Source organism: Arachis ipaensis, chromosome B8, assembly GCF_059453495.1.
Source record: "Arachis ipaensis isolate K30076 ecotype BB chromosome B8, ASM5945349v1, whole genome shotgun sequence".
Classification (NCBI taxonomy): Eukaryota; Viridiplantae; Streptophyta; class Magnoliopsida; order Fabales; family Fabaceae; genus Arachis; species Arachis ipaensis.
In genome coordinates, this window is record NC_142443.1 from 3334015 (window position 1) to 3474427 (window position 140413).

At 33.7% G+C, this 140413-nt stretch overlaps 19 protein-coding genes and 1 long non-coding RNA gene across 37 annotated transcripts; 11 read left to right on the forward strand and 9 right to left on the reverse strand.

Annotated features, from left to right (window-relative positions):
- The first annotated feature begins 1497 nt into the window (after positions 1–1497).
- On the forward strand, positions 1498–5267 carry LOC107613378 (U-box domain-containing protein 13). Its single transcript, XM_016315346.3, has 4 exons — positions 1498–1873; positions 3050–3166; positions 3305–3760; positions 3848–5267. Exons 1-4 carry the CDS (start codon positions 1601–1603, stop codon positions 4991–4993), a joined length of 1992 nt encoding a protein of 663 aa, XP_016170832.1. The 5' UTR covers positions 1498–1600; the 3' UTR covers positions 4994–5267.
- Positions 5268–6366: 1099 nt separating this feature from the next.
- On the reverse strand, positions 6367–7775 carry LOC107614415 (dof zinc finger protein PBF). Its single transcript, XM_016316630.3, has 2 exons — positions 7290–7775; positions 6367–7200 (listed from the first exon to the last, which is right to left on the reverse strand). Exons 1-2 carry the CDS (start codon positions 7341–7343, stop codon positions 6616–6618), a joined length of 639 nt encoding a protein of 212 aa, XP_016172116.1. The 5' UTR covers positions 7344–7775; the 3' UTR covers positions 6367–6615.
- A 13272-nt stretch (positions 7776–21047) lies between these two features.
- Positions 21048–22414, reverse strand: LOC107614357 (uncharacterized). The gene has a single exon (XM_016316569.3). The coding sequence runs from the start codon at positions 21937–21939 to the stop codon at positions 21199–21201; it is 741 nt and encodes a 246-aa protein (XP_016172055.1). The 5' UTR covers positions 21940–22414; the 3' UTR covers positions 21048–21198.
- A 2477-nt stretch (positions 22415–24891) lies between these two features.
- Positions 24892–26231, forward strand: LOC110265590 (uncharacterized). The gene is made up of 2 exons (XR_002351751.2): positions 24892–25247; positions 25867–26231. It is a non-coding gene; the product is annotated as an uncharacterized LOC110265590 (long non-coding RNA).
- Positions 26232–29997: 3766 nt separating this feature from the next.
- Positions 29998–31415, reverse strand: LOC148547004 (uncharacterized). The gene is made up of 5 exons (XM_088495250.1): positions 31407–31415; positions 31116–31118; positions 30434–30999; positions 30266–30329; positions 29998–30138 (listed from the first exon to the last, which is right to left on the reverse strand). Exons 1-5 carry the CDS (start codon positions 31413–31415, stop codon positions 29998–30000), a joined length of 783 nt encoding a protein of 260 aa, XP_088351376.1.
- Positions 31416–31802: 387 nt separating this feature from the next.
- On the reverse strand, positions 31803–42843 carry LOC107612532 (replication protein A 70 kDa DNA-binding subunit C-like). Of its 6 annotated transcripts, none has more exons than XM_088496476.1 (14): positions 42443–42843; positions 41551–41619; positions 41245–41429; positions 36005–36096; positions 34399–34495; positions 34179–34300; positions 34007–34091; positions 33779–33911; positions 33489–33643; positions 33239–33368; positions 32942–33142; positions 32711–32807; positions 32502–32590; positions 31803–32394 (listed from the first exon to the last, which is right to left on the reverse strand). In XM_088496476.1, the coding sequence occupies exons 5-14, from the start codon at positions 34425–34427 to the stop codon at positions 32224–32226; spliced, it is 1212 nt and encodes a 403-aa protein (XP_088352602.1). In that variant the 5' UTR covers positions 34428–34495; positions 36005–36096; positions 41245–41429; positions 41551–41619; positions 42443–42843; the 3' UTR covers positions 31803–32223. The 6 variants fall into 6 exon arrangements, with proteins under 6 accessions (XP_088352602.1, XP_088352598.1, XP_088352599.1 ...); XM_088496472.1 differs by adding an exon at positions 34582–34849 and having other exon boundaries at positions 32502–32807; XM_088496473.1 differs by lacking the exon at positions 36005–36096 and adding an exon at positions 34582–34674 and having other exon boundaries at positions 32502–32807; positions 41299–41429.
- A 696-nt stretch (positions 42844–43539) lies between these two features.
- On the forward strand, positions 43540–46865 carry LOC107613896 (uncharacterized). 2 transcript variants are annotated; one of them, XM_016316086.3, is made up of 7 exons: positions 43540–43727; positions 44160–44543; positions 44635–44789; positions 45165–45260; positions 45367–45623; positions 45773–45993; positions 46246–46865. In XM_016316086.3, the coding sequence occupies exons 2-7, from the start codon at positions 44184–44186 to the stop codon at positions 46630–46632; spliced, it is 1476 nt and encodes a 491-aa protein (XP_016171572.1). In that variant the 5' UTR covers positions 43540–43727; positions 44160–44183; the 3' UTR covers positions 46633–46865. The 2 variants fall into 2 exon arrangements, with proteins under 2 accessions (XP_016171572.1, XP_016171574.1); XM_016316088.3 differs by lacking the exon at positions 43540–43727 and adding an exon at positions 43769–43898.
- Positions 46866–51958: 5093 nt separating this feature from the next.
- LOC107614495 (uncharacterized) lies at positions 51959–54576 on the forward strand. Its single transcript, XM_016316692.3, has 3 exons — positions 51959–52498; positions 52591–52764; positions 52852–54576. Exons 1-3 carry the CDS (start codon positions 51959–51961, stop codon positions 54547–54549), a joined length of 2412 nt encoding a protein of 803 aa, XP_016172178.1. The 3' UTR covers positions 54550–54576.
- Positions 54577–55094: 518 nt separating this feature from the next.
- Positions 55095–58920, forward strand: LOC107613469 (UDP-glucuronic acid decarboxylase 5). 2 transcript variants are annotated; one of them, XM_016315474.3, is made up of 13 exons: positions 55095–55224; positions 55738–55854; positions 56399–56485; positions 56645–56732; positions 56864–56955; positions 57125–57189; positions 57271–57359; positions 57617–57694; positions 57803–57896; positions 57980–58046; positions 58123–58186; positions 58281–58321; positions 58503–58920. In XM_016315474.3, the coding sequence occupies exons 2-13, from the start codon at positions 55765–55767 to the stop codon at positions 58686–58688; spliced, it is 1041 nt and encodes a 346-aa protein (XP_016170960.1). In that variant the 5' UTR covers positions 55095–55224; positions 55738–55764; the 3' UTR covers positions 58689–58920. The 2 variants fall into 2 exon arrangements, with proteins under 2 accessions (XP_016170960.1, XP_016170959.1); XM_016315473.3 differs by lacking the exon at positions 55095–55224 and adding an exon at positions 55247–55643.
- Positions 58921–60345: 1425 nt separating this feature from the next.
- Positions 60346–63480, forward strand: LOC107614042 (ACT domain-containing protein ACR9). Of its 2 annotated transcripts, XM_021108584.2 has the most exons (7): positions 60391–60827; positions 61255–61294; positions 61446–61658; positions 61765–61870; positions 62109–62460; positions 62734–63018; positions 63119–63480. In XM_021108584.2, exons 1-7 carry the CDS (start codon positions 60780–60782, stop codon positions 63263–63265), a joined length of 1191 nt encoding a protein of 396 aa, XP_020964243.1. In that variant the 5' UTR covers positions 60391–60779; the 3' UTR covers positions 63266–63480. The 2 variants fall into 2 exon arrangements, with proteins under 2 accessions (XP_016171741.1, XP_020964243.1); XM_016316255.3 differs by lacking the exon at positions 61255–61294 and having other exon boundaries at positions 60346–60827.
- A 2600-nt stretch (positions 63481–66080) lies between these two features.
- Positions 66081–68368, forward strand: LOC107612922 (uncharacterized). 3 transcript variants are annotated; one of them, XM_016314711.3, is made up of 11 exons: positions 66081–66260; positions 66344–66428; positions 66502–66698; positions 66778–66860; positions 66959–67004; positions 67117–67173; positions 67268–67322; positions 67400–67500; positions 67596–67659; positions 67759–67892; positions 68014–68368. In XM_016314711.3, exons 1-11 carry the CDS (start codon positions 66204–66206, stop codon positions 68185–68187), a joined length of 1053 nt encoding a protein of 350 aa, XP_016170197.1. In that variant the 5' UTR covers positions 66081–66203; the 3' UTR covers positions 68188–68368. The 3 variants fall into 3 exon arrangements, with proteins under 3 accessions (XP_016170197.1, XP_020964244.1, XP_088352485.1); XM_088496359.1 differs by having other exon boundaries at positions 66136–66260; positions 66471–66698; XM_021108585.2 differs by having other exon boundaries at positions 67596–67892.
- Position 68369: 1 nt separating this feature from the next.
- Positions 68370–72142, reverse strand: LOC107612924 (RNA-binding (RRM/RBD/RNP motifs) family protein). Of its 3 annotated transcripts, none has more exons than XR_015896166.1 (6): positions 71745–72138; positions 71466–71615; positions 70663–70731; positions 70391–70572; positions 69181–69847; positions 68370–69042 (listed from the first exon to the last, which is right to left on the reverse strand). XR_015896166.1 is itself a non-coding variant. In XM_016314712.3 (5 exons), exons 1-5 carry the CDS (start codon positions 71910–71912, stop codon positions 69670–69672), a joined length of 747 nt encoding a protein of 248 aa, XP_016170198.2. In that variant the 5' UTR covers positions 71913–72142; the 3' UTR covers positions 68370–69669. The 3 variants fall into 3 exon arrangements, 1 of the variants encoding a protein (XP_016170198.2); XR_015896165.1 differs by having other exon boundaries at positions 68370–69091; XM_016314712.3 differs by having other exon boundaries at positions 68370–69847; positions 71745–72142.
- A 17184-nt stretch (positions 72143–89326) lies between these two features.
- On the forward strand, positions 89327–90136 carry LOC107613623 (histone H2A). Its single transcript, XM_016315713.3, has 2 exons — positions 89327–89628; positions 89718–90136. The coding sequence occupies exons 1-2, from the start codon at positions 89419–89421 to the stop codon at positions 89958–89960; spliced, it is 453 nt and encodes a 150-aa protein (XP_016171199.1). The 5' UTR covers positions 89327–89418; the 3' UTR covers positions 89961–90136.
- Positions 90137–90340: 204 nt separating this feature from the next.
- LOC107613624 (organelle RRM domain-containing protein 6, chloroplastic) lies at positions 90341–91164 on the reverse strand. 2 transcript variants are annotated; one of them, XM_016315714.3, is made up of 4 exons: positions 91007–91164; positions 90859–90927; positions 90686–90792; positions 90341–90459 (listed from the first exon to the last, which is right to left on the reverse strand). In XM_016315714.3, exons 1-4 carry the CDS (start codon positions 91041–91043, stop codon positions 90409–90411), a joined length of 264 nt encoding a protein of 87 aa, XP_016171200.1. In that variant the 5' UTR covers positions 91044–91164; the 3' UTR covers positions 90341–90408. The 2 variants fall into 2 exon arrangements, with proteins under 2 accessions (XP_016171200.1, XP_088353022.1); XM_088496896.1 differs by lacking the exon at positions 91007–91164 and having other exon boundaries at positions 90859–91000.
- A 1049-nt stretch (positions 91165–92213) lies between these two features.
- On the forward strand, positions 92214–95836 carry LOC107613519 (ras-related protein RABE1c). 3 transcript variants are annotated; one of them, XM_016315558.3, is made up of 10 exons: positions 92341–92434; positions 92597–92659; positions 92737–92853; positions 93727–93799; positions 93895–93995; positions 94346–94411; positions 94506–94603; positions 95072–95134; positions 95244–95336; positions 95442–95836. In XM_016315558.3, the coding sequence occupies exons 3-10, from the start codon at positions 92781–92783 to the stop codon at positions 95520–95522; spliced, it is 648 nt and encodes a 215-aa protein (XP_016171044.1). In that variant the 5' UTR covers positions 92341–92434; positions 92597–92659; positions 92737–92780; the 3' UTR covers positions 95523–95836. The 3 variants fall into 3 exon arrangements, with proteins under 3 accessions (XP_016171043.1, XP_016171044.1, XP_016171042.1); XM_016315557.3 differs by lacking the exon at positions 92597–92659 and having other exon boundaries at positions 92214–92434; XM_016315556.3 differs by lacking the exon at positions 92341–92434 and having other exon boundaries at positions 92438–92659.
- A 7189-nt stretch (positions 95837–103025) lies between these two features.
- LOC107612166 (uncharacterized) lies at positions 103026–103945 on the reverse strand. The gene has a single exon (XM_016313983.3). It carries the CDS (start codon positions 103719–103721, stop codon positions 103233–103235), a length of 489 nt encoding a protein of 162 aa, XP_016169469.1. The 5' UTR covers positions 103722–103945; the 3' UTR covers positions 103026–103232.
- Positions 103946–106176: 2231 nt separating this feature from the next.
- LOC107614397 (methyl-CpG-binding domain-containing protein 7) lies at positions 106177–107931 on the forward strand. Of its 2 annotated transcripts, none has more exons than XM_016316609.3 (6): positions 106177–106455; positions 106527–106640; positions 106724–106852; positions 106931–107041; positions 107124–107366; positions 107551–107931. In XM_016316609.3, exons 1-5 carry the CDS (start codon positions 106177–106179, stop codon positions 107337–107339), a joined length of 849 nt encoding a protein of 282 aa, XP_016172095.2. In that variant the 3' UTR covers positions 107340–107366; positions 107551–107931. The 2 variants fall into 2 exon arrangements, with proteins under 2 accessions (XP_016172095.2, XP_016172096.2); XM_016316610.3 differs by having other exon boundaries at positions 107559–107931.
- A 23480-nt stretch (positions 107932–131411) lies between these two features.
- On the forward strand, positions 131412–133238 carry LOC107613266 (transcription factor MYB48). 2 transcript variants are annotated; one of them, XM_016315192.3, is made up of 3 exons: positions 131455–131824; positions 131903–132032; positions 132401–133238. In XM_016315192.3, exons 1-3 carry the CDS (start codon positions 131710–131712, stop codon positions 132879–132881), a joined length of 726 nt encoding a protein of 241 aa, XP_016170678.1. In that variant the 5' UTR covers positions 131455–131709; the 3' UTR covers positions 132882–133238. The 2 variants fall into 2 exon arrangements, with proteins under 2 accessions (XP_016170677.1, XP_016170678.1); XM_016315191.3 differs by having other exon boundaries at positions 131412–132032.
- A 787-nt stretch (positions 133239–134025) lies between these two features.
- On the reverse strand, positions 134026–135452 carry LOC107613267 (aquaporin TIP1-3). The gene is made up of 2 exons (XM_016315193.3): positions 134999–135452; positions 134026–134558 (listed from the first exon to the last, which is right to left on the reverse strand). Exons 1-2 carry the CDS (start codon positions 135380–135382, stop codon positions 134184–134186), a joined length of 759 nt encoding a protein of 252 aa, XP_016170679.2. The 5' UTR covers positions 135383–135452; the 3' UTR covers positions 134026–134183.
- A 3943-nt stretch (positions 135453–139395) lies between these two features.
- Positions 139396–139733, reverse strand: LOC107613918 (ATP synthase small subunit 6-A, mitochondrial). The gene is made up of 2 exons (XM_016316113.3): positions 139550–139733; positions 139396–139442 (listed from the first exon to the last, which is right to left on the reverse strand). Exons 1-2 carry the CDS (start codon positions 139668–139670, stop codon positions 139396–139398), a joined length of 168 nt encoding a protein of 55 aa, XP_016171599.1. The 5' UTR covers positions 139671–139733.
- Positions 139734–140413: the final 680 nt, after the last annotated feature.

The window sequence follows — 140413 nt, forward strand, 5'->3', positions numbered from 1 at the left end:
GTTACTAGAGATGAGATTTGTTTTTTGTTACGTTAAAAGGTATATGATAACTTATATAGTCATAGATTGATGAGTTGTATTGTAGTAATTGACATTGATGTTGTGATTGTTAATTAATCATTAATTTAATGATCAATAAGATCGTTAGTTACAAACTAAGATTAAAAAATGACATTAAAGTGAATAAAATGGAATTATAATTCTTATTGTATAGCAGATCACCTATCATTAATAAGAGATCATATAATATATATCATTTTAATAAGGGACACTTTACTATACAGATTGAGGTTGTATAGAGAGAGAATTAAATTCTTTTTATAGTTATTTTTTATTATTTTAATTAAGAGAAAAACGCAAAATAGCCCCTAACAATTATCTCGAAAGACAACGAAGCTCTTGACAAAAAAAAAATTCAATCCGGCCTCTGACAGTTACCTCGAAAGGACAACGAGGCTCCTGTGCAAAAAAAAAGTCAATGTTATTTTTTTTTGCACAGAGACTAATCAGTCCAAAAAAAAAGATTAGGGACTGAATTTGGTGTTTTTTTTCTTGGAAACCTCGTTGTCTTTTTGAAGTAATTATCAGGGGCCAGATGAGGTATTCACTCTTTTATTAATGTTTAAAATGTGGGTCCTAGTATTTTCAATCTCTCTTTCATCACATAAAAAAAAAGATCTATAAATTTATATCTTTACCATATAATTCACCTTTTAATAATACACAAATAATCTAATTATTTTCACATCTTTCATTAAAAATATTCAACCTTTTCATATTCCAATCATAGAAGAAAAAAAAAAGCAATTAACCTTAATAAAATAAGAGTTTGGTCAATGCATATTCTTAAATATGGCTTTACTAAACTTAGAAAACTAATATCTTTCAATCAATTATAAGGTAATAAATGAGCAATGATTGAGGGAAAAATTATTTCCTAAAATTTTTATTAGTATATATTTAAATGCAATTAAAAAATAAAAAAAAATTTTATTTTGCTTAATATTTTTTAAATTTAGTATATTTGACAAAATTTTTAAATAAAAATAAAAAATATTAAAAAACTAAAAATAATTATAATTCTCATTTATTTTACTTTTAAAAAATATATTTAATATAATAAATAAACAAAAAATATTTTTATATTATATAATTTTATCTAAACATCATTGAAAGGAGAGTCAGAACTCAGAAGTCAGAAGTCAGAAATTGAGTGAGTGAGATTGGTGGTCTGTTGAACACAACACAGACGCCGCTGTTACTAAGTAGTTACCGCAGTTAGTAATAGTAGCAGCAGGAGCAGTTTGTTTAACTGAATTATTAACCAACTCTCAGTCTCTCACCCCGAAAGCCGAGAGTGGGAGCCACGCTCCAAGGCGGCGCCAACCCCACTCCGCTGTGTAACTCACACTCACAGCTAAGCTACCAATTATAATACTGCCCCATACCTACACCCGCGGTTACTTTTCAACCATGGTTAGTTAGGAGCCGCGCCACAAAACAAAACCACTACTCACTCCGCTCCGCGTCTTCTCTCTTTCTCTCTCTCCGCCCTCTGCTCAACAAAACGCTGCGTTTTCGCCGAGATCTGCTGAATTCCATGGAGGACGACAATAAGGCGGGAACAGCTGAGAGCCTCATCGATTTGGTCAATCAAATATCTTCCATCTCCGATTACAGGCCAACGGTCAAGAAGGAGTACTGCAACTTGGCCAGGAGGCTCAAGCTCCTCACACCATTGTTCGAAGAGATTAGGGACAGTAAGGACCCTCTCCCTCAACAAACTTCAAATGCTTTGCTTCAGCTTAAGGAAGCCATGGAATCCGCCATGGACCTCCTCAGATTCGGTAGTGAAGGCAGCAAGATTTACATGGTATAATATATATTTCTCTGTTTCTTACTTTTTATTCTCTGCAACTCCGTGTTTTCAGGACAGATTGATAGATTGATTGATTTCGTCATCAAGTGTTTGCTTTTCGGTATTGTGTAGTATTGACTATGCCATTCAACTGCTACTCAAAGTGATTCATGACGATATGCTTAACTTTCGTTTATGCTATTTCTTTGCCAATTAACTATTGGGGAATCGTACAAACCATTATTTATTTATTTTTTTTCATTTTTTCGTTTTTTGGTGGCAAAACGATTTTCCAGCTGCAGTAATATAAATTAATTGACCTGTTCATGTATCTGCTCTTGTTCTGGGGACAATTTTTTAGGCTCATCCAGCAAACATTTTTAGTTTTTAATTAATTCCAATAAGATTTTTATTTTATCATTTTAATTTTCTTGCAACGCGCATTGCATTATTCCTTTGATAGAATATATGATTGGGGAAGCTAGCGTGTGTGTTTCAAGCCGAAAAGAAAAAAGAAAAAAAAAATCTTCCGAAGTTGTGGCTGCTACTATAGATCAATGGTGAATAGATTACGCGCGGGCTAAGGATATGGTCCTTTTTTGTTTTTGCCCCCTTTATATGATTAAAGTTGGAAATTGCTGGTCTAGAGTGCTGTGTGATTCAAAGTATCTCTTTTTTTTCCTTAATATAAGTTATAATTGAAATTTGGAATCTGCTAGTGAGTCTCTGTTTGACATCGAGATAAAAAAAGTGGATGCAAATTGAAGTGGTGTGTCTTGTCAATCCACCAAAATTTCTATTCTCTTATTTTGGTCTTCAAGCTACATAGAATATCTTGTGTTCCTTTCCTATTTGGTGTATCTTGCAGGTGTGGCTTGTCAATGATGGTCCTTTCGATCCATTTGATTTATATTTCTTTGTTTTTCCGGAAATCGCAAAAAGGTACAAACACACAAAGACGAACACACAGTGAACAGAATCCTGAGATGGTTTAGTGTTTTGGTAGTTTGGATGTTCCTGTCATGTTTCTATATGGGAACCTTAGTTTACTTACAGTTTCTGTTCTAAAGTTATTATGCTTGTTTTGAAATTGAATAGTATGTATGGTTAGCAAATTACGAAAGTGGTTTTTGATTAGATGGAAATTGCAACCCTCCGTGTTGATTCCGTTATTTTAACTCCTGTTTGCAGGTCATTGAGAGGGACCAAATTATTAATAAATTCCACGAGGTGACTACTCAGTTGGAACAAGCATTGGCTGGAATTTCCTATGATAAGCTTGACATTTCAGATGAAGTTACGGAACAGGTATAAACTTATTTTGATTGTAAGCTCCATCTGTATCATTTTAGTGATTGACTAAGGATCACGTTTTCTGCATCAGTGTGGAACTTCTTTGTATCTCCACTATGGACTAATTCTTGTTAATTCTCTCCATCATTTCAGGTTGAGCTTGTTCTTGCACAATTTAGAAGAGCCAAAGGAAGGGTTGATCCAGCTGATGCCGAGTTGCATGAGGATCTCTTGTCCCTTTACAACAAGAGCAATGATGCAGCTACAGATCAAGCTGTTCTACGGAGATTAGCCGAAAAATTGCAACTGATTGGAATAGCTGATCTCACACAAGAGTCGCTAGCTTTGCACGAGATGGTGATCGCGAGTGATGGGGATCCAGGGGCAAGCATTGAGAAGATGTCAATGTTGCTGAAGAGAATAAAGGATTTTGTACTAACAGAGAATCTAGACAAGGATGATAATGTAGGAGGAAACAGCCTTTCTTCAAGTTGCTGCAAACAAGGGACAAATGAAAAGAATCATCAGCCCCCTGTAATCCCTGATGATTTTCGATGCCCAATTTCTCTCGAATTGATGCAGGATCCTGTCATAGTATCAACAGGACAGGTATGTTTCTGAATCTAACTACTTGGATGTAAACTCGCATTGAAGTTGAATACACTGAAAACAAATCATTTTGTCTAATTGCTGCAGACTTATGAGCGTTCCTGTATAGAGAAATGGTTGGAAGCAGGACATGGTACATGCCCGAAAACACAGCAGACCTTATCTAGTACTGTTCTCACACCAAACTATGTCTTAAGGAGCCTCATAGCACAATGGTGTGAAGCCAATGGCGTAGAGCCACCAAAGAGACCTAGCAGTTCTCGAACTGATAAATCAGCCTCTGCCTGCTCACCGGCCGAGCGGAGCAAGATTGAAAATCTTCTTAGGAAGCTCACATCTGGCAATCCTGAAGACCAGAGATCGGCTGCTGGCGAGATTCGCCTTCTTGCAAAGCGCAATGCAGATAATCGCGTGGCCATTGCGGAAGCTGGTGCAATACCTCTTCTTGTTGGTCTTCTCTGTACACCTGATTCCCGCATTCAAGAGCATGCTGTTACTGCACTTCTGAATCTTTCCATATGTGAAAACAACAAAGGAAGTATTGTGTCTTCAGGGGCAGTACCGGGGATAGTTCATGTGCTCAAGAAGGGAAGCATGGAAGCTCGGGAAAACGCTGCAGCCACACTTTTCAGCCTTTCAGTTATTGATGAAAATAAGGTTACAATCGGTTCTTCAGGGGCCATTCCACCATTAGTTACACTGCTGAGTGAGGGTACCCAAAGGGGTAAGAAAGATGCTGCAACAGCACTCTTCAATTTGTGCATTTACCAAGGGAACAAGGGAAAGGCAGTAAGGGCTGGAGTCGTTCCCACTCTTATGCGACTGCTGACAGAACGTGGCGGGGGAATGGTGGACGAAGCATTAGCCATTTTGGCAATATTAGCTAGCCATCCTGACGGAAAGGCCGCCATTGGCGCTGCCGAGGCGGTGCCTGTATTGGTTGAGGTTATTGGGAATGGATCCCCAAGGAACAAAGAGAATGCAGCTGCTGTATTGGTGCACCTTTGCAATGGAGATCAACAATACATAGCTCAGGCACAGGAGTTAGGTGTGATGGGTCCATTGTTGGAATTGGCTCAACATGGCACAGACAGAGGGAAAAGAAAGGCAGCACAATTGTTAGAGCGTATGAGCAGGTTCCTTGAGCAGCAACATGAGGATGAGGAATTTCAAACACAAACTGAACTATTGCCTTCTATTAATACTACTACTACTAACCTTGATGATAGCTGAGATATTTTATGTTAACTTTTGTTTCTTTCTGTTTTTTTTCCCAATTGTTGAAAAGAAGCGACTGTTTGGAGGGAAAATGGTGGAAGATCACCTGGTCACTCCGTTAAGTTGTTCAATTTTTTGTGTGTGATATTATTTATACGAAAGGTGCAATGCAGAAGAAAGGAGAGGAATGGGGTTCTGACATGGAAAATGTAATTGTAACATGATGTACTTTTGTAATCATCCTCAGGTTTTAATGGAGAGATGTTCTTATTTATATATTCCCATCAAAGCATGTGACTTGAAATTCCTCCATGTACATGGTCACAAATAGAATAGTGGAGACTACCAATTACATTATTAGCTGTTGTGCAACAGTGCAAGTGTAGGTACACACTTAAACGCATCACGTTATCTTACTACTCTATCTTTTAAGGATTCTCTCTCATTGAAAATGAAAAATCTACACCATTAATCAATGTATAAAGATGTGAATAAAGTTTCATCATGTTCATTTTAAACTTGGTATTCTTAGTTTCTTACCCTTATCTTTGGTAGTTGACACGTATTCTCGTATTTTTGTGGAGTAAACAGAAGTCAAAAATCTCTTTGCCCTATGCTTTATCTTTTTTTTTTTTCTTTTGTAAAGGTCCAATTTAATTTGGTTTGCTTAGAATTTAGTTACATGAACTATATATATGTGTGTGTGGATTCCCTTATCATGCATCCCGCTTACTGTGTAAAATGATGATGGATGGTGTGTGCATGTATGTATGTGAAAAGATGCAAATGAAATTAAAGCAGTGTTCCTGGATTGCATGAATTTCTGAGCCTGGGCTCCTTCTCGTTTGAGAATAGAGACCCACCAGAGCACCGACATGTTTGCTACGTCCCAAGACTCTCTGCTCCTCTCCCTTCCTTTATTCCCCTCAGCATTGGTTCTTTCAAAAGTTATCTTCCTCCCCCTTGCTTTTCCTTTTTCTCTTTTTCTTACCCTCATCAATATTTACTTACTTTCATTAATAATAACTCTGCCACATTTCTGTATGTTTCATTAATATTGAGTAATCATACCTATAACATTAATTATTTTGACTAATGTTATAATTACATAACAAGCAGAAAAAGGTTACACTAATTAGTGTGCCAGGGAAGGAGGGATTTTTTGCATTAATTATGACATCGGAACAAGTTCTAGTTTGGTGAAGTATAAGAGATTGCATGATTTTGAGTGGGGATTTGGCGTCTTCTGAGAAAATGTCCCAAAATCCAACAAACATGCATGTACGTCCCATCTTATTGAATCAATCTAATTTGATAAAAAAGAAGGAAAAAAGAATTGAATTGAATGACTTAGAATTAATAAGGTTATAGAGATAGAGGGTTGTGTCAGTTGTCAGGTCACAGAGAACACTCTATATGACATTTCATTCGAAATCAAAATAATCTTGACTAGTCCTCAAAACACTCTCTTTCTGTTATGGAAGAAGAAACTTAGTTGGAGTCACCAAACAACATGCAATGCACTCATGTTATACAAAACAAAACAAAATAAATTAAAATTAAAGGAAGGTAAGAACCACAACCAACAATAGATAAAGAAAAAAAATGCACTCAAACCACAAAACATTGCATGCAAGTCACAAGAGATGATGAGCAGCGGAAGAAGATGCAGCTGCAAGATCAGTCCATGAATAGTTCTCTGGCAAACTAGTACTTAATAGCCCTCCGTTTCCAGATTCCAATTTAACCCTAGATTCTCCAAACAGGAAAGGGAACGAAGAAGAAGTGGTAGTTGGATCAAAACCACTCAAGAAATTAGGAAACTGCTGCTGATGCTGATGCAATCCTCCTCCATAGAGGGTCATGTTCTCAAGAGAAGCCATGAAACCTGGGTTAAAACCTGACGGAAGTGATGATGTTGATGTTAACTGCTTTTCAGTGTTTCCTCCTGGGCGGCTACTGCTACTAGTACTCCTCTTGGTCTTCTTGTTTCTCCGGAAACCACCACCAACCGGAACGTTCCTAAGAGCACCGCCTCTTGTCCAGTAACGCCTACACGTCTTGCAGAAGTGTCGCGGCTGAGACAGGCTGTAGTTGTTGAAGTAGCAGAACTTTGTGTTGCTGGATTCACACCGAGGACACTTGAGTCCTCCCTCTGATCCCGATCTCGGAACCACCTGAGTTGAACTCTCATTGCCATTGCCATTTACCTGCTGCTGCTGCTGCAAGTTGAACAAAGAATAGGAATATTCAAGAAGATGATGCAATTAAGGCATATCAATAACTACTAATAAAAAGTAAAAACCCTTACCTGGTGAATCCAATTGGGAGGATCTAAATACACTGGGATTGAAGGGAAAACCATGGTGTATGTATGTTGATGAATTCCTTTTTCTTTTTCTTTATCTTTTTATATAAAGTTTGATGGGTGAGTAGAATATATATCACTAGTACTAGTATTATGAAGGGGAATGAATTGAATAGCAGCTGAGAGAGAAAAGGAAAAAGATAGAGAGAGAGATTATGATGATGATGAAGCTCCCTTTCATCTCTTCTCTTTTTGTTTTATTGTATTTTTAGGGTTTTAATTGGAGCTACATACCCAGCCACTATATCTTAACTTATAACCTTCTTTTTAACTCCTCCTTCTCTAAATAATTCTTCATTAAACATTTATGCAGCCTTAACGATTAATACATATATATCATGATGCATGCCATCAAAAGCATATAAAAGTTATTTAACAAATCTAAAGTATGTCTAGTCATACATACAGCCTTTTTAAATTACACTGTCTTGCTATTAATCATGTGTATATATACTTCATATACAAATTGGCAAGTCTTTCAATTATTGAGACCTTGTTATTATCTTGAAAGCTTTAGACATATGAAGCCTGAAATCATTCATTTCCTTTTTTTCTTAATTTGCTTCAATTATTTTTAAGGTTTGTGCAGTTCAAAAGTAAAATCAAAGAAAGAATAAATATGGGAATATATATAATTGGTGCTGTTAGCTATATTCTCTGTCTCTTTATTCAAGAGTTAATGACTTTATTAGTTGCTAATGTAAGTATGTAAGCAGTGAATTAGTGGCTTAAAAGTTGTGTTCAGATCCCTTTTGGGCAGCACCAACACTTGTGACATCACTGCATAAAATGTTAAGTTTATCCTGCTAGCTACTTTATTAATCACTATATCTTTTAAGTAACTAGACAAAATCTTCCAGTACCCTCTAAACTTTAATACTTTAGTAATGAAAACTTCAATTTTATGAACACAAATTAATTAAAGTGTTTGTGTTGGCTATATATTATAATTTTGTTTCCTTTTTCGCTCTTGATTCCTTTTTTGGCTAAAAAATTTTGATATGAAAGTAAAATAAGTAATATACTTTAACATGGTAATTTTTTGTGTTTTTTTAAATTGTGGGAGTGCACAAATCGGAGATTTGTGTTTAAAAAGTTGAAAAAATTCAGAGTACAAAATTCGGAGGGTCCGATTTGTGTTAAAAAAATTGAAAAAACTCAAAGTACACAAATCGGACCATTTGATTTTTAAATTTTGCTTAAGAAATCGAAGTGGTTGGGCAAATATAAATTTCGGAAGTTAGAAAACGGATCCTCCAAGTTGTTTGTTGTTGTCAATTTTTGTATGAAATGGGATATAAAACGCAATTCGGACTGTTCGTTTACTGATAGAAAACTCGCATGGTCCGAGTTCTGTTCTACTAACACTACATGGCTGTGAAGCAAGCACCTGTATTCCTCATATCCGAGTTCAACACTACTTTTAATTTGCTTCCATATTCAAATTAAAAAGTGTCCTTTTTTCCCGTACGTTATAATTTCCATCTATTTAACAATAATTTAAAAAATCTATATATATGTATATATGCGAATGGATTAACTACTTAAGTAGATTCTAGAGAGCATTAAAAAATAACCAATTTTTGATAATTAGGTTGCATGCATGTATGTATCTTTAAATTAACTGAAAAAAAAATAGTTAGAAACTATAGGTTCAGCGTCATTATTTATGCTACTATATGACACTTGATTATTATTAATTAGTTTATGTATGTTTAAAAAACTTTAGGGATGGAGAGGAAATAGTCCTAATAAGGAGTGAAGTTGAAGAAGATATTATAGGTAGCTAGGTTAGGTTTAGCCCGGCCATTGTGCATGGGAATGGAGGGTGGTAGGGTCATGAAGGACTATGCATGATAGCATGAATGTTAATAAATATGATCCTCACACACACACACACATGCATCACCCAATCGACATTAATCATCAATCATTTTCTCATCAGATGCTCTCGGTCGGGAATTCAACACATACATATATATGTATATTCCTACTTTATATATTTACACACTATATACATATACATACTATACCAAGAACATAAATTGTCACGCTCAAATCCTATTTTCTTACAATATACTCATTTTCATTTGAAGGTGACGAAATGGGATTGACCTTATATAATTCGTATTAGTTTCATGGGAAAATAAAATCATAATTCGCCACATTTCAAGTAAAATTATTTAATTTATTCGCTAAATATTTAATTCCATCGCTTATTATTAATTAGCTTAAACAGAATAATTTAAACGAAATTGTTTAATAACAAAAAAATTAATAAAAAAAATCTAAATTTATTTTATTTAATATTTATTAATTATTATTATAATTAATAAATATTAAATAAAACAAATTTAGTCCTTTTTTTTCCTCTCTAGTATTACTGTATGTAATTTAAATTGCTATGAACCGAATCCTCCATGTGCCTAGCTGGCTAGCTAGTTTAAATATGGCGTACGTATTATTTTGAATTTTAATGTTTGTACATACATATCATATATCCCATATATATGTAAAGAATTATTAATGTTGGTTATGTTAAACGTGAAGTTGGTGGTGTTGATTGTAATAACTTTATTTATAACGGTTAAATTAAAGGAAGGCAGAGAATGAAGTTGGTGGTGTTGGAATCTAATTCCTTATCTGTTGTATACATGTTAGTGCTTTTTTGCTCATTTTCATGCGAAAAAGCTTACAAAAACACTTTCATTTTACGAAACTATGGTTGGAAAGCCACCACCATTGCAGCCTTAACCACTGCCTTCACTTGTCCTCTCTGCCATTTCCACACAAAACTATCTACTATACAATTCAATGAGGATTGAAGAGATTAATTAGAAAGAGGTAGTGGTACACAAACCACAAAGGTAGCCATGCACGTGCATGAGAAATACATATCAAAAAAGAACATCATCAGAAATTTGTGGGACCTAACTTTAGCATTTGCCTTCTTACTCCTTAATTAATTAATTAGCCTTTGTTTACTTCATTATTGTGTTAAGGGGCCGAGTTGGACTGTGGGAGCGTCAAACACCAAATAATGCTACTCTCCCAACTAAAAAAAGATATAGTAAAGTGATTTGTACACTTCTATTGAATAGTTTCAATTTTTCGAAGAAGAAATAATATATAATCATACTAGTGTATATCAAAATTAAGAGGAGTGTTAGGGCTAGTAATTTTTGTGTTTTGTAACCATCAATTGGCCATCAATAGTCTTTTTAATGGTGTGAGATTACATCCAATGGTAGGAGATCATTCACTTTTCTCTTGATGGTTAAGTGTTGGCCACAAAACACAAAAATTGCTGGCCTCTAGACTTTTTCCAAAATTAATTATTTACAAATATGTATTTCGTATTCTAATATATATTTTATATTAATAACTAATTTTAATGATTAATTTTAATATAAATAATATTTTTAAAAATTATCATATAATTCATATATACTTTAGTAATAACCAAGCCTTTACAACTAATTATGTTTTTATGGCTTGGGAATTCTAGGTATCGGTTTATATAGTTCTAATGAACCGACATTAAATTTTGAAACATTAACTAATCAATCGTATCCTGGGGTGCTCGAAATAATATTTTATATGGGATTTCTTTTTACTTTTGCTGTAAAATTGTCGATTATACCCTTACATACATGGTTACCGGACACCCACGAAGAGGCACATTACAGCACTTGTATGCTTTTAGCCGGAATCTTATTAAAAATGGGCGCATATGGATTGGTTCGAATTAATATGGAATTATTACCTCACGCTCATTCCATATTTTCCCCCTGGTTAATGTTATTAGGTTTTTTGAAACAAATCCCGAAATTCCAAACTACCCGTTATCCAATAAAGACCTAAAATACCTAATAATAAACCAAAATCCCCTACACGATTAGTTACAAATGCCTTTTGATAAGCATTTGCTGCAATAGGACGTGTAAACCAAAAACCTATTAATAGATAAGAACACATTCCAACTAATTCCCAAAAGATATAAATTTGGATCAAATTCGAACTAGTAACTAATCCCAACATTGAAGCATTAAAAAAACTCATATAAGCAAAAAATCTCAAATATCCTTGATCGTGAAACATATAATTATCACTATAAATAAGAACCAAAATGCCAACAGTAGTGATTAATATTAACATAATAAGGGTAAGTGAATCGATCAAGTAACCAAATTCTAAAGAAAGATCATTATTTATAGTCCAAGACCACACATATTGATAATACACATTCCAGTTGACCGAGCCTAATTCTAATTGTTTTGTTCCGAAGCAAAGATATTCACGGGGCGGTTTGTCCTATTCAGATATTCACGACCAAGAAGTACTGAATTCTCTTTCTTTTCGGATAGCCCTGAAAAGAGAAGGAAGGTTGGAATGCCAACAGGCGTCTATTATGGAATTTACCCGACCCGAGAGTACCCATTTGAGGAACGTCCGGTGCAAAAGTAATTGAATGGGTAAGTCGCCAATCCCTAAAACGGTATATATATATATATATATATATATATATATATATGTGTGTGTGTGTATTTTATATCAACATGTATTAGCAAATAAAAAATATTGGTGATCACTCACAAAATTTTCATTGTATAAAAATAAAAATTAAAAATCGTTAGATAATAATTTATTTAAAAATATAATAATTTTTAACTATTATTTTTATATAAAAAAAACTTCATATAAGTAATTACTTATAATTAAAAACATTGCATCATGATCAATGTTAACGAATATAATTAATTATATCGAAAGTAGTTGGTTTTTTAAATTAAAAGTAAATTTCTTTTAAAAGCAATCTATTTTTTTCGTTTGAACTTTAATTTATTTGGTTCTTCCAAACATCGTAAGAAGGCAGTAGTAGTAGGCTAGTAGCTAGGTACGAGTCCCATACCACAAATGTATACCTAACTATATGACTAATAATATCATTATTTACAACGTAACACAGAGAATTGAAACGCGGCATATGTAATATATATGTATCATAGCATTTGGTTATTGGTTTGATTTGAAAACTCAACAGACAGAAGACACAATCCGAGACAGAGATTGGTTCTATCTTATATAATTGCACATGCATCTGACCTTAATTAGATTCCGTTCCATCACTTTCTTTCTCATCATCAGATTCCTACAAATCCATAACACCATAACCCACTAACGTTCGCTGCTCATGATTTGCTCCAAGATTTTTGTTCTCGTACTTGTTTAGGGATATGTTAGAAAATTTTGAACTCTTATTCTTGTTTTTTGATTGTGATGATGAGCCAGTCGTGATTATTGCCTAAGAATATAAAAATTTGTTTGGGTTGTGTAACATACACTTTATTACCCTAAATTTTACCTCATGCCGTAAAGTAAAGGATAACAAAACGTCACGACAGTTCTAACAATAATATATATAGAAGGGAATAATAATACTAGAAGTCCGATAAAGGAATAAAGTTTAAAGTTACATAAAGCGAAATTATAAAAAGCGAAGTGTTCACATACACACAATAACTAAATGCGTAGACAAGATAAGAACAGAACATATAAATATATAAGCTTGCATTAAAACCCCAAAATACAAGGTAGTAGTTAATAAATAAACAAAGTAAAATATATATGATATACAAAAGAAATTAGTCATAGCCTGTGGAGTTTAAACCGACTAGTCAAAAAATACAACAGAGTTTTATAAAAGACTTATTCCTATCTCTTGAAGTTTTAAATAAAAAATCTCTAAGGCAATAAAGTTATACTTATACAAAAGATGAGAGAATAACTACAACAGAAGTAAAACAGAAACAAAATAAAGTAAAGCTATCCTCCGCTCTGTCACCAATCATGCAACTCACATAGGTCGGTTGCGACCTGCATCTGAAAAACAATAACAACATATGGTATGAGAACCGGAGGTTCTCAGTATGGTAACAATGTCCAATATATAAGATATAAGATTTAGGGACGCCAAAGGCAATTCTAGATCTTCACATCGATACAGATATTTAAGATTAACGAAATATAAAAATGTAAGTCATAAATAGGGTATTCTAACTTAGGAGATTTCTAACTAACATAACACCGTTGTCCTACAGCCTTCGTCGGCCTAACCTCCATGCGATCCTATCGCCACCGTCTACCGAGCCTCCTCAATCCCAACAGCAAATACAGGTAATGCATACAAGTAACGTACAAGTAATATACATATAAAGCAAGTATAGAACAAATAGCAAGTAGGCATGTGATGCATTTAGGCACAATAAAAGTTAAACAAAGCAAGCAAACAGATAGAATATGCACATGATTAATGCCTATCCTATTGGCTCGTGATATCACTTGTTGGTTCATAACTGCGAACCCGACACATCCTTTCAGATGTAGTCTTTCTGTCACGTCAGAGATATAGTTTTCCGCGCACTATCGTTCCGAGAATATAGTGTCTGGCGCACTATCGCTCCAAGGATATAGTGTCTGGCGTACTTGCATGCTCATTCCAAGGATATAGTGCTTGACGCACTCTTACAGCATAGAAGGTTATGCGAGCGGGATATAACCCCAACCTTCACATCTCAACGTAAGCGAGATTAACCACCGTCCTTACACCGACGCCGCGACCTCGACAAGTGGGACTCACCACTGCGCATAGCTACTGATCAACCTCAATACATAAATATCATAAAATTCAGTCTCAATGATCACTGCTCATAGCACAAATTCTTTGATACCTAGTTCATCAACCTCCAACAATCTTAAGCATTTATATCCAAGTTCCAAGTTCATCTCAACCATCATCAATTTCCAAATTCTCAAGTTCGTAACCAATATAGTACTCCACCAATTTACCCAACTAGTCCATCCACAGTACTTCAGAAATCTAAACCTCCTTCTTCTAAATTCTCTAACAAAAAATATAATCTTAAGTCTCCTAACTCTTCCGTATTAGCCTCAAAATCTAATTACTAGTTATAAGTCTTAAACAACGATTAAAAAAGTGTAGAAAGCTAGAGAACCGGTTGAAATGGAAAGAAAACAAATTTTCAGCAAAATAGGAGTCTCGCGTACGCAAGCCCCCTTCTGCGTACGCAAGGGTGCAAAAATGGGTGGTCGCGTACGCGACACCTGCCTCGCGTACGCGAAGTCCCAACCCGAAGGGAATCCCCGCGTCGAGTGTTAAAATTTCGCGTACGCATGCCTCAAAATACATACTCGCGTACGCATGCTAGTGCCTGCGTACGCATGCCTTATCAAACTTAGAAATTTTTTAAAGCTGCAGAATTTCATATTTTTACACCAAACTTCAAACGGGCATAACTTTTTTGTTTTAAAATATTTTTCATCCGTTCTTCAAACATCTTAAAGCTCTTGGACCCAATTTTCATTTAAATCAAGTTTCATCTAAAACGAGAGTTTGGAAGCCAAGTTATACCTCGCCAATATTCATTAAAAATAAGGTTTTACAAAACTTTACAAGTTCTCTAATTTGCCCAAAACTTCAAAATCATACCAACTTAAACATACTCAAAACAACCAAAAATCCATAATGAACACTTACCAACCATTTTTCATTCATTTAGCTACCAAAATCACTCAATCCTCACAATTTCCTTGATTCTTATAAACAAAATAATCACAAAACACCGCCAATCATTAACTCAATCCATCCTAATACTCATTTCTCAATTCCATCATAATTAAAGCTCACTTTCATCACCCAATACCCTCAACATTCAACAATAATCATATTCAATATCCATTATCACTATTACATTTATCATCAAATATCAATAATACCATCACAATTTCATCAACCATCATAATCATAAAAAAATCATCATGCATCATCAACAATTCAAACTTATCCTAAGGTCCACTAACCTAAGATTCACGAAAACATTATATATTACATAGAGAAAACTGAAACCATACCTTGGTCGATTTCTGCACAACCCAAAACTTGAGTTCCAATAAGCTTCAAGCACCAACACCACTTGCAAAACTCACCAACTACCAAGTTATATATATATACTAAAATGAATATCTAGGGTTCAATACAAGATACCAAACCACAAGGGTTAAGAGCAAGCTTATCTTACCCACAGCAAATGGGAATAGAACACAACAATTTTTCACTGTTGATTGGCACCTAAACAACCAAATCACAAAAATCTACTCAAAATCACACCCTATATTTTTGAAATTCACTTAGGATAGAGGAATGCAGTGAAAATTTTGAGTTCTTACCTACAATGCCTAGCTAGAACTGACGGACTCGGCGAGAGTTTCACATGGTCACAAACAGCATGCAAATCGGAGTACCGTAACTCAAGTTACAAGCAAAAGAAGAAGATGATGAATAGTGTTCTTTTTCCCTTTTCTCTCAACTCAACTGAGCTGTGTGTGTTTGTGTTTAGGGCAAATGAATGAGCTGAAAGCTCGCTAAAGAGGCTTATATATGTTAGGCCTAGGTCCAATTTGGGTCCAGTCTAACTCGTTTAGTGTTTTTGGTCCGTTTAGCCCACTTTGGGTCAAAACCTTTAGAATTAGTGCCCGATTTTTAATTTTAAATATTTTTCTAAGTTTTTCTTCTGTTTTTGTTACTCTCACACAGTACCGGACAGACTTAAGTCGATACTGCTGGTACGCATTTTTACACAATTTTTCATAGAAAATTACATTTACTACTAAAAAAATTCACTGAATTCAAATCTCACCGTTAACTTTTTAAATTAAGACTTCTAAATTTTGAACCTATTACAGGTGATTAATTTATCATTTATATTATCTAAACGGTCGATTTTAAATTACGGTTCTTACAGGTTGTAGTTTAGTTTTTTTTATAAGATTTTGTGAAAAATAAGACATAACAAAAAAGTTTATTATTTTTATTTTTTTATCATAAAATATTAAAACTAGAAAATATTGAAAATAAAACAAAAAAAGTAGAAAACATTTTCACAAATTCAATAGTGCAGTAATTTATTTTTTATTTGGTGCCCATATAATATGATTATTATAGTTTTTCTTACTAAAAAAGGTTTTGTTTATTAATGTGTTGCATACTCACAATATTGTTATATGTTTAAACTTTAAACTAAACGTGGATTGACTATTTTCTTTTCTATGGTGGACGGACATTGATCACAATAAGACAATGGACTCAAGCATTCAATAATTTCAAATTTTTGTTAGATATGAGAAATATATATTATGGATGGATTGTAATAACATTTTGATATTTAAAGTTAAATTTAAAATTTTAAATGTTTTTAATTTTTTTATTTTATATAAAACATTTTAGATAATTCTTCGTATTGATAATTAATAATATATATTATTTTTAAATTTCTTTGAAATATGCCAACTATGAATAACGTTGAATATGTTGACTTATAAATATATTTTGGTGTGTATAAGTCTTTTCAAAAAACATGGATATGGGCCGGAATTTCTGCCCATTATATCTTCATGGGCCGTAGCCCAATGTATTTAATTATCTGTAGTCCCATTTCTCTACTTACAATAAACAATGTAAAGCCATTTGACCCATCCATGACACACAAAATATATATATATATATATATATATATATAGGTAAACAATGAAAATATGTGAACAATAGATATATCGGATGTTCATTTCACTAGGTGTACGGATGGTTATTCTAATATTAAGATTTAGGTGGATAATTTAGAGGTATAATATGTTTTTATTTGATTGATGGTTATTCATGTTGTTCAAAAAAGTCATTGGTTACCTAGCATAACAAAAAAAAAACACTTAAATAACCAGAAATTTTGTTATTAATTGTTATTATATTTTTTTTACTTAGTACAAATGTATTATTCAACCCTTTCCAAAAGCAATCATATATAGTAGAGGATGAAAGATCGACAGTGACATAATTGTCGAATTAGAAGACTAAATAGTCTAGCTAATTAAGCAAACTTGGAAAGAAAAGAAAAAGGGAACAGAAAAGGATATCTCATCACTTCATATTCCGAAAACAATAGGAGAGATCAGAGACAGCTGTTGGATTTTTGCCAAATGAATATGATACTATTTTTTATACTTTATAGTTTGTTATTTTTCTACATTTAAATTCGTACGTGTATAATATAAGTACTATTAGTACACTTGTTACTATTGAAAACATGTCAGGTTTAACTTCATTTCCTACTCTATTTTGTTACATCCAAAAATAATAAATTCCATCAGATCAGATTAGGGTTCATGAAATTCATTTTTTTGGCCAGATATTGCAGGTTAATTTATTGTTTGAATGGAAAGTGGGAAACAGATACTGATACCACACCATGATCAAAGAACAGCATTTTTAATTGCAACCTTATAGAATGTTGGTCTATATGTTGCTCCTAATTCAAGCCATGATAATCAATAATCTCAACAATATAATAATTCTCAAATATAATAGCCTGAGGGGTAAGTAATAAGTAAATAAATTAATTAAACGTGCTAAGCAACAAATAAATGTATCATCATCACTACAATAACATGTTAGTCAACATCATTTGTCAAACATCTTCAAGACCACAACTTCTTGTGGAAAAAGAGAGAAGATATTATGGATAAATGTGATAATATAATTAGCAACTTATATATCAACATTATTTCTTTTAGTGAGTGATTAGAAACACGTAAGAATGCTAATAATTTAGTTAAAGTGGACCCTACAAATTGACTTGTAAATAGAAATGAGGACCACGAACTGAGTTTTGGTGTGACTGATTTCACATGGATCGGAACAATCATAAATAGTGTTGAATATTCGATTTATTTTTTTTTCCAGCTGTTATTGAATGAACAATTCTTACTTCTGATTTCTGAATTGAGAGTGCCACATTGTTTCTTTCTAATTGAATTATTCAAATTGTGATCGTTAGGGTAGCACTTCACACATTGCAAATTAAAAGAATTAAATTTCAAAGGTGGTGGAGCTGCTAAAACTTTAGGTCTAATCGCGTGACAACAACGACCTCACTTGTTGTTTAGGTAAAAGTTCATAGACACATTAATTTGTCACCTTGTGTTTGATTAAGACAACCTCATCTATTCAACAGAGTAGATCATATCTAAACATTATAATGTATATCCATCCATCCATTAATCAATATGAAATAATATTGGTCTAATAGGTATATATATGTTTTACTCTCTTAACTCATTTCATAAGAAAAAAAAAGAAAAAAAAATGGCTCTACATTGTGAATTTTTTATTTTTAATATGATGAAAGGAATGGTGTATAGCTGGGATGTGGGGGTGTATGATGATTCACTGGCGTATCATGGCTGTTCAAGAGAAATCGGACCGTCCGATTGGAGGTACTGAAAACCTGGATCCGATTTGTGTACTGACAGAAAATCCTGGGTCCGATTTGTGTACTGGCAGAAAACCCTGGGTCTGATTTCAGTATCCATGAAATTTTGCAATGAAAACCCTGGATCTGATTTGTGTCCCTCTCTCTCTCCAATGAAATCGGACGGTCCAATTTCTTTCCACTGACACAAAAAATTAAACGCCGTCACAATCGTGTATATTTCCCCAATACTCCATAACTAAGCATAACTCACATCTCAACCTCATATTAAAAAAAATTAGCCCTACATTGTAGGTTAAAATAATAAAATATGAATCCCACCAAATTTTCATATAATAGCACAAAGCACCATAAACTGAATGTTGAAGCTTTCCACAGTTAAATTCAATGATCTACTGTTCATTTAAGCTTTTCCACAATTTGCTCTCCAACACAGTGTAGTTTCACTGTCTTTAACTGTAAGGTGCGGTTTACAGAGGAAACAATCAGACATGCTCCGCTGACAAAAATAGTTAAAATTACAATGACAAATAATTTTTAAAATATTTTTAAATATAACAAAAATAACTAAATATTGTCAATATATATTTCTCAAAATATATTTTAAAAGATAGATATTGATGTAATTTTTTTCAAGAATAATAATAAAAAAGACATTTTCATCTTTAAAATTTGCAAAGTGGATTTTCTTTTATAATTTTTTATAATTGGCAAAAAAAATGATTTAGAGATTGAAATTTTGCTCTAATTTTTAGATCAAATACACAAATAGTTTGTCAAATATAAAAAAAAATTACCACTTATATAAAAAAAAAATTTACACTAATTTTGCCACATTTTAAAAGTTTTTAGAACAATTTTGTTCTTTAATCTTTTAGAAATAATTTTATCAACGTCTAATTTTGTTGAGAGTATTTTTTATATACCTGCATTTTAAAAGGCGGTAAAAGCAGGGAAAGAAAAAATACTTGTCCCTAGACAATGGAGTACCAAACATGACATTTGACATGATAAGATTCATCCCATGTTTTGATATTCATCAACATACTACCAGATTAGTGAAATTTCTTAAAGAAGAAAAAACAAGTTAGAAAATATTATTATATATGTACACCACATTTATATATATGTTTTACTTTCATTGTTAAAAATGATTGATAAAAAAGTAGAGAAGATAAAAATTGTTTTTCATACTATATAAAAAAATGGGTAATGCTAGGGAGACAAAAAAAATAGTCAGAACTTGTCTTGTCTAACATTTATTAATTGTCGTAACAATTAATAAATGCTAAATAAGGTAAGTTATGACTATTTTTGGCTGATTTTCTTTAGTTATCAAACATTTCCGATAAAAAATATACACAAAAGTAGTGCAAATGTAATTTTTCTTTATAGGTTACTTTGTATGGAATTTTTCACTAAAGCACTATCAACATTCCAATTCTTAATGCTGAGTTAGATAGTCAGATTCAACCTTACAAATTCCCATCACTTCATGTTAGATCTTCCTTGGACACATGTGACATGTTTGCACATACATTAACATTTAATTGATAGGTAATAACTATTAACTATGATGCCAATACATAAAACAAGAGGCACATACATACATACAGCTAGGCGCATATGAGCAGCATGATTATTATAGAAACAAATTAAAGCGATTACATTAGTACGGGAAAAATTATTGGGGAAATTTCTAATAATAAAAAAAGAGAAAGAATCATTGAGATCCTTAAATAAATTAAGAAGATTGTTGATATAAGAAACAAGCATCATTCACATGAATGATTAAACTTGTTGAGGATACAGCAAAACATGAGCAATGGACAAAACCCACATTACCCCACATAAGTCCTTTGCTTCATAAGCAGCATCTTAACTACCGTTTTAAGAGCATGTCAGTTTGCATTCAATTTGTTGGCATTCCATGCCCTTCTTGCAGAATATATGCCCACCACACCAATCATTTCAAAGACCACACAATAAAATAGCTTAAAAATATATATATTTATGTTTAATCAATCTCATCTCAACGTGTAAGCTATACTTGACAAATTTGTCTCCCATTATTTTAATTATGAGAAATGAAGTTATCCAAGAAGAAGAGTTAAATTTATCAGGTGAAAACTTAAATAGAGTGACTTCTTATGAAATTCATAGCTAAGAGCTGTTAAATAAAAATTTAGTCAAATAAGTTAAATTATGTAACAGCTATAAGTTATCACTTATCAACTTTACGAAAAGTCAACTGCACCATAAATTTATTTGACAAATCCAAAAATTAGACTTATATATGTAATATTTTTATAAGATTTAGGACTTCAATGTAATAAAAATTTTTTGAAGGACGAAAATATGTCAGGGACCAATTTGAATATTTTTATTCATTCAAGGAATAGATTGAGAAATTACTCAAAATAAAATAAAGGAACCAAATGATTTATTAGTAAAGCATTAAAACTATTTAACACAATAAGGAGGCAGGGTAATTAAAAAAAAAGAAGTAATTAATGGAGCATGGATGATGGGGTTTGAAGGGGTATGAATGTTGAAGGAGAAGATGGCAATGGCAGAACCTGAGATGAACCTGTTGTTACAAGTTGAGAAGAAGAATCTTTGAGGCCAAAGAGTGTGTTTCTCCTACCTTCTTCAACGAGTCTTCTGTACAATTTCTCCTCTGCATCCCTCAGGAACTTGAACTTTGGAGGTGGCGAGGATCTAAACCTATTGAACTCTGATTCATCTTCTGATGATGATGATGATGATTCAAAGAGAGGGTTGAATTCCAAAGAACAAGGTGTGTCAATAGCACACATAAGATCACTTAAGCTTCTTGATTTTCCATCTTCACATTCCAACTCCTCTTTGGTTTCCTCTTTGATTGTGAAGAGAAACCTTGGAGGACCTGCAAGATTGTGCAGCCTCATCAACTCTGATTCCACACTACCACCTTGGAATTCTTCTCCACCATTATTATTATTATTATTATTACCCAACTCTGGTTTCCCTGAAGTAGCATGCACGGTTCTTGGAACCTTCCAGCAAACCCAATAATGAAAGAGACCCTTTGACGGGTCACTATTATTATTATTACTCTTCTGACCCATTTCAATATCTGAGGATGATGATGATGATGGTGTTCTTGTATGGTTTCTCCACCACAAGAAATAGAAAAGCTGTGCAGCAAAAGCAAGAAGGAGAAAAGCAAAGACAAGGCTCAAAGCAATACTTAACACACACAAAGACATGGCCCTTTTTCTAGCAAGGGAATTTCATCACATCATCTTCATCATACAAGTACAAAGAAACAAACTTTTCGGTGAAAGAATTAAGAGAGAGATTAAAGGGTCTAATAATCTATGCGGCTTTTCAAAGATATGATACTAATTTAGCTTAGTGCCACTCAAATTCTTACCTTTGAAGCTCTCTATAGCTAGCTAAGCTAAGCTATCTCTAATAAAGCTACTAATTATTAATTAAGTAATAAGGAAGTAGTTGTGAGATATGAATGGAACTTGTTCTAAGTTTGAGGGATAGAAGAAGACAGAGTGGTTTAGTTTAGTTTTGTTGTTGTTGCTTGATTATTGTAAGGGTTAAGGAATATGGTTTTGGTTTATAGAAAACAGGGGCATTAGCTTCTATTGTTTTGTTTGGGTGAAAAATGTGGCTGATGAAACAGAACACCTCACATGGCATGGGCTGGTAAAACCGTGTGCCTGAGCTTGCCACTATCCCAACGCAGGGATCCTCTCAATTTTTCTTTTAATTTTTTTTTTTATAAAATATAATCTTTTACTATATATATACTTTTTAAAAGAAGATATTGATTGGTAAAAAAAATAAATCTATTTCCACTAAGATAATTATACTTGTAGCATTACATGATCATATTTCTAATACCTAATATTTCTTAAGTTATTTGGATATAACAAATATAAGTACTTTTTATATAAAATTATAATTAAGGTCATGAATACAAAATAATTTTGCATAACATGAAGTTTTTTTAAAAAATAAAAGGTAATTATTTTATTGTATATTTACTTATTGGTATAAAATAAAACAATTACATGATTTTAAAATGAAAACACTAGCTATTTTATCCTTTTAATAATAGTGATTAGCATTTTATAATCTTTTTAAATAGATATATTTATCCTTTAAAAAATATATAGAAATAAATTTATAATTTAAGGGTGTGTTTGGATTAGTGTTTGGAGTATTAAAAGTTTGTTTAGTTTTCTTGAAAGCTTCACTTTTTTATTTTTTTTGGCTATTTTTTCTTTCCCTGAACTAAACTTGATTCTACTCTTCAACCACCTTCAAAAGCTACAATTTTTAGCTTTGGCATTCAACTTTTTACGTTATTAGACTAAAATTTATTTCTATGTATCAATTGTGTCCTTTATTATTTATAAATGAATTTTGTTGTTTTTTTTATAATATTTCTCTAATACTCTTTCATGCATATTTTTTTTACAAAACTCTTATTATTTTTTATTTATATAAATTTTTTTACCGTTATTTTTATTTTTTTGTATGGAATATTTTTTTACTTTGAATATGATTCTATTAATCCTATTAGAATACTAAAGTCTAAAGAGTATTAAGAATACTAAAAGAATATTAAAATTTATTTAAATATCTAAAATAAAATTATAAAATAATTATTTAAATTCATAACTTTTTCTATAATTTTTTATCTAAAAATGATTTTAAATTATGTAATCCAAATAATATTTAATTTATTATAATTTATTTTAAATAAAAATTACCAAACATAAACCACATTATTACCAACTCACTGTTAATCAAAATTAATTTTGCAAAATCAATTTTATACAAATATCTGTTTACAAATGGTAATCCAAATTGCTTCTCAAAAAACGTTGTAGGTTTTTTATGCTTTTACACACTAGTTTAAAAAAATATAAGCAAACAACTAAAAAACATAGGTTTTTTTTTTTTGTAAAAGAGTGCATTTTATCCTATAAAAATAGACAAAACCATTAAAATGAGATAATCTATAATACAAATATATATGCTAGAAAACTATTAATTAAGCATTTAATAAAACTATGATGGTCGTATCCAAAAAAGTAAGGTTTCTAATAATAAGTATGTGACAAAAACATATAGAAAAAGAATGACTTAACAAGAAGGGTTGGTTAGCAGAAGTAAAATGTGAAAGCTTATATCCTAAGGTGTAAAAATTGAAAATTAAGATAAGTTTAATTCTGTGGCAAGGAAAAAGAACATAATAACGCTCATCCAAAAGAGCATAACTTACTGGAATAATAAAAGTCAGTTAGATAAAATAAGGTGAAGCGCTTTGGCTCCACTCGTAACGATACGAAGCTTCTCAATTCGTATTCTTGCTGTTTGATTTCCGTGCTAAATATGACCAGAATAAATAAAAACAAAAATATTCAATTGAAAAATATCATCATGAACAAGATTCAGTGCCAGAGAATCTTCTCATATACTACATAACGTACATGCTGCATGACCTGTTTATATTACATTTTCGCTTTCTTATATTTTACCTAATTAGTTGGCATGGCATAACATTGAATAATATAAGCTTGAGAATTAACAAGACTAGATTCAATACTATTAATAATAGATAAAAGAAAAAGAGCACTAACTAAGAAAGTCCAAGAGTTTTATAACGAACTATCCTATCCAATTGTGGAAGCAAAAAATCAGTTCCAGACTTCCGAGAGTTAGAGTTTAGTAGTATATAACAATGAGTCAAGGTTGGTCCCGGCCCGGAGAAGTAAAAAAGTCAATGAAGTTGTGATTTGCAAGTTCATGATTAGATTGCTGTCTTGCCCTGCCTGCTGCCAAAGTGCCAGTTGGGTGCTGCGGAAACAGATCCAATGTTCTTGGGCTGATGGGCCCAGGTGGGATCATCATTGGCACAACATCCTCAATCCTTGGGCTAATGGGCTGAGGTGGCATCATCATCACAGGCAATGCTTGATCAGTCCTTGGGCTTACCACCATATTTGAGTGTTGATTTGGAAAGTGCCCAATTTCATTCTGTACCAACCCATATGCCGGGCTACGCACCACTGAAATGTTGTGGAAGACTCGAAGGTCAATGGAAGGTCAATAGTCAATAGTCAACAGTCAATACTGAATATTAACATATAATAGTAAGTGAAAATGAAAGAAGATGAGAGGAGAATGAAGGAACCAGTAGGAGAAATCGGGGGAGAGATAGAATTGAGAAAGCGATTGAAATAAGGATGATGATGATGGTGTTGTTGAAGACGTAGTTGTTGTTGATGATGATCTTTTTGCCTCTGTCTCTGCCTGGCTTTGTGATTCTGGAACCAGTAGAAGACGTTCTTACCTTCAATGGGACCATAAACCTTGAGCCTCTCCATAATCTCCTTAATTTCTTTAGGGTTTGGAGTTCTCACTCCCTGGTTATAGATCTCCTCCAACGTGCTTATCTGCTCTTTCGTTGGGTTCCATCGCGAACAACTTGACGACGATGATGACGACCCTGCCGCAACACACTCCTCCATTAGTAGTATCTAAATCTGTGAGTGCTTATTATGCCTTTTAAGAGAGTATTAATAGTTTAGTTAGTAGTACGGGTTGGGTTTCATCAACTCTTGATCTTCATCATCCTTTATATTAATTAGTAGCATCTCATCTTAATTCAACTTCCAAAGCGACCCTGCACCCTAACCTACTACTAATTTCATTACCCAACCGGATCCTTCCATGCTCTAACTCACCTTCAATTCATCTTTCTCTCTCTTTAATTTGTCATTCCCAACATTTTAAGCATGCTATTGCTGATCCTAATAATAATCGTTATCCACGACACACACCTATTATATTATATATTTAATTAACACATACTCTGCTTATATATTAAGATTACTAATTAATTAGAGATGTTTAGGCACCAAAAACAAAATTAAAGAAACAGCGTAATCTTACTCTGGTCTTGACTATTGATATCCTTTCTGATTCTCTCTCTCATTAATGATAAGCCGCCCGCACCATGCGAATAAGTGTCTCTCATACTCTTCCATAGGTTACAATGTCTAGTAAGATTTATTTTCCTTTAATTTTATTAATTAATTAAGTATTCCATTATATATGATCTTAAAATGTTTTATTATTCGTTTTCTTATTTTGATTTATTTTAGAAGCATTATTATTATGATGATGATAAAGGCATGCGCAGTCTTGGTGGGTTAATGAAGAGAGAGAAGAGCGCAGACATTGACAAATTGACCAAAGGTCGATAAGCAGTGTCGCCGCCTCTAATTATCAGTGTCATCTCACCTCGTGAACAAGACACATAAAAATGGGTGGCAGATGGCACATTCCCCCTTGCCCTGTTTATTTCTTCCACGCAATTCGAGAACACAACGCAACATTAAGGATTTACTTTGCTACGTCATATTTCATATTTCCCCCTCTTATTCTGCATTCTTCATTGTTTGGAACGGAAATTTGTTGAAATGTGTCAATCACTACATGAATGCTACAAACATGCAGGATTTGGTTCTATGCGTTCTATATTTGTTCATTGTTATTTGTTGAGATTTCATAACAAGTTAGCATATAAATAAACACTAGTGTTAATGATCAACATATTTTATAATTTGTAGTTATTAATAATTATTATTATTTTTATGTTACGTGTATATTAAAATTGGTCATTAAAATTAATTATTAGTATAAAATATATACTAAAATATAAATATATATTAAAAATAAATTAAATCACATATATATTTATACACAAATATATTGATGACTAATTTTAATAATTGATTTTAATGTATAAATAATATTTTTCTATTTTAATAGTATAAAATTACATCTAATAATATAAAATTACATATTTTTTTAATAATTAAATAATGACTATAATTTAATAAAAATGCTGATTTTTGAGGCTTTCTCATAAATAAATCTTATTTTATTTACATATAATTATTTTTTCTAAGAATATACAATAAGTTATGGTATAAAAAATATTAAAAATTATCAAAATTTATTAATTTTTTATTATTACTCAGTGGTCAATTAATTTTCTATGAGATTGGGACTTTACTTTCTCTTTTCTTCCCCCTATCATTTTCATTCTTAATTAATTTCAATTCAAAATTGGATTTGTATTAAAATTTGTAAAAATAAAAAAACAATACAGTGAAAAGAGTGACAATTTAAACACTTTTAAATCAAAATTATTATAAACTCACGCATATGTAAATTTAGTAATGATTAATTTCTTACCATATTATTTTGTAAATTCTCCTGATCCCATATATAACATTAAAATAGTAGTTGCAAATGAATAAATATATTGTAAATTGAGTTATAATTTAAATGATATGGGTGTGTTTGGTAATTTTTTTGTTTGACTAATTTTCTTCTTTACAAATATAGAAGTGATTTTGTTCATAAAATCACATTTAGAAGAAGCAATAATTTCTAACTTCTCTATTACACTAATGAGCTTTTAGCCACTACATTTAACATTTATTTTTCTTTTATCAACTTTATCCTTTATACATATTATTGCATTATTTATAAAATTTTTATTATTTCTCTCTATATGAGTTTTTTTTATTATTTATTATTTATATTTTTTTGAAATTATATATTTTTATAGTTATAATTTTTGTCTATTATATTTATTATTATCTTTTTATAATAGAATTTATTGATCCCATGAGATAAAATAAATTAAATAAAAAAATTAACTATAAATAATAATAATAGTTAAAAATTATAGCGTACTAAAAAAGAGTACTAAGAATACTAAAAATATACTATATAAAAAACATATAAGAAAAAAAGTATAAAAGAAAAATTAAATATGTATAAAAAGATAACATGATAGTTTAATATCATGTCTTTTTAAGTAATTATTTATCTAAAGTAATATTAACTAATATTATCCAAACAATATTTATTTTATCAAAATCAATTTTGGTATAGAATTGCCAAACATAAATAATGTTAACACAAACTTACTTCTACCCAAAATCAATTCTATAAAATCACTTTTATTCAAACTCCAATTTGACAAACTACAATCCAAACACACACTATAGTATTTTCTTACTCATTTATAGGTCGTAGGTTCGAGTCTCTTTATTTAAAAATAAATAAATAAATAAATATGTTAATATATATATATATATATACATTAAATAGGTAACAGGACGTGGTGGCATTGGATTGCCCTCCATGGTTCTCATCAGCTTCAAGGCTCCGTTTGGTTGATGTATATGATGAGACATAGACACAAAGACATAGACATTAAAGACATGGACATAAAATATTTGTGTCTATCTATTGTGTTTGGTAAAAATAAAGAACAAGACACACATATTTTAAAAAGACTGAATTACCCTTCATTCTACCACAAGTTTTACTATTATTACTGTACATCCATTATCCCAAACACTACATGTCATCACCATTGAATTTTTATTTCTTTTAATATTTTTTATTTCTTCTAATATCATCTTAAATTATCATTCAAATATTAAATATATATTTTTTTAAAAAAAATAAAAAACTAAAGCTCAGAATTTATTAAAGATTAATCAAAATTTAAATAAATAAAAAATTAAATGTACAATTTTTTTTTAAAGAAAATAGAAAGATAAATTTAGTTATAGAATCTAAAAGAGGAAGAGAAAAAAGAAAGGTTTGGGGAGATAAGAGGACAAATTTTAAAATTTCAATAAGGGTAAAAGAGTAAAAAAATTAGTGTCTCACAAGTTGTGTCTTAGTGTCTCACCAAATTGGAGGTACACAAATTTAATGTCTCCGTGTCTATCCGTGTCCTCCCGTGTCCTTCGAAAATCTGTGTCTCACCAAACCAAACAGCAGACATGTGTCACCGTGTATCACTGTGTCTATGTCTCAGTGTCTATGTCTCTTAAACCAAACGCTGCCCAACTTAACTATAAAAAGGTCACATGCAATTCAATTAGCTGAGGTGTTTTGATTGTGTTTACATATATATACAACTTGGTTCATAGCTAGGTAAGAATAATCATAAATTAAAGAGACTTCAAATGTCACAAACATGCATACCCGAATGAATAACCTTATGTATTTCAACAGTAGCAAAATGATTATTTAGAAAAGCTGCAAGTATGAGACATGTAAAGAGAATATAGAACGAGACTTCTTATCTTCTCATTTTTGCTATGGTGAATTGTTGAAGTTTGTATGCAATTCATAGATTCTTATACATGGTAACACACACATACATAATCAATTAATCATTAACATATTTCAAAATTTATATGAGAATGTTTGTTATACACTATATTATGCCTGTGGTGGGGAATCCTATGCCATTACATTATTATGATTTTGATAAGATGTTTATTCATCCTCATTAGGGATTAATTTCTAGTGTACCATCATTATTCTACTGTTATGATCGCTTCCATAATAATTTTACAAGTATTTACTAATATCGTTTTTATTTTTAGTGACATGTTATCGGCATGCTTTAATTTATAATATAAAAAAATTTTAGTTAATGTGTATCTTTATATTAAAAGTCAAATATGTTATAAAAATAATTATAAACGCTCATTAATATTTGGATGGCTTAGTTTTTTAAAAAAGAGAATACTTAAGTTTTTAAATAGATTATATGAATGAAGATTGTAAATAAAAAACTTAGTACGACTATAAATGTGAGGCTAAACTTCAGACTCTATATATATATATATACTAGCGTGATAATCCGTGTAATGCATGGGATTCACGAAATTTAAATTTTTTTAAAAGAAAAATACTAAGAATATAACTAAAATGTATTTTATAAAAATAGATATATTGTATTAACTTTAAATAATTACAAAATTATCATTAGACTAAAATAAAAAAATAGATTACAACAATTATTCAATATGTCAATAAATATATAACATATTTTGTAAGATAATAAAAGTTAATAAAATATTCAAACAATTGCTAAACACTAAAAAAAAACAGAAAAAAAAGTACAATAGAGATGTAGTTTACTATTACGTATTATACTTACTGTTAGCAAAACAAAATATATACAACATATATAAATTTGTTCATTAAACAAAAAATAAAATATGTCCAAGACAACTTCACATATAAATCAAAATATCCATCAAATAGAGTTATACATAGGAGGCCTAACAACGCTGAATCGATAACTCTATCTGGCAGTTAGCTATCGAGCTGAGTTTCAAAGTGATGGTATCACCCTCCTTTAAATTGTATGTTCTACAACATTCACTCCACCCGACCCCAACTTTTCATTCTGTACCTCTTCCTCCACTATTCAGTAAGTGAAAAAAGAACACATTCTTCTCAACATTGGAATCTGGACCAGTGATCGTCCAAATCGAACCATCTCCAGATGGTTTAAGATACACAGCAAATTTTGAAGCTAAATACTGCAACGAATAATTCATAGTTAACATAAACATAATATTTTCATACACAATGAATAACAGATTTAGGAAGAACATCCAATAAGTTTGCAGGGAAAAAAAAAGAAAACACTCTTTAAGATCAAGTTACCAATCTAGGTTGTCCGACATTCGAAGCTTTGATCTTCTTTTCATAAGAAACCTCTGGAGCATATCTAATTCAAGATAATATGAACCTTAGTCACGACAGTAAAAAATAGAAAGCTATCAAATGATATTAAAATACAAAAGAAAGAAAAATAGTTACATGTAGCATTACCTAGGATCAGCCAATTCATTTGACGCGTTAATGTGTTCATCAACTTCCAATGATAAACTGCTACCACTAGACAAATCTATCGGATTATGTGGATTATCCCCCACCAGTGGCCCATCTTGATCATTGTCTTCATCACCATCCGATGAAAACTGTTCATCCGATGGTTCAGACACAGATAGAACAATCACATCAGCTGATGAGTCTTCTTCCATCCTGGTATACTTTATGTGGAAGACTCTTGACACATTATCAAGTGTCTCTGGGTCTATTAGCTCAGGAACATAGCAGTCAGGATCAAGGTGAACTTGGATGGGTTGGTTGTCCTTATCGAACAATGAAATAAAAAAAATTTCAAAACCAACATACCTAAATTGAACAGATGCCGGTCTATCGATAAGATAGAAAGTTCTAATCAGTTCAAATGAGTTCTCAGTTATCAGCAACTGATCATTCTTTCTGATCACCTCCAGCGATAAACAATTATCTAACTCGTCAATGACATAGAATATTGGCCCTAATCCTTCCCCATGAGTTGAAACAAAACTTGAGGGAAGAGCTCTATCACCCTATATTCAAATTTCTTTCCAAAGTTAACTCGTGTAACAAAACATGCTAAAAAAGCTTCACATAATTTTACCTAATTATTTAGCAAATAGAGGTATTTTAAATCTACTATTATTACCAACTGAGCAACACAAGAAAACAATAATCACGTAAATGAACTAACATTATAATGAGAAGAAAACTTTAGAATAAATAATTAAAAAGATTCTACTTCAGTAAACAGCTCAATGAATTTAAAAAAAAATATCCATAGAAAAGCGACAAAGGGGCAAAGCAATCAGTCTCACACATGCAGAAAATAGTAGAAAATAACAAATTAAAGAACATTAAGCCAAATCAGTAATCTAATTAATTGAGATTGATACTACTGGACAAAACTGCACATTGGCCATTATATTTCGGTACTAACCTCTTGCATTTCGATGTTGACTTTGTGTTCGCTTTCTTTTCAAAGAATTTCGCCTATATTCTCTAGCACGAATAGAGTTATGAGACATCTGTGTTACTCGTACTAAAGAAAACAAGAGGTTGAAACATAAAAGCCAAGAAGTACGCCTGATTCAGTCCCAAAAACACATGCACATCATTAAGTTCCTATTAAGTTACTATAAGCAACAATTGAAAAAAAAAAGGAGGGGGGAGGGGAAAGGGATGGCTGGCAGCAAAAGTTGTCAAACACACCAATAAAGAACTCATATAAACATTCACACCTCTGATAACGCATAAAATAAAAGAAATAGAGTATTATAATGAACAGCAATAACTAACCAACATAAAAAGATAAAGTTATACAACAATAAAGAGATACAAATAAGGACTGCTGCATTTCATTAAAATATTGATTGATAGTGATATAGACAATTACATATGGCTATCACCCCTATGATAAGGAGTATTCCAACATATGACCACATATCCTAGTATGTAACATAAAGAGGGTACAATATTGAAAATGTGTCCAATCCCTAGCAGAGTCACTATTACAAAAAGAGGAGTTGAGAATAGACCAACTTGGCACATTACCCGAGCCATCACAAAAGGAAAACCCCTATATCTGACAATCCTATTTGTTGGACACAATCCAAAAAAGTGAAATCAAAATAACATCCAGCTAGCATGATTACATGTCCACCTATTTGCAATCACAAGCCTTCCTAAATACTTATAGATATACAATACATAAAACACCTACACCTAGACACAGCAGCTCAATTCCACACCTTCAATCAAACTCCATTAACCTTGGCAACCTTGAACCCACGCCCATCTACATCAACAGCAGCCTCTTCAAATTGAGGATTCAAATTCCTCTTACCCTTGGAGGTGACAACATGATTCTCATGAATAAGCTTCTCTCCATATTGCAAAGATGCGTCAACAACATGGGACAACACCTCCTATGACAAAGAAATTAAAAAAAGGCATGAAAGTCACTCAAGAATACAAAATACAATTAGAAACACCACACATAGGAATAAGAAGAAAAATTATTATCCATGAGTACCTGAGTTTCTTTTTCTGCTGAGCTAAGCAATATATCGAGTTTAGCAGAAAGATCATCACTAACAGTATCATTGCTGGGTGTTTTCTCTTCTTTTCCATGTTCACCATCATCTAAGGCAACAAACTCAGTCCCTCCAGAAATAGCAGGCTGTTTTCCAGCTAAAAAATCTATAAGAATGGGGGATTTACACAAAATCCCAGAATACTCACCAGCATCTTTCTCACTTTTGATAAAACTATCTGAAAACTCCTTCTTAATACCAACATCTCCTTTTCCACAAGGAACAGATTTGTGTAAATCATGCTCCTATTCATATGCCATAAGAGTTTAAAAATACATAAGACCATAACAGAAATTCACCACAGTAAGATACATAAATAAAAAATAACAAATTAAGGATGAATTAACACGATCTAAAAATATTTGTATGTATATCTAACCTTTTTTGGAGTAGACTCGTCATTAGCGTCATAATCGGGTAGTTCAAACATCGCAATAATGGTGGAATCATCACAAATTCTCCTAACTCGAAAAGTCCCATAAAATGTATCATGTGGGACACCTTTGATATCAACCTTGAGCAGCAACTTCTTTCCAATGAGCACTTGGAATATGGGAGGATAAGTATCCCCACATATAAGCTGTTTTGAAAGTAATACATAAGAAATATAGAGTTTCAATAATAAATATGGCAAACCATAAACTGAACAACACATAAAAGAAAACTAAAAACATACACTTGCATCTCTTTGAACCTCAGTAAACAAGTCAGCACATGATTTCTTAAGTAAATAAGATGCCTCACGATCAAAGAGAAGGAAAATACCCTCCCCAGTATGATCTTCAACTGTTATTTTAATTTTAAATCTGTATAGAGAAAAAAATAAAAAATAACACAATCATTCAGATAAATAGTACCAACAAACCTTATTTTTATAAACAATCCACTCTACAATATGAGAAAACATTTTCAACAAATTTTCTGACCTTGGAGTGACATTAGTTATGTGCTTCAAACAAAAATCACAGTAATATGCACCATTTTGAGGATAGATACCCTTTCCACACACATAAGCAGAATACCACCAACCTCCATCCTCAACAATACCTTGAATTGCACTAAAAATGATAAAAGAACCCTCCTATCCAATGGGCATTTCAGAGTTAATTAACAGCATGAATGAAAAAACAGATCTGGAAATTCTTGTTTGATTTTCTTTTTCGGTTCATTTGTGTATAAAAGAAACAGAAACACAACTAACTCAAAAGAAAACAACCTGATTGTTATCTTGAAGCTCTTCAATAGTGCATTTTCTAGTTAAACGCATGAAATCATCTTCCAATGAGAGAACTTTACCCTCATTTGCAATAAACAGCGGATGGGTACCATTGACACCTTGCTCAATCATACTAAAAAAAAATCAATGCAAATACTTGTACTTGTTACTCCAGATAGCTTGTAAATAAAGAATACAATAAACATCAACTAAATAAAGCATGCTAACCTCTGCCTGAATTCAACAACTTCAGGAATATCAGGATTAAATAACATTTGAGTGGCATACATCACATTTTGAAGACCTACTTGACCTACACAACAACAAAGAAAGAGTTTAGCAAACTTTATTGGACACAATACCTATAGCAGCCATGAGATGTACAGAAAAAAAAATATACCCCTAAAGAACTTGACTTTTGCAAGCTGAATCACCACAACAGGCTGCTCCACATAGCCAGAGGCAAGGAAATGATTCACTTGATTAACATAATCCCCAAATAATGCACATCGCACTGTAAGACTGAAACTCAAAAGATCACAAAGAATAAAACAGAAAATAAGCAAAAAAGATCATTAAAAGATAAAGAGAAAGCAGCAGAAATCACTCAATGAACATACTCTTTTGAAGTTAATTCCAATGCAATCATTTTCACAAATTTTCCCTCTTTTGCATATTCTTTCTCTTCTCCGACTGAAGTTAAAAGACCAATGACATCTATTCCAAATAAACACAATCTATTAACTATTCAAAGGATTTGTTAAAAAAACTTCAATAACAGAAAAGCAGAAAGTTATACACACCAACTAAGAAATCATAATCTTGGGTCATGTTCAACAGCTCAGAAAAAGGAAACATGTTGAAACAAGTCTTAGGGATGACATCTTCATCAACAGCTACAATAGTGGTTCGGTGAAGGAAAACCAATTTGAATTCATGAGAAGTTGCTCTATAACTACCATGATTTGACACAACAGTAAAATATGCCATTCTATAAACTTGTCCTTCAACTATATGATCCCTAAACCTATTAAGCAGTGGTTTCTTGACTGTAACTTGTATTTTTTCACACTAGAAATGGAACAAAAGAACAAAATCAGAATAATCAAACACATAATGTAAAGTTGAAAACTTAAAAAAACAACAAGTAAGACCATATTTAAAAGAGAAGCTAATAGGGGCTAACATGCTCATCAAGGAGAATCATCTCCATTGAGTTAGGAACCTCATGGTTACCAAAAGAGGGTACAACCCAAAGCCTTAGAACCCTAACTTTCAGCCTCCAAGCCTCTCTAGGAGGATGCATCTTAGAAATCATATCAAATGGAGGAGGCATTGCAATAAAAAGAAAGGAGATAAAATGAGTTGATGAAATAGATCAAAATGTAAACAGTAAATTTCTGAAATAAATATAGCTTAGGAGGGAATCCAACACAGCAGAATGTTTGTGCATTCATTGTGCTTCACCCACATTCCTTTTATAGAAAAAATTCAGGACACAATCTCACATTTTTGAATTCAAATTCAGGAGGGAAATGGAGGGTAATTGAGTTGAATCACCAAATTTTTCATTTAATGAGTAAGAAGCTATGAATCATTTCATATCAATCATATCACAACTCACCAAACAGATGGGATAGAAAGCACATACCTTGATAAAAATTCCCACATTCTCATCTCCATTCAATGGCACATACACAACTAATCATAGGAGCAAAAGCTGAAACAACACAAAAGCAAGAAAAAGAATTGATACTTTCGAGAAATAAAAAAATAGGGACCAGAAATTGAGATATCACACCACAACTACTGTAGTGCAGCTACATGTCATTAGGCCATAGGAAATGCAGTCAGCAACAACCCCAAACAATGATTCTAGTGATGGCAATGAGAGTTGGTAAATGTGTTAGGTAGGGATACATTGGAAACAATAGATAAATGGGAACAAAAGTATAGACAAACATGAATAGAAACATGTCAATCACATCAACATTCATGAAATGGATGATAATGAAAGCTGATACGTCCATCATGATTCCCAAATTTCCAATTTCCAATAAAGAATATATAGCACAACCTTATTATGTGTGGAGAACACATTTTCATGGGAAGACCAGCTGCTGGATAGTTTTTTCTTTGGCTAGGGACATGTGCTAGTTAGACAAATAATAGCATGAACCCATTTTACTCGCACAAGGACATTTTTTTCTCAAGGAACGTGTTAACTTGAGGCCAAGCAGGTGTATCTCCATCTAACAGCTGAAGAATAAAACAGAATTAAAACAACCAAGAGATAAATCTAATCCAATTCATTTGAACTTGAAAAAAAAATAAACAAATAAACAACAGGTTACACATCATTTTTTGTGAATCACATCACCACTCATAAATAGATTAGGTACAATGACGAAAAAGCTATGAATCAATTCATATCAATGACATCAGTAACCACCAAATAGGTTTGATAGAAAGTCCATACCTTCATAGGCATTCCCATATTCTCATCTCCATTCAATAGCATAGAGACAATTAATCATAGGAGCAAAACCCGAACCAATACAAAAACAGAAAAAACAAGTGAAACTTTCAAGAAATCAAGAAATAGGGACCAGAAATTGTGAGTTGGTATAAATTGGTTAGGTAAGGATACATTTAAACCAGCAGATGAGTGGGGAAAAATAGCAAAATGATACCATCTTAATCTAAGAAAGCCAATTCCACTGGGAATGACATCTCAAATTCAGGAGAAACACCCCATGTCTTTTCAAGAGGTGAAATAGCAAATAATTTTTACATAAATAATTTTAAAAAAATGAGAATCAAATTGAGTTGAATAACCAAATCTTTCATTCAATAAGGAAAAAGCTATAAATCAATTCATATCAATCATATCACAACTCACAAAATAGGTTTGATAGAAAGCCCATACTTTCATAGGCATTCTCACATGGTCATCTCCATTCAATAGCATATAGACAACCAATGATAGCAGAAAAAGCTGAACCAACACAAAAACAGGAAAAAGAAGTGAACTTTTGGACAAATAAAAAAATAGGGACCAAAAATTAAGATTTCACACCACAACTACTACAATGCAGCTACATGTCATTCGAGAAAAGGGAAGGCAGTCACCAACTACCCCAAATAATGATTCTAGTGCTGGCAATGAGAGTTAGTAAATGTGTTAGGTAGCAATAAATTGGAGACAAGAGATAAATGGGAACAAAAGTATACACAAACATTAATAAAAAGCGGTCAATCACATCAACATCCACGAAAAGGATGAGACTGAAACCTCATACCTTGATAATGATTCCAAAATTTTAAATTTCCAAGAATATATAGCACAACCTTATTACATATGGAAAACACATTTTGATGGGAAAATCAATTTATATCAATCACATCACTACTCACCAGATAGGTTTGATAGAAAGCCCATACCTTCATAGGCATTCTCACATGGTCATCTCCATTGAATAGCATATAGACAACTAATCATAGGATCAAAAACCTAAGCAACACAAAAGCAAGAAAAACAAGTGAAACTTTAAAGAAATTAAGAAATAGCGACCATAAATTGAGATATGACACAATACCTACTACAGTGCACCTAGAGCTCATAAGAACATAAGGAAGGCAGTAATAAACTATCCCAAACAATGATTCTACTGATAACAATCAGAGTTGCTATAAATTGGTAAGGTAAGGAAACATTCAAACCAGCAGATGACTGGGGAAAAAAAGTATACACAAAGATGAGTAAAAATCTCTCAATGACATTAACATTCATAGTAGAGATGAGATTGAAACCTCATGTGTTGATAATGACTCCAAAATTTCGAATTTCCAATGAATAATACAGAGCACAACCTAATTATGTATCCAGACCACATTTTCATGTGAATATAACATCAAACATAGATAAGGGGACATGTTTCAGAACACAGAAAGTAGTATAAAAAGTCTAGGGATTTGTTGAATATAAACAAAATAAAAAATTAAAAATATATTCATGAAAAAGAACAAAAATACATGCAACAAACAATTCAGCAGATAACAAATGGAGATGTGATAATGATTTAAAATTGAAACTTAACAGCAACTCCAAAAAATTCTAAGCAAGAACATGAACCCACAAAAAAATTGAATAACCAAATCTTTCATTTAATGAGGAAAAAGCTATGAATCAATTCATATCAATGACATCACCACTCACCAAATTAGGGGTGTTCATGGTTCAGTTTTCTCATAAACTGAACTAAAACTGCACTAAACCATTTTAAATGGTTTAGAAACTGAACCAAACTACTTTGTCAAATAAGAAACTGGTTTTAAACCAATTTACAATGCAGTGCACCAGTTTAAACCAGTTCATAAAAATAAAACCAGTTTTAATAGAAAAAACCAGTTTAAACTGGTTTATAGGTTAAAACTAGTTTTAACTTTTAACATATATAAAATTAATTTTTACATTTTCTCTCTCTCCCTCTCTCTCATTCTCTTCCTCTCTCTCCTTCTCTCTCCCCCCTCTCTCTCTCTCTCCCCCTCTCCCTTCTCTCCCTCTCTCTCTCCTTCCATTCTCCCTCTCTCTCTCTTCTTCTCTCCCTCTCTCCCCCTCCTTTCTCTCTCTCCCACTCTTTCTCTCATTCTCTCCCTCTCTCTCCCCCTCCTCTCTCTATCTCCCTTCTCTCCCTCTCTCTCCTTCCCCTCTTTCTCTTTCTCTTTCTCTCTCTTTTTCTCTCCCTCTCTCCCCCTCCTTTCTCTCTCTCCCTCCTCTCTCTCGTTTCTTTTTCTCTCTATCTCCCCCTTCCCCTCTTTCTCCCCTCCCCTCTCTTTGTCTTTCTCTCTCTCCCCCTTTTCTCACTCTCTATCCCTTTCTCTCATTCTCTCTCTCCCCTATCCCTCTTCCTCTCTCTCCCTCTTCTCCTTTTCTCTCCCCCTCCCTCTTTCTCTCCCCCCCTCTCTCTTAACATATATAAAGTTAGATGTTATATTCTCTTTCTTACCCTCTCTCTCTTTCCCCTCTCTCTCTCTCTCCCTCTTTTTCTCTCTCTTTTTCTCTTTTCTTTCCCTCTTCTTTTCTTTCTCCTCTTCTCTCCCTCTCTCCCTCCTTTCTCTCTCTCTCCTTCTCTCCCTTTCTTTCTCTCCTTCCCCTCTCACTCTTCCTCTTCTCTCTCTCTCTCTCCCCCTCTTTCTCCCCTTCCCCTCTTTTTGTCTTTCTCTCTCTCTCCCTTTTCCTTTTCTCTTTCTCTCCCTCTCTCTTCTTATCTTCCTCTTTCTTCCCCTCCTCTCTCTCTCTCCCCTACCCCTCTTTCTCCCCCTCCCCTTTTTTTCTCGCTCCCTTTTCTCCCTCTATCCTTTTCTCTCACTCTCTCCCCTCTCCCTCTTCCTCTCTATTTCTCTCCCTCTCTCTCCTTCTCTCTTCCCCTCCTCTCTCTCTCTCCCTCTCTCTTTCTCTCTGTCTCTCTCACTTTCTCTCCCTTTCTCTCTTCCTTTATCTTTATTTTGCGCTCTTTCTCCCCTTCCTTCTCTCTCTTTCTCTCTCTCCTCCTCCTCATCTCTCTCTCTCTCTCTTTTCTATCTCTCTTTCTTCCCTCTTTCTTTCTCTTTTCTCTCTTCCTCTTTCTCTCTCTTGTTTTGGAGAAAAGAAGGGAAGAGAGAGAAGAGGGATATAGAGTGAGAGAAGGTTGAGAGAGAAAGAGAAAAGAGAGAAAAGAAGGGAAGAAAGAGGAGAAAGAGAGAGAGGAGGGAGAAGAAAGAGAGAGAAAGAAGGGAAGGGAGAGAAAGAGAAAAAAGGAAAAAAAGAGAGAGAAAGAGGAAGAGAGAGAGGAGGGAGAGGAGAGAGAGAAGGGGGAAGGGAGGGAGAGAGAGAGAGAGAGAAGGGGGAAGGGAGGGGGAGCGAGGGAGTGGGGAGAAAAAGGAAAGAGAGGGAGAGAAAATGGAGAGAGAGAGAGGCGGGGAAGAAAGAGGAGAAGGAGAGAGAGAGAGAGGGGAAGAGAGAAGGGAGGAGAGAGAGGAAGGAAGGGGGAGAAAAAGGGAGAGGATAGAAAGGAGAGAGAGGGAGGGAGAGAGAGAGAGAGAGAGAGAGAGAGAGAGAGAGAGAAGGGGGAAGGGAGGGGGAGCGAGGGAAAATGGAGAAAAAGGAAAGAGAGGGTGAGAGAGGGAGAGGAAATGGAGAGAGAGAGAGAGAGATAGAGAGATGGGAGGGGAAGAAAGAGGAGAAGGAGGGAGGGAGAGAGAGAGAGGAAGAAAGAGGGGAGAGAGAGAGAGGAGGGAGGGAGAGGAGAGAGAGAGAGAAAGAAAAGGGGTGAGCGAGAAAAAGGAGGGAGAGAGAGAGAGAGAGGAAGGAAGGGGGAGAGAGAAGGAGAGGATGGAAAGGAGAGAGAGAGAGAGAGAGAGAGAGAGAGAGAGAGAGAGAAAGAGATGGGAGAGGGAGAGAGAGGAGGGAGAGGAGAGAGAGAGAAAGAAAGGGGAAGAGAGAGGGAAAGGAGGGAAAGAGATGAGAGGGAGAAAGAGGAGAAAATAGAGAGGGAAAGGAGAGAGAGAAGGGGGAGAGAGGAAAAGGAGAGAGAGAGAGAGAGTGGAGGGGAGGGGGAGAGAGAGAAGAAGGGAGAGAGAGAGAGAGAGAGAGAGAGAGAGAGAGAGAGAAGGGAGAGAAGGAAGAAAGGAAAAAGAGAGAGAGAGAGAGAGAGAGAAGGGAGAGAGGAGGAGAGAGAGAGAGAAGGAAGAAAGGGAAAAGCGAGAGAGAAGGGAGAGAGGAGGAGAGAGAGAGGAAGGGGAGAGAGAGTGAAGGGAGAGAGAGAAAAAGAGTATGTAAAAACTTATTTTAGAGTTTAAATAAAACCAGTTTTAATTTGGTTTAAAACTAAACTAAACCATAAAAACTGGTTTTTAATAAACTGGTTTTCATAAAAACTATGGTTTCAGTTCAGTTTTTTATTTAAAAAAACTGGTTTATTTAAAACAGTTTCAATTCAGTTCAGTGAAACCAGTTTTTTTGCACACCCCTACACCAAATAGGTTAGATAGAAAGTCCATACCTTGATAGGCATTCCTACATTCTCATCTCCATCCAATGGCACATAGACAACTAATGATAGTAGCAAAAGCTGAACCAACACAAAAACAGAAAAAAGAAGTAAACTTTTGGAAAAATAAAAAAATAGGGACCAAAAATTAAGATTTCACACCACAACTACTACAATGCAGCTACATGTCATTCGAGAAAAGGGAAGGCAGTCACCAACTGCCCCAAATAATGATTCTAGTGCTGGCAATGAGAGTTAGTAAATGTATTAGGTAGCAATAAATTGGAGACAGGAGATAAATGGGAGCAAAAGTATACACAAACATTAATAAAAAACTGTCAATCACATCAACATTCAGGAAAAGGATGAGACAGAAACCTCATAGCTTGATAATGATTCCAAAATTTTAAATTTCCAATAAAGAATATATAGCACAACCTTATTAAATGTGAAAAAAACATTTTGATGGGAAGACCAGCTGCTGGATACTTATTTCTTTGGGGAAAGACATGTGCTAGTTAGAGAAAGAACACATTGAAGCCATTTTAATGGCAGAAGGCCATTCTTTTCTCAATGAACCTCTTAACTTGGGGTCAGGGAGGTGCATGTCCTTCCAACAACTGAAATATAAAACAACTAATCATATGAGATAAACCTGAACCAACAGAAAAAAAGGAAAAACAAGTGAAACTCTCAAGAAATCAAGCAATACGCACCAGAAATTGAGATATGAGACCATACCTACTACAGTGCAGCTACACCTCATAAGACCATAGGAAAGACAGTAATCAACTACCCCAAACAATGATTCTACTCATCACAATGAGAGTTGGTAAATGTGTTAGGTAAGGATACATTCAAAAAAGTAGATGAATGGAAAAAAAAAAGGTTTAGATAAAAATTAAAAAAAATCTCAAAATGACATCAACATTCATGAAAGGGATGAAATTCAAACCTCATACCTTGTTAAAGATGCCCAAATTTCGGATTCCCAATAAAGAATATACAGAACAACCTTATTATGTATCCAAACCACATTTTCATGTGAACATTACATCAAATATAGATAACAGAACATGTTTCTCAAAACAGAAAATAGTAAAAAAAACTCAAGGGATTTGTCGAATGTAAACAAAGTAATAAATCAAAAATATATTCATGAAAAACACAAAACACATGCAACAAACAATTCAACAGGTACCAAAAGGAGATCTGATAATAAGTTCAAACTGAAGGTTAACAGCAACACCCAAAAAAATCTAACCAACAACATGAACCCACAAAAAAACCAAGTGACATACAGAATTTGCAAATTAGAAATTTCAGAAACCCTAGACAATAACATGTGGGTTAAACATCGAACAGATACTAGAATGATCACAATTTGCAAGATTAGGAATTTCACAAACCCTAGAAAATAAAATCTCGATTAACCATAGAACAGATACAAAAAATGTTCAGAATTTGCACAATCAGGGATTTCAGGAACCATACACAATAAAACCTAGATCAATCGTCGAACCGATGACAAAATTCATCACAAAGATCGACAGAATCAAGGAAGAGAAAAAGGACCAACAGGATAATAGGTTTCGATGAACCTGATTGATTGATCTGAGATCTTGAATCTTACCGGGAATTTGGGAAATCAGTAACCCAGATGAACGGCGACGAACAAACTTCCAGGAGAACACAGCTCGTAGACAGAGTTTCGTACCGCAGACGAAACGAAATTTGAAGAAGAAAGCAAAACTGCTAGGGTTCAAAGAAATCATTACCTATTCAAGCAGATCCATGAAGAGGGAAGGTTGGCTCAGTGATTCGGTGAAAAGGATGCAACGTTGCATGAGAGAGAAGGTGAAAGGGATGGCTGACGACTACTGACAGAGGAGCACATGCATCCCTGAACGTGAGGAGCCAGCTGGAGGAGGTGCCACCGTAGAGGAGAGGTGCCACCTGGGATAGGAGCCGGCCTGGAACGCGGGGAGCTTTCCAGCTCGGAGATGAATCCACGCCTTACTAGTGTATAATGATATATATATATATATATCATTTCTATTATATTAAGATATTAATATTTACGAATATTCTCTATTTATATTTTTTTATTTTATATTTATTTTTTAAATTTATTTACAACAAAATAGTTGATATAATTAATTAATTGCTTTAGTTGTACATAATTGTAATTGAATCAAATCAATCACCCAAACACAAACGCAAATGTGATAATGATATGCCCAATAAGATGTTACCTGCTATAGAGTAAAACTAGTATAAGTTGTGGATATTGTCACTCCATAAAGTTTATACTTTTTAAAAATATTTTATTAAGGTAATTTTAATGATAATATTTAAAATTTATATTAGATATATTTACTCAATTAAAATTAAAATAACTTAATAAATATAATATATTAAAACTATTATTGATAAAATTATTTTAACACTTTAAATGATTATATATATATATAAAATAAAGAGGAATGATAGGGACCAGCAATTTTTGTGATTTATAGCCATCACATAGCCATCAATGATGATTTTGATGGTGTGAGATTGGTGTGAAATTTCATCTAATAATTCACTTTTCTTTGCTGGTTACATGCTGACTAGAATTTGAAAAAGTTACTGCCCTCTAGACTTTTCGTATTTTTTTAAACATGTAAAAAATCCAGGAGGTGGACCCATATAAAATTTTTTATAGGCCCATAAATGGAGAATCCATTCAATCCACCAAAAGATAAATCGACACCGTCCATGGTAAAGATAGACCGATGAGATGAACGGTTGACAATGAATGAGGTGCGACCTGCGCCGCCGCAGTGGCTACCGGCTATTGAATTATCGTAGCTCAGATTCCAGATTCTGCTGCAGCCATGTTTTTGGCCTCGTAATCGCTTCCGATCAAATTTCAGGTTAACCTTTGAATAATTACTATAATTATAGAATTTCATACGAATTTAGCATCATTGTGGCTTTGGTTCCTGCGTGAATCAAACCAAGTGTGTTTCTTCGTTGACTTGAGTCTACTGTGGTTGATTTTGTGAAATTCGTTATTTTCATCAGCCTATTATACCTTTTGGCAGGTGCTATTATTGTTTGAACATGTTTTCTAACTAATTGAAGTTGCAATGCTGCTTTACATATATGTCTCTTCGTTATCATTTTGATCTTCAAGTTCTTTATGTTTGGTTGCTTCCAGCAGCTGAAATAAGCTAATTGCTGTGCTTCTTTAACAAGTTTAAATTAGGGATTGGCAAGACATATTTCTAATTGTGAAGACAATTTTGTGATTAATGGAGTTGTATTTGACAATATACTTTCAATTTCATGCTTGCCTGCCACAGAAGCTTGCTTAGCCATCAGATTCCATGGGAGACATGGTGGACTATTCTAATTCTAACATGACCAGGAACCCCAAACAAGGCAGTGTTGCAACTGGGAAAAAATCATATAGAAAATCACTGATTTTGTCTCGCCCTAAATCTGTTGTGCTGAGATATCATCAGCACCTTGTTTCACTGATTGATGGTGACTTTGGAACCAGTGCCGTCGGCCGCATCACAGTTTTTGCGCTTAAAGTTGCTGCTTTAGAGATTGTAAGGAGGTTCTCCAAAAGCAAATGTCCATTTGTATGGAAAGGCCTTCAGGCACTCCAGATACTCTGTTATCCGCCTTTCCAATGGATTCAGAGATGGGCACCCTTTAAAGGTTTAGTGGAAAGTATGCAGGTTTGTTGTTCTAGATTTCTGAACTTTTTCATAAAAAAATGTATTTGATTACATTTTAATGGAGCAAACATATAATTCTCTATTCTGTCAGGTCCTATCAAGACCACTACTAGCCCTTTCAATTGCAACAATTTTCTCTGACCAATCAGAATTAAGTGATGGAAAGTCAGATTGTGTTACTGATTCACATAGTGATTTAGTAAAATCCTCAGAATTATCTCCTGTGCAGGCTGATATGAATACAAGGTATATGAACGCTCTATATCTTCATGCACAGGTTTATCTATTTGTCTATTAACCCTTTGTGCTTTATTTTTTTGACGGGTACAAGTTTGTACTTAGGAAAAGAGAGAATGTATGTATCTCTAATTTTATTTGCTAGGATAAGAATTTGAAGAACTTATCTCAAATAATCGTTTATCTTCTCCTGTATGATGTATGTATATGTGAGGCATATTGAACCCAGAATTGTTGTGTTTTTATAACTACAGCTTCTTTGAATTAACATGTTGCTGTGTTCTTAGTCAAATGAAACTTGAACTTTATTTTACGGGTTTTTGTATCTTGATCATTTAGCTCTACTTGCAAGCTTTCTTACTTGTTCTTTTCATGCTTCTGCAGTCAGTGCTCGACAGATTCCAAAATTTTAGAATCTGAATATTGGTTGTCTCAACTCTTTCAAGAGCTTGAAAGTCAAGGGATTTGTTTGCCAGAAAGGTATTTTATGGTTATCTACATCTGCAGAACAGAATCTTATTCACAACTATCATAGTTCTTGGTGTCTCCGGTTGTTGCAGACCATGATTTTGTAGTGTTTATGCAGAATCAATAATGATGAGCTCCGAAGATTTTATGCAGCTTCTAATAATGACTTTTCATGCTTCCTTACCTCAATCAAAAAGACCGTACGTTGGCGAGAGGCTTACAGAATTCTTACTGAAGAAGAGCTGGAAAAGTGGTCAAAAGTTGTGTTTTGGCATGGATATGATGTGATGCACAGACCTTGCCTCATTGTAAAGCTTGGGCTAGCTTGCAGTACACTGGCATCTGAAGATAGACCTCGATTTGCTCAGGCAGTGGGTATGTTTCTCATTCTGTACATGCTGTATTTTGAATAGTTGGGGCAGGATTCTCCCCTCCTTTCATTTCCATAACATGGGTAAACTCAGTTTTTTTAGCTTATTAATTTTATGCCCTTGTTTAATGGCATCCACTCTTTGTTATTTCAGTATCACATGTAGAACATGGAATCGTGCAGTTGGTTGATGCAGACAATCCCCAAATTACTGTCTTGGTGGACTGTGAAGGGTTATCTCCATTGAAAATTCCCATGCAAATGATGAAATCTTGTTGTTCGCTGCTGCAAGAGCACTTCCCAAATCGTCTTGGTTGTTTGTTTGTCATACGACTCCCAGAAGTTCTTAATTTTACTGCCCAGAGCTTTATCCAGGTAGGCTCTCCTGTCTCTTTCATCAGCCTAAATTGACTTAGAAAGTAGTAAGAGAAGCTGCATCAGGTTGATGGTCTTCAAATGTATGGATCTTGAATGAATTGTTTAGATTAATTGCAATTTTACATTTTCATGTGAAACACCCATCTACATAATATCATATTTTCAGTTTCTTATCTGTTGAATTTAACACAGTATAGCATGTGAAACGGGGTGTTACTAAACAATCTTAATTTGTTCATTTCTGTCAAGAGTTTGGAGCCTACAACTCGGAAAAAGTTGAAAATGGAAGGGAAGATGTATCATAAGGTTCTTACTGATAATCTTCCAGCACTGCCATCATATCTCGGAGGCTGCTGCACTTGCTCAGAATGCTCTGAAATTGGCAATGGTAGAATGCTGCAACCTCATACAGCAGGGACCAGCAGGGGAGATAATGTGGGAGGTATTAGTGATAGTGACAATGAGGATTCAACATCATTGCATTTGCATCGTTCCAATGAATCCGAAGATCATTCGTTTGGTAACTATGAGCAGTTGTTGAGAACCATTCTCATAGGTTTTCTCATATTTTGGGTTTTCATATCTCTTGGATTTGTTATGTATGATGCCGGTAGTCACCATTTCCTCTCATCATAATGCAAAGAGTGCTGGCCAAATCAGTTTCCTTTTGCTGGTTGTGTAAATCTTCTTAGTGTGTGGCATTGTCCAAACAGTTAACGATGTATAGTTATCGGTTGCAATATAGATATGGAATTACTTAGCAATTATCAAAGATTCCTTAAGTCAGGGAAAAAAAAAATGCTTCTTCAGTTATTGTATTCTGTAGTCCTCTATATTTATGTTAGCAATAAGAAAACGATTTAGAAAAACTCGGTTGAGATTTGGTGCATGTTGGGGGTGTTCTGTTTTTGTTCTAACGTTATGCTGAAGTTCTGTGGAGGAGCTGAGAGAAAGGATAACAAACACTGAGAAAATGATAAAGTTTTTTTTTTTTTTTTTTTTTTGGTAGTTGAGATTGTGATATTGCTAATGAGATTTTCCTTATGCACGAGGTTAATGTTTCCTCATACATTTAGCAGAATTTAGCTTATATAACAAATTTCTTTTACTGAACTTTTGTATTTGCTTCATATTAGTTTTGTCCTCTAACAAGTCTTAGTCACATTGTGTAATGTCAGAGACACGTTTTTCTGATTTAAAACCGACTCTTATTTAATTGTTATAATCCAATATTTTGAAAGTAATACATTATAAGTAAATTTGCAATTGGGAGCATGGATGAGTCTGGTGACAGATTTAGTGGAATGTTCACTGGAATCTCAGGAAAGAATCATATGGATAATATTGATATTTTCCCATTATGCACCAGGAAATCACTAAAATTCTGCACTTCCTATTTTAAGAAATAAACTGTCCCAAATACAGAGCCTTATGTATGTGCATGTTACTATCAACACTCATTATCACCCTAATTTACATTGTCCCTCATCTCACTTGTTTATCTCAGAATCTCAGAAACTGGCAGCAGCATGACACAGCTATATTCATTGTCTGAATAGTGCAAATCCAGAAGAGACACTTACTATAAACCAATAAAAAATAAAAAGAATGTGGGTGAGAATGAATATTCAAGACTATAATACACCACTTAATTTGGAGAAAAACTATATAGTATTCGTATTTTATATTTTATAGCGTAAAATAAGACAAAGATGCACTACTTTCTTACATAGGATTTCCACCTACGTGAGACGTATTATGGTCATGTGATAGGAGGGTTTGCTTCTAAGTTTCCAAGAAAACCTTTATAAGCGTAAATAAATTATTAAATTTTGTAGAGCGCTAGCGTCATCCACGATCCAATCCAAGAAAGTAGAAACAATGATCTTGGTGGGTATGGGTGTGGGTGTGGTCCTCCTGTGTTCCCTCAAATAAAAAATACAAGCTCAAACTCAATTTTATTTCGTCAGCATAGAAAGTTAACATACAAAAGCATGCATTACTAATAGTGTTGCCATATTATATTGTAATTTGATTTGTTGGAGATGACGACATGTTATAGGTTTTATTTAACAATTTTTTTTATATAAAAATATTAGAGAATTAACAGAATTTATTATTTTTAGCTAGTAATTAGTCAACAATATTTAAAGTGTAGACTAAAAATATATTATTAAATTACTAGACTAAAAAAATTGGACTAATAACTAAAAATATTGATAAAAAATAATAAATTCTATTAACCTTAAAATTTTTTCATTTATACAAAATTAAACCATATTTTATATACATTAAAAATAAGTTTTTTTTTTGAAAGTCATAACAGACTCAACAGACTAAGTGGAGTATACAAACAGGAAATAAAAACATAGCATCTCCTATATCATTTTCAGTATGGCCATCAACAACATGAATTTGTTTCAAAGATCTATCAATGAATTTATATTTAAATAAGTTCATTCCTACACAACATGATATTCCATATCTAGAAGAAAAATCCTAGTAACCATGTTTTGCGCTCCTCTTTTTTCAACGGTATCGTCTTCCAACTCTCAAAGTGTTTTCTAATGGATCCTGGGATGCACCAAACCCGACCCGCATGAGTAATCCATGCGTACCATACCTGCCAAGCATACTCACACGTAACAAACAAATGTTGCACATTTTCAAATTCCTTGTTACACATGACACAAATATTGTCATTCTGATCAATAATTCCAAATCTACTCAATCGATCCTTTGTATTTACTCGGCCTACTAGCACAAACCAAGTAAACAACTCAACTCGAGGGGGCACTAGTCCTTTTCAGATTTCATTTGTGTACTTATATCAAAGGATATCATCTGTCAAAGTATGTTCATGCAAGACCTGCACAAATGAGTTAGTAGTATAAACGCCTTCCTTGTCAAATTTTCACACCACTCTATCTTGTACACTTGCTATCAATCTTACATCGTGCAATATATCGAGTATTTGATTCAAACTATCAATCTCCCATTGGCGGAGTTCTCTCCTCCATTGGAAGTTCCACACCCATTCTATCTCATCCAAAACCCACAGTCCCCAATTACAGATCCTTTGTTATTTGAAACCAAGAAAAGCCTCAGAAAAGGAATCTTTCAACTTTTCTGACTGTAGTCATGTATCCTCCCAAAATCTGGTTAGTCTACTATCTCCTACTTCCATAGCAAGTCCATCAATCATTTTCTGTCTGGCAATGTGCTTTTTTATTTGCAGGTTACATTATGTCTTTTCACGCCCCCTTTTGCTGGTAGAACTTAAGTAGATAGCAACTGGCTTGGGTTCAGATTATTGTACGAGCACACAACCTTCTACCATAATGGGCAGTTTTTCTTAGAGATCCTCCACCACCACTTAAACAATAAGACGGTGTTGTGAATCATGGCATCTCCCACTCCTAGCCCTCCTAGTTTCTTCGGTACTTGTATCAACTCCCACTTTACAAGGGCTAACCCAACTCTTCCATCGTCCTTCTCCCAAAAGAATTTCCGTTGCAATGAAATTAATTTTTTCGCTACCGCAACTGGCATTTTATACAAACTCAGATAATAGACAGGTAAGCTATTGATAACAGACTTAATAAGGACCAACTTCCCTGCTTTATTGAAAATCTTTGCTTTCCATAAACTAAGTTTTTCCTCTACATTAAAAATAAGTTAATATATATTTTATAACCATATTTCATATTTTTTAACTAAATAACCAATTATTAAAATAATAAAATTTGTTATAATAAAATAATTAAATTTATAATAAATAAATAATTAAAATTATTTATAATTGTATAATATTTTTTATGAAATACTAAATATATGTTTTAAAAAGAGTAATATTATATCATTAATAAAATTGATTAACATTTGACTAATTCTAAATTTTATTCTAAATATTAGATTTTAAATTTTAATAATATAAAAATAAAATATTAATTTAAAATATTAGTTAATATTAATAAAAATATTAGCTATCTAAATATTAAAAAGTTAATATTTTGATCAATATTAGCTAATACTTTATTTCTTATATTATTAAAATTTAGAATTTAAAATTTAATATTTAATATTTAAAATATTGACTAAATATTAATTAAAAATAATAAATATTGTTTATTACATTCTATGGGTCAATATAAAATCTTAACGAATGAAACATTATTCATTGATGTGATATTTGTTGCTTAATCATCAAAGGGGACATGCAATCTCATTGCTGAATTTAATTTGGTGGGCCATGTGACCCTTCATCGTTGCGAAGGGAAAGGTTCCAGTACAATTCTGGAACGGAAGTCAATCTGAGTGGATATCTATGAAAATCCCACTTCCATGGCCGATTCCTTTATTTGCCAGGAAACTTCTGGTTCTTAGTCTCAGCATTGTTGAACCCAATGCCACTAACTCTAACAAAGCGCATAACCACTCTTACTATATACAGTTTTAGATATTGTCTAATTTTTTATACTATTCTGAACATGACATAATTAGGTTCATCTTTGTCTTCTTATGAGACCTTATTATAACTCACCAGTATGTATAAGCAAATAATTAAATTGGTTCCTACATCTATCGTAACCATATACTACATAGGCTTTAAAATGTTGTCATTAATTAAAAAATGGAAAAGTATAAGGTACCAACATATTATCTACTAACTTATTACCAATAATAATTAATTATTATATTTTAAACATATATATAAAGAGACACATCTAGAAAATACAGCTATAAAGACATTTCTATTAAACACAGTCATAAAAAAAATATTTTTATTAGACACATTCACAAAGATACTTCCATTAAACAGAATTATAAATAAGAGTTGGCAAAAGTTGGCAGAAATGCTGTTGATAACCTAGCGGGATTGTTAAAAAATATGTACGTTACAAGAAACATAACCACCCAATACTATCAAAAATCAAAATGGTATTTTCCATTAGAGTCCAAATATTTGGCAGAAATTGGCAGAAAATTAGCAAAATATTGGTAGCCAAATAATTGGTTTCTTATACTTAACTTTTGGCACGGTTTCAGTTGTTTCTTCGATCTACAAAGCTTATTCTCATTTTATTTCAGACAAAGGAAAATGGTTTCCTCATTGGTGCAAGTTTACTAGCAGGAGATTCCAAAAAGACAAAATATAAAGATAAGATTTACTATTTATATATACGAGGATAATATTGTATTCAAAATTTTATATATAATTTCCATTAGTTTTTCAGAAAAAAAAAATATAAACACAAGTTATGATTATTGTACACAAATGTTTTATGTATAAAGTGAAAGTTTAAGTGTATAACAAGGTTTTAGCCAACAATTTTATTTTCAACATTATTGTATAAAAATGATAATTGTAAATAAATATTAGATTAAGCAGTTTTTTTTTTTTTTGGTGACTCTTAGATTAAGCAGTTTAATTGCATATGTGAATTTCTCTAAATTTTTAATTAATATTTCATATAAAGACATTTGATTTTTAAACATGAGTAATATTATCTGGCTAATAAATATTATTTTTTTGTCAGTATTTAACCAACAATATAAAACATATAATTTATATTTATATTTAGATAAAAATTCAGGTGAAGTCGACTTCACGTGAAGTTGATACCTGAAAGCTGTTAGATGAAAATTTAGTCAAATCATTTAACGGCTTTTCGGTATCAACTTCACATGAAGTCGAATGCATCTAAGTTTCTACCTTATATTTATCAGAATTTATACATATAAATTAATATAATTTATACCTATATTTTTTGTAAAATTTACAAATATAAATTAATAAAATATTTATTAAAGACAATATAAAAAAATTTTTCTGTTTAAACATTACTCCACTACCTAAGAAATGCCCCACGTACACATCCACTACTTCATGCATGGTGCCTCTAATCTCATTATATATACTAAGTTTGTAAGACAATAATAATATTGAAGAATTAGAGACATGGCACGGTTCCAATTCCCAGCATTATGGCAAGCATGCCTAGCCTCAGCCTTCAGAACCGCCCTAGCATGCACCATAGTGGGCTCCGTTACCCTCTTGGGCCCACCCTCCATTCAAACCCTCATAACCTTCCCTGCATTCTCATACGTCTCTCTCGTTCTCATCATCATCAACGACGCCACCTTCGGAGACACCTTTCGAGCATGCTGGCTCGCCCTCTACGCCACCATCCAAGCCATCGGCCCCGCCATGCTCACCCTCTGGGCTGTGCACCCAGCCCGCTTGTCCAATGCCACCACCGCTGTCGCGGTCGCTGTCGCTGCCTTTGTGGTGGTTCTTCCTTCGGATCGGTCAACGCATTTGTTGGCAAAGAGAATATCGCTTGGTCAAATAGTGCTTGTTTATGTGACAGGTTATGCTAATGGAGTCCACACCGATCCTCTCATGCACCCTTTACGCTTGGCTGCAAGTACTGCACTTGGCGTCATCGCTAGCCTTCTTGCTTTGCTTCTTCCCTATCCTCGTCTTGCGACTTCTGAGGTTATTGTTAGATATATAATCATTCATATTCTTTGTATTCAGATACAATTAGTCATAAAAATTAACATAAATAATATAAGCTGTACGTGCAGGTAAAGAGAAATTACAAGGTATTAAGGAAGAGTATGTTGAAGAGAATGCAAGTGCTAATAAAGGTAATATGCGAGGATGACATCAATTCTGCATCTTCACATGCATTAGTCACTCATGCTAACTCTTTCGTAACTACTCAAACCAAGCTCTTTCAAGCAATCGTTGGCCGTCAAGTAAGTTCAGCTATCAACTTCAGGTAAAAATAATTGATAAATTTATTTAAAAATAAAATCTTATTATGTGTATTCCATTTTGAACAGGATAGCATACGGTGGGAGACACCTCTACTTAAGGTTTTCAGGTTGCATTGCTGGGTCCCAATGAAGAGGCTTCAACAGATAGATACCAACCTCAGAGGGATGGAATTGGCTTTGAAAAGTACCAACTCATTCCCAGTCAACATTGTTATTCTCAATGAAGACCTTAAACATGGCCTTAGTACACTAGAGGAACATGTTACCTTAACCACAAAACATGGGGCTTCCCTAACTGTTCCTGAATCAAGCACAAAAGCCACAACAAATTTCCTCCAATCATTTCATACCATGCCAACAACCCACCAAGATTTACCCACTTATTTCTTCTTATTTTGTGCCAAACTCCTTCACAACACATCCTTCACTACTACGTCTTGTGTTGTACACAAAGACAAAGCTCAAATTTCCCCAAACAGTAAAGGAAACTGCTCTAACTACTGGGCCATAATAATGGGAAACACAAACCTTGTTCCAGCAATTAAATTTTCAATCTCATTGGGCCTTGCAGTGTTCATGGGATTAACCTACAGCAAAGAGAATGGGTTCTGGGCCGGGCTTCCTGTTGCAGTTAGCTATGTTTCAGGAAGGGAGCCCACATTCAGAGCAGCAAATGTAAAGGCCCAAGGGACAGTGTTAGGAACTGTGTATGGAGTTTTGGGCTGTTTTGTCTTTGAGAAATTTTTGCCCATTAGATTTGTTTCTCTCCTTCCGTGGTTTGTTTTTGCAAGCATCCTTCAGAGAAGCCGAATGTATGGCCCAGCAGGTGGAATATCTGCGGTTATTGGGGCTGTTCTAATCCTTGGTAGGAAAAACTTTGGCCCACCAAGCGAATTTGCCATTGCAAGAATCATTGAAACTTTTATTGGGCTTTTATGTTCTATTTTTGTGGACCTAATATTCATGCCCAAAAGGGCTTCTACTTTAGCCAAAGTTGGGCTCTCTCAAAGTTTGGTCACAATTGGTGAGTCCATTGGGTCATTAGGCCTAATTGGAGTTGCAGGCAAAACTGATTTGGAAGATAACATAAGAAAGTTTAGAATGCAAGTTAATGAGCTAAGGAAGTTTGTGGTGGAAGCAGAGATTGAGCCTAATTTCTGGTTCTTAAAATTTCATAAAGAGTGTTATAATAAGCTTTTGGGATCATTGTCAAATTTGGTGGATCTCTTGCACTTTGGAGATCATGCATTGAAGTTTATCCAACAAGAATTTCATATGGAGGATGAGATATATGATGAGAAAGAGGATGTGAACATGCTACAAGATGAACTTGGACACATTAAGGAGTTGATTTGCTCTTCAATCCAACATTTGGAGGAAATATCTAGAATGAAATCTCTTAAGATTCTTGAGGAGGAGATTGAGAGAAAGAGAATCTCTAGTGATCTTGAACATGGAAAGTCAACCAAGTGTGATGCATGGATGCTTTCTATTTTGGGCAAGGAAGGAATAGAGAATAAGATAGACTCTTTTCTTCAAAGGTCAACAAGTGTTGTTGAGAGCTTGTATGATGGTGAAAATGAGAAAGAGTTGAAGAGCCAAATTGTGCTGAGTTTGAGTGCTTTGGGTTTTTGCTTGAAGACTATTATGCAAGAGGTGATGCAAATTGAAGAGTGCATGAAAGAACTTGTTCAGTGGAACAATCCCAATAGCGAGATTAATTTGTATGAGATATCATGTAAATTATATGCTTTGTACAAATGAAATTAAAGTCCAAGCTGTGTATAATCATTTTTATGATATAGTCCGCTTATGTTAATGTTAACTTGTTAAAACGAGTTAACTTAAAATTGAAATGTTGATACTGAGATGATATGATTATTAAGGCGGAAAAGAAGATAAGATATTAGATAAGATTAAAATTGAATTTAAATAAATCAATCGTTTTTAACAAAAGTTATCTAAATCTGAGTTTCATGTACTTAAATATTTGATTTTAAAATTTAAGAAAAGATACCAAGGCTAAACAAGAACAAAATCAGTAACGCATGCTATTGACTTGGTATTAATATTATTATTGTAACCGGACTATTAATTATATATTGAGAAAAATATTTTTAAAAATTTTTTGAATCAAAATATTGTTGCGGATAATTGATAATATTGAAACATAAATTCTTATCTTTTTTAATTAATATAGAGAGATTAAAATTTGGATTGAATTCGGTAGAAAACATGGGGTCCACGTTGGTCCAATAACCGTCATCACAAATGACGTGGCAGGCCATTATATAGTAACGTTGTACTTCACATACGCATGCAGCAACAGAGCATATTCGCTTTCGTTCTTCACACTCCAACTAGTTTGATCCTTTCACTTTCACTTACTCTCATCCGTGATCTCTCCCACCATCAACACCTCAATTTCTCATTAGTCGGGTAATTTCACACCCTTTATTTTATACAGACTAGTCAAAGGCACAAATTTCAATGTGGGGCTTCTGTTGGTTGCGTTTTATTCGTTATTTTTATTTATTTTTTCCCCTTTTCTGAATGTTTACTTCAGAATATTAGTTTGGTGTGATTTCCATTACTGTGTCGTTGCCTGGGTGCTTTCATTATGTCTTCCTCCTACTTTCCGTGACTTTCAAGGATTCCATTACTCAATTGTTTTTCTTCCAAATTTCTATATTTTTCATATTCATAAATGTTTTTATTCCCTTTTAAATTCACCGTTTGGTGGGGAATCTTAATTTATTCCTGTCTATATATAAATGGGTGTATTAACATTCTATGCTTGTATCAGAAGAGTGGTTAGGGTTTTGTGTTGCTAATTTTCTAGACCTATTATTCATCAGGTTCAGTTCCTGTTCTTTTCTTCTTCTTTTTTTAAAGCCAGATTATTTGGATTGTGAATGTTATTTATCCACCAGAACTTTTTTTATTTTGCAGGATTTTGATTTTTGAAGGTCTCTGACAATGGCAAACAATTCTTCTAATGGAGATCACCAAACATCAACAAAGCAGCCACCTCTGCCATCTCCCTTGCGTTTCTCCAAATTCTTTCAGGTGAGCCATTGCATCGTTGATTGATTCGAACTTCCAGCTTACTTAATAGTTTTAAATTCATGTTCTTTTGTTGCAAACAAGTCACTGTGATCATCATGTTGATTGCATTATTTAATTATATATAACTCATAATGCTAGAATTTTATTGATTGAAGATTTGGTTTATGTTATGTCTTTTTCTTCCCCATATGTTGAATATGATGTGACCATAATTAGTTAATGATACAATGAATCAATTGTTGTTTACAAGTCTGTTTCTAAGTCACACATTGATACTGTAAACAGATCAGTATAGACAGTATACTGTATACTAACTGTATTCAGTGTTTTTTTTTCCCTTTCTGTTTTTATATTCATTGTTGTATCTATGCTTCTGGATTATGTATATGAGAGGTGAATTATGCATCTTTGATCCAATTTGTATTTGGTGTTTGGCTATAAGCTTTACCCCAATCACTAATTTCACAGAAACATCTTTTTACCTCGATCGATGCCGTGTTTTACCTTTACCTATTATTAATTTATTATTCCTTCTTGATTACAGTCCAACATGAGAATATTGGTCACTGGAGGAGCTGGATTCATCGGGTCTCACCTGGTTGACAGATTGATGGAAAATGAAAAAAATGAGGTCAGCATGTTACACTTAAAGAATTTTTATTCATGTTTAAATAATTCTAAATAAATGAAATAACTTCCTATCATCTTATATGAAATAAATTATGATAAAGCAAATAGGACAATGTGTGATTTAACGAAGTTCTGCCACAATAACCTTGTCTTTAACCAGGTCATTGTTGCTGATAACTACTTCACTGGATCCAAGGACAATCTCAAAAAATGGATTGGTCATCCAAGATTTGAGCTTATCCGTCATGGTATTATCTCATCTACTATTCTATTATCAACTATCCGAGACTTGTGCTTATTATAGCATGTTCTGCTTTTCCTTTAAATCTGTTAGTAAACCAGTGACACTGATGCACATTTTCGTTTGATCCCATCATAGATGTTACGGAGCCATTGTTGATTGAGGTTGATCAGATCTATCATCTTGCATGCCCAGCATCTCCTATTTTCTACAAATACAATCCTGTGAAGGTATCGTTTTGAGGTCTTCTTTTGTCTCTTTAACCATCCTGTAAAGGCTGAAGAATTTGCTTTCTAGTTCATCACCAAGCTCCTGTCATGCATCTTTAATTGAACATTTTTCTCTACCGGTCATACCTTGAAAGACTTTCTAATTTGTAAGGGAATAATAACTTTACAGACAATAAAGACAAATGTGATTGGAACACTGAACATGCTTGGGCTTGCAAAGCGAGTTGGAGCAAGGTTTGGATTTCTTTTATATTTTCAACGTAACCTCAAATGCTGCTATAAGTTGTTCTTAATTGGTTCTAATTTTTTTGCCAGGATTTTACTTACATCAACTTCTGAGGTTTATGGTGATCCTCTTGTGCACCCCCAACCTGAAAGCTACTGGGGAAATGTTAACCCTATTGGTAATTTCCTTTTTCCTGGCCTTAACTTTTACCTTGGCTTCTTAAATGTTAATCCTATGTGTTAGTAATTTCCTCTTCAATTTATGAACTCGCTTCTAATTCCTTTGATGAGTTTTCCGGGAATTTTTCCTTTAATTGTTTTATATCCCCACCCTTCATTTGCTCCTTAATGAAGGCTCACCTTATTGAGGCAGATAATTTCTTTTATGCATATTCATGTAGACATAGACTGAGGACTTAATATATGTTAATAACAGGAGTTCGTAGCTGCTACGATGAGGGGAAGCGTGTGGCTGAGACTTTGATGTTTGATTATCATAGGCAGCATGGGCTAGGTAATTTCTTGTCTTCAATTATTGGTCTTTTATGACATATGTCTGGTATAAATTTACCAAAGAGACTTCACTCCTTGAGATGTTTTTCTTCTTCATCTTCAACCGTAGAAATACGCATTGCAAGAATCTTTAACACGTATGGACCGCGCATGAACATTGATGATGGACGTGTTGTTAGCAACTTCATTGCTCAGGCACTTCGGTATTGCCTAACTTAATTCTTCATTTTTCTTCCCTCCATTCTGGTTCGTTTCTGCCTAATCAGTAATTATTGTTGTTTTATAGTGGTGAACCCTTGACAGTCCAATCTCCAGGGACACAAACTCGCAGTTTCTGCTACGTCTCAGACATGGTATGTACCTGAATCTGTTTTAATTGTTGTATTAAAACCAGGAATCTGCTTATATTTATTTTGTGAAATGCCTTAGGTTGATGGCCTTATCCGTCTCATGGAAGGACCGAACACCGGACCAATCAACCTTGGAAACCCAGGTAAGAGTTATATTGAGAGGCCTATATTTGAATACCACTCACTTTTACCTTTATTTAGCCTCAGTTACTTATTTGAGTATGCTTACATTTTCAGGTGAATTTACAATGGTTGAACTTGCTGAGACAGTGAAGGAGGTTAGTTTTTAAGATGTTTTACCCTTTTGTATTAGTAGCCTTCATCTCTCCTAGTATGATTTACAAAATTGTTTTGATCTTAAGGACTTATATGAGCACAATACCAAATTAACACATTTCATCTATATGTTTATCTGCAAAGAGAATGCAAAATTGTTAATGCTTTATGCATGCTTTGCAGCTTATTAATCCAAAAGTGGAGATCAAGATGGTGGAGAACACCCCGGATGATCCACGACAGAGGAAACCGGACATAACACAGGCAAAGGAATTGTTGGGATGGGAACCGAAAATCAAGTTGCGCGATGGCCTTCCTCGCATGGAGGAGGATTTCCGTCTGAGGCTTGGAGTCGACAAGAGCAATTAACTCCCTCACTTTGTCCATACATGTTAAGAGGGATGAATCTGCAGTTTTAAAATTTTTCATATTCATAGTTATTATACTCAGGAGGTTTGGATGGCTTTCTAATTTGGTTTCTGAATTGTCACATAGTTAAAGTCTTAAAGAGTTGTTATCTTTAAATGTTTATTATTTGCCAGAAGACTACAGCTTGTCACTTCAAATTTTGGAATGTTTATTGAATTTAAAGTTCTGCTTATGATTTTTTTTTTTCTTTTAGTTTTAATATTCTTCTGAATTTCTTTATACACATTTTCTGGGTTTTGAGTTTCTTCTAAGTAAACACATCCCTTGGAAAATAGATAAATGTTATTAGAGTATGGAGATGTGTCTTTTACTCTGATACAAGGTCCACATAAGTCAAATGACTTGTAACTTTTTGTGGACTAATTTTCACTTGGTGGAAAATAAACGGCAAATAAAAAATTAGGAATAGTTTATTAAAAATTAAAAAATCATAGTTTTCTAAAAGTCACATATTTTCAATCATCATTCCCTCTCAAGTGCTCAAGTTCCATGAACTAAAGATCCTTATTTTCATAAATTCTCTAACTCACCTTGCCTAATGACTCTTCTAGCAAGTGTGACAAATCTTGTAAAACCAATAGAACTGGTTGAGTGTTGCCTCCTTTCCTTGGCTTCTAGTTATTTGAAATTCTTGTTTTTCTTATATTTGTTGAAAACTTCCATAACACTATTTTCAAAAAAAGATCATTGAAATACATTAGAAGTTTAATTTTTAGCTTTCCAATCTTTTACTAAAGTGTTTTCTACTCTCTTAGTTTTTCTTTTCTATTTTAATTTATTTTAAATATAAAATTATATTTATTTTAATTCACTAATTACATACAAAATATAAAAATTTATTTCTATCTAACTTGATTGTAATTAACTGACAAACAAAAGACCTGAAGAGCTTTTAGGATTATTTAATAACATTTGAATTGCATCCACGGTCTTAATCCTACGTTTGTCACAACTCACAATAGGAACATGCTTTGTTGGTATTAAGCCAAATAAATATATAGAAATTAGGCCGCGATCAGGTATATAGAAAAAGTGTCAATAACTAATTCAAATATGTTGGCCGCTTTAAGGAATTATCGACCACCGAAAAGATTTTAGAGAGGAATCGAGTGAGAGAATATAAAACAAAAAGATATTATATCTAATTCAAAAATATTAAGATAATAAGTTAATAAATCTCTTATCTTATAAATTTTTTATTTTTTTTTATTTTTTTATATGGGATTAATTTCATATATTCTTCACATTTGTAATATTAATAATAAATAAATTTAAAAATTACTAAAAAACAAATTAATTAATAAATATCGTTCCCCTTAATTATAACAATTAACAAATTTTCTAATCACTCAATATAATTCGGAATTGAAAAATTTAAAATAGATATGAAAAAATAAAACATTTTAAAATAGATACGAAACAACCGTGATCTCAAATTAAACTGAAAATAAAACTAAATTAAGTTAGTAAAATAGTAAATTTACTCATCTATTTAAATAAATATAAAGTTTCGAATTACATAAAATAACGCATTGATTAACCACAAACTCTTCAGATTTACAAATTAATCCAAAAAAAAAAACAAGAAAGATAAGCAGCAAGTCAGAAACCAGCAACATTCGGCGACGTTTCACTACTGTGGCTTCTGGGTTGCTGACGTGGACATGTCGAATCACAGTCAGCTTAACGAGGAATTAGATGGGGAAAATCTAATCTTAACTCTCACCAGTCACCACACTGTTCTCAACCTTCTCCTCCCTTCAATTACTCTTTTCTGTTAAGCAACGTAACAAACTCAAACTCAAACCTTAATCTTAACCTAAAACTATAAAACCAAAACCATCTCACACTACTCACCGATTCACTTCCTTTGACCTGCCACGCGTGTCAGAGCTGTAACCATCATCATCATGAGAGTTCCCGGCGGCGCCGGCGGCGACGACGACGTTGTTCAGATAAAGGAAGCCAGCAAGTCTGGTGAGCCTTTTGTCATAACTGTAAACTGCCCCGACAAAACCGGTCTCGCTTGCGATGTCTTCAGAATCATCCTCGATTTCGGTCTCTCCATTGCCAAAGGAGGTTGTCATCCTTAAACTCTTTCACCGGTTGAATTCTTTTGGTAGACTGGGTATTTTGTTTCACTTTTATGACATTCTTCAGTTGGAAATTTTGTTATTTATTTAATTTCCTCTTTGCTAAAGTAGTTGTTTAATTTTGGTGGCTTCATAGTTTAAAGAATTTTTTGACTCTGATAACTTTCATGATAATAGCACAGATTTCATTAATTTGGAAATACTAAAAATAGATATCTTAGTTCGCTGAATTATTTGTGCTGCATCTTGATTACTGGTATTTTTTTTTTTTTCAATAGATTTTAGACTCTGAGTAAATGTCTTCCTTGTGGCTTTGGCTTTTATTATATGACTCCTTCGATTTTTTGATTTGGATTCTCTAAATTTTGAATTTTACTTTAGAAGGTAAAGTATGATCACCGTTTATTTCATAGGTCGGACCAAAAGAAAACATGGGAGAGAAAGCATTCAATGGTGAGAGATCTCACTTTATTCTCTAAAGTGAAAATCTAAAATTTAGAGGATCCAAATTCGAGATTTTTTATAATGTGAGTGGTTTTCTTGGCTTAAATGCTATGGCTAGTGGAGGCTGATCGCTTTATTTCACTCCTCTGAATATTCTCAGACATCTCAACTGATGGCATTTGGTGCTACATTGTATTGTGGGTAATTCCTCATTCCACATTGCTCGCTACAAGTTGTTCTTTTCTTAAAGATCGCCTTCAATCAGTTTGCCCACCGTGTTCCGCCTCGTTTTATCTTGTCCAGCAACCTCCAAGATCATCTCCTGTATATTTACTCAAGTTTTGTTGCCTTGATCGAAAGGGATTGTTACACGGTAGCAGAAATTCTCTTTGTTTGAGTTGATCTTTCATGTTTTGTGTGTGTGTGTGTGTGTGTGAGCTGCGATTTTGTTGCTTATGCTATAGTTGATACTTTTCTAGATGTTACAAAAGTCCTCTCGGAGCTTGAACTTTCTATACAAAAGGTGAAAGTGACGACGACACCCGATGGCAGAGTCTTGGACCTCTTTTTCATAACAGATAACATGTGAGTGGCCTATCTGATTGTGAAATTTTTTGGCTGAATGCCATGGTGGGATTAGTTGATAATGTTGATTGCAAGGAATATGTTTCTTTTCTAGATGTGGCTTCCCCCTTAGGAGATGCTACTTGAAATTTGGCTTATGAACATTATAAGGAATCTATTGGTTCTGTCAAATATTGATGCCTTTGATTCAAGTGAGTAATGCTGGCTGTTAGTAACTGTCACTTATTTTTTGTTATAGAGAACTTTTACACACAAGAAAGCGACAAGATGAGACGTGCGAAAGATTGAACAATGTTCTCCAAGACTCCTGTGTCAGCTGTGAACTTCAATTGGCCGGTCCGGAGTATGAATGTAATCAAGGCATCACTTCTCTGTCACCTGTTTTAGCCGAGGAGCTATTTCAATGCGAGCTATCAGATAATGAGCGGCGTTCTCAAGCTCTTAGCCCAGATATGACAAAGTTGAAAAGGACCAATGTGATAATAGACAATTCGCTAAGTCCAGCTCACACACTTATTCAAATACATTGTGCGGATCACAAGGGTCTTCTTTATGACATTATGAGAACTTTGAAAGACATGAATATAAAGGTATAGGTTTTCTTTCTTTATGGAATCACTTTTGCAACATAAGTATGCTTGATAGGTTCTCATTTCTTTCAAGTTCAAATATCCTTCAAAGATATACAATATTCATCTCTTCAATTTTTGGTAGAATGCTGACTTCAAAAGTTCTTGGACTTATATCCATGGTTATTTTATCAGTTTTGTCGACCTATGATCCTTTTAAGACTAACTTTCTAGTCACCCTGGCAAAACTATAGCATTGCTGCAGTTTGCTGACACTTGAATTCTTCTTCGCAGATTTCTTATGGCCGTTTTTCACCAAACACAAAAGGGTATCGTGATTTAGACATATTTATTCAGCAGAAAGATGGGAAAAAGATTTTGGATTCCGGGAAGCAGAGTGCGCTTTGCTCACGTCTAAAGCAGGAAATGCTTCATCCATTGCGAGTTGTGATTGCCAACCGAGGGCCCGATACTGAACTATTGGTTGCTAATCCAGTTGAGCTATCTGGAATGGGAAGACCTCGGGTGTTCTATGACGTCACATATGCTCTCAAAACACTTGGAATCTGTGTTTTCTCGGTAAGCAAATTCAGCAATGTGATAGAAAATCTCTACTATCTCCAATTGTTATCAATAATCAAGATCTTACAATGTTTATGTTATTCCCTTTTTGTTTTAGGCTGAAGTAGGACGTTGTTCAGCATCAGCACGTGAATGGGAGGTGTACAGATTCCTTTTGGATGAGAACTGTGAATTTCACTTAACAAGTGTTGCTGCTAGAAATCAGATTGTAGATAGAGTTAGAAGAACGTTGATGGGTTGGTAGATATTGAATAGTGCTTTTTCTTTTTCCTTTTTTTAGCATAATATGCCTCATCTGGTGTTTCCAATAGTAGTTGTGTCTTCTGATTATTATTTCTTATGCTGATGATCAATTGTTGGCGTTGTAATTTCGTTAGTGAGTATATGATGTTTGTTTCATCCTAACACGTTGTTTATAAAGGTTTTATTAATGAAATAAAGTTCAGTCAGGAGATGCAAGAGTTTCTGTTGTTCGGTTATCACTTGTTAAAAGTGAAACAGAAAGCCATTGAGAATGAATCCAACAGTTCATTTTGTCAGTGTCATTGTTTGGAGTATTTTTATCTTTCTGATCTTCATTATAGATGAGAACTCGCTAACTTGTTCGCTGCAAGACCACACCGGAGAAGATTATGCAAGGATATTACCATGCTTAAGTTAATTTGTGTATCTTGTGACTATGATAACAATTTATCCCTTTTAGTTCTTCCTTTTTTTATAGTGTTTTCTCTTTTCTTTTCTTTTTTTATTAGAGTAGCGGCTTTATTTTTAAATGAGATATCACAATCCTGGTCGTTATAACCATTATACTTAATAGAGTAAAGTGACAATTAGATCTATGAAAATTTTAACTACGAACTAATTAATCTTTGATGAAAAAAAAGGACATATATGTCTTTTTGTTAATGGATAGTGTGAAACAAAACAAAGTTATCTATATGTATGTCTTTTTATTGCCACATGAGTATAGAAAATATAATTTTGGATAGTAAAATATTTATTATCTTTTGAGTTTTCATATAATTTTTATCAACTGTTCTATTTATTGTGAATTCTAATAAAACATGTGAAGTTTCATTCTAAAAGTTGTTATCTGCATGACAATCCTTCATTAATAAACATGTCACAGTAGTTAACGGTATATATAGGCAGTACTAGGGATGTCAATGGGGCGGGGCGGGGGTGGGGGATGCCTCCCTGCTCCCCGCCCCTAGAATTAATCCCCATCCCCATTCCCCGCGTTCCCCATATTCCCCGCGAGGTCCCATTCCCCATCCCCTTATATTTAATATTCATATGAAAATTATAGTAAAAAATATCAAAAAAATAAAAAAAAACTACAAAATACTATTACAAACACACAAACATATCTTATCTAAGATTATAAGTCCAGAAATACAACATAGCAAATTATAATCCATAAAATACAATCTTAAAATACAACTTCCATTCTAAAAAAAAGCAATAAGATATAGTCTTTAACATCAAGTATTCTTTGATGGTCATAATTGCTTTAGATACATAGAAGGAGAGAAAATCAAGCAACTATTTCAAAATCAAACCCTAACTATTTCAAAATTATAAATCCTATATGTCTAATTGGTTTAGATACATAAAAGGAGAGAAAATCAAAATTATACAACACAGTGAGTAGAGAAGACTGAATAATAGGGTTAGTGTTTTTTTAATTGGTAAAATTACTAAAAAACCCACCTATGTTAGAAATAAAGTAAGGTTATCTAAAAAATTTCAAACATTCGGGAAATTATCGGGGATGGGGCAGGGATCCCCGCTCGGGTCCCCGCACCTGTCTCGAGGGAATTTTGCTCCCCATCCCCATCCCCACGGAAAAAATTTCCCACCAACGGGGCCCCATTCGGGGTGGTCCCCGCAGGGATCCCCGCCTCCTGAGGATTTTTGACACCCCTAGGCAGTACCATTAAATTTTACGTGATAAATTGATAGAAGAACTTCATGTGTCCACTGTTTATTATCGTAAAGAACTAAATTTGTACTTTTTTTTTTTAAAGACTAATTCGAGATCAAAATCTTCAGGGACCTACTTGTTACTTTACTCTACTTAATATTTATGGGCTCAGAAACATTTTCACGGATCAATTTTGTAGTATTAATTTGAATGATTCAAGGTTCCATAGATCTTGATTCTTTCTCTTTTATAGGCTTATTTTGCATAATAACCTTTTTGGACCTTTCAATGTTGTTTTCTTGTGAACTTTGACTTAGTTCAGAACAAATACTATGATGAGTTTGAGGTTCTGCAATGCTGATTAGATTGAGAAAAGTTCTGTGGTCGGCACATAATATATGCATTTAAACAATGTGATTTTATCACCGCCATCCATTAGAGAATAAAAAAATTAAACCGAGTTTCATGAGAGTAAAAAAAACAGCTCCCAAGATGACAGTGAAAACTGCGTCTCTTAGATAAAAGATTTAAATTCGTATACCATTTATCTACTATTATGAGGTGTAGATAATAATGTAAGAGAAGTTTATATCTCTACAAAAAACTAATGGTAACTATGTTTACATAACATGTGTACTAAAAGAAAAATCAAAGTAAACCGATTTCCTCATGAATTAAATTATAGTGATCCAACCTATGAAGTTGACAACATTATACTATTTTAGTGAACACGCGGTAGCTAGGACAACACAGCACCCACCAAATTAAACCGCAACGATGCACAAACGCCTTTAATTTTGTGTCTCATATTTCCAATACCAGCCTTTAATTTTGACAACACTTTGATCCTGACACTTCCATGGTGCCACCGTGGCCAAACACCTCACACTAATCACATTTCCTTCTACGTCTCTCTAACATAAAATGACATAACATTAGATTAGATTAAATTTAAATAAATAAACAATATAGTTGCACGAAAATGAAAAGCACAAAAACCACATACATATATGTCAAAAGAGAGAAACGGCTATGGACAACTATTAATTAGGACCAAACACTAGGATCCAACTCCAAACATGCGTCAACTTTGATTTGTACTACTGTACGGTCGGTGGTGCTGTCGGAAGATATTATACACACACATATCATGTGGAAATTGAAATCTGTGTTTTCATAAAAAAGACTATAAAACACTGCTGCTCCATTTGAATTCAGATATCAGAATATTGCTTCCTGAAAACAAAAAAAAAAAATGACTAGTAGTTGTCTCAGTGCTCTTTCTCAAGCCATCCACAAGAAGCTCCACCGGGTTCCTTTTCTTCTAATTTCAAGTTTTTTTTTTTAATCTTAATGCTTGCTTTGTGTTGATGTAAATATGTGTGTGTGTTGCAGGCAGTAGCTAATCCGTCGCAGAGGCGCAACTTGTTGCAGGAGCTATTTGCAGATGTAGCTTTAGAAGTGGATGATCGGGCGAAAGGTGAGTTAGTTATGGAAATTTGAAACTGTACGCGTATTATAGTTGATGATTTTGAGTCTCCTGGGTAGAACAGATGTAATAGTGAAAAAGGAAGAAGATGTTATATCTCCTGCAGAGGATTTGATTGAAGGTCCGTTATGTTTCTATGATGTTCTTGCTGAGTATTTTGCCAGAGTTCCAGAGACTGGAAAACGTATTCTTGAAATGATTGTTCAAATGTGGACCCAATCATTTGCATCCAACATATTTGCCCTCCTCTTCCACAAATGGGTATGTCTTGCCTTTCATTTCATTTATAGATTGTTGCGCAAAATATATATATATAAAACTGGTTCAAACATTTTTGCAGTTATTTGAAGTTCAACTTGACAATTCAGAAGTTCTGCTTCGCTACTCAGCTGCTCTTGTTCAAGGTGCCACTAATGTTTTCTGGTATGTATGATGAATCTTTTGTAGATGAAGTGATGAACAAGTTAGTTATGCTTATTCCCTTGTAACTTTAAAAATATTTATTGTTTGTTTATGAAAAGGATTGACATTCAAACACACACAAGGCGTTTCCAGTCTCTATTCCGTGTAAGAGTCCTATAGCCAAATCTTATTAATGTTTCGGAAAAAGTTTTGGCCAATGATTATTAATCTTCCTCTTCCTCTTCCTCTTCCTCTTCCTCTTCCACTTCAAGATCAGTACCTTCTGCAAGATGTTACATTGGTCCCCAATCAATTGAATAAAATCCCAGTTCAGGTCTGATGAGATCTCCTCAGAGTGTTATTTATCAGTAGAACTATGCTCACCTGATATGGATTTAGCGGCACTTAAAATTTTCATTGAATTCCAGGCACAACGAGATATGTATCTTTTGCTTTCAAGGTTCATGCTCTTTTACAATGCAGGTAGATATTATGTAGACCGGATTAGCCTATGAATAATTGTCCAAGTCTTCTAAAAAGGTTGTTGGTTCTCTATGCAGCTCACAAAATGGATAGCTTTCTGAAACATTGTCCAACTTTTCCAAATGCCTTCTTGAATGGTGGCCCGGCAGATATATTTGTTACAGAACTTACTGATCAGGTACAACTTTTTGTGTTTGGAGTTGTTCTCTGTACCAATGTAGAAATGATGATGTTAGCTACCCTACTGATCTGTGGTTCTGAAATTATTTTCAGCTTCAAAAGTTGAAGGTGGAACCAGTACTACTGCATTACCTTTCAGAAATTAAGGTCCTTCAGGGTACTATGGACTATAGTTACCATGAAATACTATACTCAAAAAATTCTTATCTCGAACTAACCCCCTTTTTATTTTATTTTTTTTATCAATATTGTACAGGCATGGAACTTAGAATGACTACAAGTACAAGACTAAAAACTTGTTTGTATAGTTTCACTTCTCCTGGCGGTCTGATGTATCCCACTAGAGCCGTTTGTCATACGGCCTGGGAAGCATTGGATTTGCTCTTTCCGGTAAGTGGCAAATGCTGTTATTCTCAACCTAGGTTGTATTTTGACAGTTAACTAAAATAGTAGGAGCTAGATGTTTGCAGCCTAGAAACATTTGACTTAGATATTATAAAATGGCACTCAGGTTGGACGATACCCTCGGCATCTTATAAGTTTGTTCTTTAGATTGTTATATCCCTGGTATTGGCCTTCCACTTGCTGGAACTTGGTGGATTTTTGCATTAAGGCAATCCTTTACTCCTTGTTGAGGGTATTATTGTCCTTCTGGGCAAAGATTGCCAAGCCAAAGTCATCTTAGACCATCCCCATGCCCATGAAGTTTTTACAGATGAACTTCCAACTTTGAATGCATGCCAACAGGGAAACGCAAGGGGAAAAAGGGTCTCTGAACATTTCCCGCACGCACTATTATCATTAATGATAATGATAATTCATGTACAATTTTACTCTATCAGCAATAAATCTAGAATTCAATCCAACTTCACAAAGCGGGGATTTTTTATAAAAGGCACGGAACTGCAATTCGTTCCATCAAATTTACGAACAAGTTGTCGGTTACTCTCTATATGACTACGAACAACAGGTTATAATTACATTGAACAAGATAATAAAAAGGCGCTAAGCTTTGTAACAATTATATACCTCAAGTCCTAACTGCTGCAAAGTAGGAGCTTCAAAAAATCAACTTAGCAATCCCATATTTAAGAACAAAACACTTGTATTGGGGATGATTATTAACTAGAACTGGCCGTCGATGATCATATCCTTTGCTAATATATCGGCTTGTACAAAACCCAACATGGGAGAAATATGCACCAGGTTATAATCCCTGCACTGCAAGTCTTTCCCACACCCAACTTACATGCCTTGAAAACAGAATTGTTCAACGACCACTCCAACCATCACTAAGAGCAAGCACTTCCCTCTTCCCTATGTAACATTCAGTTCGAATACTGATGATTGCATATGAAATAATTCGGAACAAAATGTAAACAGAACACCATTTAGACAGCTTAACCTTGAATGCAGCAGGATCTACATAAATGCTAACTCCTGCAGCAAACCTATCACGGAAGGCTCTATCTATCTTTCATCTGTTGAACTATCTTGACCAGTGCACCCAACCAGAGAACAGATGATAGATTCCATCCCACTAGATAGTATGTCAGAATTACCAAACAGTCAAGAGAAAAACAACTTCCCTAAAAGATACAGCCAATACAGGTAAGAAAAACTCAACATGGTATACCATCATATAAAAAAATTAATAGCACAGGAAAAATGATACTACCAAGAGAGATTCAAGGAGCTTTGTCATTCTGGGGGGAGGAGGCAACAACAGGGAAAGCTACCTTCTTTGATGATTCCACAGTTACAGTCTAATCAAAACACAAAGCAGCAGACAGCAGTGGGAGAAATCTGCAGCCTTCCACATTTTGAAGCCAAAGCTTTCTTTGTGCATGGATAGACGAGATCACAGATTCCACATCCATACTTGCTGAATAAAAATTGATTAAAGCCAATGAAAGCAAGCCCGACTGCATATTACATCCTGACTTTGTTTCTTTACCCACATTTCAGTCGTAGTCAAGAAAAATAAATATTTGACTACAAAAATCCCAAACTACATATATCAACGGAAAAAGTTCACTCTAGAAGTTGTCCTTCCCCTTTTTCCCCTAAAAGCATGGGATAAAGTTACATAAGTAGGCAGTGTTCCATCACCAAGCCCCAATAACCACAACGGTAATACCAAGAAAATATAACACGGGTAATTTCTTCAGTTTAATTGCATTGCCTCTGAATGGTACTTCTCCAAATCAGCATCAAGATCTTCCGCAGATACCTTCTCGCCGCCACGACCTCTTCCACGCCCTCGACCTCTTCGAGGAGGGCCACGTCCTCTACTTCCACCACCACGTGGTCGTACTAATGGCCCTCCACTTCTCCCTTGTCCACTGTTTAAAAGCCAAAATACGTGTAATAAGCTTTAAATAGATCAAAAGCATTGCCAAATCAATGATATAGACCTTCAAATTGGATTATAAAAACAATGTCTACAAGATATTTCATGATAAAAAGCATCACAAAAGATTTAGGTATAATTACCAGAACTAAAATTGAGTATTCACCGATCAAACTCATATACACAACAGGATGCATGCTCTAAGGTTTTTGTTAGAAGATCCAAATTTCAAATATGAAATGGCAATCTTTAGTGCGAAGTTAATATAATCAATGCAATCCTTCAAGGTAATGCCAAATTCGGAACAATGAACTACATTTACAAAAAAGGAAATAATTTAATCAACACAAAACAGGACATAGTGAAGCTTTGCAGCATGGTAAAAGAGAAACCTCGAAATACAAAAAATCAGTGCATGCACATCCCATAACAACAGTCAGTCCCAGCACAATAGAATCATGAATGCCTAACTTCCAAAAGTTAGATTAAGGACAACCCAAACACCAATGTACAGATTCATTAATGAATTACATACCTTCTGGGAACTACACCCAAATTTCCAAAACCTCCATTTGCAGCAGGAGCAACAGCTTGTGTTGTGATGTTCGTTCCAACAATCTCTACCTTCATTGGTTTCCCATCCAGTTGCACGTTGTTGTACCTCTTCACTGCAGCTACAGCATCAGCTCTCCGCGAGAAGACTACTTCCGCTGTACCCTATGGAAAAAGAGTATTTTTTTTTCTAAACTATGGCAGGACAGAAACAATTGATCAGAAGGACCAAAATATTCCAGCTGGACTAGATACCTTCGATCTCCCACTCCTGTCGTAATGAACAGTGTGCCGTTTCAAGTCACCAACTTCAGAAAATAATTCCTACAATTATTTGAAAAAAAAAACAATAAATACAGAGTGGAAAAACTTCAACAGGAGATAGAATGAAATATAGCATAAACAAAACACATGCAGGCATGATTAGAACAACAATGAAAGTAAGTTCCTGGTGTTGTATGCATCGTCAGTGATAAACTTGGAAACATCATTATTTGTAGCTTTTTAAAGGATTGCGAATACACGTTGTTGTAATTCTTTCCCATTCATTATGTTGCACCAGACGTTGACCTCAGTGTAATTAATGGGAAAGGAAAAGATATGATAAGAAATATTGAAATAATGACTCCTTAAAATAGTAGTCCAAATCTGTGTTTAGTGTTTTTATATTGAGAAAGCATAGCAATTAAGCTCGCTATCAGATGTCCCAAGCTGATAGAAATATTCGATATTATCACTAACCAATAATCATGCATACATGAGTTTGTAGCGGTTACAATTAGAATATGTGCTTCACGTGCTTTTATCTCTTTAAATACATAAAAAGAGTAGAATAACAGAGCCAATTCAAAATCAAATTTCACATATACAAGCAAAGGCATGGCTAGGAAGTGTTCTTCTACATCCCTTAATGTAATGAGAGAGAGAGAGAGAGAGAGAGAGAGAGAGAGTAGCAAAACAAGCAACGTCAAAGGCTTCAAATTCAAAAGTCAGAACACCAAAGCGCTCTGCTTAGGAAACAAAGATAGATTATTGAATATCAATAAGAGATGGCTCACCTTGATATCATCGTTAGAAACACCGTAATCCAAATTCGAGATGTATAGCTTGGTCCCCGTTTCAATCGACGACGCTCGACCACCCTGCGCAGGGAAAGCTCCCACAGCCTGATCTGCATACAGGTCGTGCTGCCACGCTGTCTCCGGCGCCTGAAAACATATAAAAACGAAACCAACAAAAGGTTACACCAAATCACCTTCGCGATCTGAATCCCATAAACAAAAAGATTCGAAAATATTCAAATCGAACAAAAATCAATTAAAAATAAAAGTAAAAACCTTAGCGGTGGCGTAAGGCGCAAGACGGTTGGCGGCGCGGTTTGGGAAGCGGCGAGTAGGTCCGGGTCCGGATCCGGGTTGGCGACCACGGCCGCGGGATCCGCCTGATCCGGACTTCTTGTTGTTCTTAATGATGTCGTCAAGGGTCATATCGAGTGCCGCAGACATGGTTGCAGCAAAGATTAGATTGGATCTGAAGAGGGAAAAGGAATGGAGGAGGAGGAAGGGAGATTAGGGTTTCCTCGAAGGAGAGAGAGAAAGAGAGGATAAAATGTAAGGAGGTGCCAGCTGGGGGCTAGAAAAGCGGAAGGAAGCAGAGACTAAGAAGGAAACAAAGTCAAAATAGTGAAAGAGAAATATACGCGGTATAATTTGCAGCCGTAAAATCTAAGTCGGTCTCATCACTTCTTCCGCCCTTTATTGGATTAAAGAAATAATTTTCCCTTCAAATAAATAATAGAATATGGATTATGATTCTAATTGATGAAAATATATAGAATAAAATTACTTCAATACGATCCTGTGATATGAAAAAAAAAAAAAAAAAAAAAACAAACTTTCATCTATACAATATAAAAAGAAAAAATAATATTATATATATATATATATATATATATATGGCATTGAGATATGAATTAATGTTAAAATAGATATCAATTAATTTGATTTTTAAAATATTTTTTAATTTGATATCTAAGAGATAATAATATAAGTTAAATTGATTCTTGTCATTATTAAAAACCTTTTGTAATATTAAGAACGTTGTTATATTATAAATTTTACTTTATACATCAGTAATTATCAGTAATATATAAATAAAAATATAAAATAATCAATTTGATTATTCTCTTTCAAGAGATTCCATGTTAAACAAATGAATTTGCTACCATTTATACAATTTCATATATAAATAACCAAAAAAATTAGTGAACATTTTTTTTTAATAGATTTTGATAATGAATATAATCGTCTAACAATAAAATTCAATAAATCGCTCTTTCCCTCTTAACTTCTTTTAGTTTAAAATATATTTTTAATCCATATTTTTAAATATTAATAACTAATTATTGTTTAAAAATAATAAAATTATATTGACCCTTTAGTATTTCTCTAAAATTATTTCCTAAAAGTAACAAATAAATAAATAAATAACGCAAAGAAAGGAAGACAAAAAAAATCGAAAGTTAGAAATAATCTATAACCTCGAAAGCATTCCAGGGTTGAAGCCATTCTGTGTATGATTGTTTATTCTTCGTAGCCACTTAGCAATGAGCTATATCAATTGCTAATCATTGAATTAGTGAAATGTTAGCTGTCCAGTTGTGGTGAAGAACTTCTCTAATATTCAAAAGAAGATCATTGTCTTCTGTCGACATTGTATTGATCTCTTGTTTGATCAATAAGAAGGCCTCTAAACTATTAGTTTCACAAATTCTTTCTCTGCTCTCACACTTTTACGTAGTACAAGTCTTTTTCAGATTACAAAGAATATTTGCCACTGTTCACTAGAATGTTACCCGAGAAACCTATTCGCCATCGCCCATGCTATTATGAATTAAACTGCCCAATTACCCTAAAGTCTTATCTCATGTCGTAAAGCAAAGGTTAATCAGAGATTACGACAAATCTAAGGCTTATACAATAATATATATAGAAAGAGATAATAATTCTAAAAGCTCAATGAAAGAATAGAGCTCAAAGTCGCATAAAGCGAAATTACAAAATGCATAACATTCACAGTCGACAACTAAATGCGTAGGCACAGACAGATCAAAACATAATATATATATATATATATATATATATATATATATATATATATATATATATATTGTAGATAGCTCCAAGATACACAAGGTAATAATTGAATTAATAAGATATATATATATATATAAGTATGAAATACCAAAAAGATGATTAGTCACAGCTTGCGGAGTTTAGGCCGGCTAGTCAAACAGAAATACAAGAGTTTTGGAAGTTTAAAACAGTTTATACAACTTATCTCTCAAATCAAGCCTCTAAGGCCATAAAGTCTAAAAATAAAAAGATGAGAGAATACCACAACAAAAGTAAAGTAGAATAAAGCATATGAAAGACCATCATCCGCTCTGTCACCATATTCACAAAATTTACCGGGGTGGGTTGTGACCTGCATCTAAAAAGCAACAACAATATATGGTATGAGAACCGGAGGTTCTCAGTATGGTAACAGTACCCAATATATAAGATGTAAGGTTTCGGAATGCCAAAGGCAATCCAAGAACTTCACACCAATACAGATATTCAAGCTTAACGAAAATAAATAAATTAAACCATAAACCATAAACAAGGTTATCTAAACTTAGTGGATTTCTAACTAATACTAGTCACACCGTTATATCTCACAGCCTTCGCCAACCTAACCTCCGTGCGATCTCATCGCCACCGCCTCCCGATCCTCCTCAACGCCAGTAAAACACATTTAATGCAACCAAGAAAAACACAAGTAATATACATATACAGCAGGTAGTTCAATTAGCATATAGACATATTATTCAAATAGGAAAAACTCAAGTAATCAAAGCAAGCAAGCATATAGAAGATGCATATGATGAATGTCTATCCTATTTGGCTCGTGATATCACTTGTTGGTTCAAAATGCCAACTCGACACATGCCCGGGATGTCGCCTTTCTGCCACGACCAGGGTTATAGTGCCCTGCTCACTATTACTTTATCTTGTGCCCCGCGAGTTACAGTGTCCGGCACACTCTTTCGGGTTATAATGCCCGAGTTCACTCTGACAGTAGAAAGGTTATGTGAGCGGGAGACTGCCACAGCCCTCACATCTCAACATAGGCGGGAGACTAGCTCGGCCCCTACGCCGGCACCGCTACCTCAGACAAGCGAGAGACTGCCACAGCCCTTGCCAAAGGAGCATAGCGACTTTCCAAATCAATGTATGTTACGTGAGCGGGAGACTGTCACAGCCCTCACATCCGAACATAGGTGGGAGACTACCACAGTCCCTACGACAGAGAACAATGCATGTCACAATCACATAATCCATCTCAGAGGCCACTACTCACAGCACACTTCCATTCATACTCATTTCATTAACCATAGTCATTCATTTTCAAATTCCCTTTTTCATCATCCATTATCAATCCTCAAGTTCCTCAAATACGACTTAATCATTCTAAATCTCAAAGTCTCGTCAAAGAAATACCTCACCACACCACATTCACTACTCTCATTCACAAACCTTCCAAAGCCTAAGTCACCGTCTTCTAAAACTCGTATATAAATCTATTAATCTCAAACGTAAACCCCTCTATACTAGTCTTAGGGCTTAATTACTATCCACTAGTCTTAAGGAGAAGTTGAAGAAGTTTGGAAAGGTAGAGAACCCTTAAAATTGAAGAAAACACATTTTCAGCAAAGTAGGGGTCATGCGTACGCGTAAGCCACGCGTGGGAGTGCATTATGAAAAGGTCACGCGTACGCGTGGGTGCGTTTTTCTTTGCTCGCGTCGTGTGCAGGTGGTCGCGTACGCATGCAGCATCAGACCCAGAAATTAAATGCTGCAAAATTTCAATTTTTTAAACACCAAACTTTAAACGCTCATAAATTCCTCTACAAAACTCCGTTTTCTACAAACTTTATATCAATTTAAAGCTCTTGAAACCATGTTTAATTTAAAATAAAACCTAATTAATTTTGAAAACCGAGGCTCAAGTTATAATTCGCCAAAATTCATCAAAACATATTTTTACCAAATTTCACAGGGTTTTCTATTTTTCCAAAACTCAAAATCAAATCAAAACATTTACAACCATAATTCATTACCAAAATACTACCACACATTTACCATTATTCCTGAATCATATCACAAATATTTTCACACCTAATCACTCAATTCATTCTCAATCCCCATTCGAAAACTCCTCAATATGTTACCAAACCTCATACTCCTCATCATTCAACAACACCACCACCACACACTACAAATTCTCATCAACATTTAACACCAAACATCAACAATAACCATCATAATTCATCAAAATCATCATAATCATAAATAACACTATTACTCATCATTTTATTATCATAATGCATATATCACACATTACCACACTCCATATCATCTTCTTCATCATCAAACAGAAATTCACATACATATAATTAATCACACACCAACATCATTCAATCCTATCTTAGGGTCAACTATCCTAAGATCCAGAAATATTACATATTACATAAAGGAAACCGAAATCATACCTTAGCTGATTCCCAAAATGCATCAAACACCAAAACGAAGCCACAAAGCTCGATCCAAAGCCTCAAACTAACTCCAACAAACACCAAAACTCAATCTAATATCACATAACATACAAATATCAAACCTAGGATTCACAAAAATAACTAAACACAAGTGTTTAGTGAGACCTTACCTTACCCAACGAGATTAGGGACAAAATTCAACAATATTCCAATGTTAGATCACCCTTATACAAACAAAATCACAAAATCTACTAAAAAATGCGAAAATATTAGGGCTGAAAACTAGAGCACAATTTTAGAGATCTTACCTACAAAACTTATTTAGAAATGACGGGCTTGGCAAGAGCGACGCGTGGCCGCAAACGACTCGTCAATCGGAGCTCCGTAGCTCAAGTTATGGTCACGGGAAGAGAGGAGTGAATAGTGACCAACCCTCACATCTCTTCTCTCTCTCAAGCTGCACCCCCTTCTTCAATTTAGGGTGGAGATGAGCTGAAATGCTCATTTAATGAGCATATATATGTTGGACCTTCGGCCCGATTTGAGCCCGGTCCAACCGTTAGCAGTTTTAGCCCGTTTGGTCCACTTTGGGCCAAAACCTTTAAGATTAGTGTCCGGCTTTCAATTCTAAATTATTTTTGTCCTTCAAAACAATAAATCAACTTTCAAAAATCTTATTTTTCTCAAAATACGGTACCGGACAAACTAGAGCTGATACTGCCGGCTTAAACTCCGGTACATATTTTTATAAAAATTTTCCACAACAGATACATTTTCTAACTTAGAAAAACTCATTGAAATAAAATTTTACCTTTTTTATTTTTAAAATATTATTTTTATATTTTCAAACCTATTTTAGACGATTAAATTATTATTTTATTAAAGCGGTTAAATCGGTTCTTACATAAGCAACCAAATCCTACAACTTGATGGCCTTCCAATAAGCTGGCATCACAAGTCACTTTAGTTGCACTTGAAGGAGGAGTTTTCTAGGTATTGATTAAAGAGGGCATGATATGATTCTATTGAGAGGAATTTGATTGGAATAAATCACGAACAGCATGCTTAATGAGCATAATAACCTTCTCTTTGCTCCAAGAATCATGTTAATTAAAAATGTCAATATTCTTATCTCTCCACACCCACTATATTCCAGTTGAAAAAATAAATTCACTCTGCTTAAGGTTTTTGCGCATTAGGAAATGCAAGTTTGAGTTGTTCGTCTTTAGACTCACTCCTAAACTCTTTTAGATTTGTTGAGATTTTGGACAAAATCTAAGATAAATGATTCACAGTTCCAATTGGGATTTCATCACCCCAGCAAAGTCACATGAGACAATTTTTTCTATAACACTTGAGTGCCACAGCCGAAGCCAAATTTCATTTGTAGCCATTCATGCTTCTTTTTTAACGACCATTTATAACCATCTCTAGCTGTGTGCATCTTTGCAGAATTAGCACTCCATAATTAGCCAGATTCAACCCCTGCTTGATTGTTATTTGTTAAGATCATACATAGTTTATAAGCTCTTGTTTAAGTTCTTTTAGTATAACAGTGTACATGTGAAAGGGTGTTACGGTAGAAAATTTTACTGATAAAAAAAATATTTATTCAATTATGTATGAAGAAGTAACAGCAAGTTCAATGAAATAGTAAATTGACAAGTACTAAATAATGTAATAACAACAAATGAAGTCATAAAGGAATTAAGGAATATAAGTTCAGCTGCATCTCAACCACAGCAAGCATCCATCAAGGAACTTGGAAAAGAAAGAAGAGGTTTAACAATCAGAAAAGGGAGTAGCAAGGAGAAGAATAGAAGGTTCAGAGAATTTGTCATCGGGTACAGGGAAAGAGAATTTACCACAACACGCCTAAAGAGTATATCCTTGCAACCTCCCGTTAATAACCTTCTCTCTAGCACTACGCCTTGATCCCCACTCATCCTGATCAATTGTCACATGTCCCGTATTTGTAACTAACTCAGTATTGCAATTTGTGACGCCCCCTTCATGCACATCCCCTTTTCATTAATAACCATAACATTACCCTCCTCTTCAACTATAACCTTGTTCTCAAGGTTGAAAGTGGGGTAAACACGTCGAAATTTGTCAGCTTATTCCCAAGTAACCTCAGCACTCGCGCCTTGCCCCCCACTAAACCTGAATTATTGCACTTCTTTCCCATCCTTTAAGATTGTTCTAGTAGCCAGCAGTTGGTGAGGCTCAATGATGAAACCAACTTCAGTGGAGTGAAGGGGCATTGGCAAGTAATGATCACGCTGCTCACCACGAAATCGCTTTAAGGAGGAGAGGTGAAAAACATCATGAATTCTAGTTTCTGCAGGTAGTGCCAAACGATATACTAATGGGCTGAGCTTGTGACTGATTTGAAAGGGGCCAATTCTATATCTTTCAATTTCATTGTTTCTCTTTTTGATATTGATCTGTCACCTTATAACTCGGTCTTTATTGTGCATTATAAGTTATAACTCGGCCTTAATTATCATTCATTCTGTAACCGACACCTTCATTACCGACTTAATGACTATTATTCTGACTTAATGATCAACGGTCATACCATCAACTCTATGCCTATAAAAGGCACCTATTTCTATATACACTGGAGATTTTTTATACATTATATATTCATAAAATTATTATAATATACAACACATGATAACTTCTATTTCATGTCTTACATTCTATAGTCATAGAATTATTCTTCTACCTCTTAAACACTTACTGACTTGAGCGTCGGAGTGTCTTTTGCAGGTACCCACCCCGTGTTCTCTTTTTGCCGACGTATAACTCATCCCGACGTGAAGCTTGAAGACATTCATCGACGGACGAGCTATACACCGGCCAAACTCAGCGAGAACTGATATTTTTAATTACAAATTTTAATTCAAATCATTATAATTTAGGTATTAAACTAGTTTTTCATTCTTTTCATGGCTTTATATATTTTATTTTATTCTCAATTTATTCATCTGTATTACTTATTTTTTTTATCTTTTATTCTATTATATGTACTTGCATATAAATTTTTGAAATAAATTGATTAATTTATGAATTTAGAATATTTTTTTTTTTTCAGAAATAGTAATGAGAAAATATTTTAAATCCAATACATAGTTAAACAAATGCATAAAATCTTGCATCTCACATTATATCAAAATTAAATTAAAAATATATAACAAATTTAATTATTTTAAAAATAAATAAAAATTATAAATTAAGTTTTGATTATTTTATATAAACATACTTTTTATATACAGATTTAATTTTTCGAGTATTTATATATAATTCTAGTTTTAAATTATAAACACTAGTATGTCATTAGACATTAATGTGTCAATTGATTTAGTCTTTATTATTTAATGTGTATACAAATAAATAAAAAAAATTAGTTAGGATAACAAGTTATCTATAATTTAATTAAAATATTTTAAGTCCAAAGTTTAGAAATATTTTTTTTTATAAATTATATATAATGAATAGTATTTTAAAAATTTATATCTCGATATAATTAATAATGTTCAACAAAATTTATTTTAGCATACATATTTTTGCCCCCATTTTTAAAATTTTATGGGTCCGCGCTGCCTACTTCCAACTCCAAGTGCCTTCCATGCTTATCAGCAAAGTGCTTCATAAACTGCTGTAAGCGAGAGATATTAAACTTGAGGTGATAAAGGAGTTGATCTCTAACTTGTAGCATATCCTACAAAGATTGCTCACCATCTTGGCAGAATTCATACCGCACCAAGTTGGGAGGGTCCCGACCATACAAGGCTTTAAAAGGCGACATTTTTAGTACTGCTATAAACGCTGGTGTTGTACTAGAACTAGGCCCATGGAAGTATCTCAAACCATCTTTGTGGGTTGTCAAAACAGAAGCAACGTAAGTATATCTCCAAGGTCTTATTTACAGCTTCACTTTGCCCATCCGTTTGAGGATGATAGGAATAACTCATCGCCAGACTTGTGCCTTGCATCTTGAAAAGTTGCTACCGAAATCGATTGACAAAGACCTTATCCCTATCTTAAATGATGGAATGGGGAAACCCATGCAGTTTAACCACAATTTTTATAAAAGTCCCAGCAACCGTTTTGCTACTAAAATCATGCTTGAGTGAAATAAAGTGAGCAAATTTGGTTAAATGGTCTACAACCACCATAATCACAAAAAAACCAACAGAGGGAGGTAAAGCAGCAATAAAATCCATACAAATATCCTCCCAAACTCTCATATGTATGGGAAGAGGCTGCAACAACCCCATAGGAAGCTTCGTCTCAGCCTTCACCTGCTGATAAGTAGTACATGATAACACGTAGCTACGTATCTGACATTGCATGTGAGGCCAATAATAGGTCGCACAGATTCGGTCCATTATTTTCGCCACACCAGAGTGCCCTCCCACTGCACTGTCATGATATTCCTTCAGAATTGAATTGATTAAGCTGCTGGTTTGGGGAATCACTACCTGGCCTTGCCACAAGAGAATCCCATTTCTCAAAGCATAGTTTGCATCATTCAAGGAACCCTATATGCAATGTTGTACAATGGCATTGAGACTAGCATCTTGATCAATTTCAGTATTTAGCTGGTGCAGCCAATCAGACTTTGGTGATGACCAAGCAGCAAAACATGATCTAGAAAGGGCATTGGCAGGAACATTATCCACTCCGGGCTTGTAGTGGATCTCGAAATCATATCCTAGCAGCTTGCACAGCCACTTATGTTACTTAGGAGTGTGCAGATTCTGCTCGAGTAGCGCCTTAAGACTTTGCTAATCTGGGCAAATGATGAATTACTTCCCCAATAGATAATGGCAGAATTTCACAACGGCCTAAGTGATGGCATAAAATTCCCGCGTGTAAGCTGACTGGTTATGCATTGTTGTTGATAATTTCTTAAAAAAGAAAGCAATGAGGTGTTTGTTCTGTGTCAACACCGCACCTATGCCAGACCCGAAAGCATTAGTCCCAACTTTAAAAGGCAGCTCAAAATTTAGCAAAGCCAGTACTGGTTTGGAAGAGATAGCTCTCTTGAGATTTTCAAAAGCCAAATCAGCTTGAGCACTCCAATTAAAAGCATCCTTTTTTAGAAGATCAGTCAACAGAGCTACAAGAGTAGCATACCCTTTAATGAAGCGGTGATAATACCTGATAAGATCTAAGAACCCTCGCAGTTGCTTAAGGTCTTGTGGTTGCTTCCTGCTAAAGATTGTCTGGACTTTATCAGTCTCCATGTGAACCCCAACCCCCAAAATTGTATGACCTAAATAATCAACTTCATGAGTACCAAACAAACATTTAGACAACTTTGCACACAATTTCTCTTGCTGTAACACTTGAAGAACAGTTTCCAAGTGCTGAATGTGTAGCTCCTAAGATGTGCTATAGACTAAAATGTCATAAAAAATACCAACACAAATTTCCTAAGATACGGGCGAAACACGTCATTCATGAGGCTTTGAAACATGGCCGGCGCATTTGTTAAACTGAATGGCATCACAAGCCACTCATAAAGGCCTTGATGAGTCGGAAAAACAATTTTAAAATGATCATCGGGTTTAACCAAGATTTGGTGATAGCTAGAGTGAACATCTAACTTAGAAAGTACATGAGCACCAAACAGCTCATCTAACAATTCATCCACGGTTGGAATTAGAAAACTGTCTTTGATCGTAATATTGTTCAAAGCACAGTAGTTAGTACAAAATCTCCACGTCCTATCTTTCTTTTGCACCAGCAAGATTGGAGATGCAAAAGGACTCTTGCTAGGCTGAATAATCCCCTCATCAAACATTTTCTGTACCATCAATTCAATTTGGGTTTTCCTACTATGAGGATACCGATATGGTCTCGCCTTCACAGGTTCTGCATCCTTAACCAAGGGAATGCAGTGGTGATGAGCTCGTTGTGGTGGTAAGCCCGAAGGTTTAGCAAAGACATCAACATACTTAGTCAATAACTGCATCAACTTAGGGTCCATATAAGCTAGCAGTTGTGAGGGTGATTGGTTTTCCTCTATTAAGTTTGTTAATTTAAAGTAAATATTTCAGCTACAGCATCAGTGTTGATCAACCACTTAATGTGATGGAATTGAGCACAACCTGCAGTTCAGTGTTTAATTCCTTTGCACAGTGGTGAGTTGTCCATTGTGCATAAATCGCAAAAAAGTTGCATCATAATCTACTATATGGGCATTCAAGTACTTAAGCCATGTAGTGCCAATAACTAAGTCGCCTCCCGCCACATGCAGAACAAAAACATCAGGGATCGTAACAATGCAACCAGCTAGATCAACCTCTAAACTCCCAATGCAACCTTCCACTGGCAGAACATCGGAATCACCAACCACCATCTTGAACCCTGGTGCTGGCTCCACTGGTAAGTTTAAAAACTTGGTAATGCAGGGCTAAATAAAACTATCGGAACTACCCCCATTAAGTAAGGTCTGGACCTCTAAGCCATTGATAAAGGCTTTAATCCGAATCATGGCTGGGCCTTCAGTACCATGCATTGCATTATAGGATATGCTCAATGATATGTTGATCCAACACCTACAAGCTTGCGGTCTCATCCATAAACGTATCCGTTGCCCCCCCGGGCATCGTCTCATCCCCTAATTCAAGATGTAATGACATGAAGTGCTGATTGGTACCACGATGGCTCGCTGAGAATTTCTCATCACACCAGTAGCATAACCCTTTCTCCATTTTACTTTGGACTTCAGCCAAAGTAAGTTTTTTTAGTGGAATTTCTGGTAGTGTTTAGTAGGGGCTATTGTGGTGGTGTAGGAAGGAGTGGAGGGAAGGAATGGCTTGTATTAGGCCGCAGAGTAGTAGCGACAGCTTGGTTAGCAAACTGAGGGCAATGGGTAGCCGACCCTGTAGTATGACGTGGTTCGGGGGTAAATTTATCCTCATACAATCTCGCCAAAGTCACAGCACACATCGAACTTGGAGGACATTGAGCTTTCACTTCCCGTCGAATAGCTTTAATCCACTTATAAAACAGTCCCTAAGGGCATCAGGCGGTTCAATCTGAGTACGATTAGCTAAAGCAACAAATTCGGAATAATACTCACTCACCGTTCCATGTTGTTGAAGCCTGAAGGGCAATTCCCTAGGAGACTCGAATAATGAGGGTCCGAACTCGAGCTCAGTTGCTCTCTTGAGTTGAGTCCATGAACGGAACTGTGTCGCTCGCTGTGATAATTGAAACCATAGAATGGCCGATCCCGACATTTGAAGCGCTGCTAAACCGACCTGTTCTTCATCGGGAACTTGGAAGAAATCGAAATACTGATCCATGGAGAAAATCCAACCCAAGGCATCACTCTCATCAAATTTTGGCAGATCGAAGTTCACCCTTTGAGATTGCAATCCCGCGCGAAACGGTGGGTCCTCGGTTGAGCTCGCACCATTTGAGAACTCATGAGAAGGATAGCTGCTGATTCAATCATCTGGTAAAGTTTCTTAATTAATATCTGCCTCCATGCCTTTCATTCTCGTGTTGTCCGCATAGACATGGTCAATGAAAGCACCAATGGAAGGGTGTTGCAGTAGAAAATTTCACTGATAAATAAATATTTATTCAATTATGTAGGAAGAAATAACAGCAAGTTTAATGGAACAGTAAATTGACAAGTACTAAATAATGTGATAACAATAAATCAAGTCATAAAGGAATTAAAGAATATAAGTTCAGCTACATCTCAGCCACATCGAGCATCCATCAAGAAACCTGGGAAGGGAGGAAGAGGTTTAACAATCAAGAAAGGGAGTAGCAAGAAAAAGAATAAAAGAATATAAGGTTCAGATAATTTGTCATCAGGTACATGGGAGAGAATTTACTACAACACACCTAAAGAACATATATTTGCAACCTCCTGTTAACAACCTTCTCTCTAGCACTATGCCTTAGTCCCTGCTCATCCTGATCAATTGCCACGTATTCTGTATTTGTAACTAACTCAGTATTGCAATTTGTGACGCTTTCTTCATACACTTCCTCCTTTTTATTAATAATCATAACAACACGTCATCCAAATGTGATTGTCCACGGTGCCAAACATCACCCAAGGTAAGATCATAGTCTGAAAATATGGTCAAAGAAAATTGCATGAGCTAAATATCCATTTCGGCCAAGACTTAAACCTAATTAATGAATAGAGTTTTCATGCACCAAACAAAACAATCTTTAAATTTATCCATGGTCTTTATAATATTGTGCTGAATTTCTAATCCATTGCTCAAAATTTTTGGAGACATTTGGTATGCGTTTTTATTTTTATTATTTTATGTATTTAAAATTTGGTGGAAAAAAAAAAGAGAAAATAAGACGAGAAAGTAGAAAATTGAATTTTATTATTTTCTCTTTTTCTTTCATAAATTTTTTGACCGCATAAAATATTAAAGATAAAAAAAATACAAACTAAATGTACCCTTAGCTTTCGTGCTCATTTCCCTTTCTCTCCCTCAGCAAATATTTTGCTAGCATGATGCACACCCAAAATAAAAAAAAATGTATGTTATTAATGGATGAGATTATAGATAAATAAAATAACAATGTTAAAAAATAACCTCTTACTATTCAACATTTATTTTTCATCACTGCATATAAGCAAACATGAAATATTACGAATAAGTATGACAATAAAATAGATAAGAGCGGATTTTTAACCTATTCAATTTTATCCGGCTTTTTTTAGACAAAAAAGTTGTACCAACACTATTCAGGAGCTGTTGTAATTTAATTTATCCTTGCAGTTTTGTGAGTACCCACCTCATCACCTTTAATATTTAATATACAAAATTAAATTTTAAAATTTATAAAACAATAATTAAAAGAACTAAGATTCAAACAACATATTATAAAAACAATATCTTTTTGAGTATTGTGTTAATTTGTTTAGGAATAAAGTACCAATATGACTTCTGTCTATTTGTTCGAATGATAATGCGATCCTTGATAAAAAAAATAAAATCCATTTCGGCTCCTGACTCTATACTTTCTCTGACAACACGAACCTTCTATCACTTTTGCCATCAAGGAGCAATGAAACTTGTTGATGTGTCTCGTTAAGCTGTTGAGGTGGAGGATTAAGGTGGTGAACTAGATGTTAGGTGCTCACGTGATTTGTTAGTAAAGATAGGAGCCTATCTATCCTGTTTTATGTGAGCACAAATAACATTATTTTGCTGCCTCCAGAAGATGTTATTAAATGATTCTAGTCGTCTCTCTCTTTGTTTCATGTTTGAAACCCCGCAGAGAGTGTGGGAGTGAGGATGAACTTGAAGAATCTTAATGCAATCTCATAAGTTGTTCTCTACCTTGTCTACTTGGTTTAGGCACTGTATATTCACTAGGAGTATTAGATACAATGTTAGTGGAAAGTTATGTGTTGGATGGAGTATAAGACCTTGAATAAAGGCCAATGATAAGAGGATTATGATGCATCACAGAAACTGAAACAAATGTGAATGTAGATAGATGGTGACCTAACAATTGAGTGCTTCGTCCTTTATGATGTTGTATTGGCTCGTGGGGGTGGAAGGTTTAAGTTGATGATCAATAAACTTAGCTTATGTATCATAAATTTAGTTAGATGTTACAATAAAATAGTATGATTTAATTGTGATTCTGATTACAATCTTTGTTTGGGGAGTAATAAAAGTAGAACTAACACAACTTTGACAGATATAATCATAAACGTATTCACCACTGCATTCATAGTAGTTACGGCAAAATTGGTACTCTGACTATTTTTCTCGACTCCCTGAACCTGTATAAATCATTGTTCATATATAATCAATTAAATACCTGGGCATTTTATTTATAGATAATTAAATCATTAACTAAAAGATAATGTGACACTTAAACCCCAAACCTTTTCATTTATAGGACAAATTGAACTCTAAAGTGATTATACTTGTGTGGTGTTGATAGAATCCACTCATGCAATATTCTCCTTGCTAGCTTTTCTTTTCTTCTCGATCATAGACTTTCAATTAGGATCTTTAGGGGGATTGGAGCAAATTTTGTAGTAGTGGCCCTTTTAGCCACACTTATTACAGATGACTTCAAATGTCTTCCTAACCTTTGGAATGCATCTCTCCCTTAAACAGGATTAATGATTCTCTTCATCTTCGAACGATGAGCAAATTTTTTAATTGGGAGAGATAATGATTTAAGTGAATTAATTGGTATTCATTATTTTTTTTCCTGTTGACTAGTTTGATGCTCTGTGAATAGGCTGATTTGATAGCATCTATTGTGAGTTATCTATGAACAAAATTCTTTAACCTCATCCCCATCGTAGTCATGGCTACAACAGTATAAAACAAAGGGAGAGACGACTATAATCATCAAATAACGTCTTCTAAAGGCAGCAAAACAATGTCGTTTGTGCACACATGGAACATGATAGATAGACCCGTGTCCTTTCTAACAACCCACATTGACATCTAACTAGGGGTGGCAACGGGGCGGGTTTTTGCTCTACCCGACCCCGCCCCGCCTTACAATAACCCGTATAAAATTCGTGGGTAGTAAATGGTTGAACCCAAACCCGCCCCGCCCCTATAATTATTAAAATCTAATAAATAAAATTAAATTTCAAAATTTATATAACCATCATCACATACATAACAGAAATTAAAGTAAAATTTTAAATATGATACAATATTATCAATCATTTTACTAATTATTTTATATATATTATACATATTATATATTAAAATTATATATTATATATATACCGGGGCGGGTAGTACCTAAACCCAGTTCCGTCCCGCCCCACTAAAAATCCGCCCCGAGTGGGTAGGGAAAGGGTCGGTACTCGCGAGTTCGGGTGGTGTTGCCATCCCTACATCTAATATCCATCTCACCACCTTAATCCTCTACCTCAATAGCTTAATAAGACACATCAGCAAATTTCATTACTTCTTGATAGCAAAAGTGATAGAAGGACCGTGTGGTAGACGGAGCACAGAGTTAGGGACCGAAATTCATCGTTTTTTTTAGTTAAGAGTCGCATTGTTATTTGGGTAAATGGACACGGGTCGGATTGGTACTTTACTCTTTCTCTAGTAATTATATTTTTTTCTTACAAGTATGTGTTTGAATCTTAACTTTTTTTTATCATTTTTTTTTATGAATTTTCATGTTTATTATTATTATACCGAAGTGGATAGGAACGGATTTGCAATAAACCTGCCCTGCCCCACAAGAAAACCTATTCCCAAATAAGAGATAAGATATAAAAAATAAAGATACAAAACTTAGTGTTATTTTATTTTGTTTAGTGATAAATTAATTGTAAGAAAGAAAAATTATAAAAATCGAATTTATTCTTATTTGTTTTTATATGCAAATTTAGAAAAAAAATACCATAATAAAAAATATAATAAAAAAACACAAAATACACTATTTGGCGAAGACAAAGGCTTCTTTAGAAAATCCTATCGAATAAGAGCACCCACAATGGTAGAAAAATTGAGTTATTGTTGTGAACAATTGAAATTGAGACTTATTTTATGCATTGGAGTAACAATATTTGGGGTCCTTGCTCATTTCAAGAGGTAAGAGAGTCATTCTAAAGAGGGACTAGAAATAACATACAAATTTATTAGGGGTGAGTACGAGTCGATTTGGTTCGGGTTCAAGGTGAAATTAAAATCGAACCGATCAAAATATAATTGATTCGGATTTGTATTTTTTGTGTATGTACCCGAACCAAACCAAACCGATTAAGAATGTATTGGTTCGGTTCGGATAATTGGGTACCCGATAACTTTGAAATTCATAAAAAAACCAAATTTTATCTTAAAAATTCAACAAGTATAATAAATATGTAACATCAATATAAATAATCTAAACATGTTAAACACCAAATACATTAAAAACTAAACTCATTAAATTCCAAACATATTAATAGTGAATAATCTCACTAAAAGCCACTAAAAACCATATATATATATATATATATATATATATATATATATATATATTTGTATTTTTTTTATTTAATTAATATATGATCGGGTTCACGGGTTAGTTCGGGTTCCGCATCCCCAAAATCGATACCCGAACCAATTACTAACAAAGGCCATTGGTTTGGTTCGGGTTGGACCCGATTACCCGTTGGTTTCAGAACCAATTTAATTGGTTCGGTTCGGGTTCGGACAGATAATCGGGTACCCACTACCCGTGCTCACCCCTAAAATTTATAAGTGTTATTATACTTTAAACAAATATTTAAATAAATTAAAAGTAGTAGCAGATATTTTAAATAATAGTAAATTTTATTATTTTTTATAAATACTTATTTTTTCTATGCTATTCTTGAATGCGACAGGTCAAAAATTAATTTGTTGCGTTTTTTAGTTTCATTTAAGAGTTTGTTGTTGACCAATAAGTTGTTACATGCACAAGGCGGATTCGAACCCTGACAGTTGATTAAGCGGACTAGCGAGCGAACTAGTAGACCAACCCAAATTAGTTTTTCTCTATAAATACTAGTTATACTCTTGTCAATTTTTACAATTTTCTTTTATTTTCTCTGATATTGATTATGGGATCGTAGAACTCGAATCAACTCAATTAGTTTAATATTAATTTTAAAAAATAAATTAAATATAATAATATATACATCTTTATCACTTAACCAAAAAATCTTTCAAATTACGATAATTATTTAAATTTAAATTAATGATGTAGTGTCTTTTATTATTATTATTATTATTATTACATATTTATAGTATTTAGAGAATTTTTTAATTTCTTTCAAATATTTTATAAATTTTATTTTTAACCAGATACCCAATTATTCAAACAATCTAACTCAAATTTAATTGGCTTAAGTTCACTCATAAATAATCTCAAATCAGAACTAATTTATACTAGTTAAAATTTAATTGGTTCGATTTTCATTCAACCCCAAATCTAAATCAATTCAAACCGTGAATATCTCTCCTGCCTAATGCATGAATTGATGAAAATGTGTTACTAATTTTAGTTTAAAATTTAAAATCTACAATTTTTTAGGTTTCCCACTATTGAAATTTTGTGACGCGGTCAAGTCTGAATTTGAAAAAGGAGAGAAAGAGCCCAAATCCAAAAGGAAAAATTTCGAGGGGGATTCGCACAGTGTCGAGGTCCCATTGGTTGATTTGAAAGCGCACGGATCGACATAGAAATAATCTTGAACCGTAGATAATATCCAATCGAACGGTCACTTTCCACCGATTGCCACATCCTCAAATTCGTCAGTGTCAACGAGGCTCAATAAAACCCGCCTATCACCATTCCTTCACCGCTCAAAACACTCAAACACACAAGTCTCGTTCTCATTCTCTCACAATCTCTCTCTTTTTCTCCGCAAAGAATCTGCAATGGACGCTGCATCGAAAGTGAAGAAGGGTGCCGGTGGCAGGAAGGGAGGCGGCCCAAAGAAGAAGCCAGTTTCACGCTCCGTCAAAGCCGGTCTCCAATTTCCCGTTGGAAGAATCGGACGTTACTTGAAGAAAGGAAGGTACTCTCAACGTGTTGGAACCGGTGCCCCTGTCTACCTTGCTGCCGTATTGGAGTATCTAGCAGCTGAGGTAAAATAAAACCCTAACTTTTATTTCTCTTTCGTTATTTTAAAGTTTTAATTTTTAATATTGAAATGTGCTTGTTTCTTATTTTTTAGGTGTTGGAATTGGCTGGAAATGCTGCGAGGGACAACAAGAAGAATAGGATTATTCCAAGGCATGTTCTTTTGGCTGTGAGGAACGATGAAGAATTGGGGAAATTGCTTGCTGGTGTTACCATTGCACATGGTGGTGTTCTTCCCAACATTAACCCTGTTTTGTTGCCTAAGAAGACCGCTGAGAAAGCTCCCAAGGAAACAAAGTCACCCTCCAAGGCCACTAAGTCTCCGAAGAAAGCTTGATTTGGGTGTTTAGTGTCAATATGTGCGTGTTAGATCCTTAATATATAACTTGTAACGTGAAAGATCGTGATGGGTTTGGATTTTGGAACAACATTTATGTAATTGTTATGTTTGTGTCTTATGTTTTAGCATTTTTAGCCAATCAATAGAGAACATCCAAGTTTATTAGTTTGCCATATTTCTTTTTCTTTTCCAGCGCATAATGTTAATATTTTCGCGGCTTGCTGTCTTTTAGCTTAAAGGGTTGAAAATGCTTCGTGGTTTTATGTTTCCGCCAAAGCACATTTTGAATAATTAGCTCCATTTTGCGTATTATGGTATTTGAATTAGAAAATTCACATATTCTCGAGAAAAAAGTTTGACTCAACACCTGAAAGCTATCTGATGCAAAAGGATTATCAAACTAATATATAATGGAAAATTTATACAAGCCTCTAACATCCCACGATCATCTAGTGTCTTTAGCTGGTTCAACGAAAATAATCCTTCCTGCAATTATCTGCACCATGAAGAAATTTGACACGAATTAGGGCAATTAATTAAAATCATGTATATAGCAAAAAAGTATAACAAAGTTAAAGTAAAAATAGAACTACTTTGGAGTTAAACCTAAATGTTGTATTGATGTCTAATGTACATTCAGTGCGGCATTTAATCAAACAGTGTGGGTGCAAAGTGATATACACAAGATGAATTGGTTAAGATTTGAAGAGGGAATGAATTACCCGGCCATTCATGGCTTTGATAGCCTTGAGTGCTTCGTTTTCAGATTGGTAGGAAACAAAACCAAATCCTTTGGTCCTTCCAGTTCTGGAATCCATCACCAGATTCACTGCAACATCACATTAGATGAGACTGGTAGAGAAAAATGGCGAGCAAGAGAGTAGAGGACACACACCTTCGGTAACTTGTCCGAAAGGAGAAAACAAGTTCTTCAACTGGTCTTTGGTAGTGTAAAACGATAATCCTGCGAAATCAAATATGTTCAAAGCTTTGTTTATTAAGATTACCATAGGAAATTGGGTGAAAGAGAGAAGAAACCAAACTGCTCACGAACAACTTCGTCCCTATTCTTTGAGCCATCTCTACTTTTCAGTTTCCAGTGCTTCCAAGTTTGCCACAAAAATGAATACTATTTTCGGGTTTCCACCGTATTTTTGGCTCGACAAGTTAAGAATAGATTCTATATGAGAAAGTCATAAATGCGTAAGTGTTAGTATTACGATTAACTAGTAAAAAACACTGGAAGGTATCTAGTGTTTAATCTAATCATTTATTATTTTTTCTCTCTTATTTATTTTTTGGTCTCACTTAAAGAACCAAAAGTAAAAAATCACACTATATCTTGTCAATTGTTAAAAAAATTGGAAAGGATCCATTTTTATTAACTAGTATGTGCTCTTAGGATGACACATAATAAATTTAATGTTAGTGAAAAATTTTAATTTTTTTAATAAATATAAAACAAGTACATATTTAAATTTTTTATATTTCTAATAAAAAACTTTTTAATTTATAATCTTAATATGTGTACAAGACAAATAAATCCAAAAAAATAATAGCAAGTATAATTTCTGTGTTCTAAAAAGAAGAGGTAGTTATTTATTTTTGTCCAATTCTTCGTATGCTTCAAGTGAAAGAAAAGTAATTGGTCTTAAACTAGACTAGGTCCTTGTCTGGGCAAAGAATGTTTCCTACGTTTGACCTCACTCATCTACTCATTTTTGTATCCATTTCTCTCAGTTATGTGGTTTAGATTCAAGGTTGTTGTGAATGAATAAAAATCAGAAAAAAAAAAAAAAAACTCAATCTCATAAATCAATAAACATATTCCTTTTAATCAATGTTTAATCACAGAATTAATCTAAACTGTAAATGGTGGCTACAACTGCCACACTATCTTCAACTCAAATAATCGTTGAATTTATTATCAATTTATCATCATGTGATTTAATATGGTTCTCCATAACAATTATTTAGGAAATATTAGTAAATAAAAAATTCAACAATAATGAATTACTAAAATAATGAAAGGCATTGACAGTTAATTAACGGTTCTAGCCTCTATGACTAAGAAATATGCAAAGCTAGCTGGCAATGTCAAGGCACAGAAAAAAACTCCCAGTCATCAAACGCCACATGTACCCAACAACTTTAGGGTTGAATTCTTTTTCTTTTTTATCCTTTTTTAATAATTTGACTATTTCCGAGCTAAACGGAGTATATAGACAGCCTTTGATGTTTAATGGAATTATTTCAATTTGGTAACATTCGCTGCTTTATTATTTCTTTTTGGCTTTGCTGTATTGAATGTGCTTGCTGTTACCAAATAATAATAATAATAATAATTGATTTTTGGTATGGTATGCTAGCATGCGCACCTAATAAGGCATATATACAACAAGTGCGCACTTTAGCCAACCACCATAGTCGGGGTAGCTTCCAACTTGAAGGTTGTAAATAATAAACTCCAGGTTGTTACTTCGCTTCTGGTCAATCACAATTTTTTCTTAGATTTTATTTTATTTTATTATCGTGTAAAATATTTTCATTTTCATTTTTTAAAAACATCAAAATAACTAAGCAGTGTCCCTTTTTAATTTTTATCTCTAAATCTGGGCGCTGCGGTCCTTCAGAGTTTTGAACTTTGGAGATCCCCTTTTCTATCCTGATTTCTTCTTCTTCTCACTTCGGATCTGGTATCTTCCTCTCTCTTGCATTTCGTTTTATTATTCTTTGAGTTGAGGAATTTACGTGAAAACTAATTCATATGCAGAAAGGGATTCCAGACATAATTTGGTGGATTGATTGAAAGAGTTGATGGCTGCTCCACCGGCAAGGGCTCGTGCCGATTACGATTACCTCATAAAGCTTCTCTTGATCGGCGACAGTGGTATGTGCATCCTCTTCCGCCGTTTTCATCTCTCGTTTTTTCTCGGAAATGCCTTCGAAATGTTCGTTTTAATTTTTCCTAGACAATTACACAACATAACGTTATGATCCCGTTTTAACTAAAATGTCGCTAATTTCTTTCTGTAATTATTAGACTAGGCTTTGTTTTTGGATTTTGTGGTAAAAATGTATGTACTTTTCAGTTTTCAACTTGGTTTAATCTTTCCATGATCTAGTGTTCGAGCTTTTGAATCATTGGTTATGTTAGTATGATGCAGATTCCTTCTGACTTATCCTGATAATGTTGTGCGATTTCTTCTTGCTATATTAGTATTAGAGTAAAAGCAGTCTTAAATAAAGAATATCTGCAATATCAAGTTAGTTCTCCAAAGGTTTTTGATATCAAATTCATCTCTCAATGTTAATTTTTGCTGTTAAAAGTGATTAGTTAATAGGGAGGACCAAGGACCAAATTCATGTAAGGGTTTTTTTAGAGGACTGGTTTTTTATGTCCAATTCAAGTATTTACTCTTATAAATTAAGCTTCTCAAACATTGGGGTTTTAAATTTAAACACACCACTTGTCAAATTAGGTCTCAAGTGATATGGATGCTTTTGGTAGACGCGTTTTCTTGCATAATCTCTGAATAAATGGCCTTTTTCTGTGCTTTTGATATAACCCAAGATAGATGTCGTAGTTCCTTTAATGATAACCCTATGTTATTAAGTTGTTAACGTTCTCTATAGGAAGAATAGAGTATTGCAGTAGACTTAAAACAGAAGAATTATTGTGAAACTGCAGGAGGGTAAATGCGCACTTTGACATGTGAATTCCTTATTTTGCCACAAACTTTTCATCTATTCTTATTTGTAGGTGTTGGAAAGAGTTGCATTCTTCTGCGTTTCTCAGATGGTTCTTTCACAACTAGTTTCATCACAACCATAGGGTTAGTTCTCATTATTTAGGAATTGAACTACAGAATTTTATTTTCCAACTTCCATGAGTTTTACCAAAATCACATGGCCCATCCTCGTGATGCAGCATTGATTTTAAGATAAGAACCATTGAGCTGGATGGCAAGCGGATCAAGCTCCAAATTTGGGATACTGCTGGTCAGGAACGGTTCCGAACAATTACAACTGGTAAAGTTTATAATCGTTATGTAGACACTATTATTGCCTTTTGTTACTTGTATGGGAGACACAAATGGTAGAATGAGGTTCTTCCTTTCAGGGAACTTCTTGATTTAGGATTGAAAGGTAGAGGACATATGGTCTGAGAAAAATAGAGATTAACGTATATGTAGGGAAGAGGAAATATGTACTGATATATATTTAGTGTTTATCAGTTGCATTGTACTTTCTCACTGATGTTAGTCTAAGAATAAAATCTTTCTTTCTTCATGGCTTTGTAAATTCCATTGACAGTGAAATTGTTTCCTTTTTTCTTTTTTGCCATTCATCTTTACCCTTTTTTACCTTCCCTGTATCAGCTTACTATCGTGGTGCTATGGGCATATTGCTAGTCTATGATGTTACAGATGAATCATCATTTAACAGTAAAGTTCCCATCTGTTGACTCAGCTTTGATATATGTGCTTTTCTCTTGAAAGCCTTATCATCTGGTATTCACCCACTTGATGCTAATTTCAGATATCAGGAATTGGATTCGGAATATTGAGCAACATGCTTCAGACAATGTTAACAAAATACTGGTGGGGAACAAAGCTGATATGGATGAAAGCAAAAGGGTATGCAAACACCTTGGACTTTTCTCTTTTATGGGGGTAAAAAAAAAAAGAAAGAATGTATATAGGACCTAACAAATTTGGTGCAGATTTAATTCTAAACAAGATTATGAAATTTGCTGTTATTGTCATCAAATGCAACTTTTATAATTATGCAAGTTCTACTCTTGGTTGCACATTGCACCTGCACCATGCGCATTGCAAAGTGCTTTCTTAACCACTTTCAGTTGAAGCTAGTGTTTTTTATTCTTTAACTCAATATCCATTGAGAAGCCATGTTGAGGAGATTCTTGTGAATGAAACAGTTTGTTTTAGGGTTTTTTGGGCAAGGTGTGTCCAGGGATGAGTTCCTTTGATGTGAATAATGGAATAAGTAACATATAAGATCCTCTATATCTCTCTTTTATACATATGTACATCAGATTTGAGAATTTCGTAATTATGATCATACTTTTGCCTTTCTTTTTTTAGGCTGTGCCTACTGCAAAGGGCCAAGCACTAGCTGATGAGTATGGAATCAAATTCTTTGAGACTGTAAGTAAAACTGATGCATACTTGAGAATGTTGATACTTCCTGAATTTTTCTTTTTCAATTTTTTTCCTATTATTATTATTATTGTTGTTGTTGTTGTTGTTATTGCAGAGTGCAAAGACAAATCTAAACGTGGAGGAAGTTTTCTTCTCAATTGCAAGAGATATAAAACAAAGGCTTGCTGACACTGACTCTAAGGCTGAGGTATTTGAACAGTTGAACTTCCCTTTCCTTGAATACAAGGATAGGTTTGTGTTTGAATAACTCACTCAAGAAAGCTGAATATCTAATGATGTATTTTTGTTACAGCCTTCTGGAATCAAAATCAACCAACAAGATCAGGCAGCAGGGGCAGGGCAGGCGGCACCAAAGTCGGCGTGCTGTGGTTGAACAGAGAACACTATCATCCTAGAACAAGAAGAGTGAAAATATTTGTATGATGATGATTCATGTCTTGCGCCTCCTATGGTCATTCTTTCATAGTTTCCAACTTGTTAAGAAGTTATATTAATCCAAAGTTAGATATGTGTTTGTGTAATTGCTCCTTAAGTTGTTTGGCTGGGATATGATAATTGATCATTATTTTTTATTTTTATTTTTTTCTCGAGTGGTTAATTGCACTGATATTCTTTAAGATTTCAGACTATGTTGACCTAATTTAGTTTGAAAAAATTACACTAATTTCTTGTTCTAGTTCAGATGAAGTGGATGTTTTGTTGTCGTCTTCTTTTTTATTTATTTAACTTTTTCTTCAGACACATATATCTACTCTGCCAAATTTTTGTTATGGTGAAAATCATGCATAAAATATTGGAAAAGTCTAGGGGCCAGCAGTTTTGTTGAATTTTGGCCAGCATGTAGCCAGTAGAGAAAGGTGAGTCATTGGATGAAATCTTACACCAATCTCACACCATTAGATCATCATTGATGGCTACCAATCACAAAAGTTGTTGGCCCCCTAGCATTGCTCTAAAATATTACTTAAAACTAAGGGGGGGGGGGGTGCTCTTTAAATTCAAAAGCTATTTCAGGAAAATAACTTCGTAAGAGATTGTATAACTTTTAAAATTTCATTCGACAACCCGAAGAGACTCGACATGCAAGATAGTTCACGATCTCTCCAAAAATATATTAACTAAATTGTGTCAATTTAACTATTCACTATGCTTATACACTATTATCGTGAATTCGTGATATCGTATCCTTTTCTGAAGTTTTATGTTTAATTGTTACTATTATGCATTTACATCGTAAAACATAATAATTACTTATCTTATTCGTTTCGTGAATTTTATTGGGTTAGTGTTTACTGTTTAGTGATAAATCTTGGAACTTATAACTGGAGAAATTAACTCTCGCCTGTTACGAAATGGATGTCCATATCCATTCAATGTCTACTCAGCATTATTCTTTCTTCCATTCAAGTACTATTAGAAAATACAAACATTAAAGATTCTTTCTTCCATTCAAGTACTATTAAAAAGTACAAACATTAAAGAATGTGCGGTGCATATTTTCCAACCTTTGAAAAAGTGAACCCTTGAACTTGTATAAATAGAGGAATGGGCTTAGGCTTTTGACACAGAAATAATAAACAAAAGCAATTCTCTCTCTCTTTACTTTTAATTTACTAAATACTTCTTTCTATCTTTATATATATACACATTACAACATATAATATATATAAATTATTATTGAGCTAATTATATTAATACTACAGTCTTCTATTTATACATTTTTATTTTATATTTAGTATATCTTTTATTTATTTTACAACACGTTATCAGCACGAGACTCTGATCAAATTTTTAAGAAGATTCAGGTAACAATTTTTCATTATGTCGAAACTCTTTCATCTTGAATTCAATGCTCTTGATATATCTGGAAACAATTATTTATCATGGATACTAGATGCTGAAATTCATCTTGATTCAATGGATCTTGGAGATATCATTAAGACTGAAAATAATGCATCCCAGAAGGATAAAGCCAAAGCCATGATTTTTCTTCGTCGTCATCTTGACGAAGGATTGAAAAATGAATATCTCACATTAAAAGATCGTGCAGATCTTTGGAAAGATCTTGAAGAAAGGTATAATCATAAAAAAACGGTAATACTTCCTCAAGCCCGATATGAATGGACGCACTTGCGTCTGCAGGATTTTAAATCTATAAATGAATATAATTCTGCAATGTTTCGAATCACCTCACGAATGGAATTATGTGGGGAAAAGATAACTGATCATGATATGTTGGAGAAAACTTTCTCAACCTTCCATGCCTCGAATGTGCCCCTGCAGCAGCAGTATCGAGAAAAATGATTTAAAAATATTCTGAATTAATTTCTGGCCTTCTTGTTGCTAAACGCAACAATGAGTTACTCTTGAAAAATCATGAAGCGTGCCCAGCTGGCGCCGCCCCATTTCTTGAAGTAAATGCGGCAAATCATTACCCTAGAAGAGGTAAATGACAAGGTTTTAACAACAAGAAAAATTATGGAAGGAAAATGAATTATATTCAAAAGAGAGGATCTCATCAGAAGTGGGATAAAGAAAGAAATATCGGGCATAATAAATCAACAGAGGATAAGTGTTTCCGTTGTGGTGGAAAGGGCCATTGGTCACGTACCTGCTGTACCCCAAGGCACCTAGTCGATCTTTACCAGGCATCTTTGAAAAAGGACGACAAAGGAAAATAGTCGAATTTCGTTTCAAATGATGCTGAAAATTCCACCACTCATTATGATGTATCTGATTTCTTTGAGGATCTTGAAGGAAATATTGGTTATTTGATCAATGATGGAATAATTTAATGTGAGAGATTGTTAAGCATTCATGTAAATAAATAATGTAAAGAACTTATTGTTAAGTTTTATTTCCTATGTATTTAAGTTTCAAATGTGATGTATATAAATAATGAAATATTAATTTTTATGAATTTTGAAATCATTAAATGTGTCATGTTTTAAAATAAAATTTTAGTATATGACATTATTTTTATGTACAGTATTTTTTAGAAAAATAATTCCGATCAAGTATTCAATTTAACTATGCATACTACTCATGTTATTATTATTTGTCTTTGAAGAAAATGGCAAGGATATATAATCAAGATGTATGCCTTGCGGATAGTGCAAGTTCGCACACCATTCTCAAAAGTGATATATATTTTACCCATCTTGTGCCAAAAGAGGAATATGTTAATACTATCATTGGCTCAGGCAATGTGATAGAAGGCTCCGGAAGAGCTATAATTTTGTTTCCTGAAAGAACAAAATTTATAATAAATAATGCACTATTATCTACCAAGTCCCTGAGGAACTTGTTGAGTTTCAAAGATATTCGCCGAAATGGATATCATGTTGAGACAATGAATGAGAAAAATCATGAGTATTTATGTATCACAACTCATGATTTAAATAAAAAGGTTATATTAGAAAAGTTACCCTCACTTTCATCTGGATTGTATTATACCAAAATTAGTGCAATTGAATCACATGCCATTGTAAACCAGAAGTTTACTAGCCCAAATGAATTCATAACTTGGCATGATAGATTGGGTCATCCGGGAACAACCATGATGAGGAGAATTATTGAAAACTCTCATGGACATTCACTAAAGAATCAGAAGATTCTTAAATCTAGTGAATTTTGTTGTGCTGCATGTTCTCAGGGAAAGTTAATTTTAAGGCCATCACCAGTAAAGATTGGATTTGAGTCCCCTGAATTCCTAGAAAGAATTCAAGGTGATATATGTCGACCTATTCATCCACCATGTGGATCTTTTAGATATTTTATGGTCCTGATAGACGCATCTTCGAGATGGTCACATGTGTGCTTATTATCTTCTCGCAACCTGGCGTTTGCGAGATTACTGGCTCAAATTATTCGATTAAAAACACAATTTCCAGAAAATCCAATCAAAGCAATTCGTCTTGATAATGCTGGTGAATTTACTTCCCAAGCTTTTGATGCTTATTGTATGGCTAATGGAATAAGTGTTGAACATCCAGTAGCTTATGTTCACACACAAAATGGGTTAGCAGAATCACTTATTAAACGCCTCCAATTAATTGCTAGACCCTTACTTATGAGAACAAATCTCTCAACCTCAGTTTGGGGCATGCTATTTTACATGCTGCAGCACTTATTCGTTTGAGGCCAACGAGTTACCATCAGTTCTCTCCTATGCAATTAGCTTTTGGCCAGCAGCCAAATGTCTCCCATTTAAGAATATTTGGGTGTGCGATATATGTTCCCATTGCACCACCTAATCGCACCAAAATAGGACCCCAAAGAAAATTGGGAATATATGTTGGATATGATTCTCCCTCTATAGTGAGGTATCTTGAGATACAAACTGGATATGTATTTAAAGCCCGGTTTGCGGATTGTCATTTTGATGAATCAAAATTTCCAACATTAGGGGGAGAGAATAAGCTTCCTGAAAAGGAACTTAATTGGAATGCATCATCCTTGATGCATTTAGATCCTCGATCAGGGCAATGTGAACTAGAAATTCAAAAGATTATACATTTGCAAAGAATAACAAATGAATTTCCTGATACATTTTCCGATACAAAGAGGATAACCAAATCTTATATACCAGTGGAAAATGCCCCTATTCGAATTAATGTCCCAGTAGGACAAGTAGCCACTGAAGCAAATTTACGCCAGAAGCGTGGCAGGCCTGTCGGTTCCAAAGACAAAAATCCTCGAAAGAGAAAAGAGGTTAATACTATTCCTGTTGAAAAAGACATAGTAGAGACACCTGCAGTTGTCCAAAGTTCTGATATAATTTTAACGCCAGAAGACGTTCAGGTACCTGAAAATTGTGAAAATGACGAGATCTCGATAAATTATGTCTTTACAGGAGAGAAATGGGACCGAAATAAGACAATTGTCAATAAAATATTTGCATATAATGTGGCATTAAATATCATGCATGAAAGTAAGGATCTTGAGCCAAGATCAGTCGAAGAATGTCGACAAAGAAATGATTGGCAAAAATAGGAAGCAGCCATGAAGGCTGCATTAGACTCACTTGCAAAACGTGAAGTTTTTTGACCTGTAGTCCGTACACCTGAAGATGTAAAACCTGTTGAATACCGATGGGTATTTGTGAGAAAATGAAATGAGAAAAATGAAGTTGTGCGCTATAAAGCCCGACTTGTGGCACAAGGTTTTTCACAAAGGCCCGGTATAGATTATGAAGAAACGTATTCCCCTGTAGTGGATGCGATAACATTGCGTTATTTGGTCAGTTTATCTGCATATCATAAACTGCATATGCATTTAATGGATGTGGTAACAGCCTACTTATACGGCTCATTAGATCGGGATATCTATATGAAAGTTCCTGAAGGACTAAAGATATCTAAACCATCCAATGAATATTCGCAAGGGTTATACTCAATCAAATTGCAAAGATCTTTATATGGTTTGAAGCAATCTGGACGAATGTGGTAGAATCGTCTTACTGAGTATCTGGCCAAAAATGGATTCAAGAATGATTATATCTGTCCATGTGTTTTCATAAAGAAAACTACATCTGGATTTATTATTATTGCTGTGTACGTTGATGATTTAAATATCATTGGGACTCCTGAAGAGATTCCAACAATTATAAAAACTCAAAAAGAAGAGTTTGAGATGAAAGATCTTGGAAGGACTAAATTTTGTCTCGGCCTGCAGATCGAGCATATAAAAAATGGGATCTTTATTCATCAAACAACATACACAGAAAAGATCTTGAAAAGATTTTATATGGATAAGTCACATCTTTTGAGTACCCCAATGATCGTAAGGTCTTTGGATGTGGAAAAGGATCAATTCCGTCCTAAAGAAGAAAATGAAGATATCATTGGTCGTGAAGTACCATATCTTAGTGCCATTGAAGCGCTAATGTATCTTGCTAATAATACACGACCTGATATATCATTTGCGGTGAATTTACTAGCGAGGTATAGTTCCTCTCCAACCAGAAGATATTGGAGTGGAATCAAGCAAATCTTTCGATATCTTCATAGAACGGTTGATATGTGATTGTTTTATCCCTATGGATCCAAGTCACAACTAGTTGGCTATGCAGATGCCGGATACTTGTCTGATCCACATAAAGGGAGATCTCAAACAGGATACCTGTTCACATATGGTGGTACAACTATATCATGGAGGTCCACGAAACAGACGATAGCAGCAACCTCCTCTAATCATGCTGAAATACTGGCGATTCATGAAGCCAGTCGCGAGTGTTTTTGGCTGAAGAGTCTGATTCAATATATTCTGTCATCATGTGGACTGATTGATCATAAGATAGCTCCAACTGTCCTGTTTGAAGATAATACAGCATGCATTGCTCAACTTAAGGATGGATACATCAAATGTGATAGAACAAAGTATATTTCTCCCAAATTTTTTTTCACTCACGATCTTCATAATCAAGGGACAATTGATGTCCAACAGATCCGCTCAAGTGACAATCTGGCAGATTTATTAAGAAAGTCACTCCCAAAATCCTCCTTTGGAAGATTGGTACATGAGATTGGGATGCACCGATTTCGAGACATTAAATGATGTCGGCAAGAGGGGGAGACTGTACTCTTTTTCCCTTGGTCAGGTTTTTTCCCATTATGTTTTTCTTGACAAGGTTTTTAATGAGACAGTCCCCATCACTAAAGGATATTGTACTATTTTTCCTTCACTAAGGTTTTTTCTCACTGGATTTTTCTTTAGTAAGATTTTAACGAGGCATAATCCTAAATGGACATCCAAGGGGGAGTGTTACGATATGGATGTCCATATCCATTCAATGTCTACTCAGCATTATTCTTTCTTCCATTCAAGTACTATTGGAAAGTACAAACATTAAAGAATGTGCGGTGCATATTTTCTAACCTTTGAAAAAGTGAACCCTTGAACTTGTATAAATAGAAGAATGGACTTAAACTTTTGACACAATAACAATAAACAAAAACAATTCTCTCTCTTTATTTTTAATTTACTAAATACTTTTTTCTATATATATATATATATATATATATATATATATCATTATTGAGCTAATTATATTAATACTAGAGTCTTCTATTTATACATTTTTATTTTATATTTAGTATATCTTTTATTTATTTTACAACATAGCCCACTAATTTGAGCTGGCTTATTGATTTGTAAGTTCATTCATGTAATCGCGTGGACAACGAAGTTACACATTGAATGTCCGCTAATTGCTATGCAGGCTGGCTTAGTTAAAGAGAATCGATTAAATCAAATATTATCAAGCCCGTGATGTATGCGTTTAGAGAAAAGTTGCAGGCATAAAATTTATTATTTTTTACCAGTATTTTTAGTTATTAATTTAATTCTTTTAATTTAATAATTTAATAATATATTTTTAGTTTATATTTTTAAATTTTACTGACTAAATACTAGTAAAACAATAAATTATACTAATTCTTTAGTATTTCTCGTATCCTTACTGTTTTTATAACTCGCAATATTAAGCTTGACATGTGTGTATATTTTATATAGATGTACTTATTATATAAAATATAAAAGATAATTTTTTTTATTAATATAATGTTACGTTATTTAATGCACTTAACAATAGGATATCAAAATTTTATATATATGCACTAAACATAAAATCAACTTTCGGATACTTAAAATGGATTATCAGATCAACAAAAATTACAAAATAGATATATGTACATGGTATATGAATAACCACTAACACTATATGCAGTAAATAAAAGAAAACAGAAATGTTTAATAATAAAAAAAATTAATTAAAAATAATTAAAATTTATTTTATTTAATATATATATATATATATATATATATATATATATATATATATATATATATATATATATATTTTGTGTCTTTAACATTACCAACAAGAAAAATATGTATACTTGCAACCATCAGGGAAAACATGATATGAACCAAGAATAAAGTTTAAAAAAAAAAAAAAAAACAATGACCGTATCATGTATATGTGAGTGGGACAAGCATAGTTAATTAATTACACAAAAATAGACAATGTAAGGACAAAAATATATCGTCTTCTAGCAAATATAATATGGTTATAAAATTGTCAATGAAATGAAAGAAGAGGAATCCTCCTCATGAGGCCGAGCTTAATAAGATCATTCTCAAATGGCGTCAAGTTCAAATCCAAGCACAGATTTAACCTCTTATTATGATGATCATTACCATCACCCTCATCATCTTTAGCGGTGGCAACCCTATGCTTTCTCATGTGTCCTCCAAGGGCTTGTCCAATTGAAAACTCAACCCCACAAATCGGGCATGGGTGCATCCTGGGCTTAGTGTTGGGTCCCCGTAAGTGGTGATCATGGCATGATAGGCCCAAAACCATGAGCTTGGGCTTCTTGTGGCTCGCTCTATGGCCTCCAAGTGCTTGAAAAGAAGTGAAGCTTCTTTCGCATGTCTTGCACTTAAAAGCACCATCATCTATCATTAACTCTTTACCCTTCACTGAACTAATCTTATCGCTTTCTCCAACTTTGCTTAGTAGCGTCAAACAATTATCCACCTCTATCTGCTCTCTTCCTCTCTTCATATTTTTGCTTTTATTCAGAATTTGTATGCAGAAGTACTATGATTGATATATATAAGGAAGAAGCTTGCTAGGTGCATGTAACTACTATGTAGTATACATATACAACTTACAAGGCTTTGTAAACTACGCAGATAAAGTGACGGAATTGCCCTTGCATTTAATTTTCCTTTGTGACTAAGTAATGAAAGGCGGTGGCAGTTGATGTAAATATAAACCAAGTTGAGAGGTGAAAGGAAATTTCCCAGTGGCTATATTTGTATATATAAATGTATCGAGTTGAGTTTCCGTGACCGCGTATTGATTGGGGTGTTCATATGTTGACAAATTAAGAATGAAGCTGAAGTTACAAAGTAAAGTCATGTAACTTGATGCAATCCAAGTGGTCCCACATTATTCTATTCTAGAACTTGACAAGAATTCTTAACGCTGAGTGTGCATATAATATATATCTGACTCATTTCTTGTTCTACTCTTTTCGTTTATGATTTATCCTTTTATGCAAGTATTAAACTGTACCAAAGTCTAGAACTCAGTATTTTTATTAAAATTTAATTAATATTTAATTAATAAAAAAATAAATAATTTTATATTATTAGATAAAATTTTATACTATTAAAAATAATAATAATAACTAATTGATCGTTATAAATCACAAAATTCAATAGCCTTTTAACATTTCTCTTATATTATATTGAAGATGTATTATTATCTTCACTTTTGTCTTGTATATTAAAAATATAGAGTATGAGAATGTCTGAAAAGTAGATGAGTGATATGGCAGTGGGAGCGGATAGATAATTAACCAGCAAGTAAAATACATACTACATACGCTAGCTGTGTAATTATAGAAGCTTCCTTGCAAGACTAAAGACTAGACATTAAACACGGACAATAATGTATAAACACCAACATTATATGCATACATATTCTTCTACATTCTGATGTTATGTGTGTACACATCACATACTTTTCTTACCAGGGAGGGTATCATGGTAATTAATGAAATAGTGGATTCAGTTAAACAACGCGGTCTATCCACGGTGCGCGTATGTGTGTAAATTTATTTCTCATTTTCACATATAAGTCTTGCATCCAATCCAATGCATAAAAAATAGGTGAAAATTCAGATACAGTCGATTTCACGTGAAGTTGATAGCTGAGAGCCGTTAGATGAAAATTTAGCCAAATCAATTAAATTATCTAACGACTCTTAATTATCAACTTTACGTAAAGTCGACTGTACCTGAGTTTTAACCTAAAACGTAATAACAAATAATTCTATTGTGCGTCAGTATACCAATCTAGAAACTAGAATGAATCGCACCTCTCGATCTTTCAGAGTTTCTGTGTCTTGCTTTATAATGAATTTGTATCATTTCATGTTCAAATAAATATGTCATGTTTATATATTTCTACATTCTACTGTTAATTTCTATTATCTTCACTTTTTGATTTTCTAGAATAATCAAATCGTTCACATTTAACGTATATATAGTTTAAGAAAAGCTTATGATAAATCAGGATAATGCTCTTTTTATTTTTTATTTTTTTAATTAGAAGAGACCAATGATGCTGTGAAGAGTAGTAATGGGAAAATATGGAATGGCGTGTAGTTTGGTCATTGGCGTAACGAATGAGTTGGACACGCCTCAAGTTGACAGTAGGGGTGACACGCCTCAAGTTGACAGCAAGGGTGTACATGGGTCAGGTCACATCGGATTTGTCTTAATTTAGACTCGACCGAAATATAGATCAGGCCTAATTTTTAAACCCTAACTCGATTTTAGATTCGATGAAATCTATGTACTTTCGGGTCGGGTGAAAACCGAGTCTTTAACATATAAAAATTGCCTAATCTCCAACCATTATTTCACAATTCACATAATAAAATTCACTTAAAAAAATATAACAAGAACCAACCATTTTCTAAAATTAAAGCATAACCTAATCAATACTAATATTGTCTAATAACACCAAATATTTAAATCAATACAAATAACGTAATATTATTCTAAAGTCTTATGCATTTTAAACATAAAACATTAACTTATAATCTTATAATGACTAATAACACAAAATATTAAAGTTTACAATATTTAAATTCCACATAAGAATAACTATCATCCATCACTAATAACACAAAATATTAATTGTGTATGATGACCGGGCCACCGGGTCGAGTTCGTGTGATCTAACCCGAAATAATGACCGGGTCTATTTTTGAGACCCTTATCCGATCCTAAACACAATGAAATCACACTAAATTAGCCCTTAAAGTGTTCGGGGCCGAGTCGAATCTTTGGGCCGGGCTATGTACACCCCTAGTTGACAGCAAGGATGATGAACGGGGATTATTTCTCTTGTTAAACGAGTGTCTGAAGAATGATTTTTTTTTAGTTGGGCTAATTGCTTTTTGGACTGGAGTTGGGCTGATTAATTTGGGTCGTAGAAAAAGATGAGATTGGGCCCATTTGGTGTGAGGCAGCTAAAATGCGTGAGTGAGAGAGTTACCGCCACGGCAGAGCACAACAGCATGGCGATGGCGACCCGTAAGTCCTTACGGAAAAGGCGGAACGTACTCGCAGAAGAAGAAGAAGAAGATGAAGAGAAGAGGGAAATGGAAATGCAGATAGTGTGCTTCTCACCACGGCAATATCAACATCCATTCACTCTTCCTCAAGGTTGGATTATCGAGCGAAAGCCCCGTCTCGCTAACCCTACAATAGTTGACAAGGTACCTTCCCTTCTTCTTCTTCTTCCATTCATATCCCTTTCTCAGATTTGATTTGATTTCTTCTTGATCAGTATTACCATGAGCCTGGCACCGGAAAGAAATTCCGTTCCCTCGTCGCTGTCCAGAGATACCTACTCGAACCACAAACAACCGAATTTCACGTCATCTCTCATCATCAAAACACGGTTACTCCTTCTCCTTCTTCTCTATTCTTCAATTACATTTCTGCCATTTCAAATTCTCATGTTTCGAAAACTTGTTTATGCAGTCTGGGACTGGCACTGAAAAGCAACGATTCCGTTCCTTGAGAAACGTAGAAAGATGTTTATCAGGTCAAACTGCATCTGCATGTACAGATACGCTCAAGGGGCCACCAACACCAACTAAACTTGCTCATGTAACTTCCTCACTTATTATTATGCACATGCAGTGCCATCAAAAATTCAGTACCTAACAATCTATGCTTTCTTTTCAGTCACTGATGAAATCCGCTGCAAATCAAAGTGATTGTGGTTTCACTACTTACCGCAGGGTTATGCAACATAAAGCCACTCCAGAACCATTGAGATGTTCTTTTCCATCTATGGTGAGTTTCAAAACCGAACGAGAAATGGCTACTGATTCACTGCTCTAACTGAATTTCATTTTTGTTTTTTTCTTCTACGAAGCATGCTGAAAAATCTGATTCTCCAAACAAATTTGGTTCGGGGAAGGACAACAGATCTTATATTCATAACTTACCACCACCACCAGAGAAAGTAACCTGGGTTCTTTCTGGTCCTGGCGGCTTCTGGAGCCCTTCAGTGGATGATTCTGTTGTGGCTGAATCTGAGAAGCTGAAATGGTCGGAAGCATTTGTATTATCAATCCATAATAAGAGATAGTATCTATTAATGGACTTAATGACAATGGTAAGGTTGGATATTTATCAGCTTCTACTTATGAGTTTACTTTTCATGAACTGACATTGTAAAATCCAGTTACATTCTCAGTGTAAAACAGTTTTATATTGACTGTGCATAGAAAGTAAATTCTTTCGGTTAAGTCCAAGCATTCTTTCAAAGGAACTGAGAGTGATTTGTTTCTTCCATTCAGCATTGCAGGATTTAGTTGGGAGAGTGTGAGGGTAAATGAAGCAGAGTTAGGGGACACGAAGCACTACAAGGACATATTGGTGAGCCTATGCTGCTACCATCAAGTCTTTTGGAGACTCTGCAGAGAATGTTACTCTATTTCACTGATTTTAGAGATTTACAGATGTATTTTCTGTCTACATGACTTATCCTTTTTGAGGTTAATTGGAGTTGCAACTTGGAAGCACTTGGACAAGGATCGGATAGGTGAAACTTGATAAACAATAGATCTGCTTAAGGATTAGGGACTGTGTTGATGGAGCTATTAAAGTTCGTTGCTAATTATAACTTTTGCTGATATAGCAACCTGTGTTGTATATGAACGTGTCTTCTATTTTGCTTGGTGTTACTATGATTATTCTAACAAACTAAACATAAAGAATATGGAAACTAATGTGATGTCTATATTTTTTTAAATTTGATAAGCTTGAATGGTGAAAGATAATTTAACATAATTCAATGGTGAACAAGAATTATTAACTTTTGTAGTTTGTGGATTTCTACTCATAGTCTGAGGATAAACCACATTCAGATGATAGCTTCAACTTCTTTCCTTCATCGCAGCGTTTGTAATATGATTCCTCAAACTCTAACCAATCTTGTATTATAGCTGCCAGCCAGTGGATATCTCCAATTCTCCATAAACCTCATGTCAGCCTGCAAATTAAAACCATGCTATGTTTATTGTTCTGATGAAGCCACCTATTAGTGTTTCTCCCAAGTGCAGATAAACACGGGATAATGTGAGTTGCATCGATTGCACAGCAGCAATTAGGGAGGCCTTGCATTCTCCCAAACTTGGATTTTATTGTGTACATCTCGGCTTCGGATGAGGACCAAGGCGAAGGCGGCGACTCGCCCTTTCCTCCATTGACTCCAAAAATTGCCAAGTGATTTGCTTAAAAGTTGACTAGTTTACCCCAAGCATCTCGGCGATTGTGGGTAACGACTTGCCGGATCCCAGTCTTGTGAGTGCCATAGCTGCTAGATGATAGTGTCATTGGCATCATACTGTGTTATTCACAAATGGTGCAGCGGTTGTCAATAAATCATCCTTAACAAGTTTGCATATGCAGTCCAAACTTATTGGAGGAGATCGTTGACCTGCCAAGCAACATGGGAAATATAAGTAGTAAACTTTATGTTAATAAACAATAAATAATGCAGACCTATATAGTGTTATATATAAAAAAACTGATTATTTGTTTTTTGGTGATGCATTCTTCTCTTCCAATGTGGGATATGCAACTTGCTACCAATTAATTTAGCCTTGAACTTTTTTCTAATATTATTCATTACCGGCCACTATATCTGTACCTGTAGAAAAAAATAAACCTTACTTAGCTTTGTCCTTATACTAATATATAATCCAAGTAGTACTTAATATATATTAGGATAAAGTATACTTTTAGTTTTTAAAGTTTGAAAAAAGTTTTAAAAATATTCATAAGTTTTATTTTGTTTTAATTTTGTCCCAAAAGTTTTTGATTTGCATCAAATATACACCTGACAGCTAATTTTTCAAAAAATTTAACACCGATTCAATAACAATTTCATAAGAACAACCCTTAACACAAGCAAATCAAGCATAATTTTCATGTATTATTGTTAGATTGGTCTTAAAATTTTTAAAAATTTAGCCGTCGAGGATATATTTAATGCAAATCGAAAATTTTTGGGATATTATTTAAACAAAATAAAATTTAGAAATATTTTTAAAATTTTTACCAAACTTTAAGAGTAAAAAATATACTTTACCCTGTATATTAATAGTATAAGGACAAAGCTTAGTACTTAACATAAGAACAAAAAAAAAAAAAGTAGTACTTAATATGCATAAATTTAGTACTGAAATAAAATAGAAGGGCTCAATGGTCATTATGCACTTAAGTTGTAGACTGTGTTATCCAATCATACGATTTTTTTTTTTTGGTGACTAATCATACGATTGTTATGATCAATTATTTAATGTTTTTTTTTTAATTGAATAAAATCTATCATTAAATTTTCCATCACACACATTTTTTGAGGTATTAGTAATTGAAGAAATGGTGGCATTTGGCCTTAAATTTATTTGCATTATTCCGTAAGTTTGACATCATGAGCAGATAATGCTAATTAAACTATTAAAGTGATCACACATATATACTTTTTTTTTTTGGACGGCCAGAGAGGAGAGAAGTTAACTTATCATGTTGAATTACTTGGTCCAAATGCAACCTGAAAAATATTTATATGTTCCAAAGAAAGGGACTGGGGAAAAGCCGAAAAGGGGAAGCAAGCTTAGAGTCCGATCCATAACATTAGTGATCAATAAAGTATATATCTATGGCCTTGTGGGAGTGGTATCTTATCATCATCATATTTATATGGTGGACTCACGAAGAATAATGATATCATCCATGACTTTAAAATAACTACAAGCGGTTCTAATCTCCTTTGCCTTTGTGCTCACCAAAGTGATATTTGCTTTTTTTTTTTTTTTCTTTTTTTCTTTTAACCATAAAATTTTATTGCAAGTGCTTCGTCATTACAATAGTCCCTGGTAGTCCCCACATAATTATCATAGTTTCTTTTTGTGGTTATCTATGATGTACTGACAGAAACACAAGATCAACACGTAAATTTTAAATTTTTATTAGAGATGAGAATATATATATATATATATATATATATATATATATATATATATATATAAAATATAAAATATTTTTAAATAAATCATAATAATGTTTTGATATTTTATTAATATTAAAATATAAATTAATTTTTAATTATTTTTAATATTTTATTTAATTATATAAAAAAAATTTATTTTAATAAATAATAATATATATTATTTTTAAATTTATTTTAAAAATACATATTAAAAATAAAGTTAGATATGCTTACATATGATGATATTTAAGGATATATGTTTAAAGATATTCAAAATTTTTTTTATATTTTTATTAAGACACGGTTAAACACAATAAATACATTTGTTGAATGAGTGTTAATGAGTGTCATATCCAAAATGTGTCTCATACATAGATACGATAACTCAACAAAGTGTCCGTATATCAATACATATAAGCACCATGATTGACTACTTTTACATACACACATATTTATCCATTTTATCTCATTTTTTATATTTCATTCCATCTGCTACTTCAACTTTTACTATATATGCATGTCATGCTCCTCTCCTCCACAAGAATTGATATGGTAGTTACATAAAATCAAGAATGATGATCATTAGTAGTTTGTACGGGTGGGGCCGGTTTGAAAATAGGGTGAATATATATATCATTTTATGTGAATTATTTTTATATGATAGAACTATATGTGTATTATATCATTTTATTTATATTTAATGAACATAAACATATGACTATATCATGCAATTTTTTTAACCTGCGAGAAGCTATGATATAATGATATGTCCCATTTGCCTTGTAAGCCCAAATGGAAGCTTTATTCAGAATCACATACTTCAATAATGCATATAATTGCTATAATAATTATTAATAAACTCATTCTATGTACTTTTCTTAGTCACTTGATGATTTCTGTCTTAAAGGAAAACAAGCTTCTAGCTAATCATGCTTTGTTGTCAACGAAACTTTTGCTAGATTCCATTAATCTAGATTTGTGGTGAGGGTTCATCTATACTAATAAAAAAATAAATTAAATATTCTTCAATATATATGTTAAGGACCAGGTCCAGTCTAATTAACTAGCCGCTGGGTCGGGCCGCCACCTCTGACCCAAGCTCAAGCCATCCCTCACCAGGAAAAACCAACGAGTCGGTCTCCAGCACCCGACCCGAACGACGTCCGGCTTCACCACCTGTGCGAACCGGCATCACTCCTAGCAAACTGGTCGGGTCGTTTTTTTGGGACAACATTCGAAGTCCCAACCCGAAGTCCGGGACGATTAGCGTGGACAGGGACAGCTCACGAGCATCCTGACTAGTGGGTTAGGTTATCTTTGGGACCGCCTAACATAGTATATAAGGGGAGGTCAGCGCTCCCCCAAAGTACACATCATTTTACTTAATTTAGCTATCCTATCGTACGAATACTGACTTAAGCGTTGAAGTGTCCTTGCAGGTGGCCATCATCCCTTTTTGACAGTCCAACCGCCGGCTTCGCCAGTCTCCCACCTGAGTCCGAGGATCCGTTCAAGGTCGTCCTAGGATCACCTCTTTTTTCCCGACACAACCTGATCCGTCGAGTACCCGACAACATCAGGTACCGAACAATATATATATATATATAGCAGGATTTGAATTTCCGAGTGCATGCATATATGCAGCTTTATTTCTCCTTTTTTATTCTCCAAAGAATACTCCCAAAAGTTGTTAACTCATTGATATGTTTACCAAAATAAAACTCTGACATATATGCTTCTATAAGCATATACTCATTGATGAACACATCAAAAACAAATTAAAAATGTCACAGATTCGATCATGATGACACGTGTGAAATTGTGGGTATGCATTTATATTAAGATGGTTAAGGCCACAGGGGTAACATTCTAATTGATGGATTCTACTATATATGACAATAACCTTTGTTATTTTTATGAATACAATTGTACGATGCTAATTTTTATTACATATTTCTTAGATTGGATCTGCTTTGATTATTAACTTATGATCCTTCCTGAAATGATGCCCATGATAAGTTGCGTGTGCTATCCACTAATCAAAGCTAAGCGAGCAACACAATATGCTTAATTATGCGCTCATGCTTTCCACTAAATATAAATATGTCGAACTCTTTTTGTATTGTATATCATATTAATTCATAATTTTATTAGAAGATTATATTTAATCCAATAAGTATATAAATTTATGAATTAGTTTTAAATTTGAGTGTATATATGTGTGTATATGTGCGTGCACATACGAGTGTATTTGTGTGTGTATAATTTACAATATTATCTTCTAACCACAAAGAAGATGATGACATAATAAAACTTATAAGAGAGTTATATATGTACATCCCATTTTAGGAAAAGTATTTGGAACCAAAAGGTTACCGGCCAAAAACTAAACAAAACCACATTAATTTATATTAATAATTAATTTTAAATTTTTTAAATTCAAAATTTAAAAAATTTAAAATTCATTAACTAAACCTAATTGAAACCTATAAAAACCTTCCTCTTCTCTCTCACATTAACCTACCCACCTCTAACAATCACACACACAAACCTCTCTCTCTTTTACCATTAAGCTCTCTCCGCCTCCCCACCGCAACCCACTCCTCCATGGCTTCCACTTCTATTTTGTAGCAGTGAACATAACATTTCGAAACAAAGCAGGACCAAGCAAGGTTGAACAAAGCTCTCTCTCACATGACTGCCACATTTATGGCACCGTTGATTTTATTTTCGGTAACGCCGCCGTAGTCTTCCAAAATTGCAACATCTTCCCCCGCCTCCCTATGACCGGCCAATTCAACTCAATTACCGCACAAGGCAGAACTGATCCCAACCAAAATACCGGAATCTCCATACACAACGCAACGATTCGACCCGCTGACGATTTGGCCCCTCGTGTTGGTGTTGTGAAAACGTACCTTGGTAGGCCGTGAAAGCAATACTCGAGGACAGTTTTATCAAAAAATATAAAAAAAAAACATTCATTTAATACGAAAAAAAACATCCTAATACTTAACAAAAGAAATATTTAATTATATTTTAGCAAAAATAAGTAATTATTTATAAAATTTAAAAAAAATATAAAATTTTTAAAGAAATAGACACATTCATATTTACAATACAAAAAAATTCGAAAAATATATAAAAAAACATCTATTTAGTATGAAAAATAAACATTCTGATACTTATCAGAAGAAACATCCATATATATTAACTCGTATAAATTTTGGATTCACCAAAAATATTTTGACTGGTTTTTTGGCTAATCCCCTTTTGATTCCCTAGCATTGCTCCCCATTTTATCGTGTGTAATTCTTACGTATAATATGAAATTAAAAACAATTATTCTAGTATTTTTTAAAAATTAAAGGATAAATTGTCTTATTTTTTATTTAAACCTTAATTTCAGAAGGAAATCGGAACAATTGTTTAATAAAAGAGTAACTTTTTTATAAATTAAATTATAGTTAAATATAATAAAATAAATAAATGATTATCAATGATTGTTGTGAAAACTCATGTTTTGAGTGCAGAATTTGTGAAGGTGAATGAGAAGAGTTGAGAGAGAATACTTAAAATATGCAGAATTAGAAATAAGATAATGGAATTAATGATGAATCACACTCAATTCAATTATACAATGGCATTTATATACACAACTAAAAATATAACTAATTTTTAATTATAACTAACAAACTCAGATTAACATCTAACTCTAGATAAGTTATTCAGTACTTAAATAATAATTGTAGCATAACTGTCTTTGTATATATATATCAGTAAGTTATGTAATAATGCATTACTCTATCTCTTTTATTATTAGTGAATGAGCTCTATTATCCATAATTATAGAATAAAAGTTTTGTATTACATGAAAAATAACATAATCTCTTTTTGATGGAATGAATGGAGGAGGAGCGGAAGAGGCCCATTGTGTTTGATTATGTGGTGTGTCAGCGTTGGAATGGCAATAGCAAATTCAAATTGAAGTGCGAAACATTAAACATAAAATTGTACGTGATAAATCAAGTCGGGTTGGTTTAGTGGTTAGTTCATTAATTCGTGTGTAGATTCGAATTTCGTTTTATACATTCAGTAATTTATTAGTCAATGATAAATCTTAAATAAAGTTTTGATTCATCACCAATTAGTTATTGTCTTGTCGAGATACTATATAAAAAAAAAACAGAAATTCTTCGCATACAAGTGATTAAGGCTTGTAAGCCTTACAAGTTCAATTAAAACTAACGCTCAAAACGCGCTTTGAATCTCTTCTTCCTCTTCGTCTTTTTCTTCTTTTCTTTCGTTTCTTGCCTTCTCTTTCTCCTTCTTCTTCGTCTTGCGGCACGTTCTTCTTCCTCTTCTTCTTATTCTTTTTCTTTTCTTTCGTTTCTTGCCTTCTCTTTCTCCTTCTTCTTCTTCTTACTGCACGTTCTTCTTCATTGTCTTCCTCTTCTTCTTCATTTACGTGTTTTTCTCTCTGTTTTCTTTTCTCGTTATTCTCGATTTCCATTGTTTTTTGACATCAAGCTCTGAAATCGTTTTTGAAGAAGAAGAAGCAGCAGAAGATGAGGAGGAGAAAGAGAAAAAGTTCTGAATTATGCATAAGGTGTACTTCAACGAATTTTGGGTGTAGTTTTGTAATCCTTTGGGTGTATTTCTGTAATCTTTTGGGTGTATTTCTATAATCGTTTGGGTGAATTCCTGTCACCGTTTGGTATATTTCTGTAATTCTTTGGGTATATTTCTGTAATCGTTTGAGTGTATTTTTGTAATCATTTGGGTGTATTTTTGAAGTTCCATTATCTTCAAAACGATTTCAAAGCTTGATTTCAAAAACCATGAAAATCGAAAAAAGAAGAGGAAGAGTCGTTCATAATACATAGTGAGTGTAGCGCTTTTAAAACAGAAAACTGTTGAATAACGCATTAAAAGGCCAATATGTGTAACAACTTGTAAGACTTGTAAGTCAAAAAGACTTGTATGTGTAGCAGGCCTCTAAAAAAAATTTGTATGTAGCAGTCATCACATTAGTTGATCCCCCTAAGAGTTTGAAATTGGAACAGGGAAGAGCCAGGTTATAGAAAGTGACACACAAGACCACACAACTTGTGGAATTAATTATAGCCTCTACGCTTAGATAACACTAATAAGAGCTTATATTCTTTACTTTCATCAAAGAAGATTAACATACATATTGCTAATTAAAAAGAAAAATTTTGGATCGAAGAATGTTAAAAAGCCAAAAAAAAAAGAAAAAGAAAGGGCTTGAAAAAGATAAATCTGATTATCATAGTCATCGTATATAAACTAATTTAAATATCAGAATATCTTTATAGAAAAATTTAACGAATTGACGAGTTCTTGTATATCATCAAAGTTGAAAAGATAAAAAAACTCCAAACACTTACGTTTATATCAGGGATAGGAATTTGGTCACATAATCTGTTTGCATATATATCATTTTCGAAGATTGAATAATGATCAGAATGAAACTATAATTTCCAAAGGTGCAAGGCTGTTAATAAACTTTTTGTGACCCAAATTGGCAAAAAAGAAGGAAAAAAGTGTGAGGGCACCCAGACAAAACACGAAATTAAAGTAGTAGGACTAAGTGCCATGCAAATAAATTAAAATAAATACCATCTTAATCCGGGAAGGACCATTAATTATGATCTGAATTTCATCAACTAAAAAAGATCAATTCAATTGAAATCATATAATTACCTGTATTATCATCTATAAACCATTTAATATAGACAAGTTTGCTTATTTTACAAATAAGATTTTTGTGGTGATTGAAACAAATTACAAGAGGACACATGGGACCACTTTCCATTATGTTCTAATAAGTAATAATAAACACTTAAGATAAAGAAACACCGAGAAGATAAAATTAAGTGCTCTGCCCACAAAAATGGTGGCATACACGTCACCAGCTAACAGATTTTTGGCTACCCTGACTCAACTAAAACCAATACACAAACTCACAATTCTTAATTCCATTTGCATCTTTTCCATTGGTTCAAGTATTCCAATGGAGTTTAATTAAATCAAACCTAGAATTGAAATTAAAGCTTTGATTATATACATATATATATTTTTAAATGTGTCGACTGTAGTTAGTTCTTTTTTTTATAATATAATCTTATCTTTATCTTTGAAAAACGATAGCATTGTTAATAAGCACCACAAATATAGTGTGAGTGGTGTTAGTATAAACGCAGACAAATGATGCAATATTCCACTCTGCATATCTACTTATCAACTTAAGTTGTGGCTCACAACCATTACACTGTACATATAATTTCCAATATGTAGCACTCTCGAATCATAGGGAAGCAGGCATGAATTCTTTATCCAATTACAATTCACTGAATAATTCTTTGTTTCTTAGTAATTTTTCTTTCCTCCCTCCACTCAGAGTATGTGAATGTGACCTATTTTGGATCCTTGTAAATAGTTGTCTATGTTGGTAAATAGTGTATGGGGACTAGTCATAACAAAATTGACAAAATATATATCGGGAATATGATGATGTAAGGAATGAATGATTGATTTGTATCAATCGTCAAATTCCCAAATCATGGTTTTGGTTTCGGAATTTCAAGTAAATTTACCTGACACTGTGTAATGATATTGACAAGAGTATAATTAAGCTTTTGGGTGAAAATTAAAATAAGAGTTAATAGTCAAAATCGTTCTTGAAAGATACTCTGATTTTCATTTTGGTTATCGAAAGATAAAATTAATCAAAATTATCTCCAAAAGATACACGACTTAGTCACGTTAGTCCTTCCGTCAGTTGAATGATGACGTGTCACGTGGCATGATGACGTGATAAGTTAATGACACGTGTCACAAGATGATTGGTTGACATGTATTTTTTACTTTTTTTATTATGTCTTTTAAGTAAAATGTTCAAAATTAAAGATATGGTTTCTTGAATTTTTTATTGTGATTTTTAACATTGTAAAGTCTTGTTCCTTTTGTCTATTTTAATTTCATGTATGCATAAGACTATATATTAGATTTCAAAACACACTTCGTTTCTCTTTTTCTACTTCTTTATAGTTATAAGAAAACAATTTAACTAGGTATCCTTTAAAAATGGTATAATATTTATTATTTAACCTTTTATTACAATAATTTAAAAAAAATTAAAATAAACACATCTAAAAATTATGAATAAATTTATTGTTTTTTTAAAATTAAATACACAATCAAAATACAATCTAAAAAAACTAAAATTTAAAATTTAAATTTTAAATTTCTGTTTTAGATTTAATATATTTAATTATTAATATATTATAATTTAAATATACATCTAAAAATCAAATTATTCAAAATTCAAAATTTTGATTTTAAAATTATAAAATAAACCTTAAACTATCAAATTATTAACTAAACCCGTACAAAACACTCAAAGAAGAACTCAGAGACGCACATCGAGAAGTCATCCCCCGCCGTCGTTCATCCGCACCACCTCCCTCTTCCGCGCTCATCCTCAACGCTGCCTTTCTCCTTCTCGGCACATTCTCCTTTGTCAACACTCATCTTCGTCGCCGCCTTCCTCCTCCTCGTCACCGTTCGTTCGCATCAACGTTCCCGTTCGTCCACGCAAAAAACTTATTTAAGGTTTGGATGGGTCTCTGATAGGGATGTCAATGGGGCAGGGCGGGGGCGGGGGATGCCTCCCTGCTCCCCATCCCCGCCCTCAGATTTGTTCCCCATCCCCGCCCCATTCCCCGCCGTGGGGGAATATTGATCCCTATCCCCATTCTCCACGGGGCCCCATTTCCCGCGGGGACCCCATTCCCCATCTACATAATAATTCTAACTAATTATTAATTTTCATATGAATAGAGTTGCAAGTATCTATCTTATACAAAAACTGCAAGATTTTATACAAAAAGTCTAAATGATACGATGGTGACTTCTCTCGAAATAACGCAATAGGGGGACGCAACGACGAGTCAAAGGACAAAACAGTGGACGAGGTAAGAGACGTGGCAACAGAGAGGAGAATGGACACGACGGCAGAGTTATGAAAAAGAATGCCGCAAATAGAAATTACGACGCGATAAGGGTGATGGCACAGTGAGGTGTGACGATTCGGTGAGAAGGACGACGAGGGGGTGGCTGCAGAGAGGTTAGATGGAGTATGGACAGCCTTAGGGATCTTTGAATTGAAGAAGGGTTATGCAAATAAAGATTATGAGTTTTGGGTTTCTATATATGTGTGTGTGAGAAATGACTAAAAAACATATATGAGAAATAAACTATTAAGAAAAATTTAAGGAATTCATAAATTTCGGGGAATAGCGGGGACGGGGCGGGGATCCCCGCTCGGGTCCCCACGCCTGCTTCGGGGGAATTTTGTCCCCCATCCCCATCCCCGTGGGAAAAATTCCCCACAATCGGATCCCCATTCGGGGCAGTCCCCGCAGGGATCCCCACGTCTCGGGGAATTTTGCCATCCCTAGTCTCTGACACCATTATTTTTTTATTATTCTGTATAAATTTTGATTTTTTTGAAATAAAAAATCGAATAAAATGGCCTGAAGAGATTTTCATATATATTGCAATGTTAAATTATTTTTGCACGTGCAATTTCTGTATTTTGGAAGTGTTTTAAAAATATTTTTTGTATAACTTCCTAAATTTAGATGTGTTACAATTATTTTTTAATGTTTAAATTTAGATTTTAGATTTATGATTTTAGATGTGTTTTAAAAATATTTTCCGTATAACTTCATAATTTTAGATGTGTTGCAATCGTTTTTTAATGTTTAAATTTAAATTTTAGATTTATGATTTTAGATGTGTTTTAAAAATATTTTTTGTATAACTTACTAATTTTAGATGTGTTACAATTGAAAAAAAAACTACAATTAAAAATATTTTAGTTTGTGTATATAATTATATTCGACCATTCATAAAACAGATCCTGCATTTTATCAAAGGTACAATAAGTAAGGGATTAATTTTTTTCTAAATGCATTGATTTTAAAAATTTTTTTCTGTCGATACAAATTAAAATATTAAAGAAGAAAACCGTGTTCCAGAGAGAAAAGAAACATAAAAAAAGGAAATAATAACTAACTATGAAATATGTAGGAAGTTAGAGAAATTTTAGTTTTTAAAATTTAAATTAATTTTAATTATAAATTATAAATGTGTATTCTAAAAAATAGGAATATATTTTAATTAAAAATTAATTAAATAATATTAAAAACTGATCAAAAGCTGAATTTTGTTGTACAAGTAGCATTTTTTATAAGAAAAATGTAGTTATTGAAAGTTAGTAATAATTCATAAAAAATAAGGAATCATAATCGAAATATAACATCTAAAATCCGATTTATAGAGTTACAACCTAATTATAACAATTGGATCAATATATCTTAAAGAAGGTTTTGTCTATAGTGAGAAAAGTAGCAAGAAGATCTTAAAGGACCAAAAATATTCCATTCTAGTGACTCAGATTGGGACCGTATAAAGGGGGGTATGAATTTAAAAATTTGGCCCTCAACTTGTGCAAATAGCAAAATACACCAATTGGATTAAGCAAAGTACTGATCATTTTTTGTAAATTACATGATAATAAACAAGGCTAAGAATTTGATGGTCCCACAACGTTTGGACCATTAAATGGTCCCAAAATAAAATATATTTTTTAAGTTTTTTTAATAATTGTTAAATAGTTATTTTTTAATTTTAATTACAAATTAATCCCATATATTTTATTTAATCATAAAAATTATTTTTTATTTTATAAATTATTATTTTATCATTAATCTATTATATTTATTAACAATCAAAAACAAAAACAATAACGAATTAGATGTTTTATTGATCGTAATAAATTTTTTGGTTATTTCAATCGATTAAAAGATTATATTTGATCCGTGCCGTTCGTCCAGAGCTGTGAAATCATGTTTCTTTGAAAATCAATCGATTTGATTATCAAAACAATCGATTGAATTTCAGGTTTCGCATAACACAATCGATTGGACTACAGGTTGTTATCACAAAACAATCGATTGAAAATTGCAAGGCAGCATGGTTTTTGCAAAAATCAATCGATTAGTCATATTACCCAATCAATTGAACGATGACTAAAATGTGGGTTTTTAATAATTCAATCGATTGCTTATACTACCCAATCGATTGAATGCTTCAAAACAACCCGAGTCTCAAAATTCAATTGATTGGTTGTGTTACCCAATCGATTGAATTAATCAAAACAATTTGGATTTGCCAAATTCAATCAATTGATTGTGCTACTCAATCGATTGAAAGTTTCAAAGTAACTTGAGGTCTCACAATTCAATCAATTGGTTGTGTTACCCAATCGATTGAAGTTTGTACGTGACTTCCAATTCAATCGATAGGTATGAGAATTCAATCGATTGGGAAGTGATGTAAATGTGTTTTTTTCTGCATTCAATTAATTGGTAATGTAATCCAATCGATTAAAATTTGAAATTCGCTATCTTTTAAACTCAAACCATGCGTATTCACTCTCTCTCCCTGTTTTAAAACATCATAATATCATTTCTACACCTCTTTCCTCTCTCTAAAATTCAGAAAGCTTCTCTCTTCTTCTTCTCCAATCTCACCAACATCCACTCCAAACTACATACATATTATTAATCCTCATCCAAATTCTTACAAAACCCACTAAATCAATGATGTACTTCTTAAATAGAAATTTATTGCTTCGTGGCTTTTAAAATTTTTCTTTATTCTATGCACTATAGAAATATTTTAGTTTAAAAAACTCATATTTTTATGATGAAGTAATGTCATTTTTATTTATTATTTTAGCAACGTAACAATGCCATACGAATATTATGTCTTGTGAATTATATTTTATTTTATATAATTAATTTATGTAAACAAAATTCCAATAATTTATAGCGTGTTTAGCTAAAAATTATCACATATCTTATTAATTAAAATTAATTCTTTCAAAAATTTTTAAAAATTTAAAAATAAATTATAAATTATTAATTATTTGAAAGACACAGTATCCTTATAGAATACAAGATATAAGATATCTTTATAAAATTTTTCTTTTAACAACGTAAATTTAGAAAAAAATTAATATTTTTTACAAGAAAATAATATCTAAAGTACATAATGTGATTACCAAAACATAACTACGTAAGTTATTATTAATATAAAAATATGAATGTTAAATATATTAATATAAAAAAATAAATAAATTTTTTTAAAAATAAATATAGAAATTATTATATAAAAACTAATTTGAAAGGTACAATGACTTGAGGGTATGATATTAAATTAGTTAGGTAAAAAATATTAGCGAATTAAACAATTAAGACATAGATCTATTACATAGTGAAAAATAATACATATAAAATTATTAAATTATATAATATTTTTTTATTTTTAAACACAAATCTTATATATAAGTATAGTTTCTTAAAGTTTTGGGGGGTCCAGACCACTACTCGCCCCCTCTAGATCCGTCCCTGATTGCTAGCTAATTAATAATAAAAAATAATAAAATCTATTTACTTTTTAGTATTTCTCAATGTCTGTGAATTATTAAAAGATAAAAAAATATTTTTCATTACACAATCAATTTCATGAATAAAGTATCGAAACGAAGAATTGCAAAATTAGAGATTCTATTCATTGACCTCGATTTTGTAATCAAAACGATGGATTGTTTTCTGAATACTACAATAAAAAAAATTGATTCAACCTTTGCTGTTACTTAACAAGAGAGTCTGCTGATAATTAGTTAGAGAAAACTGATTAGAGTAGTTAGATATTTATGCTAATCAGTAGTTAGCCAGCTGTGTATAAATATAGGTAGATCAGTTATGTAAATGTGTGATTCATCATTTAATACAAGTTCACATTTTCACTCCTTCTTCTCTCTGGTTTTTCTATCCCCTGCATTATTTTCCCGTTCTCATGCGCAACCTTCAACATGGTGCGGCGAGCAATTGAAGAGAGAGTGGCTTGATCTTCGATTCACGAGCATCAATCGTGGTTGGAGAGAGATGATGGATCCAGGTTCCTCTTCAAGACTGATTTCTCTTGGTTCAAGTTCTCTTCGAGCGTTCTGATTTCTTTTTTCCAAGATTCTTCGATTTCCGATCTCATCTCTTTCTGCAATTTCTTCTTCTCCTACAACTTCTTCTCCTCTTTCAAACTCACACCACAAAGCTTGATGAGAGCCTAATTACTTCCTAGTTTGACAAGTCATATCGAAGCGATTAGGTGTTCCGATCAACGAGATTGAAAGAGGAAGGTTCAGATCTGTGCACCAGATCCACAGTTTCCGTCGTTATGAGCTCCGATTCAAGTTCTAGTGGAGTGCAATTTCTCGCCATGGACGCAACTTAGTTTGCTGCATTCTTTAATCAGATCGCCGTGATCCAATCGCACATCAGCAAAAGCGCGAATCCGAGTTAGGATCCTACAAATCCGTACTTCATTCTCCCTTTTGAGAGTCCAGGTATACCTCTCACTTCTGTTGTTCTGACTGGATCGAACTATGGAGCCTGGAGTAGAGCTATGCTGTTAGCTCTCAAATAAAAAAATAAGCTGAAATTCATAGATGGTAGTATTGAGAAACCGGATAGCTCAGATCTATTGTTTGAGGCGTGGGAGAGGTGCAACACATATGTCGTTGGTTGGATTAACCTCTCACTAAGCTCGGATATCTACCAAAGTGTCTTGTGGAACAATTTAGCCTATGAGATATGGGATGAGCTAAAGCACAAATATTATCAGGGGGACAAATTTCGAGTTGCTGAATTATATGAGGAAGTGTATGCACTCAGACAAGGAGACATGAATGTGACAAATTACTATACCAAGCTCAAGTCAATTTGGAAAGAAATCGACAATTTCAGAATCTTGCCATAATGTAACTGTGATAAAAGGTGTTCATGCGCCTTATCTATAATTAGGAAGCAAAGAGAGGAAGATAAGGTGACAAAGTTTCTTCGATGTTTAAATGAACAACACTCCACTGTTCGATCACAAATAATGCTCATGGATAGTTTACCAAATCTGAATGCGGTCTTTGCTATGATCACGCAGCAAGAACGGCAGTTTCTCAGTCCTGACTCTACCTCGGACATTAAGGTTTTGGCTAGCTCTGCTCATCCCTTGAACACTGTGTCGCCTTCACTAGGCAGAGGGAGAGGGAGAGGCAGAGGAGGTAGATTTCATCCTGGGAGAGGACAAGGTGGCAGAAGTAGGCTGCAGTGTACTTTTTGCAACAAGACTGGACATAGTGTTGATACCTGTTACAAGAAACACGGATTCTCCCCAAACTTTAGACAACGATATGAATACTCCAACTCTCAAAACACTGCCACACCAGTCCTCAATTGCATGTCAGCAAATGCAGGTACTGAGGGTATTAATGATGAGCTCGGTACCAGTCAAGGCCAATTGGGAGCGAGTGAAATCACAGGGGCTGGATTCACTCCAGATCAAAGGGAAGCCCTACTAGCTCTACTTAGCAAGCAAGAAGTCAAGCATATCCATAGTGTCAGCCAGATTATAACACAACCTCAACCATCAACTCATCAAGGTAGAATGGTTCATCTTTTGCATTTCAATTCTCACATACAGGCTCTAGATGTATGCATTCAAAAACATAAATCCTGGGTAATAGACACTGGTGCCACGGACCATGTCTCATATAACATCAAAGATTTCAAAGATTTTCGAAAAAATTGAACCAATAATTGTTAGATTACCCAATGGTGCCCACACCACCAGCTGCATCATGGGCACAATTGTGTTTTCTGGCACATTATTTCTCGCAAATGCATTATACATCCCTTCATTCAATTTTAAACTAATCTCAATCTCAAAACAGACATCATCATTACATTGCAAAATGAGTTTTACTGATGAAATGTGTGAGATACAAGATCGACACACTTTGAAGATGATTGGTGCAGCTAGAAATATTGATGGTCTATACATTTTGCACCACGAGATTCAAGGACCAACACATACACCACACATTACTGCACTCATCCCTCATACATCTCAGAAAAATTTGTGGCATGATAGACTAGGACATCCATCTAATAATAGGTTAGCAACACTGAAACAACAGTTTGAATTTGTAGATTGTTCAATAAGCAAGGAGCCATGTAATTCTTGTCATCTTGGCAAGCAAAAGTGGTTAGCATTTCCTCATAGTGTTTCTATCGCTGAAAATGTACTTGAGTTGATTCATTTGGATATTTGGGGCCCGATCTCCATTCCTTCTTTTTCTGATCACAAATATTTTTTGTCAGTTGTGGATGATAAATCCAGATTTACATGGATTTTTCTTATGAAAACCAAGGCTGAAATAGCTTAATTAGTGAAGAATTTTATTATTTTTGTCAAAACTCAGTTCAATACAATGGTAAAAATAATCAGATCTGATAATGGTGCTGAATTTTCAATGCCTTCATTTTATAACAATTTTGGAATTTTGCACCAACGATCTTGTGTTGAGACACCACAGCAGAATGGAATTGTTGAGCGAAAGCATCAACACATTCTAACTGTGGCTCGCACCATTATTATTCATTCTCACCTGCCCAAAATCTTTTGGAGCTATGGTGTTGAACATGCGGTCTATTTGATTAACAGGTTGCCCTCACCATTCTTGACCAACCGGACACCCTATCAGGTTTTATACAATGCTCCACCGAATCTACTTCATCTTCGGGTGTTTGGTTGTCTTGCTTATGCTAATACTATTATGCATAACAGAACCAAACTTGATCTAAGAGCAAGAAAATGTCTGCATCTTGGATTCAGGGAGGGTGTTAAGGGCTATCTGTTATTTGACTTACAAACCAAAGCATTCTTCACTTCTAGAGATGTTCAATTTTATGAAGATTTGTTTCCATACTTTGAGGTTGAGGCTCAAAATGAAAATGCTAAGACTCAATCTGAAAATACTAACACCAATTTTACAAATGAAAAATTTTCAGCTGACCAATTGTATATCACAAATCCAAACAATAATGCACATACACTCAATCAGGATCACATGATTCAGAATCATATTCAACATTCATCTCCTATGCATTCTAGTATTCATTTAAATAGTCTAGACAAAGATAGCATCTCACCTTCAATGCCCCATGATAGTCCCATGCATCATTTGAAAGCTTTTAACAATCCTGACCATACATCACACACAAATGTAGACACAAGTCCTAGATTAGATACACAGGTGCATGATTCACCTAGTCTCCCTACTCGTGTTATGCTGAGAAGATCCACAAGAATTTCAAAACCGCCAGCTTACTTGAAAGATTACAAATGTATGACAGCCATCAATGAAAATTCAATAACCATGCAAAACCTTCAAAGATATCCTATCTCAATTTTTTTATCCTATCATTCTATTTTTCCCATGCATCTTGCATACTCATTAGCTATTCAAAACATCGAGCCTAAACGCTATGAAGAGGCGATATCTCAAGCTTGCTGACAAGAAGCTATTAAGGCTGAGCTGACTGTTCTGGATGAAAATAAAACCTGGAAGTTGACCTCACTCCCACCTGGCAAGAAGGAAATAGGATGTAAGTGGGTATTCAAGGTCAAGTATCATCCGGATGGTAGTGTGGAACGTCATAAAGCTCGCCTCGTTGCAAAGAGATTCACGCAGGTTCCTGGAGTTGATTACAAGGATACCTTTAGCCCAGTTGTTAAATTGGGAACATTGCGAGTGGTTTTGGCTCTTGCTGCTATGAAAGGCTGGCACTTGAAACAAATTGATGTTAACACTGCATTTCTGTATGGTGACTTGGATGAAGAAGTATACACGAAGGTGCCAGAAGGACTTCATGCAAAGCCAGGGCAAGTGTGCAAACTTGAGAAGTCACTGTATGGATTAAAACAAGCTAGTAGACAATGAAATTCAAAACTCAAATCTATTCTTGTGGAGCTGGGTTTCAAGCAGTGCAAACCAGATTATAGTTTGTTCACAAAATCAACTCCAAAAGGATTTACAGCAGTCTTAGTTTACGTTGATGATTTGGTTTTAGCAGGTGATGATCTTAGTGAGATTGAGAATGTGAAGAAGATACTTGATGATAGATTTCGGATCAAAGATATTGAGGACCTCAAATATTTTCTTGGCTTAGAAGTGGCTAGGTCACAGAAAGAAATTGCTTTGTATCAACGAAAATATGTGCTGGATTTGCTTAAAGAAACAGGTTTTGAGGGATGCAAGCCTGCTCCAACACCAATGGATTATGGTGCAAAGCTTAGTAAGAGTGATGGGGAGCTGCTGTCTGATTTTACTCCATACCGAAGAATCATTGGGAAGTTGCTCTATCTTTCGAACACTAGGCTGGATATAAGTTTCGCTATAGGGAAGTTGAGTCAATTTTTGGATTGTCCTACCACAGAGCATTTGCGAGCTACTCATCAAATATTGAGGTACGTGAAAGGATCCCCAGCTGCTGGCCTTTTCTTCTCAGCCAAATCAGACTTGAATCTTACAGGCTTCTCAGACTCGGACTGGGCAGGGTGTCCTGACTCCAGGAGGTCGATCTCAGCCTATTGCTTTTACCTTGGATCATCTCTTGTTAGTTGGAAGAGCAAGAAGCAACTTACAGTCGCTGCTTCCTCCTCCGAAGCAGAATATAGGGCGTTGGCGCTTGCAACTAGGGAGGTCCAATGGTTGAGTTATGTTCTTCAGGAACTTGGCGCACCACTTCAGAAGGCACCGAACATTTACTGTGATAGCAAGTCTGCTGTGTATATAGCCACTAATCCAATCTTCCATGAGCGGACAAAGCATATCGAAGCGGATTGCCACATTGTCCGTGACAAACTACAAGAAGGCGTGATTACTCTGTTACCTATCTCTACACATGAGCAGGTTGCAGACATTTTGACTAAGCCACTAGCACCAGGTCCTTTCCATTACATCCATAGTAAGCTTGGGCTGCTGAACATCTTCGCGGTCAGCACTCCAAGCTTAAGGGAGGGTGTTACTTAACAAGAGAGTCTGCTGATAGTTAGTTAGAGAAAACTGATTAGAGTAGTTAGATATTTATGCTAATCAATAGTTAGCCAGCTGTGTATAAATATAGGTAGATCATTTATGTAAATGTGTGATTCATCATTTAATACAAGTTCACATTTTCACTCCTTCTTCTCTCTGGTTTTTCTATCCCCTGCATTCTTTTCCCGTTCTCATGCGCAACCTTCAACATTTGCTGATTGCTGCAACTGTGATTATCAATTAATGATGAACAAATAGTGGATATTAAATAGACAGATAAAAAATGAAAAAAATGGATATTAAGTAGATGGATATCCGAAAGAAAAACAATGAAATTTTTTATAATCAAAGAGATTGATACACGATTTCAATGGTGGAATTGAATTATTGGTGATGGATTATTCACCAATTTATAATGTTAATATTAAAGAAAAGATAAGATTAGAGTATCTAAATCAAAATAAAACCTTAAAAATTGAAGATAGAATTTTAAAGATAAGATAGATGAATAATAAGATAATAATTTATAAAAATGATAACAAAATTGAAATAGGCGTAGTACACACTTCAATCGATTGGGTAGCACAACAAATCGATTGAATTTGGCAAATTCATATTGTTTTGATGAATTCAATCGATTGGGTAATACAACCAATCAATAGACCTCAGGTTGTTTTGAAACATTCAATCAATTGGGTAGTATAAGCAATCGATTGAATTATTAAAAACCCACATTTTAGTCATCGTTCAATCGATTGATTTTTGCGAAAACCATGCTGCCTTGCAATTTTCAATCGATTGTTTTGTGATAACAACCTGTAGTCCAATCGATTGAGTTATAGAAAACCTGAAATTCAATCGATTGTTTTGATAATCCAATCGATTGATTTTCAAAGAAACACGATTTCACAGCCCTTGACGAACGTCACGGATCAAATATAATCTTTTAATCGATTGGAATAGCCAAAAAGTTTATTACGATCAATGGAAGATCTAATTCATTATTGTTTTTATTTTTTATTGTTAATAAACATAATAGATTAATGATAAAATAATAATTTATAAAATAAAAATTAGTTTTTATGATTAAATAAAATATATGGGGTTAATTTGTAATTAAAATTAGAAAAAGACTATTTAGCCATTATTAAAAAACCTTAAAAAATATGTTTTGTTCTGGGACCATTTAACGGTCCAAACGTTCTGGGACCATCGAATCTAGTGCTAACAAACAAGTTCTTCAACTTAAAAGACTTTACATGCCAGTATGAATCGGTTATATTATTTAATTAATTAATTATAACATGAAGCATAGTTATTAAAGTTGGGCTGGATTTTATACTGGTCCGATCCAATGTTTGAATCGTATAAAATAGAAAATCGGTGTGAATCGATCAAATTTGGAGTGAACCGATAAAAACTGATCAAATTCGATGAAGACCGATCTGACCAAACTACTTAGAATTTAAAATTTTTTCAAATTATTTAAGGTGGAGTTCAAATTCCTCTCCTCAATGAGAGAAATGTCACTCACAATCACCATTCATGCTCCTTGTTAATATATTTGCAAATTATAATACATATAGATATCTTTCATTAAATTATTTACTTTTATTTAATTTATTTTAATTTTAGTTATAAACTCACTCATTCTTAAATTAATTATATTTTTTAACAATAATTATAAATTCACTTATTTTTTCTTTTTATAATTATATAATATCTATTAATATTATTTTTTAATAAATACTTGTGATATATAATAGTATAATAGATATAAATTAATTAATAAATTATTAAAATTTGAAAATAATAGTTATTTTAATATAAAAACAAAATAAAATATTTATGATAGAGTAAAATTAATAAAATATTTTTTGTTCCTATTTCATATTATTTTAAAATAGTTAGATATTCTTAAAATATTAGTAAAAATATGTATTTTAAATTTTTAACTATTTTTTATTTTTTATTTATATAAAATCGATTCAACCAATAATTTACCAGTTGATTCAATGATCCAATAATCTGACCGGTTTGATTACCAGTTCGATTCTGACAACTATGACATGAAATTACTACAAACAAGAGAAAAAAAAAACTATTACTCGAGGACTCATAAGGACAAAGACAATTCACCGATAAAAATGGAATTAAAGTCTACAATAGTGATGGGGAATTGGATCGGAGTTATTGTTGTACAGTCCTTTGAGAAACTTTCTGACGTGTTGTCTTTTTTTTTTTTGGAATTTAGAGAAGTCGACAAAAAAATCTTCTCTATCTCCATTATTGTCATCGAGAAGTTCAACGGTGAGAAAGGATTTCGGACAGTTCGGTTCACGGCAAAAACATATAAAATTGGAGCCATTACGACAGCGCCACAACAAGCGGTAACAACGAGAAAGATGAAAGTCCTGAAGGAAGGGATAGCGCCAGTGCTAGAGGAACTAAGCCGAGGCACTGGCATAGTAACTCTATGGCCGGTTCTAAGGGGATGTTCGGAGAAATCATGGAGGCTAAGAAAGCAATGCCTCTCGAAAAGCTTGCTGAGTAATGGACCATTGATCCCAAATGCACCAATTTGTTTATGAACATGATACTCTCTTCAATTTTTATTTTTCTATTTTGTTTTTGCATTTTGTAGTTGATCTTAATGTTATTTTTGTACTATTCCTTTCGAAAAATCTTTGATTTATGGTATGGAAACGTTAAATTTGGTAATGATATTTGATTATTGTGATGTTTTTTTTTTTATTTTTGACCGTCATTGATGACAGCATTCAAGGATATAAACTTATTGATTGGCCAGTACAAGTAATGATCAGAATGAATTCATATGCTTAAAACCTATATTTATAAAAGAATCCTCCAAATTATTACTAATTTTATTATCTATCTTGGTGCTTTTATGCGCCAAAATATACTTACACCATCCTAAAAAATTCCCTTAAAAAAATATCATAATTGACATGGATGCATTTGTTGTTTAGAAATGCCAAAAAATTGAAACAAATTAAAGGTGGGCGTCCCAAATTCGAAGAGAATTATAACCAAAAGTGGTCCGACATTACGTAAATGGAAAAATGGAATCCTGCTGGGCGCAGCATGCACATGCCATTAATCTCTCATAGATGCTGCCTACTACTGCCTCGCTGCCTAGGTTTATTTATTTTTATTTTAATTACAATTATTATTTTGATTATTATATTTGAGTGAAAAAGGTTGGGCTGCTGTAATAAAACATATCAACAACGTGTTCCCATTTCTCAAAGCTTTGTCCGCATCTTCAGTTTTCTGCCCCGCCCTTTCCTCAAGTCAAGGGCCGCAATATTCCATCTATCCATGTTGTGATTAATTGAATACTAAAATTATTTTTATTAAACTATTTTATATTGTTCATTAACCAAATAATATTTTTATATCTAAGTTGTGATGATGATCGAGTTCAATTGTAAGAAACACTTGTTATTTTAATCAACCAAAATTCTTTTAATACTGTACTTGAAATCAGAAAAGAAAAAATAAAGATGTATCTTAGAAATTCATAATAAATCCAACAGAGTAGTAACTATTTTCAATTGATCAAGTGTTTAGTAATTTACAAAAATAAATTTAATACTTAAGCAAGTAGTGACTCTGGGTACAATAAGAAGAAGAAATAATGATGATCAAATCAGCATTCAAACCTTAATTACATACATGTACAGAGTAGTATATACTATATATAAGAAATATTTCAAGTGTTTTAATGTTTTAAGTGTTCTGCGCTAGTAATTTTAACTTCTGATATCAAATATATATAAATTAGATAATGTTATGTGTATATTAAAATTAATTATTAGAATAAAATATATATTAAAAATAAATTAAACAATATATGTATATATATATATAAATAAAAAATATTATTTGTACAGCAAAATTAGTTACTGAAATTAACTATTAATGTATTTGTATATAAATATATGTATGATTTAATTTATTTTTAATATATATATTTATAATTTAATATGTATTTTATATTAGTAGTCGATTTTGATAACTGATTTTAATATACAAATTAAATTTTATAATTGAGATTAAGGAATAAATGGAGTGAAATATCTTTAATATTGAAACACTTGAAATGATTCCGTGCATATATTGAAGTGGGTGATGTCATGGTTTCAAATTGGGCTGAAGCAATTGACAGGAGGAGCATGCGCAGGGGATGAACGGTGGATACGCAACACTACTTATTATAAAAAATAAAAAAAATAAAAATAAATTAGAGATTGTGGAAAGAGGCATATAAATAGTGGATGGTTGCATAGGTGGGCAAAAGCATCATCAGCATCAGGTAAAAAGAGAGAGAAAGAGAGAGAGAATGGGAAAAATGGTTAACGAGGAGCAACAGAAGCAATCGCAGAAGCAGGAATTTCGAAAGGGTCCATGGACGGAGCAGGAGGACTTGAAGTTAGTTTCATTTGTGGGGCTGTTTGGAGACAGGAAATGGGACTTTATAGCAAAGGTTTCAGGTTTGAAGGTGGCGGGAGACACTTGATAGGTAATGCTTATTTGGGCATGATGCTTTTTGAAACCGCCACTCCCTTTAACCACCCAATTCTATATGTTTTCGTTGTAGGTCTCAATCGAACTGGTAAGAGCTGCCGCCTCCGCTGGGTTAACTACCTCCACCCCGGCCTCAAACGTGGCAAGCTCACTCCCTTTGAAGAGAAGCTTGTCTTGGACCTCCACTCCAAGTGGGGCAATAGGTACATCTATCATTCTATCTCAAACAACTCTTGTGTCATCAAATTCTTCACATATAACTCCTCCAATTAAATATATTCAAAACTATAAACTTTCTTTCAAATTTCAAATTTTGATTTATTCCATTGATAAGTAAGTTACGTGAATGCTATCCTACCATCTTTAAAGTAACATGTAAGTTACTCTCTGATATTTCATATTTTAATTAAGTGTTTATTTTAACATGAGTTACTTTAATCTCATGAGAGTTAATAATATCTTGGAAGACGGTAACGACCTGACAGAAGAAAAAAATTGTTATATTAGATATATCTCTGTAATTACTCGTAATAACGGAATTAAATGGTTATATTTCTGACACATACTTAAGATGGTCAAGAATTGCCCGGAAGCTGCCCGGGCGCACGGACAACGAGATCAAGAATTACTTTAGGACTCACATGAGGAAGAAGGCTCAAGAGGAGAAGCGCGCGCTTGCATCACCAAGTTCTTCAAGCTGCCATTCCTCACTCTCTTCAAACAACAACAACAACCAAGCTGTTGATTCGCATGCTTCCAAGAAAGCTGGAGAAGAGAGCTTCTATGACACAGGGGGGCCGGTCATGACTGTGGACTGCTCAACCGATTTGAAGGAAGAAGAAGGGTTCTCCATGGATGATATATGGAAAGATATTGAGCTTTGTGAAGAGAAGAACATTGTTGTTTATGATGGGAATAAGAGTGAAGAGGGTTGCAACTTCTCAAGTCCACCATCATGGGAGTATTCTTCTGACCCACTTTGGGTGATGGATGAACAAAGTGTGTTATTCCCAACTAGTGACCCATATTTTTCCTCATTTCTAACTGGCTAATCATCACTACCATTTATTCTTTTTCCCCCAACATCATCAAATATTTTGTTCATATATAGTAATGTGTGTGCTTTTAGTATTAAGAAACAAAGTCTCTAACATGTGTATAGCTAGCACCATATAATAGTTCCTCCAAGTTTATGGCATGCTTTATTTCTAGCTACTAGATATAGTGTGATATAGCAGAAATAAATTATAATAGCCGCAAGAGTAACTACTACTACTCTATCTATAGTTTCTTATGTCAATGTCCCAATGCCTTGCTTATCTACTTTCAAAAGAAGGCATCTCCAATATGAATATGTTATGTTCTGTTATGAATGTAAAATATCAAGCACTTGTTTATTTTATTGTTTCTATATGCGCCTATACTAATATAGCTCTTCTTTTATTATTAGTTAATTACCATCAAATAATAACATGCAAAGCATATTATATAAGATGAACCAGCAGTGGTGAGGGTGCCATTTGAACATCATAACGTGATCAAAAGAATTTAATTTGTATTAGAATGAAAATTATGCTAGAATAATATATCAATGAGAATAAAATAACTATCTACTTAAAATACAATAAATTAGTTTTTAAATTCGAATATTATAAGATAAAAAAAAAGTATTATTCTGAAATTACAATTTATTGTTGACTGAAAATACATAACTCAAATTATTTCCTTGTAAAAAGTATTATTTTTATCTTAAGGTGTTTTGGCCTTTTATAACATTTTGTGAAGAAATTAACATTGCAAATGACTTCATATGTTTTTATTTTCTTAATATTTTTTTCAGTAGTAATTTTGATTTTTGAGTGTAAGACTTTTCTTAATATAAAGTGAAGATTCTGTATGTGATTGGAATCCTTGATATTAATCAGTTAATTAATCACACTTTTTCTTAATAATGCCCGCATCCAACTTTGTTCTTTTCACACAGAATATGTAATTTTCTCTTTTAATATTATATTATATACGTGCTTCATTATTTATATACGAATCAGGTTCGGGTTCTACTTTAATTTATCCTTTCATCTGTTCAACTAATTAACACTACTACTCTATACATGTTACACACCATGACCACAAAGAAGCATGATGAGTAGCATAACCATCGCATATTCTTCATTATATAAATTACCAAAACCATTATACTCTCAACGAAATTAACATTGCTTCAAATAAAAGGAGATTTTAGAATGGAACATAGCTCATAGGAATCAACTTCAAAAAAAAGAAAAAAACGAGAAACAACAAGTGAAGGCAGAAAACTAATTAAACCCATCCCACATATTTAGGTGAGTGTGGTGCTAGTAATCTGTGACGGGGAGCGGTTCATGAGTGTGGTGGTTAATAAAGAAAGTGTCGTAGACAATAGCTGCAATAGCAGAACCAATGAATGGGCCGGCCCAGTAGACCCAGTGGTTGGCCCAAGTCCAGCTTACAACAGCAGGCCCAAAAGACACAGCTGGGTTCATGGATGCACCATCAAATGCCCCACCGGCTAATATGTTAGCACCCACAATGAAGCCAATGGCAATTGGAGCAATGATCCCAACGTCACCCTTCTTTGGGTCCACGGCAGTTGCATACACCGTGTACACGAGACCAAAGGTCATCACAATCTCAAACACCAATGCATTCGATGCTCCAACCCCAGAAGATAGTGCAAATGCAGATGTTTCCTGCACCAGAGGAGAGTGTTGTAGGTTAGAAACATAGCTATTTACTAATTTTTTTTTATAAATTTATTTTTGATACACTCACATGATAATGCGTTTTATATCACATCGGTTCTTTTAGATGACTATTCACGCAATTAATATAAAAAGTTATTTTTATTGATGTGGCGTAATCTAATTTAAGAAAAATATGAGGTGCCAATGGAATATTTGTACAATGCCTACAAGTAGGTTTAGGGAGTATTAGAGAGATATAATCATTACTGTTACATTTTTCCATTAGCTGAAGCTTTTGGAATGAGTGGTATCATGACATGTTATTAGAACTCTAAATTCGAAAGGTCAAGAGTTCGATTTTTGGTTAACTATTTTGCACTTACAATAAATCAAAATTAAATTATTTTTTTATAGTCTTAAAACTTTTGAGAGAAGTTAATACTTACGAGTCCGGCTGTGGCGAATTTAAGGAGCAAGCAAGCAACAACGGAGCCAAGCAACTGAGCAATCCAATAGAGAATGGTTCTGAGGAGAGTGATGTGGCCACCAATGAAAGCGCCGAAAGTGACGGCAGGGTTGACGTGGCCGCCGGAGATGTTGGCGGCAACGGAGACTGCAACAAAGAGAGCAAAGGCGTGAGACAATGATGCTGCCACTACGCCAGCTGGTGTTGCTGCGCCATTGTTTGTCAACTTATTATAAGCCATGCCGGAGCCTTGTCCGGCGAAAACAAAGATAAGCATTGAGATGAACTCAGCAAGTGCGGCCTTAAGCGCATCGCTTTGCCTCAACTCAGAAGCATTTCCAATCACAATTTTAGAGATCGGCATTCTTCTTAATTGTTTTCTTTCAACGTTGGAGCTTAGAATAATGCTTCACTCGATTTGTTGCTCTCACCTTTGCTGCAATGCTGGTTTTTATATATGGAGTGTTAAGGCACGAAGAGCAAAATTCAAAAAGAGGGGGGAGGTTGCCTCCTATTGGCTCTCGTGAAGCCACGTGTACGGTTTGATGGCAATTCTGTGGCTGTGCCAAGACTTTTGACCGACCATTGCCCCATGGTGGGTCCATCAATCATGGCCTGAGCTTTTGGACCAAACACACATTTTCTTTTGTAGAAAACGGTGTGGTAGTTGTGTTGGATTTATTATCATTCATTATCACTCATTATTGTTCATTATTATCATCTTTCATTAGCGGTGTTGTCTATGAACAATGAGCTCATTTCGTTTTCTTGAAACTGATTTTATCATATGATGCTCTAAACTAGGCTGTTTACCGTGGAGTAGAGTCCACGTCAATGTAATCTTCCGAAGCTTCATCTTTAATCTTATAATTATTATGTGAAGTGTAATTAACGATGATAACTATGTTACATAAGTTTCAATACTAAGCTGCAAGTTCAAACAAAGAAGCCGATACATTTTTGTCATTTCTAAATGCCTAAATGTTTAATGAGTTTTTTTTAGAGAAGTTGGACACTAGTGGTTTTGACTTGAGTACTTAAGCATCTTTGATCTGTACTTGTAATCTTGCATCAAACTCAAGTACTCACCATTATACAAAACAATAATATTAATAAGCAATGCAATAATGCACAGAATTGACATGCCTCTTATATATTAGACTCTGTATTTGTCCACAAATATGAAAGATTAACAGCCACACCTCACAGCGATGGCATCTAAGAAATTCTCACAATTTTTAAGATTATCCGCTGCTTCTTGATGATAATTTAATTTGTTTATTATGGACGGCTGAAAGGGCTAATGAACTATAAACCAAGTTGCCTTTTAATTTTGTTAATCTTGCCATAATGAGAACAACACTACAGATAGATCTCTCTCCATGGATATAACCACTTCCCACAAAATTATTGGGACGGTTTTATGTGTTCATCTCTAATATTTCATGAATAAGGCTGAATGCTTAATTACCATGTGTGATACATGTTCTTCATGACAACAGAACTTCGATGAAAAAGCCTATAAAATCTGACACCATACAGAAAAGGCAAACATTTTTATGGACGTTAATGCTATGTTTGGAAGGGAAACAGAAACTGAGACAAAGATTAAGACAGAGATTGAATTAAGTCTTTATATTATGTTTGGTATAAAACATATTAGACTAAATTATTTTTTAATATCATATTTGGTTTAAAATAAATATAGAGAATTAGAGATTGAGATATAGATTTAAAATTTGAAAAGTTAAACAAGAGTATTTCTAAAAAAAATGTTATAAAAATTTAAGTCTTCGTCCCTAAAAATTTTAATCTCCTATGTAATCTGAAGTAATGAGTAAAGGTATAAAATAAACCAAAAGAGCAGAAATTGTTTCCTCGAGATTGTTTCCTATGAAGATGAAAAAGCATAGATTTAAAAGGTATTAAAGCGAGAAAATCTGGATATATAACCGTATAAGCATAAGTAAGAGATACGCTAAAGATAATTCTCGAATCCAATTTGCTCAAGATTAGTGACCTTAGGGCTTAGGCTAATGCAATAACATGCATACATAGGAATCATCTGCATTTGCCTAGTTTGCCTCTACTTCTTGTGCATGAGTATAGTCTTCCTTTTGCCTAATCTGAAAACCATTTTTTTTTCCAAGGGAACTTGCATTGGTTACAAAGAATATATATGTATGTTTTATCTATAAAGAAAGCTTGAATGCGTATGCACAAGACTAAATGGATTGTCCTCTTGAGGTAGGAATGTAAGACAGTAAGATCCCAATAAGACATGCTAGTTTTGTTATTTTGTTATGGCAAGCAAGCTGGTACAAAAGTAATTGCTTTCGCACTGGTAGAAAAGCGTGTTACTTTTCTAAAAATTGATATGGTATTGACTATTGAGTGTTTGAATGTGAGCTTTAGTAGCAGCTCAAATTTTCAATCCACAAAGATGAGCTCTCGAAGAGACCAATGACCAGTAAAATTAAAAACTGGTTATTTGAATGTTAAATTTGAATTACGAAGAGAGAAAATAATTGGAAAAAAAAAAAAAAGACAGCACCGTGTGATTGAGCAACAGGTGTTTTGCCTGAATTTGGGTGTTATTTGTTTTTGAGTTGTGTGAAATATGGTGGAATTGGTATTGAATTCAAGAAACTTTCATTGTATATTTGAAATTATATTAAAACACGAATCGGGGCAACTCTGAAATATTGTTGGCAGCTACATTGATCTCCCTAGCTGCAGGAATTCGATCAAATACTTGCCTTTAAATTTCAAACTACCAAAAAAGGAATACCACCCGAACATGTGGACCGAGTGTAAAACTCAGTTAATTTACCACAGGACAATAGCGATACAGTTACCTCAGAATCATTTCCCAAAATGCCATCGTTAAAAGCCAGTTCCATTTTATAAAAATTAAAACTAAAAAAAGTGGATGTTGCGCTTACAAAGAAATGATTTATCTAAAAATATGGCAACAGAGCCTTAGGCTATGCACTCAAGAATTACTGGGTTGCAGAGAAACATCACTTAAGGATGCTCATGAACAGATCCAAAAAGCCCCAAAATACATTATTAACACTACTATTTTTGCAAGATTAACCATTGGCATTGTTGCAAAATAAAGAGAAACCTCCAAGTATGATCATTGTCACAATAAAGTAATCAAAAAGTGAGAACTTCGGAATTTCTTAATATGAATTTAATCTAAGAAAACAAAAGAAATTGTAAACAGGGAGACAGCGAGAGTGAGTAAACAACATCTCTCTTCAGTTATTACAATTTATGAAGCTAAAGCAAGCAAAGCTCTAGGAACAGCTCACACAATGCGCAAAGCTGGTGCTATCGTTCCATTCAGAAGTCACTTATTCCTTATTCCTGGAAAAGTGAGGAAAAGTGTGTCAAATTAACATAATTTGAAAACCTTTATGCATGGATTAGAAGTGATAACCAGGTAATCAACTATTCACAAATTGGTTCTTACACAAAATAAGCAAAAATAAGATGGAGAACCATTCACAGAACACTACAAGTTATCAGTAATTATAAAGCAAAATTAATTGATTGGTCTCATGAAAATTAATCATATTACTATAAATTGATGCTAGATATCATCACTGCAAGCTCATAACACTACATAATCACTGAAACCAAACCAATATCACACTTAACTTCTGTGTAAATGCAAAGATAATAACAAGTTTAACATGCAATTCAATACTTTGCTTGAATCAACATAAAAATTGTATATCAAGTGCTCAACAGCTCAACCACATTCCAAAATATTACAGTTCAATGAGGAAAAGTTTTGAATGCCATCACACCCCCTTGGAAGACGCATTAACTAAATAAAAGATGAGAGACTAGAGCTAGGGAGTAGGGATGAAGAATGCACGGGCAAACCCATCCAGAACCAACACAATAAATAAAAGTAACCGATCCATTTGTTTAATTCTTGAGCAATTAATATCAATCCAATGGTTGAATTAGATTGGATTATAATGGGCGTGTAGTATTTTCACTATTTTGTCACCCTTAGATGAGGACTAAATAAAAATGAGCTTGCAGATTTTAGCATTGCATTGCTACCATGGTCAACAATTGAGAAATGAAAGCTATACTTCTGTTCTAATCAACTGCTTGAACAAACTATGCAGGGAAAAAAAGAAAGGGGGGAGGGGTGGGGAACCAAATCATAGTTTAAGAATCTAAAAGATGAGATCTCCAACACAGGGGAATCAGACATTGCACGAATCATGTGTATTCAAACTAAAATGATTCGAAATTTTTTCCACAATCGGAATCGCGAGAAGCAAATCTATACCCAAAAAAAAGGCCAAAATACGTTAAAAGGAAAGTTAGGGTTTGGAGGGTGGAGAATTACCTCCTGTGCTGCTGAACGAATGGCGATTTTTTGGCATCCTCCTCTGCGAAATCGAAGGGACAATCAATTAGATTCCGAACAAAATTCAAAGATGAAATTCAACAAATTATTAAAAAGAAAATTATTTAAGAAGAAAGGAGGAGTTAGTACCAGTAAGACTGAGAGAGAATTTGGTTACAATGAACCCGCTGGTGGCAAATCCAACGAGGAAGGGCCAGTTGCGCTTGAATTCGCGCTTGAAGAACACAGGCCATGGATCGAAAAGACGCATTTTTCTCCGGCGCAGCTAACTCCTTTCTCTCTTTCTCTTACTCTTTCTCTTTCGCTTGAGCTTGAGCTTCTCTCTCCCTTTACACGCATATATATACCACGCCTTCATTTTTTTGGTCGTCGTAATTAGAAGCCCATTTAACAAGAAAGAAAAAAAGTGGGCCTAATAAATGAGGCCCATTATTTTTGCCCAGTTAACGAGGCCCAATCTTAGTTAAAATATTAAACTTGGTTATTGTAGGGCATCTACAAAAAATTACACTCCTGGACCCAAAAAACGTCACACTAAAAATTGGATCTGATGTGAAAAAAAAAAGTGAAAAGATAATATGAGTAAGGTGAATGCTATGGTGCCTAAAAGGTTAAAACATAGTACCTAACTTACTAAAAAAGGCAAAGAAATAATATTTAATAAATTTTAAATATTTTATGTTTATTTTATACATTTTATTTTTTACTTATAAAAGCAAGTTAGGCAATTTAGGCACCACAATGAAAAGCACCATAGAATTCACCTATGAGTAATTAATTACTGTTGAATTTGTAATTTTTATTATGTATGGGTTGTTCTATCTTGATTCAAAAGTGATTGAATTTTCATTTTTTCACTTTACGAATATCCTAACTTTGTAATAACAATCTGTTTGTTAGTAATTCAATATCACTGAATGATTCTCCACTTGAAATTTGAAATAAATAAGGTTTTAGCTCAACTCATTCCTGCCAAATACATGATATTATTCT

Bases quoted from the DNA above. Each gene is read 5' to 3' on its own strand.
- LOC148547004 (XM_088495250.1), bottom strand. The intron at 30,330-30,433 runs GTAATGCTACAT...ATCTTGAATTAG, and splicing joins AATGAATTGGCTGATCCTAG to ATATGCTCCAGAGGTTTCTT. The intron at 30,139-30,265 runs GTAACTTGATCT...TATTCGTTGCAG, and splicing joins ATGTCGGACAACCTAGATTG to TATTTAGCTTCAAAATTTGC.
- LOC107613918 (XM_016316113.3), bottom strand. From the start codon at position 139,670: ATGCGTCTTTTCGATCCATGGCCTGTGTTCTTCAAGCGCGAATTCAAG. The intron at 139,443-139,549 runs GTACTAACTCCT...TCGATTTCGCAG, and splicing joins ATTCTCTCTCAGTCTTACTG to AGGAGGATGCCAAAAAATCG.
- LOC107614397 (XM_016316609.3), top strand. From the start codon at position 106,177: ATGAGATTGGGCCCATTTGGTGTGAGGCAGCTAAAATGCGTGAGTGAG. The intron at 106,641-106,723 runs GTTACTCCTTCT...TTGTTTATGCAG, and splicing joins TCTCTCATCATCAAAACACG to TCTGGGACTGGCACTGAAAA. The intron at 107,042-107,123 runs GTGAGTTTCAAA...TCTTCTACGAAG, and splicing joins GATGTTCTTTTCCATCTATG to CATGCTGAAAAATCTGATTC.
- LOC107614042 (XM_016316255.3), top strand. From the start codon at position 60,659: ATGAGAGTTCCCGGCGGCGCCGGCGGCGACGACGACGTTGTTCAGATA. The intron at 62,461-62,733 runs GTATAGGTTTTC...TCTTCTTCGCAG, and splicing joins TGAAAGACATGAATATAAAG to ATTTCTTATGGCCGTTTTTC. The intron at 63,019-63,118 runs GTAAGCAAATTC...TTTTTGTTTTAG, and splicing joins TTGGAATCTGTGTTTTCTCG to GCTGAAGTAGGACGTTGTTC.
- LOC107613266 (XM_016315191.3), top strand. From the start codon at position 131,710: ATGGACGGAGCAGGAGGACTTGAAGTTAGTTTCATTTGTGGGGCTGTT. The intron at 132,033-132,400 runs GTACATCTATCA...CACATACTTAAG, and splicing joins CACTCCAAGTGGGGCAATAG to ATGGTCAAGAATTGCCCGGA.
- LOC107614415 (XM_016316630.3), bottom strand. From the start codon at position 7,343: ATGGTTTTCCCTTCAATCCCAGTGTATTTAGATCCTCCCAATTGGATT. The intron at 7,201-7,289 runs GTAAGGGTTTTT...TTCAACTTGCAG, and splicing joins CTCCCAATTGGATTCACCAG to CAGCAGCAGCAGGTAAATGG.
- LOC107612924 (XM_016314712.3), bottom strand. From the start codon at position 71,912: ATGTCTGCGGCACTCGATATGACCCTTGACGACATCATTAAGAACAAC. The intron at 71,616-71,744 runs GTTTTTACTTTT...ATATGTTTTCAG, and splicing joins CGCCTTACGCCACCGCTAAG to GCGCCGGAGACAGCGTGGCA. The intron at 70,732-71,465 runs GTGAGCCATCTC...AAATAATTGTAG, and splicing joins TTTCTAACGATGATATCAAG to GAATTATTTTCTGAAGTTGG.
- LOC107613469 (XM_016315474.3), top strand. From the start codon at position 55,765: ATGGCAAACAATTCTTCTAATGGAGATCACCAAACATCAACAAAGCAG. The intron at 57,360-57,616 runs GTAATTTCCTTT...TGTTAATAACAG, and splicing joins GGGAAATGTTAACCCTATTG to GAGTTCGTAGCTGCTACGAT. The intron at 58,187-58,280 runs GTAAGAGTTATA...TTACATTTTCAG, and splicing joins AATCAACCTTGGAAACCCAG to GTGAATTTACAATGGTTGAA.
- LOC107613378 (XM_016315346.3), top strand. From the start codon at position 1,601: ATGGAGGACGACAATAAGGCGGGAACAGCTGAGAGCCTCATCGATTTG. The intron at 3,167-3,304 runs GTATAAACTTAT...CCATCATTTCAG, and splicing joins CAGATGAAGTTACGGAACAG to GTTGAGCTTGTTCTTGCACA. The intron at 3,761-3,847 runs GTATGTTTCTGA...TAATTGCTGCAG, and splicing joins TCATAGTATCAACAGGACAG to ACTTATGAGCGTTCCTGTAT.
- LOC107613267 (XM_016315193.3), bottom strand. From the start codon at position 135,382: ATGCCGATCTCTAAAATTGTGATTGGAAATGCTTCTGAGTTGAGGCAA. The intron at 134,559-134,998 runs GTAAGTATTAAC...CCTCTGGTGCAG, and splicing joins AATTCGCCACAGCCGGACTC to GAAACATCTGCATTTGCACT.
- LOC107612922 (XM_021108585.2), top strand. From the start codon at position 66,204: ATGACTAGTAGTTGTCTCAGTGCTCTTTCTCAAGCCATCCACAAGAAG. The intron at 66,429-66,501 runs GTGAGTTAGTTA...TGGGTAGAACAG, and splicing joins AGTGGATGATCGGGCGAAAG to ATGTAATAGTGAAAAAGGAA. The intron at 66,699-66,777 runs GTATGTCTTGCC...ACATTTTTGCAG, and splicing joins CCCTCCTCTTCCACAAATGG to TTATTTGAAGTTCAACTTGA.
- LOC107613624 (XM_088496896.1), bottom strand. From the start codon at position 90,973: ATGGTAATCTTAATAAACAAAGCTTTGAACATATTTGATTTCGCAGGA. The intron at 90,793-90,858 runs GTGTGTGTCCTC...GTGATGTTGCAG, and splicing joins TTTCGGACAAGTTACCGAAG to TGAATCTGGTGATGGATTCC. The intron at 90,460-90,685 runs GTAATTCATTCC...TTCATGGTGCAG, and splicing joins TCAAAGCCATGAATGGCCGG to ATAATTGCAGGAAGGATTAT.
- LOC107614357 (XM_016316569.3), bottom strand. From the start codon at position 21,939: ATGTCTTTGTGTGTGTTAAGTATTGCTTTGAGCCTTGTCTTTGCTTTT.
- LOC107612166 (XM_016313983.3), bottom strand. From the start codon at position 103,721: ATGAAGAGAGGAAGAGAGCAGATAGAGGTGGATAATTGTTTGACGCTA.
- LOC107612532 (XM_088496471.1), bottom strand. From the start codon at position 35,114: ATGCCTCCTCCATTTGATATGATTTCTAAGATGCATCCTCCTAGAGAG. The intron at 34,496-34,581 runs GTGTGTATAACT...TATTTGGAATAG, and splicing joins AGATTATGATTTCTTAGTTG to ATGTCATTGGTCTTTTAACT. The intron at 32,808-32,941 runs GTTAGATATACA...GCATATGAATAG, and splicing joins ACGAGTCTACTCCAAAAAAG to GAGCATGATTTACACAAATC.
- LOC107613623 (XM_016315713.3), top strand. From the start codon at position 89,419: ATGGACGCTGCATCGAAAGTGAAGAAGGGTGCCGGTGGCAGGAAGGGA. The intron at 89,629-89,717 runs GTAAAATAAAAC...CTTATTTTTTAG, and splicing joins TGGAGTATCTAGCAGCTGAG to GTGTTGGAATTGGCTGGAAA.
- LOC107613896 (XM_016316086.3), top strand. From the start codon at position 44,184: ATGGGAGACATGGTGGACTATTCTAATTCTAACATGACCAGGAACCCC. The intron at 45,261-45,366 runs GTATTTTATGGT...GTGTTTATGCAG, and splicing joins GGGATTTGTTTGCCAGAAAG to AATCAATAATGATGAGCTCC. The intron at 45,624-45,772 runs GTATGTTTCTCA...TTGTTATTTCAG, and splicing joins TCGATTTGCTCAGGCAGTGG to TATCACATGTAGAACATGGA.
- LOC107614495 (XM_016316692.3), top strand. From the start codon at position 51,959: ATGGCACGGTTCCAATTCCCAGCATTATGGCAAGCATGCCTAGCCTCA. The intron at 52,499-52,590 runs GTTATTGTTAGA...CTGTACGTGCAG, and splicing joins CTCGTCTTGCGACTTCTGAG to GTAAAGAGAAATTACAAGGT. The intron at 52,765-52,851 runs GTAAGTTCAGCT...CATTTTGAACAG, and splicing joins AAGCAATCGTTGGCCGTCAA to GATAGCATACGGTGGGAGAC.
- LOC107613519 (XM_016315557.3), top strand. From the start codon at position 92,781: ATGGCTGCTCCACCGGCAAGGGCTCGTGCCGATTACGATTACCTCATA. The intron at 92,854-93,726 runs GTATGTGCATCC...TCTTATTTGTAG, and splicing joins TCTCTTGATCGGCGACAGTG to GTGTTGGAAAGAGTTGCATT. The intron at 95,337-95,441 runs GTATTTGAACAG...TTTTTGTTACAG, and splicing joins ACACTGACTCTAAGGCTGAG to CCTTCTGGAATCAAAATCAA.